This window comes from Nannobrachium achirus, assembly GCF_963921795.1.
Source record: "Nannobrachium achirus genome assembly, chromosome: 8".
NCBI lineage: Eukaryota > Metazoa > Chordata > Actinopteri > Myctophiformes > Myctophidae > Nannobrachium > Nannobrachium achirus.
In genome coordinates, this window is record NC_137817.1 from 55,727,677 (window position 1) to 55,838,580 (window position 110,904).

A 110,904-nucleotide genomic window follows, 5' to 3' on the forward strand; every position below is an offset into this window, starting at 1 on the left:
GTATACGGAGATATCTGTCGGGTCTAGGGTATGGAGTTCTCAGTCTTATGCCCATATACGGAGATATCTGTCGGGTCGAGGCAAGGCCCGGCACTGCAGTGATGTCACAATGAGTCAGCGCTTGCGCCCGGCACTGCAGTGATGTCACAATGACCGATTTTGCGCCGATTTCCTCCGGAACAGCCTGATGTCAACAATCAGCCCCGCATAAGGAGATTCCGAACGTTTCGCGCCGGTTAGGGAAAACCGCGCGTCGGGACGGGTCGAGGCCCGGCACTGCACTCCGTGCCGCGGCGGGGAGCGCGCGTGCCGAATCTGAAGCCGGTGGGACGAACGGTTCTCGAGATACACGGATTACAAACACACACGCAGAGACTTCTCGCATTTATAGATAGATAATGATCCAACGTCTATAAAATAGGCCATAGAAAAAGGCAAATAATAATTATAATAATAAATAAAAAGTATCGAAAATGGTACCAAAAAAGGTATCGTATCGATTCCCAGGTATCGAAAAAGGTATCGTATCGATAAAAAGGTGAACGATACCCATCCCTACCTGGTACACATATGGAGATCCATGTACTGTGTATGGAGATATGCTGTGAGACTAACCCTAACCCAAACATACTTATTCGGTTATTTGTTATGTGAAAATCCTATGACGTCTATCACATCTGACATCACAACATGCAATCCCTTTTATGCCCATACATGGAGATCCCTGTCTGAACTAGCCACACAGATATGGGCTGTCTTCCTCCGTATAGGGCATTCCCATATGAAGTCCTGTTAGATATGGGCTTAATATTGATGACATCAGGGATCTCCATATATGGGCATAAAAGGGATTCTGTTAGTATACAGACAGCTGTGACGTTTCTGATAGTAAACTGCGACCTACGGTCGCAATTACATCCTGCATTAGTTAGCCTACTGTAGTGTATAGATGTATATTTTATTGCATTTTAATGTTGTTTTTCTACAGTGAAACAACACTGTCATCTCTCAATGAACTCATTAAGCTCCATTTATGCTCCATCCTTACGACAGTGTTGCAAACCTAACATAGCAGATCTACAAGCTCACAATGTGTCACATCTGTGACATATTTGTCATATTTGAGCTTGTAAATCGTATATGACACCGTTGTAAGCTAAATGCTCCATTCACACTGAGAGTTGTGGAATAAAACACAACAGATGTTTTCTGATGTACCTCTGCGGTGGAACATTGCAACACCGTGCATACAAAAAGTCGAGAACAGTTCAGCTTGGTGCTATTTCACAATACAACGTCATCCAGCAAAAGATTACCAGAGCTAATGGTCTTATTTTATTTCATAATCAATTATAAAATTCCAGGAAATTCTGTCCATCTATCTTTGTGTCTGTGTAGGGGTGGATTTGCTGGGAGAATTAAGCATTTATTTAATTAATTATATCTACAGTATGCGTCTCAGTCGAGGTTCGATTCCGGACACCACCAACTCAGCGTATGAGTAGCACGACTTGGGAGCGGCAAGTCATGCTTGAAGTACAGGCACATGCACACATAGACCTCAAAGGGGCCTTGAGCCCCTTCCCTTTTATCCGTCAGTAAAAAGTGCACTCTCCAGACCATGAATACAGTTTTTTCTATGATGAAAGAAATACAAATGCTCTCTTTCCATGCCATACCTGAAGGCAGCATTCAAGAGAATTGCCTTGTCCAAACTCTCCTGAACTTGAATGCAGCGTTTTATGTTGAAAGAATGGCCCTCTCTGTGTAGAAATCCATGCCGTATTCCACATCTCCAGTATTGACTTGATTAGTTCAGAGTATCAACCACCGAAAATAGCCGACCTTCCAGCTCACAACTGCGACGCGTTGTGAGCTGCGACGCGTTGTGAGCTTGGAGGACTGCTATTTTCAATATCTCACCAAAAGGCCCTTTTAGAAATGTCAGCCCCGGCCTCTCCAACATTCTCTGCACGTCCCTGTTGAAGTACTTGGGGCTGGTGCGCGTGGTACGTCCAACTCAGCCTTGCCTGTGCCCTATATGCACACATAAACCTGACTGCTTTCTGTATCATGCAGGGACTAATGGTTTTAAACTTCTGGGTGTGTTGAACTGTGTATTCACTGATCATTTGCTAGTTGTCTCTCCTGCACTGCTGGTGGCAATCCCCTTGATTGGGAAGGTGCCAAGTGCTGTGGAGGAGATGGGTGTTCACTATGATTTATGTGTTTATGTATGTTATTTAACTGTCATTAATATGAAGTTCACCCAAGTGCTTATGGTAACACATGGTAGAAATGTTTAGCTTACTATTATGCAAAGGTTAATTGATGTCATTATTTATATGGAAGTATTAGGAAGTAAGTAATTGGCTAATTGGTGCTGTGTTCTGTGGGAGGGTCCACTCTCTATTTAAGGGAGGCTGCAGACACAGACTAGTCAGTTGGATGTGGGCACATACACAAGTAACATATACCTGAGGGAGAGTAACGGTTGCCTGACTGCGAGCGCCAGACATCTCACACTACGTTCACTACGTTTCACTCCGGGAGAGTCTGAGATTACCAGGGCAGATTCTATTTCGGCGTGGGCGGGCTAAAGCCTATTGACGTCACACACACACACACACACACACACGCGACGTGGCGTGACATTGCAAAAATACGTTATTTCTCATAACATATTATATGTCTGCATGTTTACGTTAGTGCAAAATGGTATTAAAACGTGAGGAAACGGCACTATTTCATAGTTTATTAATAATACGAGTCGAGTCTGACTCCGCCATGACAGTTTTCACGGACCAATCAGAGTCCACTAGACTCTCACGTGGGCAGAGGACACCAATCAGAGTCCACGAGCGAGTCTCACGTGAGCTCAAGAGCTCTGTTTGGAGGGGGCTGGGACCGGAGCATAGAGTTCACGTGCCCCAAGCATACAACCCTGATTGGCCCATTCAATGCGCCCGCTCTTCAGGCGCGTTTGAAATAGATTAAAATATGTGCAGCTTCAGTCCACACTACAAACCACCCACCAACAGGGGGGGGTGATGTGCGGACTGAAGTGTCAGGCTAGAGTAACGGGGCCTTGCAGCGATCAAGGTATAACCCGAAGAGAACCCTCATCCTGTGTTGGTTATGTTGGTGTCAGCCCTAAGAGTTTATTTTTCATTATTGTAATTTTCGGTTTCAACGTTTATTATTTTTGTATTGGCCAATGCACTGTAACTATTGGTGATGGATATGGAGGAGTGGGTGAAATAAACCCCCCAAAATGACATGACTTTGGAGCCTGGCCCGCTCGGGCAACTTCACACCGATAATAAGCCTATCCGATCTGCTTACTTAAATGTGCATGTTTCGTGTTCCTATTTTAACCAAATATTTAATTTAGTGAAAATAGCAGATCTTTAAGTTCTATCTACTCACAAGATATCACAATGCAACACATAGTGAAGTCGATCTTACACTATTTATCCGGACTCCGGACGCCTACATTTGGGGGTCCTTGACATGAAAAGGTCTAAGAACTAACTGCACTACAAGAACCAAGAGAACCGTGCTGTGCCAGTGCCATGAAATACATGTATTCTCACAGGTTCTGGGTTTGTTTCCACATAATATACTACATGGCTCGGTTTCACAACAGGTTCTCAGAACCCCATTTGAGTTCCCTGTTCAGGAGGTGTTGCCTGTGTTCTTGGAACTCAGAACTGAGAAGTTGTACTTTCAAAAATGTTTCTAGCAACGTAAGCAGAAGTGATATACCTCCACCTTCAGAAGTGTTTTTTGTGGTTATCTTCTCTGTTGGCAGGGAACCTCATTAAGGGACAGAACGAAATTTATGGAGGGGGGTCACTGGAGGAAATGTATATGCCCTGATATAAAATGCTATGACCCTCCCTCTGTATGTGGGAAAAAATCAGTGGCCCTCCCCAACCAAAAAAAGAAAAGAAGATGGCCCTCCCCTAAAACATAACATTTTATACATGAGTAAAATGATCCCTAAAAACATAAACTTATTCATAAACGCAACTGCAGTAATAATAGCACTATATACGAGAACATGAATAAAGCAAATTCACCTCCCCCTATGAGACTCGAACCAGCGGCCCCACGGGACGAATGGATCATTAGCAGAGTAACTAATGCACTGAGCTATCTTCACAGATAACATTTTAGTGAATAAAAGTGAACTCTAGAACTTAAGCTACCACTTCTATATCATATGATGTTACAGGACTTAAGAGAAGGCTATGAATGTTTAATCTGTAAACTCACCGCTTCATCTATCTGTCTGGGAAATTTTATACGCAAATGTGAAAGTGAAGAAAAATGCTTTCCATTGGAACACTGCCATCCTTTAAGATGATCCACTGCCGGCCGAACTTAACCCTATATATTAAAACAGGGATGCCATATGTTTCATCAATGAGACTATCCCTAAAAGATTCCCGTTGTGGTGGAGAAAGAAAAAAAGACGAAAAAACCTCGAAGCCAAAATCAAAATCCAAACAGCCACACACACGCAATTCCAGTAGGACTTGCCTAACCCCTCTGATCTTCTTGTTGTCCGTGCTCTTCTCTAATTTAGTTTCGAGTCTGACAAGACTCTCCTCAGCAGAGAGGGTCTGCAGCGAAGCTCTTAAATTGTGATCCAAGTAACTTTTAGTACGCACATTTGTTCTCTTGATGTTGTAAGACGCCATGTTTGTTGTGTTCTGAACTTTTCCCTCTGACTAAAAGTATTGTCGCTGCCAGGAAGAGCGTCAGTGATTGGCCAGAAACTGCACACGCCTACTGGCTGGATAGGCCAAGCTAAATGATTGACACATAGAAGGAACAATGGGAAAGGCTCAATAGCCCAGCTGTTGGGAAAAACCAAGATAAGCAACGGAGGGGTGTCAATGACTATTGTTGTACTATTATTCAGGAAAGCTGTAAAGAAAATATGCATATAAAATCCGGGCTCATTTTAAAAATAAAAATTGGATGACCCTCCCTTGGACTCAAAGTAAAATTTGATGACCCTCCCTCAAACTAAAACTAAAAAGACATGACCCTCCCCTATTTTCCTCCAGTGACCCCCCTCCATAAATTTCCCTAGGTCCCTAAGTAAAAATATATAATAAAGCTGTTTGGAGGCGCTATCTGCAACTTTTGTGTGATGCTGTAGTACAGTGGTTTTCAACCGTTTTCATATCAAGGGTCCATTATTTATTCAGCGGACCACCTTTTGATCACAAGCCTCTATTTGGGTCTGATCAGACTCAAAACGTATAATACTTTGTCATCGTTGATAAAGATTTTGTCCACAATTCCATGCTGTATTGTATACAGTATATATGTGGTGCCAAATGCCAATAGGAGAGATAACAGGCAAAACCTCGATCAAAATCACAATTCTTCTACATCCTCTAACTGTGTGAACTTCTTGTAAATTAAGTAATGCCGACGTTTAGCAATCATTTAACTCTTGAGAGTGTAACATCTAAAGAGTTAAAGATCCATAAGAAAACGCTATCAGAGGCGCTATCTGCAAATGCTGATATTCGGAAAAAACAAGTTGCGACACAACCTGAGTGCAACAGTATTCCAGTAAGCCTGCAGTTAAAAAAGGGGGATTTCAACAATGGCTACAACTGTAACATTCCCCCCCCGCCCCCCCCCCCCCCCCCCCCACCACACACACACACACACACGCACGCACGCACGCACGCACGCACGCACACATGCACACGCACGCACACACACACACACACACACACACACACACACACACACACACACACACACACACACACACACAACCCACACAAACATTATGGAAAGGAAAGGGCTCCATATGAAACTGTTTTCTAAATAGAAGCATTTGGTTCAATTTAAAAAGATCCATATTGGATCTTTACAAAGAAACATTGAATGATTCCATATGGACGTTCTTTCTTTTTTTTACTGAGTTTATAGGCAGCACCAGGAAAATCACAAACCGTACACGTTTTGTTTTTACATTATAAGAAAATACTGGCTCTCTTTGAAAGGCACTTTGTACAAATGTATAATTTCAAATTCATGATCACACAGCATAGGAAAAGGGTTTGAGCTTAAATATACAGTTGCAGTTACAGTCGTACATAGTCAAATCCTCTGTGATAATTTGAGTTCAATTAAAGTTATTTTAGCTCTGCAGAGCATGGGATTTGTACGAGATCAAATTAGTACTGAGGACATTACTGTATTGACTGCATTACGATTGGTAAAATGTGTGTTTTAGACCAGTGATTCTCAACGTGGGGTACAGGGACCCCCAGGGGTCCCCCAGCTAAATGATTGATAGTTAGGACCAACTTCCGAGAGTGTACAAATGGAACCAAATGGACCTCTTATTTGATTTTTTTTTTTTTAAATTGGGGGTCCCACAAATTAACAATGGTGTCAAATTTGTGTCCATGGCCTCATGCATATCAAACTGGGGGTATAGTTTATTAATTTAAAATGTTGCCCTTGTGGGACAATGGAATCCATGGGCATGTCCACAACCGAAGACAATGCAGAGAAACAATTTCATTTGCCACTTTTCTCGATGCCTCATTGTCCATAAACCATTTTTGGATTTTTTTTCCCTTTATAATAATTCTTTGTGGTTTCTGTTCATTGTCTTTACAGAGTGTATAGGACCAGTACCTCAGTCTTATAGCGTGGATCGCATGCTTCATATTCTAGCATAGCATGAATGAAATCATTACAGTACCAACGACAATACAGGAAATGTGTCTTAGCAAGGAAATTCAACACATTCCACTTGTGTGTGTGTTTAGGCTCAAATGAAGTACCTTTGAGTTGTACAGGCCAAGGAATACACACACAAAAACACAACACTAAGAGGCACGACTGAAGAAGCTCTCTGTTTTTGTGTGTACAAGGCACTTGACTCAACTTAAACATGTTACCGTCGCAAAAATGTGAGCTGGAATGTGGCCCAGTAAACCCCATGGGGAGACGCGTAAACTTATGAGAAATATATTTTTTGAAAAAGAGTAATAAGCAGTGGTGGACAAAGTACTCAACAACCCCAGTACTTGAGTCCAAGTACAGATACAAATTACTCGACTACAAGTGACTGTTGCTCAGTCAAATTCGTACTCGAGTTAAAGTACTTGCTTAAAAAAATAATAACAAAACGTAAGTATTCAAATATAGCCTACATATTAAAAAAAGCCTATTGTATTGAAAACTACAAATGAATAACAAATTACATTCCATTTTTAATATCAATACATTGCTGTATCGACATTTCCCAATAATAATTCAAAGACATTTTCAAAACACATGAATAATTGTGAAAATGGCAGATCTATCACGTGCTGTGAGCTTGTACATCTGCTTTTTTCCACTATGTTTGAAATAGGGCATAAGTGGTTAATTCATATGTACTTCTTTCCCTTCCTAGAAGTCAAAAGCACAATATTTGTCTTTGAAATGTAGTGGAGCCAAAAGTATCCAAAAACACAAATACTCAATTAAAAAGTACAGATATTCAAAAATATTTTACTTAAGTACAGTACTCAAGGAAATGTACTTTTAAGATACTGTCCCACCACTGGTAATAAGTGCATGCGTGACGCAAAAAAAGAAGGAAAAGAAAGAAAGAAATACAAAAAGGAAAATATAAACAAAAGCAGCTGGTGAAGTCTGTGAAGGCAGTGGATTGAATGTCTTGCGTTTCCCTTTTATGTTTAGTCCTGGTTTTCTGTCCCCTTCGTCCAAACGGCCGACAGGGACCTCTATTTACATAAGATTATATTCAAAGAAACAGAAATCTCTCGTATACTGTATGCACAACACAGTCAAATCCTCAGTGGATTATGTTATCCATTCCTAGTTAGTCTCGCGAGCCAGACTGTTGCCTCATATAATTTTCAAATGCTTGGATCCATCCAGGGTGGAGTCGCCATATCCGCTTTATGCAAGGATAAAGCGGATGTGACGACTCTTCCCTCCCAGAAACCAACGTAAAAAAGTAGCTACTAAGCCGGCACAAGTTCAAATCCTGAATAGGACATAACGTCTCTGTCGAGTGGAATCCTCCAAAACTGTTCCTGTACTTTCAATGACTCAAATAAAAAATATAGCTAAATTAGCAGTTCTACAAGTCCATATATATATATATATATATATTTTTAACCAGACTGTAAACCACAAACTAGTCATGTTTAATCTCTTAAATTGTTAATGCAATCCCCCCTCATTTTGTTCAATTGTCTGTTTTTATGTTATCTGCTCCCTTTGTCTGCTGAATATTGCTTGTATGGACTTAAACTGTCGTTCCACAAACTGTTTTTCCACTTTCCAAGTATCATTCATGTCTTATAATTCCTAATATGTATGAGTTAAGTAAAAAAAAAATCTAATTCAACAAAATGAGGGGGGAGAGCATTAAGAATTTAAACAGATTAAAAACTTCTAGTTTGTGGTTTACAGTCTGGTAAATAAAAAAAATATCTATATTCAAAATTTTTAAATATGGACTGTTTTTCGTCTCAGGTACTCAATTTAGGAAAAAGATTAGAATATGGAGATAAGAGGTTTCTGCCCGACATCAACGATAGAAAACGTACGGATTGAAACTTTAAAACTGAGGATTTCACTGTATACGATTATAGCTACAGAGGCAGGCTGATGTCATGACGCACTCTCACAGTTATGGAAAAAAATAACAATCTTTCGACAGGACTGGAACAAACACATGAATACATTTTGCGACAGTCCTGAACGGTCCCACTAAGAAATACATACTGAAAAGTAATTAATGAGACTATGAATAAAAAGAGTAAAAAGTACAAAACTTTACGTACATGATGTAAAAAAAACTAAAACAAAAAAATGCATGGTAACATTAGTGCAAAGGGTGTACAAAGAAAATAATAATAACAAAAAACGACAACGAAACAAATATAAACAAAATGTATGGTAACACTGCACGGGAGGCATACACAGCCAAATACTGAGAGTTAAATTATCTCTCAATGTGTAAAAATAGACGCTCATATTTTAACACACAGTATTCCAATGTGTCTGTAAAATCCTGAATGTTAATTTAACTCCACGATGGCACAAATGGAACCAAACAGGTTTTTGTTTTGGTAACACCTGTTGAACGAACAGATTCTACAGCGTAGCTTTGACGGCAGGCAGAGGTGAGGGGTGACCTGACCTCATCACCATGACCCCTGTATCTCCACCTGACCTTAACCATGACCCCTGACCCCTCCGTGACTTCTGGATGGATCCAAACATGGAGCCCTGATTCTTAAACAATTCATGTGCGCAAAGGTTTTTGTGTGTATAAAATAATGATCAGATCCCAGCAAAATCATTATCAAATGGATATGTGATCTGGTGTTTCCCAAACAGCAGATGAGGGAGATTTTCCCACGTCTTTATTTTTCGTTAATTTATCAAAAGACTAGTCTGACGTCCGAAAGCTGTTCATTATCGTTGTCGGGTGGAAACCTCGTATCTCCAAGTTTCAAATTTGTTTGTTCTTTCGCATAGTAAAGCCCTGCTTCATCGTACAAGGCCGTCGCACAAAACTAGTGTAAATAGCAGATCTACATGCAAGCACACAACGCCTCGTGGTGCGAGGCGTTGTGTGCTTGTAGATCGTCTGTTTTCCCTAATTTAGTTCATTTTTAAAATGATAAATACAAAATGAACGGTTTTGCACATAAAAGATTTCCACCCGACAACGACGATATGCAATTTGATCTTGTTTTCTTCTATTCCTTTGTGTATTGTAGAGTATTGCTTGACCTCCTGTCACTGCTGTATACAGACAGTCAATGAACTGTCGCGGGCCAAAAGAATGTGATGTGTGGCGTTGTTTACTAGCCTGTTCAATGTGTGTTCAAACGCCTCTTAGTACAAACTCAGCTCTAGGCATTTGGACACTCTGGTACCAGGGTTCCCAAACTATCAAAAAAATCATATTTGAACTGGGTTTGACTTGGTTCCACAGATAAATATTGTGAAAATAGCAGCTCTACAAGCTCACAACGCCTCGCAATGTGAGGCGTTGTGAGCTTGTAGATCAGTTATTTTCAAAATATTTTACTTATTTAGGTAATATTTGGATAGTACAGTACAGTATAGTTTGTTGGTTATTTTTCGACATGGTATTAAGAATGTTCTCTTTAGAAATGTGCAGATACCCTGTATGAACGTATACTGTTTGTTGGTTTGTTTGCTGTTGATGATAAAACAATAAGTCATTTGGGGTCCCTCCTGGGGGTCCCAACCCCCAGTTTGGGAACCACTGCTCTAGTACGGAGACCAATAGCAGAGTGAAGAAGGCCTTCAAATCAATGTCTCAACCAAACGTCACAAAAGACAGCAGTGAGACATGAACTTGTGATCTTCCCGGTACAGTAGTCACCTTTGCGCACGTGTGTGTGTGTGTGTGTGTGTGTGTGTGTGTGTGCTTGTGTGTGTGTGTGTGTGTGTGTGTGTGTGTGTGTGTGTGTGTGTGTGTGTGTGTGTGTGTGTGTGTGAACTCTGCAATGACCCTCACAGTCTCAATGTTAATCATGCCTGAGTTTGTTCACTAGTTGTGTAGGTTGTGTGTTACAGTGTACGACACCGTACCGCAGTGCGGTGACACCATTCGACTGTACGAGCCACAGTCCAGTGACACCATTCGACTGTACAAGCGTCTGAGCTGAGTTGAAAGGACACTTGGGATTTGACAGCTTGACCACTTTTTCAAACTCTGTGTTCCTTTTTGGGGGTGCGTGTCATAGGCAACCATGTACATGAACAACGAAAATAGCCGAGGGACAAAACACTTCGGGAGGCGACTATTTTCTCCCCAGGACATCAACGGTGTGACATGATGATAGTAGGGGGGGAAGTAACGACGTAGAGATGGCCAAGGAGCAGTTTAGTCTCTGGATGGACGGCCAGGGGTTTGTCCTGTCTCTGATTGTGCTGCGGTGTGTGTGCCTGTGTGTGTGCGTGCGTGTGTGTGCACGTGCGTGTGTGTGAGCGAGCGCGCTCGTCAGTCTTCACAACAACACGACCCCTTGCTGCAGTCGGCACCCGTTTCAAAGTCTCAAACACTCCACTCCACGTCCGTAATGTGCTCGTTTGTAAGGAAGGAAGGAAGGAAGGAATGCCTTGGGAAGCGTGTGTGCGTGCGTGTGTCTGTGTGTGTGTGTGTGTGTGTGTGTGTGTGTGTGTGTGTGTGTGTGTGTGTGTGTGTGTGTGTGTGTGTGTGTGTGTAAAAGAAATGTGCAAAATGTATTCTCGGGGCTGGTCGGAGTGCGTAGCGTACCAACAAGGAATGATCAGGTTCTGTGATTGACACACATTCATATCCACCAGTCTCTGTGTGTGTGGCGTGTATCAAAACAGCATCTTGGGTAAGGCAAGACCCGCCCGCGTAAGCTTCTGATTGGCTGAACCGGAGGTGGGGAGCGCTCTGGTGTGTTCACTTGGACCGGTAAGGTGCCGAAAGTCAGGGAGACGAAGATTCTGGGCAACTTCTAACGGCGCTGAGTCGGCTCATGCGACCCTCGCAACGCTCAACACGGCGACTCGCTCGCTACCGCTCGCTCGGCAGTGTCTCACGTGGATGAAGGTCGCCTGAGACGGCGCGCCTCCGTCGTCTCCACCGAAAACAATCGCTCCGTCACAAGAACAAGCCTTATCCAAGATGCCGTTTTGATTCACGTACGCGTGTGTGTGCGTGCGTGCGTGCAGGGGGTCCGTCACTGCCAGGGCACCTTCCTGGAGGAGGTGACAGCGCCCCCCAGCTCCCGGTCCTCCAACAGCAGCAGCTCTGCCGTGGGGGTGGACGGGGCGGGCGTAGGGTTGGGGGTGGAGCGACAGGAGGGCTGGAGGGGCAGGGTGGCGGCCGAGGACGACACGGCCAGCATCATGTCCAGGCTCTCCACCGAGTCGGAGAGGGCGGCGGCGGCGCGGGGCGGTGCCGGGGCGCTGCTGCTCTCGTGCTGCGGGCACAAAACGTAGCGGTTGGGCTGGTGCACCTCCACCGTGGTGACCGCCGAGTCCAGCGCCTTCAGGCAGAGGGGCCCCGAGGAGGAGGGGCCGGCGAGGGGCTGCTCGCCCCCCCGGCCGCCCACGGCGCCCCCCAGGTGCTCGGAGGAGGACGAGGACTCCTCCATGTTGACGTAGAGGATCTCGTCGGGGTCCTGCGTGTCGGGCAGGTCGTCCAGGGCCTTCTCCAGCTCGCAGCGCAGCGCCTCGAAGGACGGCCGGTCCTTGGGGCTCAGCAGCCAGCAGGAGAACATGAGCGCGTAGCTGCAGAGCACACAGGCACAAAACACACAAGCAAAAAGAAGGTTGACAACACATTTAGGCCTGGAATTATTTCATACTTTGGATATTGAATAATAGCAGATATACAAGCTCACAGTGCGGCGCCGGGTGCCGCGCTGCGAGCTGTGAGCTGCTACTTTTGAAAAGTTGCAAACATTTTTGAAAAACGTTTTGAAAAACTTTGAATATATGTATTTTTAAAGCGAACATTTGTAACTCAAATTTTGCTTCTGGGGGGTCCCTGGAACTAAATATTTTGAGATGGCGGTCCGTGGCCAAATACATATCAGTTGGGGGGTCCTTCACATGAAAAGGTTTGAGAACCACTGATGTAGAAACATGCGTTTTTCAAAAACCCTTGATGGATTTAGAAGAGACTTATAGAATCAGGTCAACATATTCAGACTTCAAAAATAGAAGATCGACAAGCTCGCAGCCGTGCTGTGAGCTTGTTTTATCTGCTATTTTGTAATAGTTTAAGCATAAAATGATGCGTAATAAGGCGTTCCCGGTCTATTTTTCGCATGAGTCACAATCTTAGGGTTTGTTGAAATCTGGGAGAAGTTAAAAATTGACCCGTAAGGGTGTGCAGGGCTTCAAAGAGGTCAAAATGTAATCTCTAACAAATATTTGAGCGGCTGTTTGAAAAGCCTGATTGAAAGGCTGGCTGGGGTTAGATATTTACAAGAAAGAGATGAATTAAAAATCCACTACTTTAGAAAGAAGTGTAAAATGACTTTACGCAATGCAGATCTGCTGTTGACCAAATGTTTGACTAGGGAACACACTAGGGTTTCATGTGATAAAGTGTTTCATTTAAGGACTGATCTACATGAAAGCATTAAGAACAGACACAGTGAAATACACAAAGAGAACATAGTGTACCTAGTTAAAGTATTATTGGCTGCAGATCCTCCAATTTATGAGCAGTGGCTGAACATTGTGGAGGAGTTAAAAAAGTTAAAGTTTTTTTTCTTCGGGTTGGGTCGGGTGCCTTTACTCGCTTCTAACGCAAGTTAAATTTGATCAGTGAAATTGCATTTGCGTTTCGGCATTTCTTTTCATTCGCTCACTCCTCACCGGCTCCTCATCGTTCGCTTCAGTGGCTTTGCTTGAACTGAGACCATAGGAGGAGAGCGAGGCGCTGCACTGTTTTATAATGGATGAATACACTGGGGTTCGGGGTGGAACTCCGCCTCTCAGAGTGTGTTCCCAAACTAACCACTGAACGTGTATGGTAAATACAATGGTCTGTGATGCACTGATAAAGTAGAGCCCTATACAAACTAAAAACCCTGGACATTTGAAGAATTTTATAAACTCCCCCCGGAAAGGCCAGACAGCCCCCAAAAAGATGTCCGGGTAAAAGAGGACGTATAGTCACCCTAGTTAAAGGGAAAATAGTTCAGCATTCAGATGAAGTGTAACTCACATGTTGTCCAGACAGTCAGGAGGCTGCTTGAGCCGGTTGCCCTGCCTCAGGTAGTCGTAGATCTCACTGTTCTCTACGCCGGGGTACGGCGTCTGTCCCCGCGTGGCGATCTCCCACATGGTCACCCCAAACGACCACTGAGGGGGAGAGAGAGAGAGAGAGAGAGAGAGAGTGAGAGAGAGACAGACAATAGTGAGATAATAGGTTTGTTGTTGCAGCGTAGGCAGAGCGCCACAGGGTGGTGCCATTGTGTGCTGTTTGTATGTTTAAAAGCTAACCTGTGGCTCTGTAATTTTATATACAGGTACGTTTCAAACTGGGGGTCCTTGAAATGAAAAGAGTGGAAAAACACGCACACACACACATGCACAGCTTACAGTTTACAGTTCAGGCATTTAGAAGACATTCTTGATGCTTGATTGAGTGACTGACAATAAGCAAGGTAATACATCAATAAACACACGTACCACGTCACTCTTGGTGGTGTACACCCGGTCGGCCAGGCTCTCGATGGCGATCCACTTGACGGGCATCTTGGAGATGCGACCCTGCCTGTAGTAATCTCCATTGTAGATCTTCTTCGACAGGCCAAAGTCTGCCACGCACACGTTCATGTTCTCATTCAGCCTGCAACACAACACACAACATTACATTACTGACTGCTATGCACTTAATATGCAATTGTGCAAGAAGAATACTTTAATAACAACATAATCAAACAAATGAACGAACAAACGAAAAAGAAAAAAAAAATCAACATTGTTTGTCAATGAAAATAATAACTGATCAACAAGCTCTATAGGTCGGACATTTATCAAATCGGGGTCCTTGAAAAAAATAAAAAGGTTGAGAATCACTGATCTATAATTTGATTGTTCCCCTTTTTCTCTATTCGTAAACATGTTTATCTTGAAAAGGTAATCTTAGTAATATGTGGGGCAGTATGTTAAAGTCCCTGTGGGTCAACAAAAACGCATTAGTTTCACTTCAGAAGAAACTAAAATAAAAACGCTATTGAGGGAGAACGGAGGAAGTGGAGGGCCAGTAGCAGAAGTAGGAGATGGTCATGTGACTCACATGCAGTTCCTGGCGGCCAGGTCCCTGTGGATGAAGCTCTTCTGGCTGAGGTACTCCATCCCCCGGGCGATGTCCGCCATGAACTTCACCAGCATCTGAGACGGGAGGTACTAGAGGACAGAAAAGGGAAAGAGGAGCACTCGTCAAAGAGTAGTTCAACAGTATACTCAACAAGTCTTGGGTGCACGGTTCGGAGAACGAATTCTTCATGTTTATTTATAGGACGACACACACACACACACACACACACACACACACACACGCACACGCACACACACACACACACACACACACACACACACACACACACACACACACACACACACACACACACACCACCTTGTTTAACCTCATTCAGACCGGGAACGAATTATTACATATTATTACTTTAACTATTATTATTTGCTAAATCGTGAACATTTTGTGCAAGTCTTTGAATGTTTTTGACCCGATTCTAATTCTATAAATGTCTTCTAAATCCTTCTTCTAAATCAGTGGTTCCCAGACTTTTTCGTGCAGAGGACCCCCAAAATTACATGTGTTTTGCCACGGACCCCCATCTCAAAATATGTTGTTCCAGGGACCCTCCCCGGAAGCAGAGATTTGACTTAACTCACATTTTCATGTCAAGGACATCCAAATTGATATGTATTTGGCTGTGGACCCCCATCTGATGTTTCGTGCCAGGGACCCCCCCCAGAAGAGAAGATTTATGTTCATAATTCTTTTTAAATAGATATTTTTCCAAACATTTTCAAAAATAGCAGACGGACAAGTTTGTAGAGCTGCTACGTTTGAGTGTTTTGATCGTGATGCTATGTTAACTACTTTTGCTGGGGACCCCTCCAAGGACCCCTGGGAGTCCCCGGACCTCACTTTGAGAACCACTGACTTAACTGACATCTGAGACGGGAGGTACTAGAGGACAACAACACACACACCACCTCATGTAACCTCCTGAACCTAAAGCATTCTGGGGAAAACTGTCATCGAAAACAACAGAATTGCAATCTCACAACAACGCATCAAAGCACGTCCTGTTGTGAGCATCCGGGGGAGGAATCAGCTATTCTCAGCAAAGACGTTTTGTTGTGCAGTGAAAAAAGGAGAATAAACCCCTGGGACTCCGGTCAACAAAGTATATAGGCCAGGGTTACTAGAAGTGGTTTAAGAAGTATTTCTCTTTAGCCCTGTAAGACCCGCTGTTGCAGTATCTGTATTTTATCCCCAAAAAAGGTTTAAATGATTTTATTTTTGCTCTCCCTACCACCTAAACTTCACCATTTGATGCTATTGTTTAGTATTACAATGCCATTGGCCACGATATTTGCATATAAACACCCCCCACAGAGGCTGACATTCACACAACTTCAAGATCTCTGGAGTCCAGAGTCTGGACAAACAACATCTCACTTTTTTCACTGAAACTATTCCTCACAAAAGCATAAGTCAAATGCCTGTAATATGCCTGACAATAGAATGTCTAGAACATATGTTATTATTGTGAAAGATATACCCCAAATGTAAATTAGAGCATGATTTATAATTGTCCTGATATTGTCCTTCGAAAAAATGGGGAAGAATTCATATTTCCATTAGTTATTTCATGCATGGACTTCATGGATTCCATGCATGGGCAGCACTCCCTTGCTAAAGAGATTTTTCAATATCAAGGGGACTATTCCTAGTAAAATAAATAAACTAACAGGACTGCAACATTACCAAAATGAGTTAACCAAATGAAATAACAAATGATGAAAGTCTCCTCATTCATTGGAAGGACATAATGAGGAAGTAAAGATAGCATTACTGCAACAGATACTGACAAAATGTAGAAAATCGCAACATTTCCCTACTCTGGATTCTGGAATGCAGCAGGGGGCACTATAACCCATGATGTGTACATGAAGTCACCACCAAACAAAGCTGTGTACAAAAGGCACACAGAGGAGAAGAGACTGGACGGAACCATGTCGTTCAGAACTCTGCGTTCCCCCCTGCTCCAGTTCGGCGTTGGTGAGGTCCGTTCCACCCCTGCTCCTCCTCTCGTACATGGTGCGGTCCGTTCCACAGGGAGTCACAGAGTTCTACACTATTGTGGTTTTGGAAACGTTTGGCCCTAAATGAAGCATTTCAACATGGTGCAGTATGTGGACGCCTTGTTTTTCATCTGGCTGCTGTTCTCTCTCCACCCAGAGAGCTCTTAAGGGACCTATAGCGTACTCTAGTAGTGTAGCACATACTGTACACCCCATTTACAAACTATAGTGGTGGAAGAAGTAGTAGGCTTACTCAAGTTTTTATATCACAATGTAGAAATAATCTAAAAGGTTTTTACTTGAGTAAAAGCAATCTGGCTAAGCCATCGTCAAAGAAAAGTTCCACAGATAAATATTATCAAAATAGTCGATCTACAAGCTTTCTTATATTTTGTTTGACAAACCCTAACCTCAGTAAAAGTATGCTTAAACCTAACCCTAAAACCTAACCCTTAGTCGAAATAATGAGATTCGTCGAAAATATGGAGATTTTACCTTCCACCACTGCTTACAAATAAGCAGTGCATCAAGTGGGAATCGCAGCAGTCTCTCTCTCTCTCTCTCTCTCTCTCTCTCTCTCTCTCTCTCTCTCTCTCTCTCTCTCTCTCTCTCTCTCTCTCTCTCTCTCTCTCTCTCTCTCTCTCTCTCTCTCTCTCTCTCTCTCTCTCTCTCTCTCTCTCTCTCTGTCTCTGTTTGCTTAATGTCAGGCTGCATGTTTTGTCGCAGAGTTAAGGCTGGTTACTGTAAGTAAAATACACAGTGCTAATTCACCTCTGAACGTGTCAAACCGGTTCACAGTTCACTTTCACGTTCAGGGTTAGATTAAAAAGAAAAAACTCTGTGATTCACCGTGTAGAAAGTAATTCACGTTGGTGTTGACCTCTGGATTCCATTCTGTTGACGGACCGTTAATGTGTGTCCATTTGTAACCAAATGGCCCTGTAGATTTTGGTCACATTTGCATGCTCTCATGAGTTAGACATGTCTCAGGGAGAAATAGGGGAACAAATAGATACAGCAAACGAACGCTGATGATATTCCTGTGTAGCTTGTGCGTGTGTGCGTGTGCGTGCGTGCGTGTGTGTGTGCGTGTAACAGACACTCACCACTGGACAGTCTCCCAGGCGTGAGTAGAGCAGATAGCTGTGCAGGTCTCCATGCTTCATGTAAGGTAGGATGACAACGGGGGAGGGGTAGCCCTCACTCTCCACCGTCTGCAGACACACACCTGGAAACACACACACACACACACACTCCATCAAACCTGGACCCCCATCAACACACCTGACAATACACACAGAGCACACCACGCGACCTGGCGTTTGCCAGTTTTTTCGGTGTTCGATATCAGTTTTTGTTTCATTTCATGTTTCATAATATTTCATGACTGTGTGCGCGCGAATAGTTTTACTTACAGGAATTGACTAGCTTTAGTTCTCTAGTTTTAGTATTGGTTCTCGTTTTTTTCTAGATATTACAAGTTGAGCCTTGATTCATTGAAGGATGAAGGAATGCATGATGTCAGATACAGTATGATGGTGGAAAAAACTAAAAGGAGAGTGATCTTTTTTGTGTGTGCATGCGATCACGTCCCGTCGGGCAGTGCCGGTTCTAGGACTCAAGTGGCCCTATGCAAGATTATTTTAGGTGGCCCTTCACTAACGGATGCGCGCGTACGCCGTACGCGCACCTAAAATAATCTGTAGCACCAGATCGAAATGTTCTTTGTGGAGGCATATTGACTTGCTCATGAATCAAGTACAGGCAGCCAGACCTAGAGTGTGGGATTATGAGGAAGGAGGAAGTGGAGCGCATATTAAAATAATAACGCTAGTTTTTGGATAGGGGATACATGACATAATGTAACAATATGTTCAAAAATATCTTCTTCCTGTGATGTGGCCCCCTTATTGGTTGTGGCCCTATGCGGCCGCTTATGTTGCTTATGCCAGGAACCGGCCCTGCCGTCGGGTAGGTTTTGGATTGGAATGGATGTCTGGTGCGTTGCTCTCTCAGACTCACCCAGGAGTCTCATGACGTTATGGTGGTCAAACTCCTTCATGCAGGCCGCCTCCTTGAGGAAGTCCTCCATCTCGGTGCGCGTGCAGATGGCAACTGGAGAGGAGACATGAGAAAGTCAAAGATAGGGCAACCAGGGATCCAGGAAGGGGGCTCCAGGGGGTCCTCAGGTGAATTAGTTTAACCCCTTTAACCGTATCATTTGAAAATAGTCGATCTGCAAGCTTGGCTGTTTCCAAAAAAAAGGTTGAAAAATATTTTCAGATGCATACAAATACATACAACCCTTACCCTATAATATTTGGAGGAACTTCTGATACTTACATTTAGTCCGTATCTAACAACAATATACGATATATATATTTTTTAATTATATGGAAATATGGTTGTTAATCATAACAATAAAAAACTTAGAATGCAGCTAAGTAGAAAAAATGTGAATGAGATATTAAGAACCAAAACAACAATAACAGAATTGTAATACTTCCATAAAATGGTATATTATGCAAATCTATCTACAGTGTAGTACTGCTCATTGTTATGGACAACTTACTCTTCATGGTTTTCACGGCGACTTTGAGCATAGCCTCTTCGTGGGTCAACAGTCCCTCCATCACGGAGCCAAATTCTCCTGCAACAGAAAAAAAAACACCAAACACACACAAACGTTTGAGACACGTACTTCCTGCCTGGCTGGCACCCTCTCTAAAGCAACAGGTTCTCAACTCTCTGCTCTTGCATGGGGTCCCAGACCGCCCATTGTACCCAACGACCAGGGGCGTCACACCAAATTCTGGTCCCCTGGGTACAAGGATTCACTGCCGGCCCCCCATGAATGTTAACTATTGAAAAATAGCAGATATACAAGCTCACAGCGCGGCACCGAGTGCCGCGCTGTGAGCCTGTAGATCTGCTATTTTTGAAAAATTGTGAAAATGTGTGCAAGAAACCTATGTCAAGGACCCCCCAAGATGATATGTATTTAGCCACGGACCCCGATCTCAAAATATTTAGTTCCAGGGACCCACAGAAGCAAAATTTGAGTTAGAAATGTTCGCTTAAAAAATACAACTTTTCAAAAATAGCAGATCTACAAGCTCGCAGCGCGGCACTCGGTGCCGCGCTGTGAGCTTGTATATCTGCTATTTTTCAATAGATAAAGTTACTAGGGCCCCTCCACCTTGGGCCCCAGTAACTCAGTCCCACTTTCCTACCCCTTGTGACGCCCCTGCCAACAACTATACACTGCTAGCATTCACATGCTGACCAGCTGGAAACCACTCCCGAGTGGAAGCCAAGTGGAGTTGAACCCACTGCTCTAAGTGGTACGACTGGCATGATGTGAGGTCAGAGCTGCCTTTCTTACTAGCAGCTTAGAACCTGCTGACAGACTCTGGTGTCTGAGTTAAGTTAAGTTGAGATGAGCAGAATGCATTTACTATACCACCCGTATATATACTGTATACCGGTATATGGACACAAATAATAGAACAAAGAAAAATAAGGAATGCTTATGTCATGGCTACAAACATATCGTCACTGTCAAGTTTCAAATGTGTGCGATTTTTCGCAAAGTAAAGCCGGTGCAAGGCGCTGTAGATCGGCTATTTTCACCAGTTTAAATCGTTATTTTTAAAATGATACCAGGTTTCCACCCAACAACAATGATATCTACTGTATGGACATAGCCTACTGTAGTAAGTATATAACGTACGTACATGTTTCCTCTTAGGACCTTAAAAACCAAATTACATTTTGGTAGAGAGTTTGGGTTGTGTACATACCAAATATCGTGATGCAAGTCCAAATATCAACGTATTTATTAGGCTCACATCACAAACACACAACGTTTCGGCCTCTTTGACTTGGGGGCGGCAAGGCAACTACACAACACCAACCTCGACCATATTGTCCTTTTGCTTTAACACCAGCGCCCCTTGTTTGTGAGTAGACCGTACCGGTGAGAAGAAGGTATTCAAACTTTAACTTACCCTCGCCCAGGGTCTTTCCCAGGGTTAGTTTATGTCTGTCCACCATCACGTCCTGCAGCTTCTGTTTGAGCTCGTCGCTGATGCCCAGCGTGTTCACTGAAGACCACAAACACAGAGGAACACAACGTCACTTCTGACCTGTGGTTCTCAACCGTTGCAGGCCGTGATCCCCCCAAAATAATCATATTTGAACTGGGAACCCCCAAAAGAATCATATTTGAACTGGGGACCCCCAAAATAATCTTATTTGAACTGGGAACCCCCAAAAGAATCTTATTTGAAATGGGAACCCCAAAAATAATGGACAATGGAACCCCCACCCTGAAAAGCACTTGGAATGTAGGAGTTGAGGCTCAGTTCCACAGATCAATATCAATCAAAAAGCAGATCTACAAGCTCACAACACCTCGCGTGATCTGCTATTTTCAAATTTTTTGCTCTCTTTCTTATAATTATGTTTTGACAATTTGGCTACTTACCTAACTGATTATGTTTATTTATTTATTTATTTTTTTAGGTACTACAAGTACAAATTTCTTAAAAGTCCTTAAATTGTCACATCACTGTCATCCGGGGATCCCCCAAAATCATGTGGGCCTCAAAGGCCATTGGGGGTCCCGAACCACATGTTGAGAACCACTGGACTAGATCAGTGGTTATCATTGGAGGGTCTAGGAGGGGGTTCCAGGGAGTCCCAGCTAACTGATTGATAGTTTAAGTCATAACATTAATGTTAGTATATCTTTTTGGCCATATCTCTGGTCTGTCTCAGTTTTACTCAGAACGGCTGGGTTTCTCAGAATTCAGTTCAGAACAAAAGGCACTTACAGTAAGTACCACTCCAAAACGAAGGCTGCAGGGTCCTAGAGGCAAGGCTGTTTTGGAGAGCAACAACAGCGCTGTCGCAAACATTATGAATTAACTACGAAAAATACATCAATAAATGTATTTCAGGTACATTTTCGGTCCCTGCATCCTTTTGCCTTAAGTGTCGGGGCAGGACATTTGCCACTAAAACGTGTCAAAGTGGAATGGTGAAGAATATACCACTGATAGATTATATCAAAAATAATTTAAATGAAATCCTGCCAGCGCCTTGTACCATGTGCCTCCTCTACACAGCTGTGATTCAGTCTGAACCAAACAGATCACAGCTGTTCTTATACCTCATACAATCACAACGTCAAGTCTGATATTGTTGACTTTGTACAACTGTTCTTCTAAACGATAGTTTGTTTTGTGTTTATTTGGCTCCGACAATAATTATAGTTCCTTCGCGAATCTGCAAAAAAATGTTGCTACAGTATGAAACATTTAAACAAATCAGCCCAAATTAGTAGGTAAATAAGCTGGCTACCGCGTAAGCATGCTTTTGTTTTGTTTTGTTTTGTTTTGTTTTGTTTTCCACGCCTTCTTGGATGAGCGGTGGATCTTTGAGACCCGGGTTTGAATCCCAGGTAGGGGGAATAAAACGTACAGTGGCTTCAGTGAGTGTCATGGTGGTACAACACAGTATAATCCATTTAGTCCTAGAATTATTGAATGCTTTAACCAGTGAAAAATAGCAGATATACAAGCTCACAGCGCGGCACCGATGTAGATCTGCTATTTTTGAAAAAACTCATGAAAATGTGTGCAAATCTTTGAATATATGTATTTTCAAAGCGAACGTTTGTAACTCAAATTTTGCTTCTGGGTGGTCCCTGGAACTAAATATTTTGAGATGCGGGTCCGTGGCCAAATACATATAATTTTGGGGGTCCTTCACATGAAAAGGTTTGAGAACCACTGACATAGTAGTCTCTCAAGAACAGACAAACTGAGCTCCATTTAAGTGAAAAGGACCTTTTCTTTGACGATGGCTGGCCAGATTGCTGACATAGAAACATGGGTTTTTCAGATTTTTCAGATCTACAAGCTTGCAGCGCGGCACTCGGTGCCGCGCTGTGAGCTTGTATATCTGCTATTTTTCAATAGTTAAAGCATAAAATAATGATACACAATAATGTGTAGCTGTTCTAAACGGAATAAATGAGGCTACGCGTCAGTGTCAGAAAACAATGCGCTGCATCTACAGACATGTTCCTACACACTCTAACAACCTGCGACCCCGAGGGGTTTGGGGGCTGAGGTCATATTTCTGAGAAGTGGGACGATAAATAGCATCAACACAAACACACACACACACACAAACTCTGGAAGTGTAGAAGATTGCCCCTTACACTCAGTACAATTAACTCGGAATTTGCTGTGGACAACACACATGCACGTACGCACGTGTACACACGCGCACAAGTAGACGTGTGCACAATACGTTTCTGGAGTTATCTCTGAAAGTGTACGAGATCGGCCCTTATACTTTCAGAGAACAGTTAGCTCTCTGGATTTTGCTGTGTACACGGCCCACTCGCACGCACGCACACACACCCACGCTTGCGTGCACGCTCGCACTCACGCACGCACACACACACGCGCACACACACACACACACATACCGGTACAGTACACATACAGTCAATCCACTCTCCCATATTTTGCAAGCAGCTCTTTTCAGCCACTTCATGATGGCTATCTCCTCTCTCTCTCTTCTCATGTTACCGTCCAACTTTTCACCTCTTTTCCCGTTATTATTTCTCTCCTCTTTCTTTCTTTCCTCCCTCGTATCGGCCCCTTTGTGGCGGTCAGCGAGACCAGGCTTGTGAATGAGGCCCGCCCCAAATTGTGGATGCACACAAACACACACACACACACACACACACACACACACACACACACACACGCACACAAGCACACACAAGGGGAACAGTGTCAGCACTTGAATGTGACTGGGAGCTCTTTGAAACGTGACCCTGGTTGGCGCGCTGCCAGAACAGGTATTCATGTCTGCGATAGCAAGCACCCAGCTGAGGTCGGAAAACACTGACGAGACCCGAAGCCGCGAGTGTGTGTGTGTGTGTACTTGTTTTATTAGGCTACTATATTTGTCGGTAAATGGCCCTGAAAGTAGAGATTTGGGGAGTGTCTGTGCGCGCGTGCGTTGTGTTCCACCAGACGCCCAGCTGTGTCTATCGCGTTCGCCACGCTCCAAAGTGGATTTCACAGGGTGAGATCTCCCATCACTGACGTGGCTCCCAGTGCATTTAGCCTGCATGAAGCTATGTGGTGATGGTGCAGGCAGATAACAAGGTCACCGCTCTGTCCTATAGAAGGTGTAGTGTTGTAGGGAAAGGTCCGCTGACTGCGGCACCACCATGGCTGTTTTCACAGCTGTGGGGGAGGAACAGATTTAACCCTTTTCCCTCCAGTAGGAAAAAGAAAACACACACCTACACACACACACACACACACACACACCCAAGTCCCATGTTTTTTGGGGGGCAAAAAAACTACTTAATAATTATGTCGACACAAAGGGAAGCTATAGCAGATAGTTTTTGGACGTACTTTGGTAGAAAATACTTGACACTTGACGCAATGACACACTGTTGACACCACTGGTGTGAATTCAATTCAGTGTTAAAGGAGTAGTTCACCCCCAAAATGATTTTTTTCCCCTATTATTCACCCCATGGATACTTGAGTTCAATAACATTTTGTTGTTTTTGTCGCATTCCTAAACCAATAATTTGAGGAGACTCTTTGTAGGCCCATTGATTCCGGATGGAGACCCAAATGCATGGGGGAATCAATGGGGGTACATTTATTATAATCAAATGGGGGGTGAACTACTCCTTTAACTGTTATTGAGGCCGAGGGACACAAACTTTATTTATTTATACTGCTATATAGGGATATACATGTCCCTCCATAGAGGGGACAGTGCAGGGACAGACATGTCCCTCCATAGAGGGGACAGTATAGGGACACACATGTCCCTCCATAGAGGGGACAGTACAGGGACACACATGTCCCTCCATAGAGGGGACAGTACAGGGACACACATGTCCCTCCATAGAGGGGACAGTATAGGGACACACATGTCCCTCCATAGAGGGGACAGTATAGGGACAGACATGTCCCTCCATAGAGGGGACAGTATAGGGACACACATGTCCCTCCATAGAGGGGACAGTATAGGGACACACATGTCCCTCCATAGAGGGGACAGTATAGGGACAGACATGTCCCTCCATAGAGGGGACAGTATAGGGACAGACATGTCCCTCCATAGAGGGGACAGTACAGGGACACACATGCAGAGACAGGGGACTCACAGGTAGCTTCGGTGGTCCTCCGGCTGTAGGTGCGGCGAGCGCGGTACCTCACCACCATCTCCCCGCTCTCCATCATGGGTTCGAAGGCCTCCCTGCACAGACACACACACACAGAAACACACATGCACGCTATTTACCATTTCAATTTTCAATGTAGGTATTTAGCAGAGCGACTTGCGACAATAAGCTATAGGTAAAAAATATCAATTGCAGAGACGGCGTAGTGCCTCAGCAAACTACAATTGCAGGTATGCCTGGAAACTAGCATCAGTCTAAAACAATAATAATCTATACATTGAAACTATATACCGGTAGGATACCAGGTAAACAATGAGCCTAGCGTCTGTCTATAAACACTTCTATCGATTCTATAAAGCATTATTTTACAAAGACACAATATAAAACCTTGACGCTCCTAGTATGAGTGAATAGGGCAAGCTTTGCGTAATGCAATTCCAATGGAGAAAGCTGTGTAAGGCCTGTATGTGTGTCTCAAAGAAGACAGTAAACAAATAAGCAATCCTTCTTCACTGTAGTCACAACACAGCTGTGACGGTTGCCTCTTTCCTCACACCCTAATTGGAAAGAATGTCTTAATGGTGGCGTTAAAACAGATGTCTTCTTATGCCATAAGAATGCATGGAAGGGCTGCGGGTTTGAAAACATGTCTTCTCTCTCTCTCTCTCTCTCTCTCTCCTTGGGTTTTGGCTACAGCCCCACAGACAGCCAGTATAACAGTCCAGTGAACTCACCCGAAGCGTGTCTCCTTGCGCCGGAGCTTGGCCACGTAGAGGGCCATCAGCACGGCCATGGCCACGGCGATGGAGACCGCCATCACCACGTACCACCAGTGCCAGGAGAAGGCCGGGGGCGTGGACAGACCTGGCAAAGAGAGAGAGTACTGTAAGTAAAGTACATTTTTATTCGCAGGGCGCCTTTCACAGACACAAAGTTTAACCACTTAAACCAGGGGTGTCAAACTCATTTAGGGCCACATTGGTCAAAAGGTGACTTGAGCTGGGCCGCAGCCAGCGCATGCGCACACACATCCAGCTAAGTGCCATTAAAGGAGAGCACACACTGGCCGCGGACGGCTGCGCAACGTCGCGCCGCGGTATCGGCGCACGTTAAGTGCCGCGCGGTAACCCCAACTGGATGTGGCGCGCTGCCACACAGCACATCCATTTCCCCCGGTGGGGAGAACCATGGGAGAACATGTTCACCGCGCGACAACGCTGGAAAAACAGAACAGCTGCGTATCGGCGCGGCAGGCGAGGCGGCAGACCCGCGGCTGCGCGCGTCTGACGGCGCCGGTGTGGGTTAGTTCATTGAAAATAATGGAGCTGTATGTTTTGACGCGCCGCTTCCGCGCCGCCTCAGCGTCCAGTGTGTGTTCCCCTTAAGTGTGCATATATATATATATATGTTCGCTTTTAAAAAGATATAGTCAAAGACTTGCAAAAGAAATGAAGATTTTTCAAAAATAGCAGATCTACAAGCTCGCAGCGCGGCACTCGGTGCCGCCCAGTGAGCTTGCATATCTGCTAGTTTTTAATAGTTAAAACATTCAATAATTCTAGGCCTAAATGGCTTAAAGGGTCGTGAAACACTAGCCTTACTTTGTACTTAAAAAACATAAAAATTCATAAATGATGAGTGTGTTAGATTCTCATAGGCGTGTCTAGAGTCAAGGTCATGCCAGTGTACAAGCATGACAGACAGTATTGACACACCCCAAATCTAACACGCCCATTATTGATTGGATTAGCTGTGTTTGCTTACATCACTGTGTACCATGAGGCCCGTGTTATGCAGCGGCAGCCTGCCGTGTTTTTACCCTGAAGTGGAAAAACAAGGGTTTCATGCCCCTTTAATTAACCGTAAACAGACTACTACTTGTGAGTTGTGCTCGCATTCTTTCGCCAGTGCAATGAGTACACAGTATATCCATGACACCATTCACAGCCACTAGCTGTTCCTCCGGCCTAGCTGAGAACAGACTTGGTAGATTCCTTCTCCACTGGAGGCTGAAGACCTGTCCTAGACGTTTGAAACCTTGTCTGTCATTGTCAGTGGATTAAAGTAACTAAGTAGATTTACTTAAGTACAATGTTGAGGTATTTGTACCTGACTTGAGTAGTTCCAATTTCCAATACTTTTACTTCTACTCCACTAAATCATGGCTCCAAATATTGTATTTTTACTCCACTACAATTGTTTAAAAACGTTAGTTACTAGTTACTTTGCATACAGAAATGATTATATTATAAAACATACACTAACCACTTTAGCCCTATTTTATACCTAGGCTATTTGAAATGAGCCAATCTACAAGCTCACAATGTGTCGCATCGCGACGCGTTGTGAGCTCGTAGATCTGCTATATCTACTTTTACTTTTGGTACTTTAAGTATATTGTGATGCCAATAGCCTACTTTCAAACTTTTACTCAAGTACATGTTGAATTCTGGACTTTTACTTGAAACAGAGTATTTCTACATTGCAGTATTGAAACTTCTACGTGAGTAAAACATTTGAGTTCTTTTCCCACCACTGATCATTGTATCGATGCTGTTTTGTCAAGGAAACTATTGTATGCATTGCTAATTTGTCTCAATCTCCAGGCCTGCTTCGACTGCCAAACATACAACATTCCCCCATCCCCTCCCCTCATCCGCTCATCCCCCCATCCTCTCCCCTCTTCCCCCCATCCCTCTTTCTCTCATGTCCCTCTCTCATTCTTGTGGTGTGAATAGTGTGTCTGACTCTATTAGACTAAGCAAACAGAGATGCTACAGACTAGAGCCCCGCAGTCACATCTAAATATTTATGGAGCGCATACCCAGGGGCGTCACAAGGGGGGGGGGGAAGTGGGACTGAGTTACTAGGGCCCAAGGTGGAGGGGCCTTAATTGTTTTATACTTTAGCTATTGAAAAATAGCAGATATACAAGCGCTGCGAGCTTGTAGATCTGCTATTTCTGAAAAGTTGTGAAAATGTGTGCACATTTTTTTAAATCTTTTAAGCGAACATTTGCAACTAAAATTTTGCTTCTTGGGGTTCCCTGGAACTAAATATTTTGAGATAGGGGTCTGTGGCCAAATACATATCATTTTGGGGGTCCTTCACATGAAAAAGTTTGAGCACAGCTGACATAGAAACATAGGTTTTTCAAAAAGGATTTGCACACATTTTCACGATTTTTCAAAAATACCAGATCTACAAACTCGGTACCGCGCTGTGAGCTTGTATATCTGCTATTTTTCAATAGTTAAAGCACAAAAATAATGCATTCCCAGTCTAAACGGGTTAAACCCCTTCGCACTATGAAGAACATTCATGGGGGGCCCGCAGTGAATCCTTGTAACCAGGGCCCAGAATTTGGTGTGACACCCCTGCACATACCCCCCCCTCCCTCCCTTCATCTGAGTTTCTCTCAGTGGTCGTCATCCTCTCTTCTCCTTTCTCTCCTCCTTCCCTTTTCTTTCTCCCTCTGGAGGTTCACATGCATGAAGGAGAAGTACGAGGTTTTGAAGAAGAAGTGCTTCTGCCATGTGAGGAAAACACCGCGAGATCACTTCCACTTGTTGTGTGTGTGTGTGTGTACGTGTATTATGTGAATCGACTGTTACTCACCTCTAGACTTCTCCATTCCTGTGAGATGAGAAAGAAGAAGATCATAACATTATGGGTTTATCGTTTTTTTTTTTTTTTTCAGGTTGATTACCACTTCCATTTCAGAGAAAAAGAAAGTACAAAACATAACAAAACAAAACATGCACTTATTCTTCTGTGAGCTCTGCTGTTTTCTTTGCTACGGTAGCTTAAACACATCTCAAAACTAGGACTTCAAAGGGAAGGCCATATCTATTTAAGTATGGCTATTGTGTTTTTCCCCCGAAAGACGAACCTTCAAATTATGACCTTCAAATGTTGGTGTTCATTGTAGAATCGTCCATATAGTTTAAACCCAGCATCATTTTCCAGAGGTTTTGAACAATCTCTATCGGTACATACTGTATCTTTCATTTTTTAATGTTTATGGCATGGCTCTGCAGGAGTCTAGATGTCTGTAAGAGGCTCTTTCTGTCTGTCTGTCTAAAAGGTCAACAGATGGTAATGTGTTTAACAGAGGATCAAACTATGGTTGAAATCAAATCAACTGCCTGTGCTCACATGAATAGTTTCTGACTGGTTATTAGAATTATTGCGTGTCTACTTTTGTAGACACACAATCGGGGGGAAGAGGAACATTACATAGTGCTGCTTTAATTATTACTACCATATACATTGTTTTGAGTAGTGCTATTACATTTAGAAAGGCCTCCTGTGTACAGGTGTTGAAAATTAGCACTCGTGCTATGCACTTTAAAGAGGGGGTGCCATAGTTTTGTACGTTTTCTGTTTTGTATGTGTCTTTTTTTGTGTGTGTGTAATTGAGGTCAGGAAACATGAAAAAAATAAAAAATAAATAAATAAAAATAAAAAATAATGAAATTTGATGTCATAAGACCTTTAAACAATGCACCTGACGTCCATGTCAAATGCATTTAACATAACACAAGATAAATGATGAGGATCCTCACCGGGGGTGATGAGGGTGAGGGTCTGGATGGGGGTGCAGGGTCCTTGCCCCGCCCCCGTGTAGGAACACACCCTGAAGGACACGTTGGACAGGGGGAGGGACAGGTTGATGGTCCAGTCTGTGTCCAGTCCTGTGTCCAGAAGGACCTGTGGTCAAAACAAAAACATTTCCTAAATGACAGAGATCAGTATTTACAGTGACGTGATTCACAGTAGCAGCAACACTGTGTATTACTTACAAGTAACAAGAACTAGACGTAAACAAAAAGAAGAAAAAATGTCATACATAAGCCGTAAGTACATTGTTTGGACATGGATTTTTTCCCCGTCTGCCAGATTAAATTGTGAATCCACTTTTAGTGGTATGATCTTTGAATATTGTGTGTGACAAATACAAAAACTATTACTAAAACTATCACTAAAAAGTAAGCCTTTCCACAAGGCATGTCACATGCGTGCATGTGTGCGTGGCTGTGTACGTGCGTGCTACCTGTACTCCGGTAGATAGTATATAATCCTAATGCTTGGTGTTAGGAATGGTGTACTCCAGTAGATATACGGTAGTATATAATGCTACCTGCTCCAGTAGATCTAGTATATAATGCTACCTGCTCCAGTAGATATATATAATGCTACCTGCTCAGTCTTAGGAGTGGTGTACTCCATGCAGTAGATATACTATATCGTCGTTGTCGGGTGGAAACCTTGTATCTCCAAGTTTCAAATTTGTATGCTCTTTCGCAAAGTAAAGCCCTGCTTGATCGTACAAGGCCATCACACAAAAGTAGTGAAAACAGCAGATCTACAAGCACACAACGCCTCGCGGTGCGAGGCGTTGTGTGCTTGTAGATCGGCTGTTTTCACTAGTTTAAATCATTTTTAAAATGAAAAATGCAAAACTAACGGTTTTGGACATACAAGGTTTTCACCCGCCAACGACGAATCGACTATATAATGCTACCTGCTCCAGCGGATATAGTATATAATGCTGCCTGCTCCAGTAGATATAGTATATAATGCTGCCTGCTCCAGTAGATCTAGTATATAATGCTACCTGCTCCAGTAGATCTAGTATATAATGCTACCTGCTCCAGCGGATATAGTATATAATGCTGCCTGCTCCAGTAGATATAGTATATAATGCTACCTGCTCAGTGTTAGGAGTGCTGTACTCCAACAGGTATCCCTCCAGGTCTCCGTTGAGCTTGCCAGGAGGTTGAGTCCAGGCCACCAACACGTCGGTTCCGTTCAGGACAGCGCTCACGTTGGCTGGAGGGTTGTCTGGCACTGAAACACACATCACATCACATCACCATCACTTCACTATCACCATCACCATCACCATCACATCACTATCGATTCACTGGAATCACCCGAGAGAGACTTGGAGTAGAACCGCTGCTCCTTCACTTGGAAAGGAGTCAGCTTAGGTGGTTCGGGCATCTAGTGCGGATGCCCCCCGAGCGCCTTCCTAGGAAGGTCCTCGATGCACGTCCCACTGGGAGGAGACCCCGTGGCAGACCTAAGACCAGATGGAAGGATTATATCTCCAAACTGGCCTGGGAACGCCTCGGTATACTCCCAGAGGGAGTGGAGGAAGTTGCTCAGGATAAGGAAATCTGGAAGTCTCAGTTGGAACTGTTACCCCCGCGACCCGATTCCGGATAAGCGGTTGAAGATGGATGGATGGATGGATGGTTATGTAGGCTAAGCGTTCCCTAACTTTTCAGGCCACAACCCCCCAAAATAATCATTTGAACTGGAGACACCCTCACACTGACAAGCACTTGGAATTGTAGGCATTACATTTAGTTTGACTCGGTTCCACAGATATAATATCCGAACTATTCGAGAACCCACTGAACCGGGGGGGAGAAACGTACAAAGCAGAGAAAAGGACAAAGAACAGGTCATTCGTCCTATTTATGTACCCTGTGCACAGTCTTTACTAGAGCCTGATGGATCACAATAATACTAGGAGTTTGATGGCAAAGAACAAGAAAAACATTCACAGGAATGTTGACAGGTCCATAGAGTATTAAGCGTAATTTATATATCTGTAGTCTGACAGTGATGCTTGCTTAAAAAGAATCATGATCACACACGTGCCTCCCGTCATAATCCATGTCATCACCAGTTTACTTCCCGTAAGCAAATAAAGAAAGCAGGTTGGAGTCTATTCATTCCAATGGGAGACTGAACCTGACACACCCCATGGTCGCTGAACTAAATATTGGACCCACCGATCGTCACAAGTCACACAATCTTCCCAAGAGTTTCACACTAAAATGTGTGCTCGAACACATGGTGGTTTTCAGGCAGCACGCGACACCCGCTGTATGAGGGAGTGTGAATGTCACTGATCCTCGGGCCAGTGTGGAGGCGGGAGAGCCGGCGGGCCGGGGCTGAGGGGTCAGCTAGGCGTGTGTTTGTTTTGACAGCCGCCGGCCTGTATGTGGGCTGTGGAAGGACAGGCTGCAATGCATGGTGGACCAGTGTGAATTGGAGGTTCTCTAGCTTTATTAGGGCAGAAACAGAGAGAGACAACACTGTCTGTATATCTGTCTGTCTGTCTGTCTGTCTGTCTGTCTGTCTGTCTGTCTGTCTGTCTGTCTGTCTGTCTGTCTGTCTGTCTGTCTGTCTGTCTGTCTGTCTGTCTGTCTTAGGGCTGTCACGATTATGACATTTACATTTTACATGATGATTAATTGTCACTCAAATAATTGCGATTAACGATTTAATTGTGTTTTTGTCGTTGGCAATTAGATTTCTGTTTGGCTTTTAGGCTTTGAAGTTGCACATGGCAGATATGACACATAACCTAAATATACAAAGAAATTACTGACATATTTAACAACTTTATACTTACAAAAGAACATTGATAGTGGAAATAGCCGATCTACAAGCTCACAACGCGTCGCATCGCGACGCGTTGTGAGCTTGTAGATCTGCTATTTCCACTATTTTTTTACTTTAAAAAATATATATGAAAAATTTTCAACATGGAAACGATTATGACGATTATGAAAAAATAATCGTGATTATGTCAAATAATTGCAATTAGACGATTATGTAATGATTGTGACAGACCTAGTCTGTCTGTCTGTCTCTAACCCTCACCCATTCTTTCCTCTCTGTTTTTTGTGCTTGCTTGCGTTTCTTTGTCTTGTCCCTCCCTCACTCCCTTTCTTAATCTTTTTTGGACCAATGTGCAGAAGAACTTACAATACCTTGTAAGTAACAGTTTGAAAAATGCACGCAGGCACGCATGTGCACACTTGCGTGCGTGCGTGCGTGCATTTGTGTGTCAATGTGAGTTTGGGAAACATGGCCCAGTCTACACTGCTTTCTCTCTCTTTCCCCTTCTCTCTCTCTCTCTCTATCCCCCTCTCTCTGTATCTCTCCCTCCCTCTCAATCTTTCTGCAATGCAAACCCCTCTCTCTCTGTCTATGTCTCTGTCTCTCTCTCTCTGTCTCTCTCTCTCTCTCTCTCTCTCTCTCTCTCTCTCTCTCTCTCTCTCTCTCTCCCTCTGTCTCTCTCTCTCTAAGGATGATGTTATCTGGAAGTGTGTGTCTGATTGTTTCCACATGTGGCCCCGGTGAGGACTGACTGCCAACGGCAACAAAAACAACCCCCATAACCTCCGTCATCCATCCATCCATCCATCCATCCATCCATCCATCCATCCAGCCATCCATCCATCCATCCATCCATCCATCCATCCATCCATCCTCTGTGTGCCTCCTGCTATCATCAATACTCCATCTTTATTAAGCTGTTTCTATAGCCAACTCTCTCTGTCTCTGTCTCTCCCTCCCCCTCCCTCTCTCTCTCTCTCTCTCTCTCGGTCTCCCTTCCTCTCATTCGTTCAGCGTGATTACACCCTCCTAATTCTCGTCTCTCTCACGTTTTTCTTTCTTTTTTTTCCCCCCACAGAAACAGAGTAATGACTTCAAGTGAACCAAGACGCAGAATGTCGAAAACGGCTCTGAGTGTAAAAATAAAAAAAGTAAAAAAATAAATTAAAAAAAAAGTAAAGATCTTTCTGAACAGAAAGTACGAAGTTTGGGGGGAAAAAAACGGAACAAAGAGAAATACACTGAACGTGATGTATGAACTGCAACAAAAGAGGAAACTGTGCCATGTCGTTTCACATTGAAACAGCTTTGCGTTTGTCAGAAAGTAAACGCTGGTATTTAGACGACATAGAGTGACATATTTAGAGTGACATACATGTGCAACGCTCGAAGTACTTTCTGTTCCAGTACCTCAACATCACAAAGCAATAGTTAGCAGTACAAAGGCCACAGCCATATATATTTAAAGTTCCTGTGATCCTAAACAGGGGTTCTCAAACCTTCCCATGCATAGGAACCCCAAATAGCCATAGCCTCTGGGTGCGGCCACATGAACCCTCTCTCGGGTGAACATTCCACTAAAATAGCCAATCTATGCGCATAATATGTGCATAAAGTGAGTGGCAAATCGAGTGGCAAAGTGAGTTTAACCTTGTTTAACGTAGTATAATGCAATCCGATAGCACTTTTCTGTTTGGATGTAGAAAGTAGTAGAAAGTATTTTTTTTTGTTCCCGCATAACTTTCGGGTATGATGATAATGTCATGCCCTCTATATGGGGTTTAAGTGGTCAAAAAACAGAAGAATTGCAAAGTGTGGAGGCAGCAGATTCAGCGCAAACATGGGGATTCATTAATTTCTACTATTATGCCACCAAAATGTGCCATACCAACTTACAGCCATCTATAAGGCCCTCCTTCAAAAAAGAGCACCTGTCTGCAATTTGCAACTGGACTAGATAAGTATTCTGTAGCTTTCCAAAAGCTTACCTACATCATAACCCCTTTAGCCCATGTGGTTCTCAAATTGGGGTGCGGGGAGTGTGACAGTGTACAAATGGAACCAAATGGAGCCTTATTGCAGGTCCATTTGGTTCCATGTGTACACTGTCACAGTCATGGCCTAAATGTATACCAAAATTCCTTGAATTGAAAACGTTTGAGAAGAACCACTTGCTTTATCCAAACCAGGGTCTTCTTGGGGGAGGGGTCAAACCCCGTGGCCCCACCCCCTTTCACCTTCCCAACATCCAATAACAATCCTTCTCTATCGTTTTCCACGACTAATACGTTTTAGTTTTAGTGCTTAATGTCAACAGGACAGGACTCAGCATGAATGATGACTGAGAGACCAGACCGCTGTTTAACGTTCACTTCTTCATCCTGTCCCCCGCTTGGTATTAAATGGGATTAAATGTGACGCAAACGTGCGTCTCTCTCTCTGTCTGTCTGTCTGTCTGTCTGTCTGTCTGTCTGTCTGTCTGTCTGTGTGTGTGTGTGTGTGTGTGTGTGTGTGTGTGTGTGTGTGTGTGTGTGTGTGTGTGTGTGTGTGTGTGTGTGTGTGTGTGTGTGTGTGTGTGTGTGTGCGTGTGTGCGTGTGTTTGTCTACAACACACGTGTGTTGCATTACATCATCGTCGTCCGCCAAGCATCTGGGTTTTTCGAGGGAGTTTGGTTCCCATGACGATGGAGGGAAAGCTCGGCAACTATTTTAGGAGTTCACGTCCATGTAGCAAACTGCTGTCGCCGGGCGGAAAACTCAAATATTTCCTAAGCGTACGCCTGCTAAAGAGTGTCGCACACAAAATGAGCAAAATCTATTATAGTCCATCTGGTGATTCTGGTCGCAGAGATACAGTACATCTCTGGGGCTATACTTTAAGACAGTGGTTCTCAACCTATTCAGCCGCGACCCCCCAAATAATCATATTTTAACTGGGGACCCCCCACCCTGACAAGCACTAAGAGTTGAGGCATTACATTTTGTATAACACGGTTCTATTGTGAAAATAGCAGATCTACATGCTCACAACGCCTCGCGCTGCGAGGCGTTGTGAGCATGTAGATCGGCTATTTTCACAATTTCTGACACTAATATTTTACAATTTGACCAATGTTTAATTTGCCATTTTAGAGGTATTAAAAGTCCTTAAATTGTCACTTTAGAAATGTGCAGATACCCTCCATACACTTAAACTTCATGTTGGTTTGTTTAGTGTTGAGTGAGAAAACAATGTTGCACATGAAGTTACTCATCTGGGGACCCCCTAAAATATTTTGGGGAACCCCCTGGGGGTCGTGACCAACAGGTTGAGAACCACTACTTTAAAGATGAGGCTCGGTTCCTGTGTCCTTTGTTTCGTTCAGACTGCACACGCACGCACGCACGCACGCACGCACGCACGCACGCACGCACACACACACACACACACACACACATACAGATGTGTTTGAGCTCCTCTTGTTTGGTTTCAGAGAGACATGGAATTATGAGTCAGCTGTGTGGCCGATGATGAAGATTTTCCATTCCATCCCACTGAACACTCTGTGGATCAATGGATGAATGCTGCTCCTACCAGCGCTGCCAGATCTAGCCAGAGAAATAAGCAACCCAGTTTTACAAAAACAAGCCCAAAAGAAGTGAGCTATAGGCCAAGAGCACTCTAAACCTACTGTATCAATATATACATACAGATCCCTCTTGAAAAATGTGAATATTGTGTAAAAAATCATTGCAGATGCCATACCGTAGCACCCCAAATCATAACTGACTTCGGAAACTTTCCACTGGACTTCAAGCAACTCTGACTTCAGAAGGTTGACATTTCTATTATAAATCCTTGTTTTGAGTGGTCTCGCGTAATATTGTAATATTTTGAAATTATGGACTTTTGATATTCTTGAGCTGTATGCCCTAAAAAATCAAAGTTTTAACAAAAAAAGGTTTGGAATAATTCACTGAATGTCCAATGTATCTAGAATATATGAAAGTTTCAAGAAATATATGAAAGTTTCACGAAAATGTACTTTTACAATGATCTGTGTAAGAGAAGGATCTGTATACGCATATCGGCTATTTGAAAATAGCCCATCTACAAGCTCACAATAAGTGAAAAATGTTTTTGGAAACAAATACACAAATAATGCATGGGCAATGGGCATCCCTGCCTATTTTCAGATGGGGGTCTGCGGACGAATACAGATTAGTTTGGGGGTCCTTACCTTGACATGGAAATGTTTGAGAACCACTGCTTTTACAATAATCAAGCCCAAATACGCAAGTGTACTTGCGTATTTGGGTGGCTTTAAAGCAAAAAACAAGCCCAGACTCGCTTATAATAAGCAGGCAAACACTGGCTCCTATACACTGAAAAGTGCTCAGGAGCTCAGTGTGAACATGTCGGACGAACAGACACATCGTATATCCTTGACATGACAAGGCTTGAGAAAGCACTGATCTATACAGCAGTGGTACAGCAAAATAATCATATTTTAACTGGGGACCCCTAACCCTGACGAGCACTAAGAGCTGAGGCATTACATTTTGTATAACACGGTTCTATCGTGAAAATAGCAGATCTATGCTGACAACGCCAATTTATGCCACTATACTGTTTGACAATTTGGCCAATTTTAACTTGTCATTTTAGAGGCATTAAAAAGTCCTCAAATTGTCACTTTAGTAATGTGCAGATATCCTCTAATCTATACACTTAAAGGACAACTTTAGTTTTTTACAACAAGGGTTCATATTTTAGATTGTAATTAAAGAATATAAAGGATTAGTATTAAAATTATTTCATTTACTTCTTTCTATTGTTTTAGAGATTCTTGTTTCAGTGGTTGGGGGCATGCGTACAAGTGGCTAAATATGTCATTTTTCACAGAATAAGCCCATTCCCAAGATACAACGCAACCTTTCATGGTTGGATGTGACTTATGGGGGCTAGAAGTGTTACTGTAAATAGCAATAAAGAAACTGCTGGCTTATTGTGTCTAAAAAGACATATTTAGCCATTTGTACGCATGCCCCCATGCGTACGCAATACGCATGCCCCACATTTTAGCACGCTAAACGTGCTAAAACAATAGAACGAAGTAAATGAAAACATTTTAACACTCACTTTTTCTTTTCTCTAAATACAATCTAATTATCTAAAATATGAACCCTTGTTGTAAAATAAACAAAGTTGTCCTTTAAACTTTATGTTGTTTTGTTTACTGTTGAGCGAGTAAAACAATGTTTGCACATTAATCATCTGGGGGTCCCGACCCACAGGTTGAGAACCCCTGATCTACGGTAGGAGCATGACAGGCTCTCTCCATCTCATGGCTCCACTGTGCTTGTTGTTTCAAATCCGCCCACTCTCTCCTGATCCTCTCTCTCTCTCCCTTTCTCTCTCTCTCCCAGTCGGTTTTTTCCCACAGTGTCTCGCTGGGCTCTATATACCCTTCCTCTTATTTTTGGCTCCTGGAAAGTGGAACCACGGGTCATCTGGGGCAGACCAGAAGAAGAAGAGGAAGAAGAAGAGGAAGACTGAAAGAGGAATGCGTGGTGGATGAGAGAGTGAGAGAGAGAGATGTGAACGACAGTGGTGTAAAGTAACTATGTAGTGTACTTAAGTACACTTTCGAGGTGTTTGTACTTTACTTGAGTGTTTCCAATTTCCAATACTTTTACTTCTACTCCACTACATCTCGGATTCTAATATTGTACTTTACTCCACTACAATTATTTGAAAACTTTAGCTTTAGTTTTAGGTCGTTCCAAAATGTATTGACAACTTGTGTTGTCAATACATTTTGGAACGACCCAAAGTGAGTGCGAGCTACTTTCTTTGTTCCTAGTATTACTGCTTTGGCAGCTATAGCTGAGCACCGAAGAACGGAGGATGTGCGTTATTCTTTCTTTGAATATTATAAAAACATACATAAACCACTTTAGCCCTATTTTATATCTTGGGTATTTGAAAATAGACGATCTACAAGCTCACAACGCGTCGACGCGTTGTGAGCTTGTAGATCGGCTATTTTCAAACGTTTTGTACTTTTACTTTTGGTACTTTAAAGTTGTACCATGTAACTTTTTTTATAAAACAAATCTTAAAATTGTCCTAACTCTTAAATCGCTAAAGTTTTAGAACACCCACTCCGTTATTTTCAGCTAATGAAGCCTTCTCTTTATATGTTTTCTATGATCCTGACCGGGGACCGGTTTTCGCGCAAAAATTACGTCATCATACACTACCGGCCAATCACAGCGAGGGTTATACACTGCCGGCCAATCACAGCGCATCTTGAAGTGGGGTCGCTAGCTATCACAATAGGGCGGCCATATTTGTAGGCGCCCGTGTGTCTCTATCTATACTCGGGTGAAACACTCCGTTTCTCCGGAATGCCTGAACGCACAGGAACCAGGGACCCCTCTAAAGATAGATCTCGGCGAGGTGGAGGCAGACGCGGGGGAGACGCGGGGGTGTGAGGCCCGGTCCGCGGCGGAAAACGGCCGAAAGACGCGGACGCTACTGACCACTAGTTGAGCAACTTACACAGTATAGCTTTAAGTACTTATTGATGCAAATACTATATACTATATTTATACCTTTACTCAAGTACATTTTGAATTCCATACTTCTACTTGTAAGGGTGCCCTCACACCAAAATACCTATGAGAGTGGAATCCGCGTTCCGCCAATGCATTTCAATGAGAAGGGAGCTTTTTTTGCAGAAATCCTCTGCTGGCATGAAACCGCTTCACTCTCGTTGAAATGCATTGGCGGAACGCGGATTCCACTCTCATAGGTACTTTGGTGTGAGGGCACCCTAACAGAGTATTTCTATATTCCAGTATTGATACTTTTACTTAAGTATAACAATTGAGTACTTTTTCCACCACTGGAGAGATGTGAACGAGAGAGAGAGAGAGAGAGAGAGAGAGAGCGAGAGAGAGATGTGAACGAGAGAAAGTGAGAGAGAGAGAGAGAGAGAGAGAGAGAGAGAGAGAGATGTGAACGAGAGAAAGTGAGAGAGAGAAAGAGAGAGAGGAGAGAACGGGTCCAGCTTGTTTCTCTAGGCATGCAGGAAATACATTCCTCCGCAGAGTTTTAAGGATGTGAGAACGGCCTGCAGTGAGGGGGGGGGTCTCTGAGAAGATGTACCAAATGTCGAGGAGTGACTGACGACACGTTCTCAGAACGTGAACGCACGCGTGAGCGTCACAAAAACATGACACACGTGCACAACGTACGCCATGCAAGCTTTCTTCGATAATGGTTTATAGGCCGGGGGTTCTCAAACCTTTTCCATGTCAGGGACCCCCAAATTGATATGCTTTTGGCCGCGGACCCCCGTTTAGAAAATGTCTGGGGAACAGACAAGGACCCCTGGCGATCCCTGGACCCCACTTTGAGAACCAATGGTTTAGTCAACATTCAAAACGTAATACTATCATCGTGACGTTGTCCACACTAAAATGATGATATTCAATATCATCATCTGCAGTTGTAGAAATATCCTGATAATCAATGTTAATGAATAGGCCTATATTGAACATCCTAACTGTTAGAATTATGCCAACGCGACATGTTCTCAAAACAAGAACACAAGAAAATTATTGAGAGATGGAGGAAACATACACGCACGCATTCTTCAATATTGGCTTTGGCAACATCCAAAACTTAATATCATAAATGTTATGACATAGCCTACTGTACAATAACACCATCTACTATTGTGATATTGCACATACAGTATATCCTGATAATTAAATTGTACTTAGATGCTTTGACAGATGAGTTCAGACGAGTCACAATGCAGCACTTCACCACATGGAAGGAAAGACTGAAAGATGGAAAAATATATCCACCTCTCTCTCTCTCTCTCTGTCTGTCTCGCTCTCTCTCTATCTCTCTCTCTCTCTCTCTCTCTCTCTGTCTCTCTCTCTCTGCCTCTCTCTGTCTCTCTTTCTCTCATTGCCAAAGTAAACAGAGCTGTGTTACCAGGAAGTCTATCTTACAAAACTATGAAAATAGTTATACATCCATATAGGAAAGGTTAGTTTGGTGTACACCTTTGAAACAGTTGACAGCAGTAGTTCAATGTGTTGCATTCTCTCTCTCTCTCTCTCTCTCTCTCTCTCTCTCTCTCTCTCTCTCTCTCTCCCTCTCTCTCTCCCTCCCTCCCTCCCTCCCTTTCTCTCTCGACCCCTGCCACTATCTCTGCCAGACCTTTCTTTCTTATCTGCCGTTCTTATCTCACATCCTCACCCCATTACCTCACATTAAGGCTGACGAGACACGCGCCAAGAGAGCTGCCAAACTTAAGATGAAACAATGTTGTTTCAAATGACACAATCTGACAAGAAACACGATCCCTCCTGAAAACACAACAGAGACGTCGTCGGTTAGAAAATGTTTGCCAAATCGAGAACAGAAACCTTCTTTTCTTCTTCTTGGAACCCAGCGAGAAGTGGCTATAATTCGTCTCTCTGCTAAAAACCACACCTTTCCTTCTCCATTTTCAGCCATTTTGTTCCGATTTCCACTTCTCCCTGCGTCTGCCTCTGTTGTTTACAGCGAGAGAAAAAACGTTCCAAATCCTGAAATATCTCTTGTTCATCATAGGCTACTGTATAACAGTGGCGTCAGTTCAGAAAAAGCTAAGGTATGGCAACATGACTGCGCGCGTTCAAGACACCAGTCATGTTGCCATACCTTATCATCAGGCACGATTCATTTATTTTAAGAAGTACATTTTCTTTTTTTCCCCCGTTTCTACGGTTTCTTGGGATGGATATGGCAGCCTGGCTGGAACGGTTGTTCAAGCGCAGCTAAACTTGGCACGTTAGTAAACGTGCCACAATAAACAATAATGCATTGCACCTGTGCAGCTGACCTGCGGAACCTGGGAATATACCATTCTGTCAAGATGAATAAAAACGTGGAGAATATATACCTTGTTGAAGTGACCATTTTGTAAAACTTTGCATTTGTAGTTATTTTACTGTATTTTATAACATAATAACCAGCACAGATAGACAAAGAGACATGCATGTATTTATATTTAAAAGTAACTTTAATTTCCCCCCCTGGACCCAGGGTATGGCAGCTGCATACCCCTGCCATACCCAATTGACGCCTCTGCTGTATAATACGCACAAGTGTACGGAAAACCCCGTCACCGCTCGCCCGGCCGCGGTCGAAGACTCTGTGCTTTTTAGTGTACACCGTAAAGAGGTCTGGCCCTTTTTTTCCGTTGCATTCATCCAGGGATAGAGGCAGCATGAGTTGGCACGGAAAAAACTCCCCTCAGGTTTTTCAAAAAACCAAAACAGACTGCAGCCCTAGCATTACTGGCATTAGCCTGACAAGAGTTTTTCTTTTCTTTTTTTTTTACCGTCCGTCCCAAAACTGAGGGCCTTTCAAGAGAGCTTACGCCCTCTCCCTCTCCTCCTACACCCCCCACCCACTTCTCACTGGCCCTCTCCAACCCCCCACCCACCTTCCACCCACTCTCCCATAACTCTGCCAACGCAGGAGTATAGCAGCGGTACGTTACTTTTGCCTTTAACCACTTAATCCCTACATACTTCGCGGTGCGGCGAATAACGGAAATAGATGATCTACAAGCCCACAGCGCGCCGCTTGTGTGACGCGGTGTGGGCTTGTAGGTCAGCAATTTTTTTGTGTCCGACACCCATGTGTAAGTAATTACAAGTCGGGGCTTTAGCCTCTCCCAACCCCCCACCGTACCTTTCACATTCTCCATCTAGGGTCTGTCCCTCCTCCACTCCCTCCTCTACCAGCCCACCGTTTACATTTAAAAACTGGCCTGCTATTCCTATGAGCCACAGGCACAGTGTCCAGGTTCTGTCATCCAGGAAAAGAAAAATTCCACCCACTGGGAGTGAGCGGTGCCTTAACCCACTGTTTCCCCATTGTTTAAGAACTAGTGAAACAAAACCAAGTTGTATGTAACTGTACAAAAGACGTAACAATAAAGTACAACTTTGAACCTTGAACCTTGAGTAAAAATAGCCGATCTGCAAGCTTGCAACGCAGTGCAACTGTCTAATCTCTCTTTTGGGTCACGACCTGAAAAGTTTGGGAACCACTGCCTTAACCTATAATAACATACAATAGTCCACAGTATCACTTCAAACACAACAGCGCCACCTGAAGGTTGGTCGGCCAGCCGTTGAGGCCGTACTGATACAGACAGACATATGGACATAATGGACAGACATACTCACGCGGTCATCACACAAACACAGGCTAGGTTTGTTTCATGTCGTTCAACAAATATATAATTTTGTTTGAACCACATTAACCCTGGTGGTGTCCCTATTTTGGGGCGATTCTTTCCCGAAAAATGCGATAACCGAGGGGTTAGAGTACATAGTACCACATGTCATGGGCTTGACACACACACCACACACAACACACACACACACACACACACACACACACACACACACACACACACACACACACACACACACACACACACACACACACACACACACACACAAATACAAACGTATCCATGCACGCACGGACACGCACACACAAAAATCCACGCTGAAATCAAATCACGTGGGACTCCTCAGTGGTCACTGCTCCTACCTCCTTCCTGGGTCTTCATGTCCACCCAGGGGGTCCACGCAGACGGTCCCTGGCTGCTGTGACAGGACACTCTGACGGCGTAGAGGTTGTGAGGGGCCAGGTCCTCCAGTAGGTGCTGGGCGGGGGGCACGTTGATGTTCTGGCTGTGGATCAGTTCCTCGTCAGAGTCCCCGGAGTGCTTGGCCTACACGGGGCAGAGAGACATTAATCGCATTATGCACGATAACATGAGACTGAGTGACGTGATCTTTTCTTGGCTTAAAACCCCAATCCGTAGGTTTTTTTTGTCCTCCTGCTCTCATGAGACGCAATCCCTGCTCGGCTTTAAAAGCAACAATGTTCGGACATTGGTTATGGCAAATTTGATATTTGGTTAACATCTGTACACTCTCAGAGTTAAATTAACAGGGGTTCAAGAGGTTGTACACTCTCAGAGTTAATGAACCCATTAAAACTGATAAAGCATCGTTGTCAGGCCGATTTTTTCAAACACATTTTTGGACACTGCTCCTACAGATTTTGGCCTAAAATCACGCAAAGCAGTACACAGTATCTCTAAAGTCATGTCATCAACATGGATCTGTCCCATTTCCCATATTCCCTCCTGATTGGTTACGATTGCCTTCTAAAGTTTGTGTATGACGGTCGCTTATCTCGCGATTAGGAAGTCTTACTTCTATAGGCTAAAGCAGCGGTTCTCAAACTATGGGTCCTGACCCAAAGTGGGATCGCCGGAAGGGCTTTGATGGGGTCTCCCAAAAAATCCCTCATAATATGGGGTCGTGCTAGAAAAAGGTTTGAGAACCCCTGGGCTATAGCAACCTGTGTTTTTCTGAAGAAAAAAAAAGAAAAAAGGGAACTAGAATAGTGGTTTAGAACAGTGGTTATCAAAAATAACAGATATACAAGTTCACAGCATGTCACGAAGAGTCACGCTGTCAGATTGTACATCTGCATCTGCTTGTACATCTGCTATCATTGAACATTTCTTCTCTTCTGGGGGGTCCCTGGCATGGCAAAATACAGATCATTTCTGGGGAGTCCTTGGTACGATGAAGTTTGAGAACTACTGATTTATAAGAAATGTGTAGGTTTTCTCAGGTAAATGGTGCATTTATATAGCGCCTCTATCCAAGGCACTTTACAGAGATTGTGCATTACATTCACCCATTCACAGACACATTCATACACAGATGGAGGAAACCTTGCAAGGCGCAACGGGAGCAACTAGGGGTTCAGAGTCTTGCTCAAGGACTCTTCGACACTAACTCTGGGGGAGACCGGGATCGAACTGGGAACCCTTCGGGAACCCTCCGTGTTCTTTCTCTACCCCTGAGCCACTGCCGCCCCTCAGGTCTTAATGGGTTAAATGAACAGGGGGTTCAGGTTGGCGGCAGGTTGTGTAAAAAATGCCTCATAAAACGTACTTCTCAGCTAGACGCTCATTTTCCCGTGTGGATGTGAGCCATGGGCCCAGCGAGGTGCACACTCACAGAAAGCACAGCGTCATCAACAAAGAGAAGAGAAGAGATCACAGACACAGAAACATGCTGCCTCTGCAGAAAAGCTCTCTCGGCGGTAAACAGGTTTAAAGAGAGGCACACGAGGGAGAAAATGAGCTCCGTCCGTCAGTAACAAACGCTGAGAAACCACATGAAGGGACTCCAGTCTGCACTTATTGTTCTCAGCTGGTGACTCCTCGCAACACAAAGCTACCGGCGGCCGCACGCAAACCGGCCCGGTTTCAAAAAACGTCACAGGTGAAAGATTGTTTTCAATGGACTATTTTGTTTCATCTTTCTTTAAAAGAAAAACATCACAGGTCAAAAGGTTGTTTTCAATAGTGTTTTCTGCTCGGGTGGTGGTGGCTAGGCACAGCAGCAAGCATGAACGCTCTGCGTCGCGACTATATGCACAACAATAAAAGGCAATGAGTCTGTGTTCCCTTATTTGACATGATGCGGTACATTAATGGATTTTCCTTTGATGTCTGACTATTTCATCAACAAAACCATCCATCCATTATGCTTCAAATAAAGCAAGACATTATTATAACTCAGACAGGCTTAAGCAAATAAAAATGGGATTGGTATTTAAGATGGTCAAAGGGACAGTGCCCTCATACCTCTACTTAAATTGAGTGACACCCACAATATGGGAAAATTCTCATACTCAATGTTGGTGAATTGAATACATACTACAGGACCACAAAGGAAACCAAGTCCACAGGACTTTTTTGACTTTGTCTCAAAATGCGCCACAAAGCGATTTGAGAGATGCTTTGAGGTGTTTTTTAGTTTTTTACCAACATGGATATGATTCTGACGATCATTCAAAAGATATTTGTAACTCAGTCAGATAACTCACGATAAAATGAACCGAACCGGCATAAAGTCACGATTACGTTGCATGCCTGTCGGAACAAGGCGGACCGCTCAGTCTCAGTTTACAGTAACACAACAAAACCACTCACATGTGTTCAAACCGAGGACATATAAGTGGATAAGTGGATTAATTATGATCGAACCCAATGTACGCCTCAGGGACAGAATGTCTTGGAGGAAGGGGATACAAATTAGCAGCAGAGCAGGTCAGTCAGCCTTCTGCAGCGGAACCCAGGAATGTTTGTGAATGAGGAGAGAGTGTGCGCGTGCGTGTGTGTGTGTGTGTGTGTGTGTGTGTGTGTGTGTGTGTGTGTGTGTGTGTGTGTGCGTGTGTGTGTGTGTGTGTGTGCACGTGTGTGCGCAGCGGTGTAAAGTAACTACTGTAAATACATTTACTCAAGTACTGTACTTACAGTACAACTTTGAGTTATTTGTACTTTACTTGAGTATTTCCAATTTCCAATACTTTTACTTCTACTCCACTACATCTCGGATCGAAATATTGTACTTTTACTCCACTGCATTTATTTGAAAACTTGAGTTACTAGTTACTTTGCAGATATAAATTATGATATCATAAAACACACTCATAAACCACTTTAGCCCTATTTTATACCACGGCTGTTTGAAAATAGCCGATCTACGATAGTTGTGAGCTTGTATATCTGCTATTTTCAAACATTTTGTACTTTGGCTTTTGGTGCTTTAAGTACATTTTGATGATAACACTTTCGTACTATTACTCAAGCACACTTTGAATTCCAGACTTTTACTTTTAACTAAGGGAGTATTTCTATATTGCAGTATTGATGCTTTTACTTACAGTAAGTCAAACATTTGACTGTTTGTGTCAGAGAGAGGAGTCATGGCTGACTCAGTGAAAGAGCGTTTGGCCAGTAAACAGGCCTGGTTAATGTAATCAGCTCCAGCAGTGAGTCAGCCATGGCAGAGCATTCCCTCAGTGTGTGTCATACCTGCTGTCACTGTCACTGCCACACGCTTCCTGTTGTTCTGCCTAGCTCGCTCGCTCTTATAGTTTACTATATCCATTCATTTCTTTCTTTCTTTCTTTCTTTCTTTCTTTCTTTCTTTCTTTCGTTGTATTTATGAATTGTTTTGTTAAATCAAAACTATACGAAACTATGTTAATTTGTTCTGTTTTTGACATTTCATTTTGTACGTTCAACGTTTTTGTAGCATATGAGTTTTTTTTTTTTACGGTTTGGGGTTGCTACGGTTTGGGGATGCTGGCCCCAAGCCCAACCTTTCCCCATTTCTGTTCTTTTGGGGTGGGTTTGTTAGTCCCCCTCCCTAAACCTAATGTCTTCCTGGCAATGGATTACAGTCCCATACCACGTGAGACCAGACAGGTTTTGGGTCGCGTACAAGCTGTCCCGGGCTATTCATTTTGCACAGGATGGGCAAAATAAGCTTAATTGGCTTCGGAAGAAGTTTTACTTGTTTTACTGTATTTATATTGGATTTGTTTAATGGACCAACATATCCATCTACTCTATCTTCTCTATCTTCTCTGTCTGTCTGTCTGTCTGTCTGTCTGTCTGTCTGTCTCTCTCTCTCTCTTTCTTTCTTTCTTTCTTTCTTTCTTTCTTTCTTTCACCTTCCACTGCCTAATTTATGCACTGTCGTATGGCGGCGTCGCAGAAAATAACCGATCTATAAGCTCACGATGCGTTGCGTCCGCAATAGGTTGTGAGCTTGTAGATCGTCTAATTCTGGTTCCCGACACAGTCGTCCTTCCTTCCTTCCTTCCATGCATTTCCTTCCTTATTCATCCCGTCTTTCTCTGGCTGTTTCTTCGAGTCGTACAATAAACTCCTCTGAACGGCACAATGACGCATTAAAATTCAAACATTTCTCCACATTCTGCTGTAGCTGCTCTGCTGGCCCCTTGGCTTCTTCCCCTGTGTGTGCGTGTGTGTGTGTGTGTGTGTGCGTGTGCGCGTGCGTGTGTGCGTGCGTGCGTGTGTGTGTGTCGGGGGGGATGGGGGTGCAGCAGCAGCATGGGGTACACGGGCGGAGGGCTCCGTTAGGGGCGGCTTTATTAGAACCAGACGTTTTGGGGTGGTGCTGTAAGCGCTCCCCTTTTCTCCTGGAGAAAATAATGTTCCCTCTCCTCTCGCACAACCCAGTGACACGGCTGAACAGCCACAGCACCAGGGGCGTCGATTAGGTATGGCAGGGGTATGCAGCTGCCATACTCTGGGTCCAGGGGGGGAGAATACAAGTTACTTTAAAATATAAATCCATGAATCTATCTGTGCTGGTTATGTTGTTAAATTACATTAAGATAACTACAAATGCAAAATTTAACAAGGTATTATAATTATATTCTCCACACTTTTATTCTCCCCATCTCGACAGAATGGTATATTCCCAGGTTCCGCAGGTCAGCTGCACAGGTGCAATTCATTATTGTTAATTGTGGCACGTTTACTATATTATGTCAAGTTTAGCTGCACTTGAACAACTGTTCCAGACTGCCATATCCAGCCCAAGGAACCATAGACATTTTGGGGGAAAAAAATAGAATGTACTTCTTAAAATAAATGTATCATGCCTGTTGCTAAGGTATGGCAACATGACTGGTGTCTTGCACGCGCGCGAAGTCATGTTGCCATACCTTACCTTTTTCTGAACTGACGCCACTGCACAGCACAGGACCGAGAGAGAGAGAGAGAGAGAGGGGGGGGGGGGGGGGGGGAGAGAGGGTGTGTGTGTGTTTGTATTACTATCTCTTGTGGGGACATGGGAAATAAACTTTTTCCTGGTCCTAACAAGAAATTATTTTTGCTTTATGGTTGAACAAATATGTTTAGAAAGTCGTTTACAGTCAGGAAAGGGTTCAGGTTGGGGTTTTTAGGTTCAGGTCAAGGTCTTTTTAGGGATTAGAGATTGACTTATGTCTGATCTGCACTAATGTGGTGCACCGGAAAATAGCCGAACTGCCAAGCCCACAACGGGTCGTAGATCGGCTACTTTCCGGCTTCAAGACTCATGGTGCGTTTTTCTTGAAATTGCATTCATAACAAAATCACTGTCTTAAAATGTCGATGTCCTCACGAGTATATCATAAAAAATACACATAACAGGACAGAGAGAAAGAGAGAGAGAGGGAGAGAGGGAGTGGTCCAACATCAGATTAGCGCACAAGGCCGCTTTCCCAGAGTGAAACCCGAGACCCTGCGCTCCGTGAATAAAGCCAGCGAGGGAGGGAGGGGTCAACAAAGAGTTAAAGGAAAGAAAGAAAGAGGCAGAAAGGGAAGAAAAGCTCTCTTTTCTCTCCAAGAATCCTCCGTAGCAAAGCTCAGGTCATGCTCAGCGGAGAGCGGGGGGGAGGGCCCATTTATAGATCCATAGAGTGATGTGTTGTTTAAAGAGCTCTCCAAGAAGTGCTACCCGTAAAAAATATACAATAATAACAATCTCTAGTGCAGGGGTTCCCAAACGTTTTTGTCTCAGGGCACCCCATAAATATTCTTTTAATCCGAGGCACCCCTACATAATTTTCACTCCCAGCACCTTATATTTATAGCATATCGTCGTTGTCGGGTGGAAACCTTGTATGTCCAAAACCGTTCGTTTTGTATTTATCATCTATAAAATGTACTAAACTAGTGAAAACAGACGATCTACAAGCACACAACGCTATGTGCTTGTAGATCGGCTGTTTTCACTAGTTTTGAGCGACAGTCTTGTATGATGAAGCAGGGCTTTGCTTTACCAAAATACGTACACATTTGAAACTTGGAGATACGAGGTTTCTGCCCGACAGTGACGATATTTTTGTGATTATGTTGCAAGGAAAACGTTGAGATAATAGCCATTTTGGTTAGAACTGACTGAAAATAACTTTGTACTTCAAGTTTAAAATGATACGAAATATTTTAAGTGTCCAAATAAATTCCAAATATTATCAAATGATCTCGCAGCACCCCTGGACTGCCGTCACGGCACCCCAGGGTGCCCCGTCACCCACTTTGAAAACCCCTGCTCTAGTGGCCCACAGTCACACAGAAGAATGCACTGGAACTACCTGTTGGAACGCATTGATGTTCTGAATGAAAATACTAGTTCTGGCCAGCAACACAATATGTTGCTAGATATCGCATCTCATCTCATTGTTGAGCTTGTAGATCGTCTATTTCGAGCGAGGATGTTTGGGAGTAGTACGAAAACAGGAGGTATAGAGCCGGTCAACTGAATATATATATATAGGGTTGTGGTTATGGCACTCTGCTTTGAGTCATGCCAACAGCATCCATAATCAGAATGTACCGCTGCCCCCTGTGTGTATAATAGCTTATCATTAAAGTACAGGAAAAAGCACTGGTCTTGGGGGAGAGAGCCCTATATGACCCGGGTATAGGCCATGAAAGACCCTTGCATACAAACTCCTGGCCACTCCTCCCCTACGGTAACTGCCCATGCACCTGCACAATCAGTCACCTCGCACGCACACGCCCAACACGATATACGACCCCACAGATACTCATATACAGTACATTATACAGTAACACTTCATCTTATTTAAAGCACAGTAAATCAGCTCAGTGGCCTTGCGGTTAGAGTGTGTCCCCCTGAGATTGGGAGGTCGAGGTGCAATCGCTGGCTGGGTAAGTCCCTGCGACATACTAGCGTCATGTCCAGGGGGTGAACTTGTACATATCATGGCTAGGGGATGTTCTTGTTCTTGTCCACTAAGCTGCCTCACGCTACAGAAACAGGAGACAGCACAATACACCGGTGTGCCTCGGGAGTCCACACGCGACCTGGCGTTTGCCAACGGGTCTGAGGCCTTAAACTAGATGCAGAATAGATATTCCAAGACCCAGATTTAGAGTGAACATTTTTTACTCAAACCTTTGCTTCTGGGCGTCCCTGGAACAAAATATTTTGAGATGGGGGCCCGCGGCCAAATACATGTATCATTTTGGGGGTCCTTGACATGACGAAGTTTGAGAACCACTGATATAGGCCAATTTTACAAATGTCTTCTAAATCCTAACAGTTTTCTGAAAGAAAAAAAACTTATGTTGCTATCAGTGCTCTCAAACTTTGTCATGTCAAGGACCCCCAAAATGATATGTATTTGGCCCCATCTCAAAATATTTCGTTTCAAGGGACCCCCATAAGCAAAGATTTGAGTTAAAAATGTTCACTCTAGATTTGGGTTTTGCAATATCTATTCTGCATCTAGCTCAGGGCCTCAGACCCATTTACAAAAACCAGGTTGCAGTCAACAAACCGTTTGGCAACCACCCACATACCCATCCACTCAAGCACTCAGACCTCTGGTGTACACGTGTGTATCTCACCTGCACCGAGCAGCGGATGATGGGGTAGTCTCCTCCGAAGCCAGGCTGCCACGCTACCAGCAGACTGCTCTGCGTGATCTCCTCTGCCCTCAGGTTCTGAGGCCCAGATGGGAGAACTGGGAGGGGATCACAGAAACGTAGATGATTTATTGTTAATCGTATAAATAAGCTCTAGTCCTCTTACAACATATTGTACTCTAGTCGTTCTCAAACGTTCTCATCTCGAAAACCACCAAATGTGTACAGTATGTATAAAAGGAGATGTTGTTTAACCCATTTAGGCCTAGAATTTTTATAAATTGAATGCTTTAACCAGTGAAAAATAGCAGATATACAAGCTCACAGCGCGGCACTCGGTGCGAGCTTGTAGATCTGCTATTTTTTGAAAAAGTCGTGAAAATGTGTGCAAATCTTTGAATATATGTATTTTCAAAGCGAACATTTGTAACTCAAATTTTGCTTCTGGGTGGTCCCTGGAACTAAATATTTTGAGATTGATTTTGATTTTGATTTTGATTTCGATCTCTTTTAGCCATCGGCTACTCTTCCAAGAGTCCAGCAAACACAAGAATACATTACATTACAGCATTCATAGTACATTTATAATACAAATGAGTTTCATCATAAGAATCAATACAGTTCCACTCACTCTTTCAAACCCACACAAACACACACACACACTACTGCACCCCTAGGATGCCCATAGTGGACTCTGCATGGCAGGGGCGTCCTCCTCCCTGAGCCATGCCTAGGCCATGCCTAGATGGGGGTCCGTGGCTAAATAAATATCATTTTGGGGGTCCTACAAATGAAAATGTTTGAGAACGACTGACATAGTAGTCTCTCAAGAACAGACTGAGCTCCAGTTAAGTGAAAAGGACCTTTTCTTTGACGATGGCTGGCCAGATTGCTGACATAGAAACATAGGGTTTTTCAAAAAACCTTAGAAGGATTCAAAAGACACTTATAGAATCGGGTCAAAATTAAAATTTTCACGATTTTTCAAAAATAGCAGATCTACAAGCTCACTGTGAGCTTGTATATCTTTTTTTTTCAATAGTTAAAGCATAAAATAATGATACATGTGTACCCGTTCTGAATGCGTTAAAACATTTCGAAATATTCCAAATGATCAACAATTCGTGAAGAATAGCTGAAATATTAAATAGGGCTATAGTGGTTAAACTGTTCCTCATGTTGCTGGGGACCCCTCAAGGACCCCACTTTGAGAAGCAGTGTGTTAGGAGGACCCCTACCTGTGATAGTCCCGGAGGCGGAGGTGGCCACTCCTTTGTCGTTGTGAGCCTCACAGGAGAAGGTGCTGGTCCGGTTCAAACCTGCGTGCACACACATACACACACACGCCCACACACACACGCACGCACGCACACACACACACACACACACACACACACACACACACACACACACACACACACACACACACACACACACACACACACACACACACACACACACACACACACACACACACACACACACACACACACACACACACACAAAAAAAAACACACAAAGGTGGTGTGAAAGCGGAAAGCACCCGAGTGTCACTCAAAATACAAATCCCAACTCAGCAGCTTGAGGTGGGAATAAGGAGTTGGCAGAAGTCGTTTCTTTTTTTCAGAGGGCCAAACTGAATCTGATAAAGTGAACAAACATTGGACATTTGAATCGAAGAACGTAAACACAATAGTGCTGAATTATGTTAGAACTGCATGAATTTGGTGCACATGATGACAGATCAGTAGTTTATTTGGCAGGCTAGAAGGCCTGGGTCCTCATTGCTTCACAACCAAAGACAAGATGTTTCTGTTGCAAAATCTTTTACAGCTGTATTTGTCACACTGCTGACAATGAAAATATCACTCACATAAAACAATCCACCTCAATGCCTGATTTGTACAGTATCCCCAAAAAAGCCCCAAAAACATCTACAAGTGATGCATGTGCTTATACAGCACATCATCATTTTTTGGGGCTATTTTATGGTCCCGTTCAAACCTGGCCCAACAAAAGGAAAACGAGTCATGACACAAAACGGGAAAGCCCTGAGCATCGTTCAAACTCGAAATCCCCACTCAGCAACTCCGGCTCGGCACAAAAGCCAGATTTATAAATTATGCCGTTGTGTGTGGCTGTCGTGTGCCGAAAATAGTCGATCTCTAAGCTCACGGCACGTTGCGACGCGTTGCGTTGCGAACTTGTGGTGGGTTGCCTATTTTGAAGTATGTTCTGATCTTGTTCCTACCTGGCCAGACAAACGGAACAGACACACAGGTGTCAAACCAATATTGCCCCAAAGCATCGTTCAAATGGCAAATCCCGACTCAGCATCCGGGGGGGAACGGTCGGGGATGGGGGGACGGACGCTTAGCGCTGACATTAAGAGTTCACACACAGGTTATAGGATTCAGAGAGAGTTCAGTGTCCCGTAAGGGCGAGAGGGTCTTTATCTGTGATCATTATGGTTAGCATTAGCGTTAATGCTTTTATGTTGATACAAGGGTTGGGATTTGTGTGGGAGAATAATCCCTCGCTGGAAATGGAAGCCAGCTGTCACCTCGAGGCTCGGGACCATTTTTTAACGTGTTTTTAAGGTGTGCAGTGCTCTTTCATCTGTGTGCAGAGATTTGACTCCATGCTGTATATTATTGATGGATCTTTGCGTGTATTTCCGCTGACGCACACGGAGTCTCCTTCCGTATGAAATATAAACAATCTCAACAGAATGTTTGTTGACAGTGTCTGCCCCCAGTGCTGCTTATTAAAGGTAGTGTAAGTGATATATTTTGGTTAAAACATAATGTTGTTGTTTTTTCGTTTGTTTTTTCGTTAAAAGGTTAAAGCTCTATATTCTGATAGTAATAATAATATCTGGAATTTATATAGCGCTTTTCTAAGTACAAAGACACTTTACATGTGTGTGGGGGCGGGCACAGTGCTCTCCCCATCTCTCCAGCTATTTCAGTTAAACAGACAATACATTTTCGGGTGATGTACTAATGTCATCCAAACAGTAGAGAGAACCTGTGGCTTGGCAGACAGTGCAGCATGCGAGTAAATGGTAAATGGTGCATTTATATAGCGCCTTTAACCAAGGTGCTTAACAGAGATTGTGTATTGCATTCACCCATTCACACAAACATTCATACACCGATGGCGGAGGAAACCATGCAAGGCACCAACCTGCTCACCGGGAGCAACTAGGGGTTCAGAGTCTTGCTCAAGGACTCTTCGACACTAACTCTGGTGGAGCCGGGGATCGAACTGGGAACCCTCCGTGTTCTAATGACGGTTTCTCTACCCCTGAGCCCACAGCAAGTGCGACAAGCCTGAGCATTCTGTCCAATGGGGACCAGAGACAAGAGTGTGGCTACACTTTACTGAGTTGGACATTTGAGGAGAATAATGTTGTTTTGTTTGTTTGCCTAAGTATTTATTTTTTGCTTACTCTATTCTTGTATTTTTGACCAGTATTATTTTGGCTACCTGAAATCTCTGTATAAATCTGCACTGACGTGAGTTTTGGGAGAAATAAAAACCCTGAACGTACGCACAACTTGGGACTGTTTTTGGAGCCGTGGCCGCTCGGGGCAACCGTACACATACATCAGGGTTATATTATTCACATTTAATACATAGACTGTATAAAAAATATGGACAAAGCGAAGCCATTGGTTTCTATGCAGGGCAAATGACACAATATGGGTCCTTGGCATGGGTGTTGCCATCATAGATTGTAAAGGCATCAGAGGATGCTATTGGCTGCCAACGGTCACGTGCAACTCCAGGGATACATGGGAGAATGTGGTCGGAGCCTCCCGAAATACAGCACACGAAGAAGAACACAGCCGGCTGCATAGTATATTAGTTGGCCACGACCCCCCAAACTTTATCATCAATTTTAAAATAAATGGGACCTTATTTTCACAAAACGCATATCATTGAAAGGCAGTTTTTAACTAGCGATAGGAACCATAAAGTATGTATGAAAGTGTTAATTAAGGTTAGAAAACGAAAGGGGAAAATGAATGGGGTCCAATGGAGAACAATTCTTTTTGCGATCGGCCGGGGGGGAAAACAGCACAACTAGCGGCCAATCATAGGAAGTTTTAGTTCCGTATTGGAGTCATTTTAAATCGGCGGAACTATGCCCCTGATTTAATATCAAAGAGTTTGATTTGTAGATGGAAAATGTGCAATTTGAAACTACATTTTCTGGGGGCTTTTATTGACCTTTATTTGGATTGTACAGTGTTGAATGACAGGAAGCAGGAAGAGAGACGGGCAGTGACACGCAGCAGAGGTTGTTGGAATCAACCCCGCAGCTTGCTGTCAGGCTGCATTATATCGCCGTTGTCGGGTGGAAACCTTGTATGTCCAAAACCGTTCGTTTGGCATTTATCATTTAAAAAAAGAACGAAACTAGTGAAAACAGCCGATCTACAAGCGCATAACGCCTCGCAGCGCGAGGCGTTGTATGCTTGTAGATCTGCTGTTTTCACTGCTTTTGTGTGACGGCCTTGTACGATGAAGCAGGGCTTTGCTTTGCGAAAGAACGTACACAAGTTTGAAACTTGGAGATACGAGGTTTCCACCCGACAACGACGATATAGAGTCTTTATGTGGTATGCGCCCTTAAGGCGCCCAGTAATTCGAGACGTTCATATCAGTTTCATATCGGTTTCACACTATGTTTGCAGGCTCGCATTACCAACGTAAACACACGTTTACAGCCTCACAATACAATGTGTTTACGGGGTTGTGTAATGGTAATGGTGTCATTCTATCAGGAGCTGAGTCAATCACCCCTAGAGAAGAAGAAAAAATGTCTTGTTTGCGTTTTTTTAAACGGTTAAAGCTGCAACTTGTTAATTTAATCAATTTGTGTGGTGGAGTGTGTTAATCAGGCCTCCAGAGTCAATCTATAAAATGTGTCCAGTGCAACTAAAAGGTTTTGTTGATCGCACCAGGGCAACTTACATTCAGCAAAGTATAGGCGACAATTTAAAAATGTACAATTTAGAAGACGCTATCGAGAGCATGGTAAACACATACATAAAATGCAGTGAGGCCTCAGTAAAATTAGGATCCCAGGTACATCAAGACACTGGTAAATCAGTCTACTTAAGTAAACAATATACTATCAAAAATAATAATCTGTAGCCTACATTGAAACTATAGGATACCAGGTAAACAATGAACCTGGCATCTGTCTAAATTAACATGCTATCTGAATTACATTTAAACCTTGTGGTCAAGAAAAAGAAAACAAGCCTAAGTAACAAAAGCGTGAGAACATGACCAAGGCACTGTAAGGCTACGTGGTCATAACTAGGTCAAGTGCTACGGGCTAAGGTGGAGTCTGAAGAGGTGAGTCTTCCATTCTGTCTATAATGTGTGGGGGTGCACCTAACTTATCTCCAAATATTTGTGTGATAGGACCTTTTTTTTAATTTACATAACCACTTCAACCCTAGCATCCCTATTATTCTGAGGGGGATATTATCCAAAAGTACTGTAGCAGCAACGCGTTGTGAGCTTGTAGATCGGCTATTTTCGGCCAAGAGGCTTGATGTAGATGGATAAAGAGCAGACCAAGTACAGAGCCAAAGGTCAAGTTTACTTAGTACTGAGTTTTAAATGTCTGAAAAATACACTGAAGACAGTGCTGTCAAACAAGATATCCATGAAATCTATGAAAAGGTCTAATCTGCAACACAAATGTATGCAACATGTTGTGGGGGTCCCTGCCTCTTCTCTCTCTCAGCCAAGGGGTCCATGGCCTGAGTTGAACATAGTTGCACTGGCTGGGGTTCTAACCGAGGGGTCCGGGGCCTCTGCCTTCTGACACACGCTGACATTCACAAGTGAATGAGTCCTCTCTCAAGATATGGTGACTCACAGGGTTCACTCACTCACACACACATTCGAAAACCACATTCCACACACACACACACACACACACACACACACACACACACACACACACACACACACACACACACGCACACAAGCACACACGCACACAAGCAAATACGCACAAACACATACACACATACACACAGAGAAACATGTGACATTCAAATCTATTATCTAACATCCCAACACTACCAGTCCCGCCACACACATACAGTACAGTCTCCCGCCGCACTCCCCCTGCCACACACACACACACACACTCACACACACACACGCAGACACACAGCGTGTTGTGCGACGCGGTGCCGTGCTGAGGAGAGCATGCCTCCATTGTGTGGAGTGGTGGCCTGAAAAAGAACAGAGGGTACGAGCCCTGGACGAGCACGCCATCGCAAAAAGGACATATGCTCACACACACACACACACACACACACACACACACACACACACACACACACACACACACACACACACACACACACACACACACACACACACACACACACACACACACATCGAAAATCGAAAAGCCTTGAGTGCTCATTTAACATGGAGAGTGTAACAAACTGACTCTCAAGGCCTGGTACTTTTTGTTCTCGGGGGTGATGGTGAGGACTGCTGCATGCCGTGAATGAATGAGTGGACACAAATGATGATTGTGTCCACATCACGAGATTGCGCCACTCTCCGTTGTGTCGGTCCTTTCCTTCCTCTTTCTGTTTTGTTATACATCGGAGGAGCGGAAGGCCGACATCCGATGATGACCTATACGGTGTCATCAGCGGTCACTAGCCTAGATAGGAGACGTTTAAGAGATCAAGTCGCCTGCCACGATGAACCAACCTGGTCACACACCATTTAAATTGTCTGTCTTATGTTATCCATTTATATCCTCAGCATTCATTTTCCACGTGTTCCTTGTTAACTTTATCTACTGTATATCCTTGTATACATGTAACCAAATGGACCTTTACAGGTCCACTAATTGACTGTTACGTGCCACGTAGGTTTGTCTTCCTTCTCTCCTGTCTCTCCTTTCCTCTGTCATACTCTCAGGTCTGAAGTCACCATCTCATCAGCTGTCAATCAAACCATTACCTGGCCCCACTTTCATCCAATCACCACCAACTGCTGTCTATAAAACGCTGGGCCCCACCTAAATCTCAGTCTCTCCCAAACATTTGCCCTTGTCATGTAGTGTTGTTTTCGTAATCATTTCCCAGAGCAAACTTTTAGTCTTTTGTTATTTATTTCTCCTACTTAATGTAAAATGATGTGCTATATGCAGCTGCCTTGGGCCCGGGAAAGACAGAGGCCTCTATACACAGGCACCACATAGGTTGAACTTTGAGGAATTTTACTGATGGTTAACCCTAGAGGTGTCAGATGACCTACTCATCACTTGTTTTTGTAAAAGCATCAATACCACAATGTAGACATGCTCTGTTACACAAGTAAAAAGTCCTTGCATTTAAAGTGAATCACACACACTGGCCATTCACAGCGGTTGTGACATAATGTGTGTGTGACAGGGCTTAATTGTTGGAGGACAGCCAAGGATTCATGTCAAAAGCACTCTTTGATGTCCAAAGTAGCCACACAGTGCCTGCCATGTCTCGCTGCATCATGTGCTAGAGACAGGAGAGCCACAAGGAGGGAATAAACAAAGATGAAAGTCAGGACACCGGTATATCTGTCGTGAGTCATGACAAAGGCTGTCTGTCTTCGTGGATGTGCGTGTAAAGAAGGCTGATTGGCGTGTGCATCGCCTCGGTGCACAGCAGGTGTCCAACTATCTGGGTTTAGGTGTGACCGCACAAAAATAAAATCTCACCACTGAAAATAGCCCTAATGTGTGATTTGTGAAACACAACCAGCACTGTTTGTACTTAAATGTACTTAGTTACTTTACACAACTGGTGTAGAGCAAAATACAGAGCAAACTCAGGTCACAGCTCACAGCATAAATTGACAGATCAGACTGACTTACGTTGGTTAAACGGTCGCCCTTTTCCCTGGAAGCTGCCGTGGAGAAGATCTGAACGGCTACATTTGTGAAACACATGTCTTCCTTTTTGTAGCCGTGATAAATGTCCCTGAGCTTTGGCCACAACTGACCCTAAAAAGTGTGTGCGTGCGTGTGTGTCCATGTGTGCGTGGTGGGCTGGTGTGCAGCTGTCCATTCCAGAGTGGTGAGTGCGTGTTGTTGAACCTGCTGTAGTGAGTCAGACCACCAGACCCTTTATTATTATTATTATTATCATTATTACCCAACCACTCTGTCTCCTCTTCCTTCCTTCCCTAAGTTCCATTCCTCTTTATGACTCAGCCTGCCCCCTCCTCAAGGTAAAATAAGTGGTCTTGGGTAGGCTAGCTATATATCTAGACAGCCTGCAGGCTCTGTGTGTGCGTGCGTGCGTGTGCACGAGTGTGTTTTTTAATTCTGTGAAACAGTAGACGATGGTGACGAAGTGGTGACACAAATGAATGAGCAGACAACATTCAGGAATTGGAAAACAAGCTGACGAATGAGCTTTGGGGACAGACAGGAAGACCCCTTGGGGAGCAATGATTACTATCACAATATAGAGCGTTAATGTTTTCACAGTACGTGTTTTGTTTTAACCCAAAAGATATCACTTACAGCCCCTTTGAGACGGAGGAGTTCACCGTGTATATGAAGGATGTGAAACAGAGAGTTACGCCAGTGGTTCTCAACTTGTGGTTTGGGACCCCCAGGGGGGTCCCCAAATTATTTTGGGGGGTCCCTAGAAGAATAACTTAATGTGGAACATTGTTTTCTCACCCAACAGTAAACAAACCAACATAACGTTTAAGTGTATAGAGGGTATCTGCACATCTCTAAAGTGACAATTTAAGGACTTTTTATTACCTCTAAAATGAGAAATTAACATTGGCCAAATTGTCAAATATTAGATACAGAAATATAGAAAAATAGCTGATCGAGGCGTTGTGAGCATGTAGATCGGCTATTTTCACAATAGAACCGTGTTATACAAAATGTAAAGCCTCAACTTTAAGTACTCGTTAGGGTGGGGGAGACGGTCCCCATTTAAATTATGATTATTTTGGGGTCTGAAAATGTTGAGAACCACTGTACAACGTGACACAGTGTGTGAAAGCCGTTAGTTACCGGTCAGGTTGAGTGTGGAGGGGGACAGGGCCACCGGGTCGGTCAGAGCGTTGAGCGGGGCTCCGTCCTGCAGCCAGATGACGCGCACCGGGTCCGGGGGTCCGTGGGCCACGCAGCTCAGGCCCAGGGACACGTTGGCCACCACAGACATGTGCTGGGGCTCCACCGAGAAGTGAGGCAGACCTGAGAGGACGGCACAACGCAGAGACATGTTTAACACCAGCCATTCTCAAAACTATTTCATGTCAAGGACCCTCAAGGTATGTACTGTAAGCAATGGTAACATGTCCTTGTTTCGGACTCCCTTTGGTCCGACGACCTAAACATAACCTTAACCCTAACCCTAACCTCAGTAAAACTAACGCTGGTGAGTAACTAACCTGCCGGCGGTGTTCGGACCAACGGGAGTTCGAACCATGGAGCAGTCCTCGTAAGCGATAATGTCTGGCTGAGCGGTCGTTATTGAGAAATAAAAGTCCCGACAGCCTGATTACGACTTGCCGCACCCGAGCCGCGTAACTCATACGCTGAATTGGCAGTGCCCAGGATCAAACCCATGACCTTGTGGTCCAAAGGCGAGAGCTCTACCTGGACACAGCCGATCTAAAAGCTCATTAACTTGTGAGCTTGTACTGATGTAGATCATCTATTTTAGCCATTTCTGAAATACATGCTTGAGTGGTTAAACGGTTCCACATTTAAGTGGGGGGACCGTACAGGGGAGGTACATCCACTCTGAGAAGCACTGGACGACACAGGGACCGGAGCAGACTTCATGTAAATGGAGTGTGTGTGTTTATGTTCATGATTGCCTCCGTGGGGGGTGTCACACTACACCCCTACACCAGAGTGGTCCTGGGGGTCCACACTGCAGCTGGTTCTCATTCTAACAGTGATGCAGAAGTGGTGAGGGGTGCAGCACACATCACTGATACAACACTGTACCCCACCCACCCATACTGGAGTGTTGGGGGGCGATGTCCATATCAGCAAATTCAATTAAATTCAATTAAATTCAATTCAATTAAATTAAATTAAATTCAATTCAATTCAATTCAATTCAATTCAATTCAATTCAAGGAGCTTTATCGGCATGAGAAAACATATGTTTACATTGCCAAAGCAAGTGTCAAAATTTAAGGTCGCGGGTGCAAGCGGCCGAAATGGGTTTCCTCAGACGGGTGGCTGGTATCTCCCTTAGAGATAGGGTGAGAAGTTCAGTCACCCGATAGAGACTTGGAGGAGAACCGCTGCTCCTACACTTGGAAAGGAGTCAGCTTAGGTGGTTTGGGCATCTAGTACGGATGCCTCCCGAGCGCCTTCCTAGGAAGGTCCTCGATGCACGTCCCACTGGGAGGAGACCCCGTGGCAGACCAAAGACCAGATGGAGGGATTATATCTCCAAACTGGCTTGGGAACGCCTCGGTATACTCCCTGAGGGAGTGGAGGGAGTTGCTCGGGATAAGGAAATCTGGAGGTCTCAGTTGGAACTGTTACCCCCGCGGCCCGATTCCGGATAAGCGGTTGAAGATGGATGGATGGATGGATGTTGAAAATGTGGAACATATACATTACACAGTTGGAGGGGGTACATCATTGGCTAAACAGAGCTATGTCACATTTTGTCGTTATGTACAGTAGGCCTATAGGCATATACAGGGTATGAAGCTTTTTGGAACAAATAGCAGCATTTATTTTTTCTTAATACGATTTCAATAGTATACAAAGAAAAGAAAAGAAAAAGTGCGTTTAAAGGTAGCAGCTCTGTTTATACTGTATGTGCATGTCTGGATGTCATTCAATGGTTTGTAGTCCTTAGGGTAGTTGTATTCCCCTTCTTCTATCGCAACAGTTCACAAATCTTGCTGCTGTGTTCGCACATTGTTGTATTTCTCCCAGTAGGTATGGGATTTTTTGTGTGTGTGTGTGTGTGTGTGTGTGTGTGTGTAAACAGTGGGAAGTATGTGTCTCTGATGTCTTGGTATAGTGGGCATATCAGACAGGGAGTAAACAATTGGGATATCCATAGAACAGGCCATATTCCTGCAACGATCCCTCAAGTGTGTTACAACAATAGAGGCGTTTCATTTTATAGGATACATGTTAAACCCTGTTGTCAGTGAACTTCAAAGATTGTGTATTTCATAATTACAGTGTAATGACTCTACCAGAGATATGCAAGTCAAATGGATTGTATATGCATAATGTCCATTTATCCATCCATCCATGTATCAATATTTGTAACTACAAGAGTGTATAAATGCCAAAAAGACGGCTCCATTTGTACACACTTCAGAACTGGAAATGACTCAGGGAAGTTGGGACATGACTCATGTCTTTACTTATTTGTCGTTACACACTGAGGATTGTCCTGTGTGTGTGTGCGTGCATGTGTGCGTGCGTGCATGCGTGCATGTGTGCGCGTGCATGTGTGCGTGCGTTGAGTCCAGTGCTCACCCTCCAGCTGGATGTTGCCCGTGTCAGACAGCGTCTGGAGTTCTTCTGACAGCACAGCACAGCGGTAGGAGCCCATGTCTGGAAGCTGCACCTTCTCTATCCTGTATGGACAACATAACCATGAGAGACATGTCTGGAAGCTGCACCTTCTCTATCCTGTATGGACAACATAACCATGAGAGACATGTCTGGAAGCTGCACCTTCTCTATCCTGTATGGACAACAATATAACCATGAGAGACATGTCTGGAAGCTGCACCTTCTCTATCCTGCATGGACAACATAACCATGAGAGACATGTCTGGAAGCTGCACCTTCTCTATCCTGTATGGACAATATAACCATGAGAGACAAGTCTGGAAGCTGCACCTTCTCTATCCTGTATGGACAACATAACCATGAGAGACATGTCTGGAAGCTGCACCTTCTCTATCCTGTATGGACAACATAACCATGAGAGACATGTCTGGAAGCTGCACCTTCTCTATCCTGTATGGACAACATAACCATGAGAGACATGTCTGGAAGCTGCACCTTCTCTATCCTGTATGGACAACAATATAACCATGAGAGACATGTCTGGAAGCTGCACCTTCTCTATCCTGCATGGACAACAATATAACCATGAGAGACATGTCTGGAAGCTGCACCTTCTCTATCCTGTATGGACAATATAACCATGAGAGACAAGTCTGGAAGAGGCACCCGCTCTATCCTGTGTGTCAGTGGTTCTCAACCTTTTCAGGCTGCGACCCCCAAAATAATCATATTTTAACTGCGGACCCCCCCACCCTGACAAGCATTAAGAGTTGAGGCATTATTCATTTTGTATAACATGGTTCTATTGTGAAAATAGCAGATCTACATGGAGTCAAACAGTGCAGCCAAACAAACCTGAGCGTAGGGCTGTCACAATTATGACATTTTACATGGCGATTAATTGTCACTCAAATAATTGCAATTACATGTAATTGTGTTTTTGTTGTGGACAATCACATTTCTGTAGGCTTTGAACATGGCAGATATGACACATTACCTAAATATCCGAAGAAATTACTGGCGTATTTGACAACTTTCAAAAGAACATTGATTGTGGAAGCCGATCTACAAGCCGATCTACAAGCTCACAACGTGCCGCGATGCGACGCGTTGTGGGCTTGTAGATCTGCTATTTCCAGTATTTTTTTAAATATATGAACATTCTTCCACATGGAAACGATTGACGATTACGTAAAACAATTGCGATTAGACGATTATGTACTAATTGTGACAGGCCTACCTGAGCGTGCTGATGATCATCCAGCTGTCTCCGTCCACGGGGAACTGGACCTGGTTGGTGTCGGCGTAGTCCAGAGGCTGGCCGTCCCGCAGCCACAGCACGTCGGGCGGGTCCTCCTCCTCGCCCCCCTGGCCCTTCAGGCTGCACAGCAACGTCACCGGCTTCCCCAGGGAGGAGATCACCGTGATGGGGCTCCGCACGAACTCCAGCTCTGTGAGATGGAGGAAATGGTTGGTGAATTTGGAGGTTTTTTTACATTGCTGATATAACGTTCGTAATCTCCATATGTATTCATTTATTCGTACGTTAACACCCTACTTTATCATACTACTGTGTCACACAAAAGCATCAAAAGTGGCAGATCCACAAGCTGGAAAAGCCTCTCAAAAAGCGGCGCGGAGCGTTTTGAGGATTTTAGATCTGTTACTTTTTCTATTCTTGAATATGAATCCTGAGAAATAACTGTTTTGGACCCAACAGAGAGGATTCATTATTTTATTTCTAATTCCACCTGAGTTCCTGGACCTGGATTTTGTGTGCCTCTGTTGCACATTTTGTCCTCTTTTTAACTCTGAAAATTTGCAAATTGAACCAAATGGACCCATATGTTCCATTTGTACACTCTCAGAGAGTTACAGACCAAAGTGTCCATTTGGTTCCGGTCATTTAGCTGGAGACCCCCTGAAGCCACTTAAACCCCACTGGGGGGTCGATCATCACATGACCCCAGGCTGAGGACCAGACCAAGACCATCAGTCACATGATGTCAGAAGTGTTTTTCTGACTGACAGAAAGAGACAGCAAGGTTCACATTTTCCATGACTAATCTTTAAGAAAAAACACTCTGGTTTACCTGATGTTTAGTTCTGTTTATTTCATGACTTGACTGGTGAATAGTGAATTCCTGGTGAATTACAAAGTGGTTCCTGTGTAAATATGTCGAAAAGCTCCCTACGATCTCCTTTTAGTTGACCTTGTACCAGTGATTTGTACTGTCATGAAACTGTACTTTTTCCTATGCAAACTTGTAATACATTCTTCAATCAATCAAAATAGCCAATCACAATCGTACTTGGTTATGTGGTTACCGAGTTTGTACCGTGAGTCACCCATCCCAAGTATCATTGGCCCCAATGAAATCATGATAAATGATATCCAAATGGAGCTGCTTTAAGTTAAACTATGCATTTGGACATGCTTTATGATTTTATGTTTTCGCACCTTACGCTGGCACTGAGTGGAGTACTCAACTTCACTCATCTCAACTGAAAATCTGAAAAAAAAAGTGAATTTAACATGACCAGGTCAACCAGTGTGCTGTACAGGTTAATAAACAAAACGAAGCAATGAAATAGCAGCGTATAATAGCAATGAAGTAAAAACAAAACAAATCACACCCGTGTGAAGTGGAGCTGTGTGTGTGTGTGTGTGTGTGTGTGTGTGTGTGTGTGTGTGTGTGTGTGTGTGTGTGTGTGTGTGTGTGTGTGTGTGTGTGGATCATGTGTACCGATTTTTGTGACATTTGAAGAAAATATGTAGGAAAAGGAGCAAAAAGTGTGTTTTGGAGAAAATTCAAGATGGCGGAAAATCTATCATGGCGCAAATGGGCGTGGCCTATATGGGGAGATGCGTCATGACCCAAGGAATCCAGGGAAAAAATATTTTTAATTTTCCGACCTACGGTTCAAGAGTTACAGGCCAAAACGTAAAGTGGGGTGTTATGGCGCCACCATGCGGCCAAATGACACAATTATTTTTTATTTAATCCTTGAAATCATTATGAACCTCCTCTCCAAGTCTTGAAACTCTAGCCCCTATGGTTTGCGAGAGACAAATAATTGAATGTGAGTTTTTGCGATTCCCATTATAAGTCAATGGGGAAAATTAATTCACTAATAAATTAATATCAATTAAACTATAGAACCTTTCTCTTAGAAAAGTAATAGCCCACGATTCCCGAGTAAGCCGGTCGATTTGACATATGGCGCGAGTGTGTGGTGGCAAAACTGTGGGACTAGTGGCGTGCCGAAGTTTAGGAAGTTCAGGCTACATACACACACACAGACACACACACAGACACACCCACACGGCCACGTATAGGGAGCCTGTGCTTCACACAGCTCCAACAAGACATATGGGTGCTGCTTGCTGCCCTGGCTCAGCTGTCACTAACGGCCAGGCAGAGAGTTCTGTCATGGTCACCTGACTGATGCTGTGGTCAATCATATGGGCCTACAGTACTGGCAGCGACAAAGCAACAGACTACATGTCACTTTCAATGGGAAGCCATGGCAACATGCCTCAGCCGTGCTCTGTAAATCGCAGATCTACAAGTTCACAAATGTGACGCGTTGTGAGCTTGTAGATCTGCTATTTACGGCATACAAAAACAAGTGTGCAACTAAGTAAAAAATCAGGCAACACTGACACATTGCGTGAAGTCTTGTGTGACGCGTTGTGTGACACGTTGTGTGACACGTTGTGTGACACGTTGCGTGACCAGCTGCAAAACAAAAGTTGAGCTGGCTTTTTTTCAGCGCTCCAATGAATGAATGGCACAGTGAGGGGTCAGTCACTCACTCGTGTTTTTGTTTTTCACCATTTCCACTCATCCTTCCCTCTCAGCACAATTCCTTCTACGTTACGTAGAGGGAAGAACAACTCACTCTTGCTGTTATCAAGTTCCCTGTGCTGTTTAATGCTTTTTTCATTCATTTAGGCAGCATTTTCAGCAACACTTCGACGGAGGTTGGCAGCAAATACACACTGTCACACTTGGTCATTTAAAGACAAGAGTGTTTAAGTGGTTAATGGCTTAATGATTAAAGGACCACTTTGCCCATTTTTGACACCGGCCTACATTCATATAATTGGTCCTCATTAACGCTCGTTATAAGACTCGTGTGGAGTTCAGAAACCTGGGACCCATGTTTGGGTCGCAGACCAATATGTATGGATCCCAAGTCTTCCTTTAAAAAAGCATTATTTAAAAGATTTGTTCTTCTTTTTTTAAAGAAAATCACAACTGTTCATCAATTTAATTCCAACATATTTAAAAACAAATTATGAATAAATTAAAATCAATCAAATAATTCCAATACATGTTTGAGAAGTAGTGACAAGTTTGAGTCCTGGGCAAATAATGTACTTTCTCCTTTGGGTCTTGCGCTAGTACGTTTGGCAACCACCGGCCTACATACAGTATATACAGTATCATGTTGAATTGCCTTGTTATTGATATGTGTGCTTTACAAAATAAACTTGCCTTGCCTGTGTGTTGAAGAGGGCTTTAAAGTGCTTAGTAAATGCTTTATAAACGGCCCAAACATCCTTAGAGTAAACAGGGAAGCAGGGCTGTTTGTGAACTTTTGACTAGTTTCACTTCATCCTCTTCATCTTGTGGTGGTAAACACACTCTGCTCATAAAAGCAGCCATGCACAGCTTACACTGATATGATGGTGATAAGGACATGGTGACTCTGGGTTCACGCGCACTGATCAGCCTACACCAGTGGTTCTCAAACCTTTGAGATGTAGCCCCCCAAATTGGCACTTATTAGCTTATTAGATTCTCAACCATTTTAATTTCAAGGACCCCTCCAGTTTGACATGCATACGTCTCTAGAAGTGATTCTCCACCATTTTAAATTCAAGGACCCCTCCAGTTTGACATGTATTAGGCTACGGACACCCATTTAATGGCATTTATATCTGTGAGACCCCCATTTATATTGTGAAATCAATGTAACTCTGAGAGTGTACAAAATTAATGAGAGTGTACAAATGTGGAACCATTTGGTTCCTACCAATCATTTAGCTGGGGACCCCTTGGAACTCCCTCAAGGACCCCTGAGGGTCCCCGGACCCCACTTTGCCTAGATGGCCCCAATGGCCTAGAAAGCTTTACTTTAACCATGCCAACCTTTTTTGACATGTGGATTCCTTTAACATATCGTCACTGTCGGGCAGAAACCTTGTATCTCCAAGTTTCAAATTGGTAATTTTTTTCGCAAAGTAAAGCCCTGCTTCATCATACAAGACCATCGCACAAAAGTAGTGAAAACAGCCGATCTACAAGCACACAACGCCTCGCACCGTGTGCTTGTAGATCGGCTGTTTTCACTAGTTTAACTCATTTTTAAAATGATAAATGCAAAACGAACGGTTTTGGACATACAAGGTTTCCACCCGACAACGACGATATAAAGATATTAGATTTTAAAATGTGTTCTAACTCAAGTGGATGGCAGAGCCATGATCTTTATCAATCGTTTTGCTGTCAGGCAGAAACCTCTTATCTCAATATTTTAACTTTTTTTTCAGTTTTTTTCCCAGCACATGTTTAAAAAAAGACCACTATGCTCCTTTGATTCTCCTGAGTAGTTGGTCTTAATGGTTTTGATCACCTCCAGCTCAAATTCCTTCCCCCCAGTATCAAATAAACGTTTCCTGACTGATGTTCCCCTGTCTCCTGACCCTGACTGATAGGACGTTTGTAGAGGAGGGCCCGACTGATAGCGGCACAATGGCTCCTTGTTGCACAGAGACGCCTCGTCTGATTGGTCGACATGGGTGAGAACAGGCCTTTCTAGTCTCCCGACGTCCCTCAATCAGACGGCAGTGAGGAGGATATGGGCCCTGCACTGCGCAGTGAAACTCCTCGCTGGTCATTTATCCATTTGGGTCCTTATTATTTCCCCCGAGTCATGTCCTTGTTTCCCTGAATCACATCCTTATTTCCCCCCCTGAGTCCCTAAAACCGGAAAATAAATGTGTGGAACTTAAGCAGCATTTTGTTTTTTATGCACCACATATAGGTATGGGACAATAATCGCTGTTATCGTTTATTGTGATAAAAAACACGGTAATCGCATTGTGGATTTATTGTGAAATCGTCCTCCGTCATGCACTGGGATCAATTCACTTTTATTTGCAGAGCTGCATATCCAGTACCACTTAAACCCTCTTTAATTGGTAAAACGGACCTGTAAATAACGTACTTGATACAGTCTTTTTTTTTTCACTCTACCAAATCTCTTAAAATAATTGCCGATATACGGCGACGCGTTGTGAGCTTGTATTTTTCGGCAAATGTTCCGCCCCAGGATAATGGATTTTGGGGATATTTTGATTATCGCGATAATATCGTAAATCACGATTTATTTGGTCACAATAATTGTGATATGAAATTTCATATCGTCCCATCCCTAACCGCATATCTGGAACACACTCCCAGAAAACTGCAGGCCTTCTGTCACTCTTATTTTCTTCTAAAACACAACTAAGGACCGCTGCCTTTGATTGAGTTACTTTTATTTGTATTTCTCTTCTGCACTGTAACTGTTATTTGTTTTACTTATTTAGTTTTATGAATCCTAATGTCATTGTAAAATTGTGTTTTCCTTTGCTTGTTGTGACTGTGTAAGACTGCCTTGCCTTTTCCTTGAGTCACGTGTAACTCTGAGAGCATACAGAATGTATGTCGATCGGCCCGGGTCCATTTGGTTACATTCTGTACACTCTCAGAGTTAAATTAACCCTCATAGTTTTACAGTGTGCCGTTGCAGCCGCCAAGCGCTCTGCACATCTGCTCAATGTCCAGGACGGGAGGTTGGCTGCGTGGGATTCCAAAATATGACAAGAATAAATGTCTCCCTCTTAATCTTTCCAGTCGTTTACGGCATCGCCGAGCAATGAAAGGCATTTCTCCGCCTGGCGAGGCCCGAGGATGTACATTCACTTGTCCAAAGAAAGAGTAAACACGTGCACGAAGGTAGCAGGACAAGACAAGACAACATTCTTCTGGGGGTAACAGAGCATGCACCACACAGCTACAGTCAGCTGTTTTGGGGGATATTTTCAACCAATCCCTCCCCTAGAGATTGCTTTGAGAAGCATGTCAAAGAGCTGATGATGAACAGGTTTTCCCACCAATTTGCTATACAGGGAAAACAGACCCACCAGGGACGTGCTGGCCATTGGGAAAAGCGGGACAAAACATGATCTGAAATGGCAAATCTTTGAGTAGCAGCAGCGCTATAGAGAGAGATCTCTCTCTATAGCACGCAATGAGGGCCTCTCCAACTCTTTTTCCCGGGCTGAATCAGGGGCCCAGCATGTCCCTGAGACCCACAGATGATGCCATATAGCCACAACACTGCGTACACTGGGGTGAGTCAATAACAAGCTTCCGCTGCCTTAACCCAGTGGCTTTTTTGATACACTCGGACTGAAAGACCTGCTAAAAACACTCTCCCAAGTACACTGCCCTGCATTTTCTGCAGTTTATACATTACAGCTTAGCATTCATCACCATAATCACCATGGACACAAAGCTCAGGTACCTTCAGATGTGCCATTTCAAAATGTCACACGTCCTGCCATTTGCAAGACAGATTTCCAGTGGATTGGCAGAAGATTGAGCTTGTAGATCAGCTATTGACCTTCTCTGACTTCAATGGGAATGCTTTTTAATGGGAATGGAGTGGTTTCTTGCCATTTGTGGGTTTCTGCAAAAATACGCTGCATAGGAGGACTCAAGCCCAGCCTGTGCAGAGCTGGACTGGGTGGTGAGGATGGGGGGCTCTGAAACCTCTGGCCAGCCCAAGTGACCCTCAACAGAGTAGTCCCACAGGGCTGCTTTCTGAGGCCCCTACTCTCTGCACAGTAGGTAGGTTGGTAGGTAGGTACTTTATTGATCCCCGAGGGGAAATTCAAGCGTTACAGCAGCTCATAAAGACATCAATGAAAACACATGATGATAATAAATATCTAAAAGAAATGCATCTAAGTTTAGTAAGTTACTAAATAACTGACAAACCAAACCAAAACATTACTAATAGAGTACACCCATGACTGTGTGGACAGACTAGACATGCCCAGCTCAGACATATAGTGGTCAGATTTGCTGATGCCACAGTAGAACGTGGCAAGTGGCTACGTAGCCACAAGGCCACTGACCGTAGTCTGCCAATAGCATGCATCCCCCGGACAGTCAGACTATGTGCAAAAAGACCAGGGGAAGTCAAAGGAGCACATCACTTTTTTTTTTTTTTTTTTTTACCAATATCTTTGTATAAATGGTCCAAGCTAATAGAAACCTTTCTCTTCCAGGGAATTTTTCATACAGAATATAGAAGCCGTTATTCGCGCATCAATTTCAAATAATAATAGTAATTTTGTTTGGAATGACCAAACCTGCCGACTGATGACGTCATTGACGGCGGGGTTTCTGAACTTCTTTGAGACGCAGACCCAAGACCAATCACATGAAGACAATGTAGAACATGGGTGAAGTAAAGTGCTCCTTTAACAAACACTGGCGAAGCTACATACACTCTTGATGTACGTACACACACAGATGTACATCCAGCCACAGATAAAGGAACGAGTGTGGACTTGGAGTCAGTATGAGCAGCATAGAGGCTCTTTCACTGAGACACTGGCTGTAAAGACGTTCTCAAGCTTGTCAGCCTTGCCCTCCGAGCCCGTTTCATGGCCGCCCTTTGACCTGTGAACCCTTTGGCCGTGACCCCAGAGGGTTTGTGTCGCCCTAACTCTGTGTGTGTCATATATAAACACATACTTCATTCAGCTTGAGTTCACGCCTGATTTATATGCAGTGGCGCGCCAGTGGCGCACGTGGAAAATACAGCAGATCTATGAGGCTCACGACGTGCATGTGGTGTTGCAATCCGCTGCGAGTGAGCTCATAGATCTGCTGTTTACGTGTGCGACATAGGCGCGTATTATGTGCAAATCAGGTGTAAACACAGACTGATCCACCACTTAACAGTATAGTAGAAACTAACTCTGACTATGGTTGTTCTACTGGTTGCACTGTGAACTCTGTAAATGGTAAATGTATATAGCGCCTATATCCAAGGTGCTTTACACAGATTGTGCATCACATTCACCCATTCATACACACATTCATACACTGATGGCAGAGGAAACCATGTAAGGCACTAACCTGCTCACCGGGACCAACTAGGGGTTCAGACTCAGAGTCTTGCTCAAGGACTCTTCGATACTAACTCTGGGGGAGCCCGGGATCGAACTGGACCCTTCGGGAACCCTCCGTGTTCTAATGACGGTTTCTCTACCCCTGAGCCACTGCCGCCACTGTCACTGTCATTTTTCTTTTGCATTGCACTGATTGTATTGGACGCTTCATGTGTTTTGGGGCGAGGATACAGTGAGGACACCATAACTTTTTGTTGTTGTGTTGTGTTTTTCTGCATAGTGCAGTATAGTTAGTTGCATATACTGTAGGTGCATACTATTGCATGCTGTTGTTCTGTATTGACTGTGCTTCTTATTGATTTTCTTGCCTTTGTGTTGTTGTTTACGACAGTACTTTGTACTGTGTAAAGTAGTAATAAACGTTAACTATTTTCCCTAACTTCTGTGGGTGAACAATTGTCTGATGGTGTGACGGTTACAGACCCCGAGAAACATTGCATAGGCATGTGCTAATGGGGATCCATCATAAAGTAAAGTACAACGAAGTCAATATAAAGCGAATATCAATCAATGCCAAATTATGAACGAGCGATTAATCTGTGCATAGCTGGAAGAAACATCAACAACAGGAGTTGTGTGCTCTTGGGAGCGTGTAGCATGAAAATGTGTGCAAGGATAGACGTGCAAAAACAAACACACACACACACACACACACACACACACACACACACACACACACACACACACACATAGACGGCCAGACACACTCATGCACGTGTCCTCTCTTGCACACACACACACACACACACACACACACACACACACACACACACACACACACACACACACACACACACACACACACACACACACACACACACACACACACACACACACACACACACACACACACACACACACACACACGTCTTGCTCTGGGAGCGTGCAATAAACCAAGAGGCCCGACTTTGACTCTTTGCTCCACCGCCTCTCTCTCTCTCTCTCTCTCTCTCTCTCTCTCTCTCTCTCTCTCTCTCTCTCTCTCTCTCTCTCTCTCTCTCTCTCTCTCTCTCTCTCTCTCTCTCTCTCTCTCTCTCTCTCTCTCTCTCTCTCTCTCTCTCTCTGTTCCTGGCTGTTTAATAAAAAAAAGCATGTTCTCTTCTTTCCACTGACTTTAAGCTCGGCTGATTTCTTTGAGAAGAAGAGAAAAGAAAAGAACGAAAACAGAAAGAAATACCAGACATTCTGTCTCTTTCATAGTTACACATTCTCTATTCAGGCTTCTTAACAGAATGCTAACGTTGCTAGATTGAACAGGCCTCGGTTAAAACGGAGAGAGAGAGAGAGAGAGAGAGAGAGAGAGAGAGAGTGTGTGTGTGTGTGTGTGTGTGTGTGTGTGTGTGTGTGTGTGTGTGTGTGTGTGTGTGTGTGTGTGTGTGTGTGTGTGTGTGTGTGTGTGTGTGTGTGTGTGAGAGAGAGAGTGATTCACAGCAGTTTAACTGCTCCATCTCGACTCTTTTGTTCCCTAATTTCCCCCCTAAGGTCTCACTTTCTTCCCCTCTCTCTCTCTCTCTCTCTCTCTCTCTCTCTCTCTCTCTGTCTCCCTCCTATTCACTCTCTTCTCTCTTTTCACTCTCTCAGCCTCTCTCCCCTCTTTTCACTTTATTTCCCTCTCGTTCTCTCCTTTCTTTCTTTCTCCCTCTCTTCCCTTTCCTCTCTCACTCTTCCCTTCTCTCTCGCAGTGTTTTCTTCCTCAATCGCTCTTCTCCCTCTCTCTCTCTCTCTCTCTCTCTCTCTCTCTCTCTCTCACTCTCTCTGTTTTCTTTCCCTCTCTCCCTCTCTCTCCCCCCCCCCCTCGTTCTTCCCAGCTCTGTCTCTCCCAGCAGCCACAGTCCTCAGATGTTAAATGTCAGTGGAAGAGACGCACACTGCAGCCTCCCCGAAAACATCCAAACACAGGCCCAGCTTTTAGCTCCCGCTCTCACACTCACCACTTTATCTTTTCTGCCTTTTAAAGGCGCATAACTCAGGTCACACCCCCCCCACCCCACCCCACCCCTCCACCCCTCTCCATTCACCCTCCTTTTCATGCCATTCTTGGGATTCATCGCTAGACATTTTGCCACCTCCCCTCTCCTCCCGACCCCCCCCCCCTTCTACTCTGTGTGCCCCCTTTACCCCCATCCATCATACTGCCGTTCTGGTTTGAATCACTGCTCTGACTCGCGCTCCAATACATTCTCTGTGTGTGTGTGTGTGTGTGTGTGTGTGCGTGCGTGTGCGTGTGCGCGTGTGTGTGCGTGCGTGCGTGCGTGCGTGCGTGCGTGCGTGCGTGCGTGCGTGCGTGCGTGCGTGCGTGCGTGTGTGTGTGTGTCTGTGTGTGTGCGCGCAAAATAAATGCATGTGTGTGTTAGAGAGAGAGAGATAGAAAGAAAGACATAGAGAGAAATAACACTAAAAGTGCTTCTTTGGCTTGTAATCTCAGGGTAACATCTTTGTGCCATGATTTAGCACATATGTTTAGCCCCCTCATCCTGGCAACTCTGTTTTGGGCATGACTCATTATCGTTGAAAACAGTCACAAACTCTCATAAAGAAAAACAGCAGAGAACCTCTAAAGAACCATGTTTATATCCCATAGAACAGTGGTTTCCAAACTATTTGAGGGGGTCCCCAGATGATTAGCTTAATATGCAACATTGTATTCTCACTTACAGTAACAGTAAACAAACCAACATACAGTAAGTGTACATGTTGGTTATCTGCACATTTATAAAGTGACAATTTAATGACCTTTAAGATCGTTTTAATACCAAATTGGCCAGATTGTCAAATATTACTTAAGAATGAGGCAAACATTGTGAAAAGTAGACAATCTACAAGCTCACAACGCCTGGCAGTGTGGTTTGTCTATCTTCAGCTCTGTGGAGCCGAGTCAAACTAAATGTAATAATAATGCCTACAATTCCAAGTGCTTGTCAGGGTGGACGGGTCGACCCCATGCAGTTCAAATATGATTATTTTGGTCGGGTTGCGGCCTGAGATGTTTGGGAAGCCTTGCCATAGAAGCACTTAAAAGCAGCAGCATTTCTTTGTGCAGTCAGTGCCTCCATCTCCTCATCCGTATAGCAGAGATGCCACCTTTCATTTGCCAACGGGTCTGAGCTGTGTGTAACTATTCTGCATCCAGCTTAAGGCAAGACCCAAATTCAGAGTGAACATTTTTAACTCAAATATTTGCTTCTGGGGGTCCCTGGAACAAAATATTTTGAGATGGGGGTCCGCGGCCAAATACATATCATTTTGGGGGTCCTTGACATGACAAAGTTTGAGGACCAATGATAAAGGCTGATTCTACAAATGTCTTCTAAATCATAACGGTTTTCAAAAAAAAAAAAACGTATGTTGCTACCGGTATAATTTCAGTGGTTCTCAAACTTTGTCATGTCAAGCAAGGACCCCCAAAATGATATGTATTTGACCACAGACCCCCATCTCAAAATATTTTGTTCCAGGGACCCCCAGAAGCAAAAATTTGAGTTAAGCCCTGAGCTATAGATGCAGAATATCTATTCTCCATCTAGCTTAGGGCCTCAGACCCGTTGGCAAAAACGATCACGCAGCAGAGATGAGCAGACATGGTGTTCTGTTCCAGGGGTCTGCGGGCCCCTCATCATGAAGCATGCATCCCTGGTGCATTGAGATCAGAAGAAGGATCTCCATGATGATAAGAACACATGACTGCCACCACCGGGCCCCCCAATGGGCCCCCCAACAGGTGGAGGCCCCAACAAGGCTGAAATCACACACCTGATCTCAAAAGGTCAGCAGTGCTGTTACAGTAAATGGCACTCTGAGCCTTTATATAGGAGTGAGCTCTAAATCCTCAACAGGACAAATACACACTTTTGTTCGTCTCAGGTTGATCCCATTCAATTCCGCTATAGATCAGCTGTTCTCAGATCAGGGGTCCCCAGCTAAATGATAGATAATTAGAAACCAAAGGGACCCTTATGGGTCTGTAACTCAGAGAGTTGACAAATGGAACCAAGTTTGTACACTCTCCGAGTTAAATTGACATTGATTTTACAATATAAATTAGGGTCTCAGAGATAGAAATGCCATCAAATGGGGGTCTAATGCATGTCAAACTGGGGGTCCTGCTAGAGCCGTAAAAATCTCCTTGGTGGCATATCTTTTCAAATGGGGTTCCAAGTGTTAATTTGGGGGTCCTTGACATGAGAAAGTTTGAGAACCACTGCATGCGCTAGATCAGTGGTTCTCAACATGGGGGCCGGTAACCCACAAGGGTCCTCGAGTGTGTTCCAGGGGGTCCCCAGCTAAATCGAATGAAAGGAGAAGGCACAGCAATGTGCATTTTGATCAGAGTTTCTCTTTTATCTATACAGTACCATCCAGAATGCTCCAGAATGTCTTTACTGTCTACCACTGGCCAGTGTATACTGTATACACTGGCCAGTATAGACAGTAAAGAAATTCTGTACCAAATGACAGACCATAATCACAACAAAGAAGGTCAACAATAAAACACAATGCTTAGATCAGGGTCCCAGATATCAAAGACGTGATCATATTGGAGGTCTTTGACGCGCAAAGGGGTTGAGAATCACCAAGTCAAACGATAAATGCACAGCCATAGACAAAAGTTTGTTTACTAACTGTACAGATTCCCAAGACTTTCAGCCTCCTAAACATGCAATGTGTTTGTTTTTTACTCCACAGGTTTCGTTCTTTTGTCATTTTACAATTCATTAAAAAAGGTGGGCGGGTAAAAAAAAGAGAAAAACAGTTTTGTGAGTACAGGCACTGTGTGGGTTTTATGAGCTTTGAATTGCCCAGATGTTTTGCAGCGGTTGTTCTATAACGAGCCCAGAGCTAATTGATTTAATGGGTGGAGAACAAAGCTCAACTAATTGCTCATCACGCTGTTTTTACCATTAAATGTTCAAGTTTACCAGCCATACACACACAGGCAGCCAAATCCTCAGTGGGCAAACACTGGAATCAAATGCGCCCTATAGCATCTCTAACTTCTGAGAGTGTACTCATGCCCATAAGGGTCCATTTGGTTACATGTGTAGTGTACACTCTCATGGTTAGACATGTCTCAGGGAAATAAGGAATAAGGAAAGAAAATACGTTTAAAGGCCCATTCCCACTGGGCCAGATAACAGATAAAAAAATCTCTTTCTCCAGATATTTTTTTCCATTCAAAGTGGATGGTAGATACAGATAAAAAAAATATCTGCCACAGATATTTATTTTATCTGTGGCTCTTTATATGAGCACAAGGGATACAGGCTATAGCACTTTGGATGGCACTATAGGACATCTGGGCACCTCAATGTAAAATGTTCTATTTTGTCCAAAATGTAAAAAATAGATATATTTGAAAAATGGTTTTAAGTAATTAAGTAGGCTGTACATGATGTGATCAGGCTAATTTCTTGTTTATGCCCAAAATGAGTGGATATACAGGTTTTTGTAGCAATTGCAGAAATATTAGACCTTGACGAATGTTTAAGCATGTTCTTCTAGTCATGTATACTTTACTTTAAAACATTAAAGCATTTTTCAAATATTTTATTATTTTAGCACTTTGAAAAAAAAAGAAAAAAAAATAGCCAATTTAACACTGAGGTGGCCTCCTTAGTGCTTATAGCTACCCTGTTACCTGCACAAGATGTACAGTAACAATAAAGTAGCCTATATCTGACTCTGGGAAACAATAAGGGGGGAAATGTTTAGGCTACACAGTGTTTGACATTGTTTTTGTTGTATCCAGACTGGTTTGATTGATTGAACAATTTATTAGAAGGTTGCATAGGAAAAAGTACATGTTAATGACTCACTGGTGAATCACTGGTACAAGGTCAACTAAATGGAGATCCTATACGCTTACGGCTTATTTACACAGGAACCACTTTATGTATCTCATATAGGCCGCCTATTATAATATTGAAAGACAGACGGATAGAACACAGTAGGACTTGTGCTCAGTGGGAGGTGTAAAGTGTAAAGTGCACTTCTATGAACTTACCTGTCAGTTTACCAGCAGTCACTGCTCCCAGCCCAGCCATCAGCCCGACTAGAAGCAGCAGCAACACTGATGAAGATGACCACATAGACATAGTAGTCCCGCTTCTTAAACGATCCGCCCGTCTTAAAGTCTTCATATTGTTCCTCATGCCGAAGTGATGATTGTTATAATCCATCCTCAGTGAAGGCTTCATCACCGCATCTCAACCACAGCAAAGAAAAATAACAAAACAAAACAAATCCAAAACAAATCACAGCTCTTCTCTGATGCGGGATCCTTCAGGTATTTCAGGCTCTTCTTGTTGATCGTGTGATGACGAGAGTTTAGTGATCGGATGATTAGGTGCTCGTCTTGTGTGAATTAACCCGCCCGCAGCTTAGGAACACAACCAATAATAGTAGCTAATTAATAAAAACCCTAATAACAACAAACACCGCCGCCGCACAGAAAAATAATTAAGAGCTCAGATCAGAAGGAAAGAAAGAAAAGAAAAAAAAAATAGAAAAAGCTCTCCACCGGCGCTAAAAGTCATTGAAATGATAAGACCTGTTTCTCTGAGTTGAACTTTCTCTCTCTCTCTCTTTCTCTCTTAACTGACTGGAGTGGTTGGTATTTTTAACCCGCTGAATCCTCCTGAAGACTCTGTTTGTATGTGTAACTCACTCACTCACTCACAGTGTCTCTCTCTCTCTCTCTCTCTCTCTCTCTCTCTCTCTCTGATCAGTAGTCTCTCTCTCTCTCTCTCTCTCTCTCTCTCAGTTCTCAAATTCCTCGACTCAAGAGTTCTTTCCACCCTGCTTGCTCTGCTCTCCCTCCCCTTTCCCTCCCTCCTCCTGTGTCTTTCTGTTTTTCCCCCCTCGCCTCCCCCCCCCCCTCCTCTCTGAATTCAATTTCCATTCAATTCAAAAGGGCTTTATTGGCATATAGTGTTTGTGTGTGACATAGTGTGGGCTAATTGTGAAATAAGAAACAATCAAAATAAGAAATATGCACAATTAAAGTTGTAGTTCACCCCCAAAATGACCTTTTCTATTGATTACTCACGCCATGGAGACTTTAGTTCAAATCAAAAATATTTTTTGGATGTGTCGCATTCCTAAGACAAAAATTAGATTACAATAAATTGACCCCCATTGATTTCGAATGGGATTTCGGATGGGGGCCCAAATTTTCTAATGGGGACCCAAATGCGGGGACCCAAATCCGGAATCAATGGCAGTACATTTACTATAATACATTTTTTGTCTTATAGGAATGCGACAAATACAAAAAATATATTATTGAACTCAAGTCTCCGTGGCATGAGTAATCAATAGAAATAAAAGTAATTTTGGGGTGAACTACTCCTTTAATAATCTCTCTCTCTCTCTCTCTCTCTCTCTCTCTCTCAGTCTCTCTCTCTCTCTGTCTCGGATGTGAGAACCCCCCCAGGGGTCTTCAGGACAAATCCCCCCTCTCTTTTTAATGACATCCCCATTCCCCAGTCAGAACCTGCAGTAAACATCTCTCCCATGTCCCTGTGCTGCCGCACACATTCTTCAACAAAGAACTAATTACCTCAGCAAGTAGTGTCCTGTTGGGAAATGCACGGTCCACTCCTTTCCATTGAAAGGATTTCCCCATCCCCAGCAAAATGGTCTTTGGGCTAGTTAGAGAGATGCTTAATTCCTACACAAGTTAAGGGGTATTTTTCACTTTAAAAAGAAACTCTTCTGGGGTCATTTTCTGGCTTAGGTGCAACCCAGACAGTTTTTAAGATGCTTGCCTTGATTCAACTTAAAAACTCCATTTTAACTATAGGCTATGTTAGCCTAGACCAGGGTATAGGCAACCTTAGGCATGGATGCCAACATTGGCACAGGGGAGGGTGATCAGTGGCACACTGCATGGCAGAAGTGTGAGAGAGAGGATTTTTATTTTAAAGTCAATTAAATTAAGTCAAATAATTTGCAGCAAATTACATCCTGCTCACAATTCTACATTTATTAAAATTCTGAACTTTGACTGGGGACTGGGGAGGGAGTCGGGGAGTCTAATGATCATTATAACAATGTCCTGACAATCAAAATATTTTGAAGCGGTGTCATTACAATGTATGTTGACATGGCACACTGACTATCTAGAAAATAAAAACATGGCACTTCATTTCAAAAAGGTTGCTGACCCCTGGCCTAAACCGATTGAAAACACCCATTCCTGCTTGTGGTGACTGCATGATATCGTCCTTCTAATGGGTTGTCTAATGGGTCACCAGCACTTTCGCCTATAACATATTCGCCTACACGCATTTGGTCCTTTCGCCTGGCATTTTCGCCTTGGAGGAGAGTCTTTTCACCTACCTGTCTGAGCCATTTCGCCTACCCTCAATTCTGCTGTCAGACTGTCCATGTTTGCAAATTATCTCTTTGTCATTTAAATATTATAGTGACTGTGACAGTGGTGTCAAGTGAATCTAACAGTTTACTTGACATTTATTATTTACATCACATTTTATTCCTAAAAAATGGCAAAATAGTTTTTTATGCCTGTTGACAGGCAAGGTTGATTCTATAGGCTATTTAGGTGTAGCATATCTTATATAGACCTATATAGGCTAATAGCCTACATATATATTTTGTATAGCCTAATGTTAAAACAATAATAGACCTACAACACTGTTCATTTTGCAATACTGTTCAATCCTGCACCAAAGAATGTATAGTATCGGGACATGGATTAATTAATTATTTGGGCGCACCTGATTCCAATAGCTCTGTATTTATGTGATTACTATGGAGTGCATAGGATAGCCGTGTGTAGGTTTGACATGTAACACCACTGTCACAGTCACTATAATATTTAAATGACAAAGAGATAATATGAAAACATGGACAGTCTGACAGCAGAATTGAGGGTAGGCGAAATGGCTCAGACAGGTAGGTGAAAAGACTCTCCTCCACGGCAAAAGTGGCGAAAAGACCTGGCGAAAATGTTATAGGCGATTATGCCTGACACCGTCTAATGCGTGTGAACAATAATTTCTTTTATTTATTATTTATTCGTTTATTGTTATGTTTTTAGGAGGTTCCAGGGGGTCCCCAGCTAAACAAAGAACACTTTAACCTCACCATCGTTTCACCACCTAGAGATGGACTCACTGTTTCCCAAACAGTGGGTCAGGACCCATTTGTGGGTCACGGACCAATTCTTTATGGTTCACGACTCGAGTAAAAATCTAATTTTCTTTTCCTATATTAAAAGAAAAAAAGAAAAACAAATATATATAGTCAATCTACAAGCTCGCAACGCGGCACGAAGCGACTTGTGGTGTGCTTGTAGATCTGCTATTTTCACTAGTTTCACTAGCCTCCCAGGGCAAACCCCTCCCTACTCAACCTGAAAAGTTTGACAACCTCTGATGTAGAAGAATGACTATAATCACATGTTTGTTTATCCCTCCCCACCTACACTATTATAGAAGACAGTTGTTTCTAATCTAACAACCAAGATCTTCTCTTATGGGGGTCTCATGGCATGTGGCAACACGTCTATTCAAAGGTGGGGTCCACTGTCTTAATAGGTTTGCATTTGGGGGTCCTTGACATGAAAATGTTTGAGGACAACTGGTTTTTAGGCACCTCTAATGGTTATATAGCACCAGCCGACAAAGGTGCCATATATCACCTTTGGGCGCTACATAGGACTTGAAAGATAGGTGCTATATGTAGCAGCAAAAGAGGTCACCCTGTATTATGAGACAAAGGAGCCACTTTACTTGCTATTTTAGCCCTGCTTTTGTTTCTAGAGCAAGGGAGTCCTCAGAGTTACTACAGGGGGTCCCCCAAATCTTTGTGTGATAGAAACCTTTTTCCTCCTTTTTTTTATATATAACCATTTGAAACCCAGTGTCCATATTCAGAGAACTTTAGCCGAAAATAGCCGATCTACCCGATCTTGTAGGCTATTTTCGGCAAAGAGCTTTGATGTAGAGGGGTAAAAAGAGCAGACTAAGTACAGAGTGAAATGTCAAGTTTATTAAGTGTTGACGGTTCAAGTGGTTAAATATCTGAAAACACAAATTGACATGAATCCAAAATACACTGATGATTGTGCTGTCAAATGATGAAACTATATGGTATCTATGACAAAAAAACACTCTTCTAATTTCAACCCCATCCATCCACACTAGAGAGCAATGATCTTTTTATTCAATTCAAAATGTAATTTGTGGGGGTCCCTGCTTCATCTCTCTCTCTCGACTAATAAGGAGTCCTTGGCCTGAAAACATTGAAGACCCCTGCCCTATATTATGAGACAAAGGAAGCACTTTACTTGCTATTTTAGCACCACTTTTGTTTGGAGAGAGTTTTTTGGTCCCGGTCTTCTCTGACAGCACATAATCCAGAATTAGTTGGACTAACACTGTGGATCTGACTGCATGTGTACCAGGAATGTGTCTCTGGAGGTGCTGCATTCCACGCTTCCTCCTTTGGCATGCAAGACTCCCCCACCACCTACCTACACACACACACACGCACGCACGCACGCACGCACGCACGCACGCACGCACGCACGCGCACACACGCACGCACGCACGCACGCACGCACACACACACACACACACACACACACACACACACACTGCTGCGATCCATGAAATCACTTTTACAAATGATATATCGTTGGTTGCTGTCGAGGGCAGGAACTGAAATAGCAGATCCACAAGCAAAAAAAGAATTTAAAAAGAAAACGTGTTTTGAGCTTGCGTGGATCTGTTCTTTTTTGTCTATTTTTGAATTTGAATCCTGAAAAGTAAAGGTTTTGGACATATGAGGTTTCCACAGCAAGGATATAACATAACATACCGTAGGGGCCTGCATAACCAATACACAGTAAAAATCCTAAGTGTTAATTCTTCCATTTATATCACCAGGTGTAAGAAGATACAATACGCGCAAAGTGTCTTTGATCCTGAAAAGAAGTTGTGGACGTAATAATTCATCTAGATAGACGCCACCGGAGACACCACAGTCTAAATACAATCAAATGAATAATGATTCACATCAGCAGAGAGAGAGAGAGAGAGAGAGAGAGAGAGAGAGAGAGAGAGAGAGAGAGAGAGAGAAAGAGCTGACTGGTGTTGTTGTTGTGGTTTGTTTAGTCTGTGATCTGCAGATGATGTGATTATGAAGCAAGCTGGGACATGGAAGACCCGGCCTACACTGCAGGACAGGTGGCACCACCACTGTGACAGGAGAGAGAGGGGGAGAGAGAGGGGAGGAGAGGGGGGAGAGAGATTTGAGATTTATCACAGCAGATTTGTGAGCTGCTTTGATAGCAGAAGGATATCAAATGGAACACAACCACCTTAAATACTACTTACTGATCTACTGATGACTAGTGTATACATCCCTGAACTGTCTGCATCGAGTAATCTCGACATTCAATTGCACATATTTTGATTGTATTATATTGACCGATTGTATTACATACTGTGTAGTGTGTACACTTCTGCTTTGGCAATGTAAACATATGTTTTCTCAAGCCAATAAAGCCCTTTGAGAGAGATTGAGAGAGAGAGACAGAGAGAGAGAGAGAGAGAGAGAGAGAGAGAGAGAGAGAGAGAGAGTTGATCCTACTTTATGACCTGTGTACACACCTGTGTACTGTCGTCGACTCGTCGTTCAAGGCCGGTCCCGGGCCGAAAATAAAGAGCCTATTTTATTAGCACCCAATCCACAACATGTTGTGAGCTTGTAAAGTCAGCTATTTCTGGAGCTGGACATATGTAAATAAGGTCATAACCCAAGGAACAAGACTTTGTGAATGCAACCTGGTGTTAACTTGTGACTGGCTATAGAGCATCGCAGTGGGCATGATTTACTGGTCCCACTAAAAAATATCCAGTTAATTTTCCTCATAGACTCACGAAAATATTTATAACAATTACCTTAAGCCTAGAACCAAGCCATCCAGGATTGCAGTGAATCATGACCATAAAACCTTTGTTTCTATGAAAAGAACATTTTGAAAATCGCTAAACAAAGGGTAGTTATTAAATGTAGTATATCAGATAATTTAACATATTAAAATATGTTTTCACATAGGATCAAAGGTGTTATGGTCATGATTCACTGCCATCCTGGGTGGCTTAGTTCTAGGCTTAACATAATTGTTATAAATAATTTTGTAAAAGTCTATGGGGAAAATTAATGGAAGATTTTTTTAGTGGGACCAGTAACTTCCTGATGCTCTATTATTGGTCGGCAAGCGACGCCGTCCTACGTACGTCGTTCGATCCCTCTAATGAATAATTGATTTATTAAAATCCTTGATTTTCCCATGACACCGATTGAGGAGACATTAGTAAAGTGGGAGGAGGAAAGCAGAGTGGGAGGGGGGGGGTTGAGGAGAAGGAGGAGACCCCCACAGGTCCCACCACCACTGTCCCTTTAAGACCATGTTATGTTCCCAGGCTCTTTAATGGAGACAGAGGAGGGAACTCAGAAAGACCCCATTGTATACGCGGCTCCCCCTTTCAATAGAGGGGATTGAGCAATGGAGCCCTCACTGCTCCCCTAAGATAGAAGCACTGAGAGACAGAGAGGGGGGAGGGGGGTCGTCTAGGGGTCCTGTTTTTGAGACTAAAGGGGTGAGCGACTCCCAAAAACACTAGGTTTTGGGCTGGGTGGCCCCCAGGGAGTGAGTGTTTTTGTTCTGTTGTTGTTGGTGTGTGTGTGGTGGGGGGGGTGATGGGTGGGTCTGAGAATTTTTGGAATCTGTTGTGTTTAGATTGACAAGAATCACAAACATTTTATAAGCGAGTACATTAGTACAAGGTTCATGAGAGGAGGAGGCAGCCACACATACAGTAAAGCAATTACACACAGCACGACTGCTTGGCATACCGTGGCCTACTGACATGGACTTATGGACTTGACGTGTAACTTTTACTGCTCCTCATGATTTCTTGTGTCTTTAAGTGTCTCGAGGATGATGGAAACAGGCCCTCAGGGCTAGCTTTTTTCTGCACCTTTTTGCAAACTGTTCATAAAGTATTCAATTAGCCAATCAGAAACTCAACATAAGACAGCAGACTTGAAGCTTAAGTCACTGTAGCTCTGGTCCATTGCGTTAGAGGAGTTCTCCTTAAAACTCTTAACGCTATGGACCAGAGCTAAAATCACTGGACAGTACATGACAACCTTATCAACACCAAGCCCTTGTGTCTCTATTCTGGGGGAGGGGGGAAGATAGCATATCAGATCTACAAGCTCAGGCAAAGACATAAGGCCCTGTGGGACCCCAGACGACTAAAGATACACTTGACTATACAGATAAGTACAAATGTGTTCATGTTCAACATTTACTGACATGTTTTGTCAGTAAAAACATCAATCAATCGATCAATCGATCAATCGATCAATCGATCAATCAATCAATCAATCAATCAGTCAAAGTATGAGTTCAACTGTTTACTCGTTGGCCACCAACACTGAAACACTTCAGCAGTGCTTATTATAACTAGTATATAAATAGTATATAACTATTTTATTAGTAGCCTATTGCAGCAGACCAGGATCATTTGTATTATTTATGTGAAGGCTAAAGGCCTATACATTGTATGCCCCTGTAGGGTCTGGCTATGTTCTTCACTGCAAGCAACCTGTTGCTCTCGAGGTCATGGTCTCCTTTTGGCTACCTGATGAGGAAGACAGCTCCGCCTTTGTTGTTGTAGCCAAATCCCCCCCCCCCCCCCCCCCCCCATACTATACTGTAGCACTGTGTCCACATAAGCCCAGGGGAGCAAATCTGAAAAACAGGTTGCCAAACTTCAATGACTATTTAGTGATGTATTTTCTTTTTTCCCCCTGGGTTCAGCAGCACACTGCTGCCCCCCTGTGGTGGTTGGCATGTACTACTGTAAGTGAGTCAAGTCTGAACGCCACAACGACACAGTTCATTCATGCTCACATTATAGAAACATTCTTCACAGACACCTAGGGTCTGGTTCTCAACATGGGGTCCTGGGTCCCCCAGCCGTCCTTGAGGGGGCTCCAGGGGGCTTGAAATATTGATAGTTAAGCCCAATTATTGATAGTTTAAGCCCGTCTACCAAAATAGACCCTTGCGGACCATAGCTCTGACTGACAGTGTACAAATGGAGGGTCCATTTGGTTCCATTTGTCCACTGTCAGAGTTAAATGAACACTGAGGATTTGTGTAGCTTTGGTCGTTTGTGTGTATCTCTGTTTGCAGTGCTCATGGTGAGATGGAGTGACAAAGTGGCACAACACCTGGGCAATTCACCCTTTGTCAAGTCCTGCCCGTTGTCCCGCTCCTCTTCACACCCATTGGTTGCTGTGTCTTGGTGGGACACTCGGTGGGACACTCCATCCACTACCATTGTAATTCAGTTGCTTTATATTGTTATTCTGTGTATTAAATTCTCATTTCAAACTTGGTTTCAGTGAAATGGAGCTGCTCAGTGACAGTATAGTGACTCAGCATGTTTTTTAATGTTTTTATTTCTCCAAAAGTTATGTTTTAGCAAATTCAACATAAAAAAGGTGGAACCAGGGCGGGACAAGTCAGATAGAGCCTACTGGTTGGTCAGTCAGGGACTAACCAGAAGGCTAACAAAGGGTGAATTAGTCAATTAGCCTGCCTGCTACAGTATAAGTCTGAGAGAAGCTTCATTTCAGTGCTTTTTGCCATTTGAACCTTTAGCCTGTGTGCCATATTAGAAAGCTATGTGCTAAGAAGAGTGTACAAGCCTGTGTGCCATATTAGAAAGCTATAGTGTGCTAAGAAGAGTGTACAAGGGAAGCATGCGGCAGCTAGAGGTCTGCTGTCATTTCATTTGTTTATGTTGTCTTCAAGGAGATGAAATTTTGTTTGGTTTTTGGTGAACTTTAGTTTGTCTCTGTTTCAGGCATTGTTGACGTTTTGATTTGTTTCGGCATTGCTTGGCCACCCTGAAATGTGATGTGTCACTATTATCTTCTCCCCCGCTTTTTACGTTTCTGTAAACAAAACCTAGGCATTGATAATTGATACAAATCCATGTTTGTGATTGTTCAGATTGGTGTTGCTCCTTCTGTTGTTTCTAGAGTTCAACAGGGGTCACAATAATAACAGGGTCCCAGAGGTAAAAAATTGCATAAAATGCAGGAAGTCTGTAAAGAGAGTGAAGGGGTCCAGGGGGTGGTGTCAGGCCAAGGACCCCTTAGCTGAGAGAGAGATGAAGCAGGGAGCCCCTCTACATGTTGTATAAAATGTTGTCGCAGATTAGAAATGTTCATAGATTTCTTAGACAGCTTAGACTTGTTTGACAGCACTGTCATCATGTCATCATGTATTTTCAGATATTTAACCCTCTAAGGCCCAAAAATATAAATACTTGAAATAAAAAATTGAAAAAAATCAGATGGTGTTGTAGGAGTCTTAATCAGAGGAAAATGTAATGTTTAAAAAAAATGTTTTTATAAGGTTTTATAGCCATAAATCATAAATCATAAATCATGCTCTAATTTACATATTGGGGATATTTTTCATTTTTGCAAACCTCTTTGCCAAAAATAGCCGACAAGCTTAAGCTTGTAGATCGGCATATTTTTGGCTAATGTTCCACTCAGAATATGGACGCTAGGGTTTAAGTGGTTAATGTAAAAAACATGATCCTATCACACAAAGATTTGGCAGCCCCCCCTGTAGTAACTCTGAGTCCCAGTGAGTGGATAGATGGAGTGGGGGTGGAGCATGGGAGACACTGTGTTTGAGGAGGAGCCACAGTAGTCCAGTGGTTGTCAACTTTTTCAGGCCACGACCCCCCAAAATAAACATATTTATAACTGGGGACCCCCCACCCTGACGAGCACTTGAAGTTGTAAGACTTGAGGCATTACATTTTGTTTAACACGGTTCTATTGTGAACATAGCCGATCTACATGTTCACAACGCCTCGTGTTGCGAGGCATGTGAGCATGTAGCTATTTTCACAATTTCTGCCTCTAATATTTGACGATATGGAGCATGTTAATTACAGCTTATAGTCACTTTGCACTGGGTGAAAAATGGGTTACAAAGTCGTGTGAAAATGAAAAAATAAAAGAGCATTTATCAACTACAAATTTATAGTGTTCCTTCAGAATCAATTTGGTTTGTTGTTGTTTGTTGTTTAACCACTCCCAGTTTCTTTATCCTGTTTTCTGTTTGAGGTCTCTCTCTCTTGATTACATTGTTGGCATACAGTACAGTGCTGTACATACTGTATTTCTCCTAATATAATTATGTAACACATTTCCCCTTCGTCCTCCTGTTGCGTAATCCTGACATACAATGGGACAACAATGAGTGACACTTAATCTCTATGTGACATATGACATTCCAAGCATACATCCACAAATTAAACTAGTAATGTGGAATAATAAACGTTGTGCATTATGTCCCAATCTAATTTTTATATATTGAAAATAGCAGACCTCCAAGCTCACAACGCGGGCTGCGTGGGCTGTGCGTTGTGCACTATATTTTCAGTGCTTGATACCACACTGAACAAAGCATGATCAAGTCAATACTGGAGATGTGGCATACAGCATGGATTTCTACACAGAGCCTGAGGCTGGACTCACACAGCTGCGTGAAACATCTTCTCCGTATCGCCTGAGAATGGCCACTGTGGGCGCCGTACTAATGCATTGTCAATGTAAGGTTGTTTGGTGTTTTGTCGTTGCCGTGTCTCAAGCTCAACCGCAGCCTGTCTTTTGGCCAAGAGACACGGCAACGACAAAACACCAAACAACCTTCCATTGACAATGCATTAGTACGGCGCCCCCAGTGGCCATTCTCAGACAATAAGGAGAAGATGTTTCACGCATATGTCTGTGGTGCGCCTGAGAGGGCAGTTCTTTCCACATGAGATGATGCATTCAAGTTCAGAAGAGTTTGGACAAGGCAATTCTCTTGAATGCTGCCTTCAGGTATGGCATGGAAGGGGGGGGGGGGGGGGGGCATTTGCATGTCTTTCACCATAGTAAAAGCTGCATTCATGGTCTGGAGAGGGCACTTGTTACAGACAGATAAAAGGGCAGGGGCTCAAGCCCCCTTTGATGTCTATGTGTGCACGTGCCTGCTTAAGGGGTTAATCTCCTAGACTGGGATGTGATCCATGTGTATAGAAGTCAGAGGTCATGCGTGCACCATACACACAGAGCAGACACATAGCTCAAAAAGAGGATTAATTCACAAGCTATTGGGACCAGCACATATGTTGCAATTGCATATCCAGGGGATTGTGTGTGTGTGTGTGTGTGTGTGTGTGTGTGTGTGTGTGTGTGTGTGTGTGTGTGTGTGTGTGTGTGTGTGTGTGTGTGTGTGTGTGTGTGTGTGTGTGTGCGTGCGTGTGTGTGAGAGAGAGAGAGAGAGAGTGAGAGAGAGAGAGAACGTGCATTGTGATGAATGCATCTGAAAAGGTCAGATTAATAAGGGCAGATTCACACTAGTTCGGTGGACTTGTGCGATTGTGCGAGTTTGTGTTCATACTGCACTTTTTCAACCGCGGTAAGGATTCTCACCAAACAACAAATATGACGCGGTCCACGGGACATCTTTCCGCTGCGTAATAATGCCTCCTCCTTCTCCCCCAGTGTTTATAGATTCTTCACAATGCCACATGTTTTGGTTAATATCCTGCATTTGATGTGGATTGCATTCACACCAACAGTGAACTCTGGTGCGCTTGTAAGCAAAGCGAGACCACAGTTTTTTGCAGATTGGAATTCCTTTGTTTGATCCACACTTGCATTTGCATGAAGCTTCACACCAGGCCAAACGAAGTCCACTTTCCGTCAATACACTCCAAACTTCGTTTTAATTGCAGTAAAACATTGTGGTGTGAACTGTGAATGCCCCCTTCACACACCTATAGATAGAGGTCTCTGACAGGTGTGTAGGCCAGAGTTTCCCAAAGTGGTTGCCATGGCACCCTAGGGTGCTGTGATGCCAGTCCAGGGGTGCTGCAGAATAATTTGATGATATTTGGATATTCATCATAATCATCAACATCACTTCAATAAGTTTAACCACTTAGACCTGCTATGATTAAAACACACCTGAATTACACGGTTCTTTTTCCATCTATGGCCAACTCTCTTCACCAAAAATCGCCGATCTACAAGCTTACAACACGTCACAACGTGACACGTTGTGAGCTTGTAGATCGACTATTTTTGGTGAACCTTCCCCCCAGAATAGGGATGCTGCTGTTCAGGTGGTTAAACGTCAAGTATAAAGTGATTTTTTAAGTCAGTTCTGATGGAAACAGATATTTCCACCGTGCCATACCGTAACTCCGTACTGTAAAGATTTGCATATTTACGTAGCGTAATATGATATAAGATTCTAAAAAAAATAACAGTGTAATTCAGGTGTACCGTGGATGAAAAGCTTGTTTACAGAGGTACCCATCAGAAATGATCTCCTGCTCACTGACTATCTGACTGGACTGCACGGTACAGGAGTGGGTACAGCTTCATTTAGAATGCACAATGCAACATCTGGGTCATAGAAGATGAACCTTCCCCAGGCGCCGGGAGGGAAGGTCATCTGCATGTGACCCAAAAGTTGCATTCTGCATTCTCAATGAAGCACCATGCTAATGGGCAGTGTGTGGGTCATCTTTATCCACAGATGAACTAGTTATATATTGTATTAGCTTTTGTTGTGAATGTGTTGTATGTATGTATATCTTTGTTTTTGTATGATGTCTATGTTTTTGTATGATGTCTATGTTAAGCTGCATTGGCACACACACACACACACACACACACACACACACACACACACACACACACACACACACACACACACACACACACACACACACACACACACACACACACACACACACACACACACACACACACACACACACAGGTTTGCAATTGTTACTTTGTGGGGACATTACACATAGTCTACTATCTTTGTGGGGACATTCCATTCATTTTGAACCCTAACCCTAACCCTAACCCTAACCCTAACCCTTAACCTAACCCCTAAACACCTTGTGGGGGCCTATTAATAAGCCCCCACAAGGTTTTTTTCCTCTGATTGTACTATCTTTGTGGGGACCACAAAGTAGTAATTCCCTGTCCACACACACACACACACACACACACACACACACACACACACACACACACACACACACACACACACACACACACACACACACACACACACATTAAAACTAGTAAGACGCTTAGGACGACATGCCAATTCTTGGCCATCTGGCCAGTGATCGGTCCAGTTACCCATATATGGAGACCCCTGCATGATAGTCAACAATGTGATCTCAGAACATGCCCAATATGGGCATTCCCATATGCCCTTAATATTGATGACATCGGGACAGGGATCTCCATATATGGGCATAAAACGGACAAGGACGTAATTCATTTGCAAGTGTGATTCGTGATGACAACAGCGATCTCCTTATATGGGCATAAAAGGGACATCAAGCCAGAGCGTGATGTCAGAGCGGCAAACCCATTCTGTTTAAGAGTGGTTCCCCTGACATCAGAGCATGATGTCAGAGCGACAAACCCATAGAACCACAGACAAACCCATAGAACCCACAGACAAACCCATAGAACCACAGACAAACCCATAGAACCACAGACAAACATAGTAAACTTGCGACCTATACGGTCGCAACAATAACATTGTATTCATTAACATCAGTGTTAACGTGCATGCTTCATGGCAGTATTGGGAGCAACTGCACTTCCCCTCACACCAGCATGGCTTTAGGAGAAGGATTAACACAGTGATTTGTACACGCACTGAACATAGCGGATCTGCAAGCTCACAATGTGTAGCCCCGGGACGCATTGTAAGCTTGTAGATCTGCTATTTTTGGTTGCGAGACACGGCGCGTAACCCAAGTACAAATCAGGCTTTATCCTCTCCTATCACTCCAACACTGTTTTGTTCTCTCTCTCTCTCTCTCTCTCTCTCTCTCTCTCTCTCTCTCTCTCTCTCTCTCTCTCTCTTCCCTTGTTTTTCAGAATCAAATCCTGGTGGTCTAGTGTGTCATCAGTCAGAGAACAGATATGAACGCAGCAGCCGGCATCCACCGTGGTTTCCTAAGGAAATATGGTAGGCTTGTTCTTTATCCTGCATCTTTGTGATGTATGTACAGTATGTATGTGTGTGTGTGTGTGTGTGTGTGTGTGTGTGTGTGTGTGTGTGTGTGTGTGTGTGTGTGCGCGCGTGTGTGCGCGTGTGTGTGTGTGTGTGTGTGTGTGTGGGTGTGTGTGTGTGTGTGTGTGTGTGTGTGTGTGTATGTACTGTATCTATGTATCTACTGTATATGTAGTACTGTATGTATATATGATCACACTGTGAATTAGTGAGCAAAAAGGTCTGTTGCTTTGTGTGGGATAGGAGTTGATAAATGTTACATTGTTCTTATTCTTTTACTTTATGTATTGGGGGAGTCTGTCTGTCTGTCAACATTTTACCTGACGATTAATTGTCACTCAAATAATTGTGATTAGCGATTAAATTGTGTTTTTTGTCGTTGACAAATGCATTTCTGCCTGGCTTGTAGGCTTTGAAGTTGCGCATGGCAGATATGACACATAACCTCAATATACAAAGAAATTACATATTTGACAACTACGGTCGCGCTACTCCTCCCACAGTTTTGGTGGCACACACTTAGGCCATTTGTCAAATTGACGGCTTTATTGGTACACGTAGGGCTTCATTTTGCTAAGAGACACGTTACCTATATTTTAATTTATATTATACATTCATTCGTGAATACATTTTCTCCATTGACTTTAATTAAAATTTTAACTTTTTAATCCAAATATGTATATGACTGACATCATAGATGTCTGACACCATAGACCACATGAGACTGACACAGCTGGGCTGTATGTCTCCGACCACCAAAGTTTTCGTCGGAGAGTTACGACTTTCTGACGTGCAGCTTTCCGAACTCAAATTCGGGGTAATTATTTTCAGAAGATACGAGTGACGTCATTTTGTAGTTGAACTGGACCTTTCAGACGAAAAGTTTGGTGGTCGGAGACAGTATGGACAGGCCTTTAAGTTAAGGCATAAGAGCTGATACTTAAAACGATCAAAATAGAGGCTGATGTCCATATATGGGCATTCCATGATATGGGCTTAATATTGATGACATCAGGGATCTCCATATATGGGCATAAAAGGGACAAGTACTGACACAGAGATCTCCATATGACCATTAATCTATTAGTGAATACATTTTCCCCATTGACTTGAATGGGGAAAATTCAAATGGTAAGACGGAATTCATTTGCAAGTGTGATTCGCGTCAGGGCAACCACACTTGCATTTTCCAATTGCATCTTTCTAGTTCACATTATGTGCAGATGTATTCATGACACAGTTTAAATATATCAATATGAATAGACTGTACCAAATACACGCTTACTTGTGTGTGTAAGGACCTTTGGAATAAAACACAGGAACGTTTAAGCATCAGAGTCAAGAGAGACCACATATCTCTGCCAGGCCAGGTGGCGTACCCAGGGCTGTACAGGCGTGAGGGAGCTACAGGGGGAAATATAGGGACACTAGAGTTCGAGCGGCTACGTGGCCCTCACACACACCTACGTCGCACCACTGATCCGACTGATATACCCATAGATGGAGATCTTTGTATTTGTCAGTCCTTGCCCATATATGGAAACTCTGTATTTGTCAGTCCTTGTCCCTTTTGTGCCCTATATATGGAGATCCCTGATGTCATCAGTATATGCCGACACATGGGCATGCCCCCTTTTGTGCCCATATATGGAGATCTGTGATGCCATTAGCATATGCATGCCCCCATTTGTGCCCCCATATAACGCTCTGTATGGAGGCCCCTCAACGTGAGATTACATTTTTGTGCCGATTTGGTTCATCTTATGTTGCGTAGAGGCCGTTCAATATCAAATGCACAATTCATTCCATCGTGACGCGCTGTGAACGTGTAGAAATTATATTTTCGGTGCACAACAGTATAAATCCAGGCCTTAACACTTAAACCCTCTACTTCATTGACCGGAGATTCCAGGGTCTATACTTGGCCTTTGTACAAGCTCACAATGCCTCATGCGTTGCAAAGAGCATTGTGTGCTGACAATGACAGATATAAAGTTTAACTGATCCAATTAATTTCCTATAGAGAGCTGAGAGCATGCAGTGCAGCCACGTGGTGTATGAGTAGACCTAGAATTTTGTCATGTTAGGGGCAAGGCCACTTGGCCTTTGGTGTTGTCCATTTTTTGAGGGCACAAAGGCCAAATGCCAGGGCAGGAAGGCCATCAAATAAAAAAAAAGATTTTAGTCCATTGATAGCATTTGTTGAATTTAAGGGTTAGGGATGATAACCTATTCTACCACCTTTTGTGGTCACATGTTCAGATACTGGATTCTGATTGGCATAAAACAGTGGTAAATCAGTCAACAACCTTGAGTTGGCTCATGGACCCTGCCCACTGCTGTGTTGCAGTTGATTGTAACTAAATAACCTTGCAAGTTACAACTGTGTTTTCTTTAATTTATGTGGTCGAAGTGGTAGAAAAGCAATTTACCATTTCCTGAAACAGTGGTAAATCAGCCAACAACCCACTCCCTCTCATGCAAATGGCTTACATCTGCAGTGAAATAGATAAATGATAGTATTTACAATCTGATCCATGCTCAGCCCTGCACCCACCAAAGTCAAAGATCGGGACTCGGGGGAGTTAAGATTTCAGAATCTCAACAAAAGACACTGGTGTATACATGACAAGAAAGAGACATTTATGTACTGTCTAGTGTCTACATTTTGACAAGAAAGACACACCAGAGTCTACTGTCTACATATTGAAAGAGACAGAGGAGAAAGTGGTACAGTGAGCTTGGTCAAGGCCACTGTGGCCTCAGGTCATGCCATTGTTTTGAGGGGCACAAGGCCAAACTGAGGGGCAACGGCGGCCATGGCCTTCATGGCCTGCATGAAATTCCTGCCCTGGATTCGACGCAACACAGCAGGGCCGGCATTTATTGCTGGATGTTAACAGTCCTGTACTGCTGTTGCTACTATGACACCTGAATGTACTCTTGGATTTATCTTACGGTATCTTATATTGTCCATCCATGGCTAATGGATAATGGCTGTGTCAGGGATGTGCAGACAATGTAGGAGAGGCAGGGGCTGACATTTCTAAACGGGCCTTTAGGTGAAAATAGCGAAGGTGGTCGGCTATTTTTGGTGCTTGATACCACAATGAACTAAGCATAATAAAGTGAATGCTGGAGATGTGGCGTACGGCATGGATTTCGGGAGGACGATTGTTTCAACATAAGATACTGCATAGAGTTTGGACAAGGCAATGCTCTTGAATGCTGCCTTCAGGTATGTCATGGAAAGAGGGGGCATTGGGGCATTCATGGTCTGGAGAGGGCACTTTTTACAGACAGATAAAAAGGCAGGGCTCCAGCACCCTTTTATGTCTATGTGTGCACTGCACATGCAGAACAGTACCTGCCTTCTCCCTCCTCTCTCTCTCTCTCTCTCTCTCTCTCTCTCTCTCTCTCTCTCTCTCTCTCTCTCTCTCTCTCTCTCTGTATCAGGTTAATCCACTTGTCCATCTCTATAATCCCTGCATGTAGAACTCTGTGTCTATCATCATTATTACAGATGGGAACATCTGTCCATCTAGACTCTACACTAGACAGACAGACAGACAGACAGACAGACAGACAGACAGACAGACAGACAGACAGACAGACAGATGTCCTGTTTTTTGTCTTGTTTGGTCTCATTGTTTATTTCTTCTTGCCTTTTTATTCATAATGTAGAGACAGTAAACAGAGAGAGAAAGTTGGAGAGTGATTGACAAAGGTCTGTTGGGGCCATATGAATCAAACCCAGACTCGCTGTTAGGCATCAGATTGATGCACAGTACTGAGATGGGGCCTGTCAGTTCAGAAGTCCTATGCTTGTGGGGACACATGAATCATGATCTTGAAGCCTTATAGCCTGAAACATTGGTCCTTTGTACTGTCGTCCTGATGGTAAAAGGCTGACTGTACAACGAGTGCGTTCTAGGGCTATCTCCGACTAAAGATGTGTATAGCCGAATCTGATTGACCGAATATTGCCTATAGCCTATAGCCAATATAGAAAAATAATCACAGTAATCCTTAATCATATTCCATCATATTCAAGGGCTTTTGGAGAGAAATAAGACTCCAGTGTAGTTTAGAGCACTGCAGACATAATAGTGGAGGTCTGTGCTACTGTGACAAGCTGTTGCTCGTTGTTAATACAGATGGCAATTATGTGTCTGCACTGGCACTGACCTTTATTCTTAGATAGCATGCATCAAAGCATCACTAGCGTGACTGTGATGTAGCTAGCCTAGGTTCAAAACAAGAAAGCATGTTTTAAACTGTGTATTAGATTAATAGCATATAAATCAAGATATATATCCTATTTTCTTCCTATTTTTTCTTAACAAATTAGGCCAATCTCTCAGTTAAACCATGTAAAAAAAAAAAAAACATTATTCGAAGAGATTGGTAGTCGAAGCTAGATTGATTAGTCGACTATTCGACTAATCAAGGTCAGCCCTAGTGCGTTCTATCCCTAGCAATCGCTTTCCCCATCCTACAGTAAGTACCCAGGTCTCATACATTGATACATACTCTCAAGTTGTACCCCAGCTATCTTGCATTGACGATTTCATTGAGTTTGTTCCTTCTTATTAACCAATGGTAATGAGCCATACCAGGAGGATCGATGGAAAGAGTACATATTGGACTTTTATCCACGCAACAGAGCCTACAGTAAGTGATACGTGCCTTAAGAGCGTATCCATTTTTCACCCCATTTCACGTTTTTTGGAAGAAGGATAGTCAACCGGAATTGGCGTACGATCAAGGCCCCTACTATTATAGCCGAGACAGAGGCAGTGCAGAATACACAGATAGGACAGCTGAGAGGGATACAGAATGTATTCATTTTAGGGCTGGGACTTGATTTGAAAAATGATCTAATTAATTAGGCTTCGTAATGAATCAAAATTCATGTTTAATTGCACACACATATTTGATCTGAGAAGCAATTTTAAATTAAAATGCATTTTGGTATAGGCTACAAGTGAGTTTTTTAATCAAAATTTCCCATCCACAGAGCAAATAAGCGGTCTGATCGGCGGCCTCTCCCATTGCGTACATTAGGGTTTGTTGACTGTTGGTTGGTGCACCGGTATGATCGGTACGCCTGAAACTCGTCCAGTGAGAAAGATTCTATGGTGCAAGAACTAATCGCTGTAATTAAAGAATCGAAATGAATCAGTTAAAGTCCCAGCCCTATAATTATTGTATTTTATTCATTTGTTTTGTGTCCAGGGGGGTTCATCATGTTCAAGCAGTGGAAGGAGAAGTACCTGGTGCTGACCCTAGAGGGCAGCCTGATGGTGTGCCGCGACGCCGACTCCCCTCCGGACCAGGTGGTGTCGCTGCAGAGCGGCTGTGAGTCCATCGTGGAGGGCAGAGAGATCCTGGACCTCCCCAAGCTGCCAGCAGGGGGCAGGAGAGACTGCTGCTTCGCCCTCATCCTGCCCCAAGACAAGTTCCTGTTGCTGCTCACCGACAACCCTGATGACTGCACGTGAGAGCACACACACACACACGCACACGCACACGCACAAGCACACTCACATACACAAGCCCACGGACACGCACGTACACACGCACACGTTACAGGGGCGGTTATTTGCACTTCGCAGACCACACAGTTGCGTAGAGATTGTGGCTCAGGGGTAGAGAAACCGTTGTTAGAACACAAGAGGGTTTCCGAAGGGTTCCCAGTTCGATCCCGGGCTACCCCAGAGTTAGTGTCGAAGAGTCCTTGAGCAAGACTCTGAACCCCTAGTTGCTCCCGATGAGCAGGTTTGTGCCTTGCATGGTTTCCTCCACCATCTGTGTATGAATGGGTGAATGTAATCTCTGTAAAGTGCCTAGACTGTCTTGGATAAAGGCGCTATATAAATGCACCATTTACCACGCACATACACACACACAGGGACGGTTATTTGCACTACGCAGTCGCAGACCACGCAGTTGCGTAGAGCCCAGAGGCAGATGAGGCCCCCTGGGCTGCCCCGTAAAAAATATACGTTTCAGTCTACCTGTTTAACTTTAAGTCTAACGTTAAACACAGCACGAGATATCTATCTAAAGTAAACAAACACCGGCCTCTATACACGCACGCACGCAGAATGCAGCAGCTAGCAGCACGTCTAGCAGCTGCATGTGTCAACGTCAACCGTTTACTTCTGGTCGGTGGACTTCAAAATAACAGCTTTTTTACCCGGACGGTGGACTTCAAAATAAAGGTTTATTTTTTTATTTTTGTCTCAACCAGCCGAAGGCATGGGGGAGAGTATGTTTTCGCCCCTGTCCGGGCGTCCGTCCGTCCGTTCGTCTGTTACCAGCTAATCTCCGGCGCCGTTGGCCCGTTTGCTGACAAACTGTGCACACACACTCCCTGGATACCAATTCAGAACGCTCTGTGCCACATTATTCACATGGGCCTGTTCTAGGCCACCAGGAGGAAATTATTGCAGAACGAACTTTTGCCACTACTCCTACAGATTTTGTCCAAAAATCACGCAAATCGGTAGACAGTATCGCTACAGTCATGTGATCTACATGGATCTGTCCGATCTTCCATAATCCATCCTGATTGGCTAAAACTGCCTTCCAAAGTTTGCAGGATTGGTCCGTTTTGAATAAAATGCATGAAATCATGAACGCTGTGTGCGATTTTGGTGAAACTGTGCATGCACATTCCCAATAGGCAGAGGAATAAATGCTACTAAAAAAAATCCAATCAGCGCCTCATGATGGCGCTATAACAGGCCGATTCATGTTTTTACCTATAACTCCACTGATCAGTGTACAACTTTGTATGTGCACTCCCTAGAAGCCAAGGAAAAACCTTTGCCCTGCATTTTTCATATCTGCCTTTTATAGCGGCACCAGGAGGCCCACTTATGTAAAACAATTTTTTTCCAATCATTCCTTTAGATTTCTAAATCTCTCCCCCCATTTCCTGTCAGTCTACTGTCCTATCAATAAAGCATAAAAGCCCCAAAACAAATCTTTAAAGAAAAAACATTTTACAATACTTAATCGACACATCGACACACTGTGAGCTTGTATCGGCTATTTGAACGATTAAAAAATGTTTTTCAAAATAGTAAATAAAGGCAAAGAACTTTAGGGATAAGGGGTAAGGCATGTTCTGTTGGAACAGGCACAGACAAAAGTGTAGTGTTTCTACTTTTTTTTTTTTTTTTTTTTTTTTCATAAGTTGTTCAAAGGTAATTGCTCTGTTTTAGATTTTCTAAAACAGTGTATTGGAAAAGAACAATGACTGTCCATGTTTTCCCTTTCAGCCTGTGGATACATTTACTGAGGAAAGTCAGAGAGGTGAGTCCGTCATCAGTTTTCACTCTACTGTTCTCTCTTTGTTTGACCAGTGCTAATGTTGACAGCAATACTGTACAAATGCAAAACAATTCACACCCGACCTGACATTTAACACCCAACATAGAGAAAAGGATGGTACAATTAGCCTTGAGCTGACACTTAGTACTTGACACAAAACAACACTCAACAGTTCCCTACACTTCCTCACTCATAGTCGGGGGCCTTAGCTAAAAGCGCCAACTTTTGCGCAGATGTAGCCCAGGGCATGCTCTAATGATTTAGCTAGGGCACCCGAGTCGGCGACCTTCGGGGTCGCCACAGCGGCCAAATCAAGTTGGGCTCCGATCATCGACTTTCTATACAGGAGGAAAATACCCAGAAAAACGCTTTTTTAAGTAGGATTTGAGGGGTCTAACTAAGGGTTTGTCATGATGCTGAATCTATTGCAAGCATTTGTTTTGCACAAAAAATATTCCTTGGGCTACAAATGGCAACAGAAAACAATGGTTTAGTCATGAAAAGTGGGGCCATTTGTAGCCCAAGGAATGTTTTTTGTGCAAAACAAATGCTTGCAATGGATTCAGCATCATGACAAACCCCTAGTTAGACCCCCTACTTAAATACCCCCCCCAAAAAAGTGTTTTTCTGGGTATTTCGTCAGTGGTTCTTTGGGATTGTTATGGTGCTATATAGCACCTCAGGGTTCTTCAGTGGTTCTTTGGGATGGTTGAGGTGCAATTTAGCGCCTTGTTGTGCGATCTACAAGCTCAATTCACACCACAATGTGTTGTAGAAAAAAAAAGTGTTTTTCTGGCTATTTTCCTCCTGTATAGAAAGTCAATGGGAGCCCAACTTGATTTGGCAGCTGTGGCGACCCTGAATGTCGCCAACTCGGGCGCCCTTTAGACTGACTATCACGAAAAAACCATAAGGCCTCAGACTAATATGGGAATTCCAATATACACTCTAAAAAAATAAAAGGTTATTCAGGGGTTCTTCAGTGGTTCTTTGGCGTAATCATAGGGGAACCCTTTTTGTTGCTATATAGCACCAATATAGGTGCTATATAGCACCAATATAGGTGCTATATAGCACCAGTATTTAAAGGTGCTATATAGCACCAGTATTTAGAGGTGCTATATAGCACCAATATGTATAGCACCAATATTAAAGGTGCTATATAGCACCAATATGTAAAGGTGCTATATAGCACCAATATTAAAGGTGCTATATAGCACCAATATGTAAAGGTGCTATATAGCACCAATATTAAAGGTGCTATATAGCACCAATATGTAAAGGTGCTATATAGCACCAATATAGGTGCTATATAGCACCAGTATTTAAAGGTGCTAATAGCACCAATATGTAAAGGTGCTATATAGCACCAATATTAAAGATGCTATATAGCACCAATATGTAAAGGTGCTATATAGCACCAATATGTAAAGGTGCTATATAGCACCAATATTAAAGGTGCTATATAGCACCAATATTAAAGGTGCTATATAGCACCAATATTAAAGGTGTTACATAGCACCAATATTAAAGGTGCTAGCACCAATATTAAAGGTGCTATATAGCACCAATATTTAATGGTGCCATATAGCACCTCAGGGATCTTCAGTGGTTCTTTGGGATTATTATGGTGCTATATAGCACCTCAGGGTTCTTCAGTGGTTCTTTGGGATGGTTGAGGTGCTATTTAGCGCCTTGTTGTGCGATCTACAAGCTCAATTCACACCACAATGTGTTGTAGAAAAAAAAGTGTTTTTCCAGGTATTTTCCTCCTGTATAGAAAGTCAATGGGAGCCCAACTTGATTTGGCAGCTGTGGCGACCCCGAATGTCGCCGACTCGGGCACCCTAGTTAGAGCAAGCCCTGGGCTACATCTGTGCAGAATTTGGCGCTTTTAGACTGATTAGCACGAAAAAACCCTAAGGCCTCAGACTAATATGGGAATTCCAATATACACTCTAAAAAATAAAAGGTTATTCAGGGGTTCTTCAGTGGTTCTTTGGCGTAATCATAGGGGAACCCTTTTTGTTGCTATATAGCACCGATATAGGTGCTTTATAGCACCAATATAGGTGCTATATAGCACCAGTATGTAAAGGTGGTATATAGCACCAGTATTTAAAGGTGCTATATAGCACCAATATGTAAAGGTGCTATATAGCACCAATATTAAAGGTGCTATATAGCACCAATGTGTAAAGGTGCTATATAGCACCAATATTAAAGGTGCTATATAGCACCAATATTAAAGGTGCTATAGCACCAATGTGTAAAGGTGCTATATAGCACCAATATGTAAAGGTGCTATATAGCACCAATATTAAAGGTGCTATATAGCACCAATGTGTAAAGGTGCTATATAGCACCAATATTAAAGGTGCTATATAGCACCAATGTGTAAAGGTGCTATATAGCACCAATATTAAAGGTGCTATATAGCACCAATATTTAATGGTGCCATATAGCACCTCAGGGTTGTTCAGTGGTTCTTTGGGATTGTTATGGTGCTATATAGCACCTCAGGGTTCTTCAATCGTTCTTTGGGATGGTTGAGGTGCTATTTAGCGCCTTGTTGTGCGATCTACAAGCTCAATTCACACCACAATGTGTTGTAGAAAAAAAAGTGTTTTTCTGGCTATTTTCCTCCTGTATAGAAAGTCAATGGGAGCCCAACTTGATTTGGCAGCTGTGGCGACCCCGAATGTCGCCGACTCGGGCGCCCTAGTTAAATCATTAGAGCAAGCCCTGGGCTACATCTGTGCAAAATTTGGCGCTTTTAGACTGATTAGCACGAAAAAACCCTAAGGCCTCAGACTATCATGGGTGTTAAGGGTTGTCAGATGTCCGACTTGCAGCTTTCCGAACTTAAATTCGGGGTAATGCTTTTCAGATTTTGAGAGTGACCTCGTTTTGTAGTTGAACAAAAGGTTGCTCGTCGGAGATAGTATGGACAGCCCCCGTGTCCCCGTTCACTTCACCTCTGTTATAAGGACCGTTAGCTTATTTGCACTTTTCAAAACAACACTTTAAAGTACTCCAAAGGAAATGTAAACGGACAAAAAGGTTACATCCAGGGCTGGATTAACCATTGGGCCGGTGGGGCCGTTGCCAGGGGCCCTTGGCTCTCAGGGGCCCTTGGGGGAACTGGGCCGCGTGGTCATTGACATTTTACTAAAATTAAATGTATACGTTAATTAAAAATCTAATGTGTGAGCCCCCACGTTGTTGTCCACAGGTGCTTTCTTGGCCCACAGATGATCATCATGGCTTAAAATCCGAGCTGGGTAGTGCGCGTCGTGATGGTTGGGGGGTTATGGTGGAGGGTGGGGGGGCCCAAAAAGATTATTGTCCAGGGGCCCTCGCTGGGGTTAATCCGTCCATGGTTCCATCCCTGTGGAATCCACTCAATCCCCCCCAACCACATCAAAGAAGCCCGTCCTTCAAAGCTGCTCTTAAAGCCTGCCTCTTCAATATTGCTGTACACTTCTTGATTTACTCTTCTATAGTGTGTTTGTTTTTACCGAGTGACGTAACTTTTTCTTTTGTTTCTTTCCCCTAATAAAGTAGATAATTTTGTGTCTCTCCCTATAGAGAAGCGATATGAGATATTCTCTTATCAATAGAACAAAGTGACACAGTGAACGAGCAGAGATGTTCTTCGTGTCCCGCAGGGCTTGTCGTCACCGCGGCCGACCCTTCAGAGACAGCAGAGCATCATGAGTCCCTGCATCACTGACAGGGAGACCCTGCAGCGGCAGCAGAGCATCATGGCTACCTGCATCACTGACAGGGAAACCCTTCAGAGGCAGCCGAGCATCCTCAGTGACAGGGACACCCTTCAGAGGCGGCAGAGTGCCACGAGTCCCTACATCGGTGACAGGCCACCCACAGATTACGCACACACAAAGTGAGTTTGTAAACATGACCAACGATAAAAATAACTACCGGGAGAAATACAAAAATGTGCGAACACAGCAACAAGATTTGTGAACTGTTGCGATAAAAGAAGGCTAGAGAATGGAGTACAACCACCCTCCAGACCTACTGCACATACAGTATACCTTTAAACACAATTTGAGGCTTTTTTCTTTTCCTTTATTTTTATACTATTGAAACCCTATTGAGAAAAAAAGAAATGCTGATTTTTGTTCCAAAAAACTTCATACCCTGTATAATGTGTATATACTGTACATAACGACAAAATATGACATAGCTTTGTTTACACAATGCTGTGTACCCCCTCCAACTGTATTTATGTTCCCCATTTTCAACAGTTTTTAGTATGTTTTGAAACTTGCTTTGGCAATGCAAACGTGGTATGCCAATCTCATCATGCCAATAAAGCTCCTTTGAATTGAAAATGTAATTGACAGGGAGCCCCTTCAGAGGCAGCAGAGCATCGTGACCACCTGCATCAGTGACAGGGAGCCCCTCGGGGACTTCTCCAGTGACAGGGACCCAGGCTCACCCAGGGCCAGTGTGAGCGACAGCACCCATCCCTCCATGAGGGCAGGATCCTTCCGGGACAGAGGAGGACAAGGCCCAGGTTAACCCATCACATTACAGTACACACTCATCTCCACTTTTCCCACTGTGTGCTACTGCGAGCAGTGGAATCGGACCGGGTTGTTGCCACGCCCCTCGCGGTTTGGGAGCTTTTGTTTGCATGGGTAAAGGTAGAGACAGTACAGTTTCATGACAGTACACTCAGGGGCGGCCTTAGGAATCTGGGGGCCCATTTCAAGAGCTATTGATGAGGCTCCCCCCGCGCCGCCACCGCCACCGGCGTACCGAGGCCACAGTAGTTGCGCAACAATCGCACACAGAAGTTAACTTAGAGTCAATGACTGGCTGCTATTTATATATTGCTATTATATCACTACATAAGTTTTAGCATTGACCTAAATGGCATTATAATAGCAAGGTCATATGATTATTAAAAAAATGTCAGTCACTCTATCAGGTGAACTTAACTTGACTTTGGACAGGTCGACTAGTTAAACTCATTACTTCATGAGTTACAGCTTCCACTTGGGGAATTGAATGTTGACATTAAATAATAATCCTTAGTGTTTCATTAGCAATAGTGAGTGACAAAACAGCTTGCCGTGGCAACAGAGGAACTGCAGTGACAAGTTGCAAGTTGAACAAGGCTTGCTGGCTAGCTCTTGGAGGCCCTCTGGTGGCTGAGGCCTGTTTCAATTGAAACATAGCTAAGGCCGCCCCTGAGTACACTTCACTGTTACAAGGTCAACTAAAAGGATACATCAAAAAAGCTTTTGCGCTTGTTTTGTTTCAATTGGGGTCCCTTTTAACTCGTATAACATAGAATGACAAAAACACAGTATCCTACTATATAGAATAAACGGTATTTGGTAAGGATAGGCTTTTGTTGGCAGTGTAGGCAAATGTAAGCCATGTGTGCTATGAAAAAACAAACAAAAAACAATGCACTGGGTTGCTATTATATTTACAGTCAAATACATTATGTTTAGATTAAATGGAAGTGTAGCCAAATGTAACAACAACATACAGTATGGAACAAGCATCTAGGTCTTTTTGGCCAGGTTCATTTTCACCCAAGAATAGGGACGCCAGGGTGGTTAAAATAAAGTGCAAAATAAATAAGAATCTACACCACTGCATATTGTGACATGATGTACTGTTCTGTACTCTTGTTTCGTCAGGCGGCGGTGGCGCGTCGAGGCGGTCTCTGCGCAGCATGTCGGTGACCCCTCCCCCGCACCGCGTGTCCGACTGCCTCCGTCACGGCAACAGCAGCGACGCCCGCGCGGTGCGGGCGGTGTGCCTGCTGATGGGCGGGGCCGCCGCCTCCACCTACCTCAGCTCCTGCTCGCCCGCCTCCTCCCCGCTGGCCAGCAGGGCGGCGGCAGAGATGCCCACCCACGGCGGGCACGGAGGGGTGGTAGGCGGGGGCTTCTCCGAGCTGCCCCCGGGGGTGGGCAACTCCTTCCACTTGGCCTGCAGCCAAGACGTGGACTCCTCGCCCCCGCCCTTCAACAGCTTCGACTTTGAGGCGGACTCCGACTTTGACGCTTTCGACTGCGGGGGGTTCTCGTTTTAACCCTGTTAAAAAAACGGGGAACGCATCTGTGTAACCACTTTTCTTTTATTTGAGCTTTTCTGACTTTATTTATTTTTTCCTTGTCATTTTTTTATCCCATGATTTTGCAACCCATTTTTTATCCAGTGCCAATTATCTAATGGGTGCTACACTCACTCTGCCAACCTGGGGAGAGCAACGGACTGAGCTCATGCTTCCTTCTATGCATGAGGAGTCCAAGTTGCTTCTTTTTACCTGACAGGAGGGAGTTTCCCTGGTAGGACGTAGCGCGTGGAAGGAACACGTTATTCCAACCAGTTTCTTTCCCCTCCATCAGGTGCCCCGGCTGGCCAGGGGGAGGCAGTATAGAGGATTACTGAATGTTTTTTTTGTGAGGGTGCTACCCTAAGGGACACAGGAAGAACATGCTAACTCCACACAGAGGGCTACTCACTGACATAAATGTGTGCGGGAGGATTGTGTAACGATTAAGTTGAAAGAAAACAGGGGTATAAGCTACTCAAGCTACTCTACATAAAAATGAAGAAAGGGATTCTCACTTCCTCTCTTGACTGCTTTGCAAGTTCATGGGATTTGTGAGAAACTGGCCCCGTCCAACACTTTGGAACTGGGCCTGCTCACTCCTCATGCACTGAAGGAAGCATGAGCTCAGTTCAGGGCTCTCCCCAGGTTGGCAGAGGGAGAGCAGAGCCCAGGATTACAGCTTTAGCAATTGGCACTGGCTGAAAATGGGTTACAAAATCATGGGATAAAACTTTCGAGTATTTGAATATTCAAAAAAGGTTTGAATTAAATTTGGAATAAAATCAGTTTCAAGTCTCCTCACATCCATGTTTAAATTACATCCTGCTCATAATCCTACATTAATTCCGACACTGACTGGGGAGTCTGGGAGATAGGTGGATCAATGCTTGTCTTGATATTGAGTCTAATGATCATTACATCCTGATGTGAAAGCAAATGTTTCTATAGAAGAAGAAGAACAACAACAACAACAACAAAAGTTATGTTTATGGACAAATCTAAATCAATTTAAAGGAGCTATAGTCAACTTTTTCATTTTGGCCGTTGTCAGGCTGACTTTGTTATATCCCTCTTCTATTCTTTTATATGGAATCCATATTAAAGAATAGAAGAGGGATGTAAACAAAGTTGGCCTGACAACGGCCGAAATGATTATTTTATCATTATTTCACGCTTTTTGTGGAAACACATTATGAAGCTTCATTTTTTTTATAAAATATTTTCGAAACATTATTTTTATTTTAGCATCCGTTTTTCAATTAAAAGTTGACTATAGCTCAAAATATTTTATAAAAAAATAAGCTTCATACATGTGTTTCAATTAAAAAATGACCACAAAAAGCGTAAAATAATGATAAAATAATCATTTTGGCCATTGTCAAAGAATAGACTAGAATGTAAACAAAGTGTCGGTCTGACAATGGCCAAAATGATTATTTTATCATTATTGTACGCTTTTTGTGGTCATTTTTGAATAGAAACACATGTATGAAGCTTATTTTTTTTATAAAATATTTTCGAAACATTATTTTTATTTTAGCATCGGTTTTTTCAAGAAAAAGTTGACTATAGCTCCTTTAATATAAAAAACATTTAATTTTGATCATAATTAAACGTAATGTTGATATGGCACAATGACTATCAGCAAAATGAAAACATGGCACTTCATGTGAATAGAGGTTGCTGATATATCCCCCGCTGACATCAGGCGCCATCTCAGCCCGTAGGAGTCGCTAGCGTGTAGCGTCCAAAAAACTTCCTCCCCCCCGTCCGTCTGACCCCCCCATAGAAGACTGTTGTTTGGTTATCTCTACCTGTAAATCTATAAATAAATCAGAGTTCTTCCTGGCTCTGGGCCCGTGATGCTCCTGAGGCTGAATCATTGATGAACACTGTCTGTCTGTGTGAAGTATCACTGTTTCCATGCCTGGAAGATGTATGGAGGTTAATTAGGGTGACGACCGGTCTGTGTTCACACTAGGCAGCTATAGCTACAAAGATACAGGCTACCATTCTCTAGTGGAAGCCAGTAACATGAAGATACAAAGATACATCAGACCATACATGGGCAACTGGCGGCCCAGGGGCCACATGCGACCCCCACCTTCACTTAATGCGGCCTGCAGGTTAATATCGGAATACTGATATATTAATGATTTCAGCTGTTCCAATTCCAAACGTGCAAACATGACCCGCTTCAATTACTTCAGTCTGAATTAGTAGCTTAATGACAAGTATTTAAAAAATATTGTCTTTTATATGTCGAATGTAACATAAGTAAATGCATTTGAAATGAAATGAAAATGTTGCTTTTCAGGATTCCAATTAAAAAAATAGCAAAATAATTATTCAGGATTCCAATTCAAAAATAGCAGATCTACAAGCTCAAAACACGTTGCAGTGCAGTGCGTTTTGAGCTTATAGATCGACTATTTTTGCTACTTTTGTGTGACATAGAATGACGGAGTAGGGCATTCATTTGCGAAAAAAGTTAAAATACGAGATAACTGCCCGATAGTACATGCAATGTGGCCCTCTGGAGTGGGTGTGGAAATATAGTGGCCCTCTCCATCATCAAAGTTGCCCACCCCTGCATCAGGCATTTGTAGCATGCTGCAAAAGAGCTACAAAGCTATAAAAAAGTTCAACTTAAAGCTATGAAGCTACAAATATGCTGTGCAGCTTTGTATCCTTTTTTTAATCTACCAGTGTAAACGAGTCACGGCATGATCGCAAAAGGCAAAAATAAGAAATGCAGTTTCTGAGATAGTTCATTTGTGTTCATTTTTTTACTTTTCTTTTTTTAATTTGTATTTGATTGTTGTGGTCATTTTGTTCAATATATTATTCTTATCATGTAATAGTTGATTTGTCAAGACTTTGATCCTTTTTCCTTTGACCCGCTTTCACGCACTAGCACTCCTTTGCATAGCCTACACACACTACTACCCCCCAAGCACACACACACGCACGCACGCACGCACGCACGCACGCACGCACGCACGCACACAGACAACCTTGAGATGCAGTACAAAGGTAAAGCTGTAAATAAATGCCACTGTCACTGTGACTGTGTTTCTGTGTGTTTGCTGAGCTGACATAATGTAGTGCATACCCTGGGCCGTGTGTGTGTGTGTGTGTGTGTGTGTGTGTGTGTGTGTGTGTGTGTGTGTGTGTGTGTGTGTGTGTGTGTGTGGTGTGGGTGGGTGGGTGGGTGCGTGTGGGTGGGTGCGTGTGCGTGTGTGTATGCGTGCGTGCGTGTGCATGGGGGTTTAATTACACAAAGGATGGAGGTAAAACTGTCAGACAATTCCTTCCGCTTGGCAGTACTTTCATGTACACAGTTCATGCATTTAATTGTGTATATGTGACGCCCTGGATTCAAACCCAGGCCTTCTGCGTCAAAGTCCAATATCTTAACCATTGTTCCAAAGGGATATCCCTATGGACAGAGGAAGATACAAGACTTTTGAGGCCGAGGCAGTATGTAACTCTGCTACATATGCAATGCAATACCTTTTGAACTTGTAAAGCTGATCTTTTTTTGTAGATCTGAATTTGTAGATCTGCCAGATTTTTTTATGTTCTTAAAAAAAGTCTTCTGTTATTATGTTTTCAAAAGACACTGCCACTGTGACCACTGTGACCAACTACTTAACAACGTATTGTTGTCAACTATTTTCAGCAAAAGCTTTCCCCACAATAACAGAACAGACTATGTATAGAGGCCTGAGGAACAAATAGCAAACAGTGGACAGTCTGGACACAGTTTATTAGCAAGTTTAAGATGTTCTGCTGTAAATCAAGTATCAAAATATAATAAAAACAGTAGAAAATGCGGAACATATATACAGTTGGACAGCATTCTCTAAACAGAACTATGTCACATTTTGTCGTTATGTACAGTATACAGGGTATGAAGCTTTTTTGAAAAAAAATACTGTAGCAGCATTTCTTTTTTCTCAATACAATTTCAATAGTATACAAAGAAAAGAAAAAATCCTTAGATTTAAAATGTGTTTAAAGGTAGCAGCTCTGTTTATACTGTATGTGCAGGTCTGGATGCCATTCAATGGTTTGTAGTCCTTAGGGTAGTTGCGTTCCATTCTCTAGCCTTCTTTTTGAAGCGGTGAAAACCGCTTCCAATGAATGGCTTTGTGTGTATCACACCCATATATGGTCATTTCAGTCCAGAATGAACAGGCTTTTTCAAAAACAGAATGTCCGTTTAATTACCATATATGGTGAACTCAGTCCAAAATGAACAGGGTTTTTCAAAAACACAATGTATGTCACCTCATGTCCATATATGGTCACTCCAGGCTAGAATGAACAGGTTTTTTCTGTCCTGTACGTGCAAAATATCAGTCCAGAATGAATAGGCATTTTCAAAAAGCAAAATGTGTGTCCCATGTCCATATATGGTCATTTCAGTTCAGAATGAATAGGCTTTATATGTCCTGTACGTCCAGAATATGTGTGCGGTGTCCCTCCCGGGCAGATGAATGGATACTTTGAGGATTGGTCAAGCTTCACATGATAATTTGGCCTTCAGGGTTTATCTGTCTTGTACATGCAATAGGTCTCACCTATTGCATGACAAATAGCCACATAAGAGCAAAAGTAAAGGCACAATAAGAATATACAGATGTCAACAGAATGGTAAAAGGGAGCATTAAGGCAGACACGAGTAAATACATTGAAAATCTAGCAGAAGAAGCAGAGGAAACAGCAAGAAACAGATAAATGAAACAGTTTTACGACACCACCAGAAGGATGTCGGGTAAATGTAGTAGGCCACAAAAGAGTTGAAAAATGTAGTAGGCCACAAAGACTGATCAGGGATAAAGATCAGGAAAACTGTACACCAGCTGAGAAATAGACATAGAGAGACTACTTGGAAGCTATTGAGACACCATGGAGTGCCCACTAAACTAGTGAACATAATTAAAAACAGTTATACTATAAGGTTTTATCTGTCCTGTATAGAATATTATCAACAAAAGGAGTGGATATCTATAGAAATCCAACAAATGGTTCAAGTAAGAAAAGAGAATAAAGCAGCAGTAACAAATAGCCGCACAAGAGCAAAAGCACAGGCACAATAAGAATATACAGATATCAACAGAATGGTAAAAAGGAGCATTAAGGCAGACAAGAGTAAATACATTGAAAATCTAGCAGAAGTTGAAAAATGTAGTAGGCCACAAAGAACTGAAATAATTATAGAGGGATGCAGTTTTATATATTGTTTTAAAACCTATTATACCGGCTGTCATACCGGCTCTCCAGACAATTCTATACTAAGATTCACCGCTTCACTTCGAACCGAGGTTTGATTTTTTCACAACAATTCACAAATCTTGCTGCTTTGTTCACACAAAGCAGTGTTCGACACAATAGTGTTCCCCTCAACACCAAACCCCTCTATACCTCTGGGTATGAGAACATGCCCATATACTGTATGGAGAATATTCTGGTGCAGGCAGTATAAACCTTGCTGATGTCACTGA

General features: G+C 43.4%; 1 protein-coding gene across 1 annotated transcript; it reads right to left on the minus strand.

Annotated features, from left to right (window-relative positions):
• Positions 1 to 11,768: 11,768 nt before the first annotated feature.
• axl (AXL receptor tyrosine kinase) lies at positions 11,769 to 77,880 on the minus strand (the record flags this gene model as incomplete). Its single annotated transcript, XM_080732003.1, has 19 exons — positions 77,755 to 77,880; positions 63,729 to 63,939; positions 62,450 to 62,550; positions 59,993 to 60,175; positions 52,152 to 52,232; positions 50,896 to 51,011; positions 43,176 to 43,359; positions 30,843 to 30,982; positions 29,698 to 29,842; positions 25,864 to 25,993; positions 25,112 to 25,203; positions 20,898 to 20,993; positions 19,460 to 19,537; positions 18,910 to 19,002; positions 17,994 to 18,115; positions 14,849 to 14,958; positions 14,239 to 14,398; positions 13,772 to 13,908; positions 11,769 to 12,321 (listed from the first exon to the last, which is right to left on the minus strand). Exons 1-19 carry the CDS (start codon positions 77,843 to 77,845, stop codon positions 11,769 to 11,771), a joined length of 2,823 nt encoding a protein of 940 aa, XP_080588129.1. The 5' UTR covers positions 77,846 to 77,880.
• Positions 77,881 to 110,904: the final 33,024 nt, after the last annotated feature.